Here is a 144,179-nt window from a genome sequence, read left to right as displayed (position 1 = left end):
TCCCTGAGTTTAGTCCAGCAGAGGCAAAGGTTTTGATGGGTGGCCTGGGTAGAGATGAAGTCTCCCAAATATATCAAACTCTGGTCACAAACACGATAAAGGTGCTCAAGAGCCATTGCCGCTTGCCTTCGCTTGGTACATATGTACTACTTGCATGCTGCTTACCTCACCCCCATAAATGCAAAAGGCAGATCTTCAGCCCCACTCTGCCTGCCCCTGTTGGTCAAAGACTAATGCTGACTTTTATCACATGGTGTGGACAAGCCCACAAATAGAGACCTACTGGCCGGCAGTGAACACCTAAATATCCGCAGTGTTGGGGAGTGAGTTGGAGACAGCCCCGTTGCCAATCCTACTGGGTGACCTGGAGGGAGTGGGGAGCAGCAGGGTGGACCGTATTTTTCTGGGGATAGCATATATGGTGGCCAAGTGAGATATAGCTGCCAGTTGGAGAACAGAGACGGTGTACACAATCGCCCAGTGGAGACGAGAGGTAGATTGGTGTGCCCAGCAGAAAAAGCTAGTCTATTAAATGAGGGGATGCCCAGCTAAATACCATAAAGTGTGGGATAGATGGAGGGGGGGTCCTGTGATATTTGATGACAATGTATAACCTCGAGTATGGCATTGATTGCCCAGTGTGAAAGTCCATGGGTGAAGAGAATGTTATATCCATACGCTGTCTGGTGTGACGACAGTGAGTACATGCCAAGATGTAAACATGACCTGTTATCAAGTTGTTCTCATCAAAATCAATAAAGATGTTTATTTAAAAAAAAAAAAAAATTAAACAAAGAAAATAATCTTTATGAGTGATGTGGAGCACCCGGAATTTGTTTTTCATTTATTTATTTTGAATCAACCAGAAACTATGGAGAAGCTCACAAGAAAGAAAGTAAAAAATGATTGCTTGATTCTACTTGAGAAAGCAAGATTCTCTGCTGAGCTGTTAAAACCATTCATGCTTAAAACACAAATGATGTTAGTAACATATGACATGCAACATTATCTAAAAGAGGTGAATAATGCTCAACATAGGTACGTCTTAACAGGTTTTAGAATGGAGATAATTTCATCGTGTGACGTGTTTCCCTAAGATTAACGATTGGTTTCCAGTTCTAGACAACTGTCCCTGTGATAACGTGTCCAGCCAAAACACTTTCCATGTCTTATTTTGTCAATTTTATAATGCACAGGGAAATCTTACCGTTGAGATCTTTGAACTTTGTACAATGTCGGCCAGCATATCTGTTTTCACAATCCTTGCCTTCTGTTTTCATATGCAATGTGACATCTAAATATTTATGGGCTGTGATAAAAGAGAGAAAGATTATAGCGCTCCAATAGGTATGCTTTTATTATACAATTTTTATTGAGACTCGTTGAGAGTAGACAATTTTATCCAGAGTCTGTTTTAAATGCTTTTTAACCTTTTATCATGGATGTTTTTTAGATTTTTGTATCCAAAATTGAATAAAGCATAATTTGACTTGACTTGGTATGCGGAAAAAAGCTTGACCTAAATCAACCACAGTAAACCATTCTGCTTAACGTGGAATTTGGAATACAATAACAGCAGGATTTGGTCCCACCGGACAACATGGAACAACAGTTTCATTCATCCTCACAGGTCCTGGACTATGCAGTACTTTCCATTGGGCTTCCGCAGACCTAAAATGGGAGAGTTACATGTACTTCCTATCTCTTTCAGAAAACCTTGTTCAATAAAACAATTGATCAGAGGAGTGATTCCAGCAATTGTCTTGGGTGTCTATTATACAGTGGTGTTTCCGGATACACGGCATTTGACTTCACTGGTGAATAGACTTGACGATTACTATTTCTTTCCTGAAAACTCCCAAACTTCAGGTGTCACTGTGTCTTTTAAATATTTGATCAATTCATTACATGTCAGCATAGGGTGCAATGTCACATTTGAGTACTGCTTTACAATTTCGCAGGGCACATCTTTCTCAATGGCTTGAATTGCAATTCCTCAGGGTGTGCAGCTAATGTCAACTCCAACATTTTCACATTATTCACATAATTAAAAGGGACATTTCCTTCACCAATGACCCACATTTCTGCACACGACATAGATTAGTCTCTTCAAAGCCTGAACATCAACCACACGTCCACGTTGATCTACTTGAACACCATCTCTTCTACCTCTAGGATGGACAACCTTTGTTACCTGCTGTGGCACTCCTTTGATATCACCAGTGTTCACCATCATCTGCTGACTCTGACTAGCTTTTTGCACAGGCTTCAACTGCATGACTATAACCTTCTCTTTCAACTTATTTTCTTTCAATTCCAATTATTCCCTAACCAATAGCTTGCATAACGCAAGATTCAATCAATCGGTTTATTCTACCAATAAATCAGGTGCTGCTGAAACATTTAATTTATGTCTGTCTTCAATCCTTGTACAAATAAGAACACAAAATGACCCATATCTTTAGCTTTTATTGTCTCTGTACCACTATGATGCTTGAAAGCCTGCAACAATCTGTTTGGATGCACCAGTTTGTGTAGGAGTTAACGGTCTAACAAGAGAAGCTGTTCTCTCCATCTCAGAGCTGTTGGAATACACGGACCTCCGCATACTAAATGGCAATGTCCCAGCAGATGTAACTGGTGTATCAGGAACTGTCGAAACATCTAATGAATGTGCATTGCTTCTGGATGTGCCTGGAGCATACAAAGGAACAACAGGACCTATGGTCGCAGAATTGTTAATGCACCTGGATCCATATGATTTGTTTGATTCTGAGGACTAATCATTCCTTCACTCTGTCCTATTAAGACAGTACTGAAAATTTGTCATGTTTGACTCGGGGTAACATTTGGTATTGACTGACCTGAACTAAACATTGGCATAGGTTTATTTACAATACAATTTTGCACAGGTGGATTCACATAAGGTGACTGCACCGCCTGGTTCACATTCAAATTTGGTACAACCTGATTCACAAAACTTGGTACAGGCTGAACTGTGTTAAAACTCTGAACTGCATCCCATCTAGCCTCTGCAAGTGTCTATTGTTTTCTGTTCTCATATACCAAGGGCTTCAACCTGTACAGGTTTTGGAGGCAGTTTCATCTAATATAGTATTCGCGTCAAATTGTCTAAAATTCTCAGGTTAAAAGTTCCATAACGGGAAAATGCTAAGGCACCTTCTTTCTCAGTGATCTTGAACCATTGCTCAAGCCACAAATATGCATGAAATTCTTTTACAGATGACACATAATGACCTGAAGTACCTTCAGGTGGGGTCTCTATATTCTAACTAGAACACATCTTCTCTTAACACACTCTTTAAAGCTTTGAAGAATCTAATTTTTAATCCAATTCAGTTAATCACAATAACTTTTTGATCATATTAGGAAATAACTTCAATCCCACAATCCTTTTCTCTCAATGTTCTCAATCAATAGAGACACAGCACTATCCACTAATACCAGCATGGCTTCACACCAACCGACCTATACCAGTGTGGCACACAATGACATCACACTCACTTCTTTCAAACTTGCAATCGTTTCACAATTGTCTCACACAATCACTCACTAACACTTCATGCAAAATATTGCGGGCAAAAACCAACAACCTATCTGCACACTACAGGATAGGAACCCAAACACTTCAAAGCTGTACGGAGATACACTTTCTGGCTTGTAGCTTTCACAATCGCATGAGTGAAACTTGACCAGCAATTCTCACACAGGTTGATACAGATCTTTCATATGCACTCAGGATTCACTTAATACCAATCACAACTCACACTCATGCAAGAAAACTATTGGCACTGTCAATAACATCTTATGACAAGTACCCCGCTGCAGACAACAAATTAACTAAGGCCCTCATTCTAACTCTGGCGGGCGGCGGTTGCCGCCCGCCAGACGGGAAGCGCCATTTGGCCGCCACGCGGCCAAAATACTGCTTCCCGTATTCCGACCTTCCCGCTGGGCCAGCGGGCGCTAACAATGTTAGCGCCCGCCGGCCCAGCGGGAAGGGGACCTGCAACATTGAAGCCGGCTCAGAATGGACCCAGCGGTGTTGCAGGTGTGCGACGGTTGCAGTTGCACCCGTAGCGCATTTCACTGTCTGCTAGGCAGACAGTGAAAAGCAGGCTGGGGCCCTGTTAGGGGGCCCCTGCACTGCCCATGCATGGGCAGTGCAGGGGCCCCCAGGGGCCCCAGGACACCCGTTCCCTCCAGCCTCTTCCTGGCGGTGTAAACTGCCAGAAACAGGCTGGCGGGAAGGGGGTCGGAATCCCCAGGGCAGCGCTGCTTGCAGCGCTGCCCTGGCGGATTCGCCCAGCCGGGGCAAAAACGGCGGGAAACCGCCGGCCCCGGTTTTCCGACCGCGGCTTTACCACCGCGGTCGGAATGGGCTTTGAAGCACCGCCAGCCTGTTGGCGGTGCTTCCGTCGTTCTGCGCCCTGGCGGTCCAAGACCGCCAGGGTCAGAATGACCCCCTAAGTGTCTTCTACACTTGTGCTTTATCCTGGAGCCTTTGGCCATGATGGACCCATCAACAACAATAACTACAGACATTTTTAGCAACAAGCGCCACAATCAAATGAGTATGACTACTCTGCAAAACACTCCACAACATCACACTTTACCACAATCATCAGGACAAAAGCAATGCAAGCACAAAACCCTATTAATACTCACACATTCTCCTCTCGCAGGAACAATGCTGGAACTTCATCAGTCTTTGGAATGGACCCTGGGACAGAATTTGGGGTGGTCCAGTTTTGGGCTGGGGAATCACATGGGACCAATCATATCTCCCTAACACTATACCTGAATGGTTCTCCCTCCTTGCGGGACTAACCATTCCTATTCTACTAGATCTGCTGAAGCATTTTCAACCTTCGCAAGAATCAATGCTCATCGAGTCAACGTATCTTTGGACCCTGCATAGGATGTGGTAGAACCGTACAACGAACTTTCAATACAAACCAATTAAGTTACACAGTATTACCAAAACGGCGAACAAGGAAAAATTCAGTTTGAAATAAAGTTAAGGGCTTTATTACAAACTTAAGCTCAGAGTCATGTAGACAATTCGCAAGACAAAGTTATAAAGATAAAAGGATATAAGGAGACAAAATAAGTTGAGGCGAACTAACAATAGGAGAACTAGGCACTCAGCAAATAAAATACAAAACATTAATAAGATAACAATGTACAGAGAATAAGCATTGCCCAGTTTTAACAAGCACTAAGGCAATTCAAATCATCAAAATTCGATTTAGATGGGCACAGGGAAATCCCTACGGTTTAGCCAATAAGGGGAAAACATGTGGGGAGGAACATATGCCTGCAAAAGACAAAAAGAACAAAAACAATTTGGAAAAAAGTAATCTTGGGCAACTAATTACTAAGGTGGCCAAAAAGTAGGTAGAAAGGAAAAGCATCAGCATGTCAGAAGCTCGGACAAGAGTCTTCTGTAAACGTTAGGAAGGAAATCTCTAAATGTGAGCATGACATTTGAAAGGGTAAAGGCAGGGAGGAAGATACCCCTCCAATTGGCACAGCATTCAGGATACAGGGCAAAAGGAGTTTGGCTTCTCATCTTCTGGCAGGATACCCATCTGACCAAAGTCCAGCTGGGTACTGACATTAGAATTCATACGACAACCTTGTTCATCAGGGCAATAGTTCATTTGACGTTGAAGGGACATCATGCAATACAAATCAATCACAAGACTCCAAGTTTTGAAACATCTTCAGGTTTTCAAAAGTCTAACACAAGAAAATATCCATCCATATAGTTCCACACAAGATTGAAACAAATGTTGACATTACTAGTCTACAGTCTAGGATGTTCCACATCCAAGGTCGAATTCTTGTACCTCTCCATGTGTAAAATAATAGGCATCCATTACCAAACTAGTCTTGTGGGAATGAAGTCTGAAAGAAAGGTACATGTTAGCAAGATGACTTGACATTTTCTGCACATTCACGAAATACAGGGCCCTAGCAGGCCTTACTTAGGCTAATGCAAGTGAGTTAATACAGCTTGTTAATTCAGTAAATAAAACACATTTTAATATGCAAACTATACATTCTGCATTAGTAAGTCTTGCTTAGTAATGATGTTACCATACTTAACAAAATGACTGTTAATACATTTCAGTCAGTATAATGTGGGACTGCATTCCTCTATTTTTGCACAGATATTTAAAGCATAAATAATCAGAACTTCTATATCGTGTCAGTGCAGACTATTAGTTTAGAGTCCAGATTATACCATAATATCAGCTAAATCCTTTGAACATTCAATTAAACTTCCATACCACCTGTGTTTCTAACATTAGTCTAAACTAATGCACATTTAAAATGAGCTCTCAGTACATCACTCTACAGTCAAACCATTAGTACTTTGATTAACATAATGCATAAGCAGTCACATATAGATGATGTCTGTGACATGAAGGACAGCACTAAAGTTTCTGCTACATCACCAGTGACATTGTTAAAAACCTGATATTTTTCTAAAAGGCAACTGACTTAGTTTTTTTTTTAAAAATGTTTTTATTAAAGTTTTAAACATAGTAATAACGTTGATATAATAATTACTTTACTTAAACAACTATTCCCCCCTCTCTCCTCTCATGCTTCTCCATTTGTTTGATGTAGTTCACGGTTGGCGGGTCTCAATAGGGTCAGCTGCTAAGGTCTACTTTCGCAAAGCATTATTGTTCGAGTGCAGCATTTAAGTCTGTGTCAGATTTCTGAGTTAGTTATGCTTGCTTCTATGGTGGGCGCTTCAGGTGATTTCAGTTTTTCCAGAATTAAGTCCCATTGAGAGGCGTCGTCTCTGGGTCTTTGAACTCGAAGTGCTTCGCGTAGTAGTACTGATCCTTCTGTATCTGCCCATTTCTCTGTGTTTTACCATCTGGTTATTTGTGGGCCTGTTGAGGACTTCCAGTTTATGGTGATTCCTCTTCTTGCCAAGATTAGGGCACGGTCTATAAATTTATTGGATATTTTAAGAGCTGACGGCCTTGGGAAGTCCCCTAGTAAAGCTACTGCTGGGGATGTATTTAGTGTTCTATCAGTACAAGCTGAGATTTTTGTAAAAGTCTTTTCCCAGAATGCATTGAGTTGGGGGCAGTTCCAGAGCATGTGTAAGAAGCCTGCTGCGGGTTCTGCACATCTAGGGCAATTGCATTAGTTGTGCCATAGATTTTGGAGATCATTGGTGGGGTTAGGTAGGCCCTGTGGAAGATGTATAGGTTTATTAATTTGAACCTGGCATTTCTAGATACCGGGTAGACATATGATGTGATCCGGTCCCACTGCGCTTCCTCCCATGTGGTGCCTAGTTCCGATTGCCATTTGGATTTAAGTTTTGCTAAAGGTAAGCGTGTGCTAGCTTGTGGTGCTTTGTATATTCCTGATACCACTCCTTTTTGGTCTCCTATTGAGCAAATAACTTTGCAGCTATTATGGGGGGGGGGGGGGCTCAAGAGTCCCTGTTCTCCATGCTTTGTAGGCTATTTTAATGATGGCATTGTGGGTAATAAATAAGCCAGGGGGGAGGTCATATTGGGTTTGTAGTTCAGTGTAGGTAAACAGTTTCCCTCCGTTGTACAGGTCTCCCAGTTTAGTAATATTGTGTGATATCAGTTTATTGAAACCCGGGATAGTTTGCTTCCCTGAGATATTAGTCAGGCAGAACAGCGGGATTTCCGGTGCATATGGAATTTTAGTGTTGGAGTGTTTTAGGTATTGGGACCAACAGTACCTGGTCGATTCCCATTCTATCGGAAGCATTTGTTTGGGTTTCCAGGGGTTCAACAGCATGCCCATTACTCTGTCTAAGGAGCAGTTTAAAGGGAGGCGTAGTTCAGTGGTGTTTGGAGGGTTGCATAGTAATTTTGCAATCCATTGTAGTTGGCCTTCCCAGTAATAGATTTCCATGTCAGGGGCAGCTAGGCCTCCTTCGGCTGTGGGTCTTTGAAGTGGATTGTATTCTATGTCTACTCTGACCCCAGATGAAGTTTGTTGACACAGGCGGTCATTCTGACCGCGGCGGGCGGCGGTCGCCGCCCGCCATGCGTTCAGCGCCGAATGACCGCACCGCGGTCAAAAGACCGCGGTGGCCATTCTGTCTTTCCCGCTGGGCTGGCGGGCGACCGCCAAAAGGCCGCCCGCCGGCCCAGCGGGAAAGACCCAGCAACGATGAAGCCGGCTCCGAATGGAGCCGGCGGAGTTGCTGGGGTGCGACGGGTGCAGTGGCACCCGTCGCGATTTTCAGTGTCTGCAAAGCAGACACTGAAAATCATTATGGGGCCCTGTTAGGGGGCCCCTGCACTGCCCATGCCAGTGGCATGGGCAGTGCAGGGGCCCCCAGGGGCCCCACGACACCCGTTCCCGCCATCCTGTTCCTGGCGGTAAAAACCGCCAGGAACGGGATGGCGGGAAGGGGGTCGGAATCCCCATGGCGGCGCTGCAAGCAGCGCCGCCATGGAGGATTCCCTGGGCCAGGGGTAAACCGCCGGTTCCCCTTTTCTGACCGCGGCTTTACTGCCGCGTTCAGAATGGCCCAGGAAGCACCGCCAGCCTGTTGGCGGTGCTTCCGCGGTCCCCGGCCCTGGCGGTCATGGACCGCCAGGGTCGGAATGACCCCCATAGTCTCTATTTCTTTGAATGTTGCTTTCGGGATTATGAGTGGGATAGTTGAAAAATAGTATAGCAGTCTGGGAAGCACTATCATTTTAAGGAGAGCAATTCTGCCCGCGACTGTTAGAGGCAGTGTCTCCCAAAAGCGCATGCTAGTTCGAATTCCTCTGAGTGCTCCTTGAATGTTTCCGTCTAGTAGGTCATTTACTGAGTGGTAGATCTTTACTCATAAATATTTAAATGTGTTGGTGGACCATGGGAGACCTCTAGTGTCGTTGGGTTCTGTGGTGTCGGTGTGCAATGGAAAAATGGATGACTTTCTCCGATTAATCCGGAGTCCGGAGGCCGCCCCGTTGTTTTCCAGCATACTCATGGCCCCTGGTTGATCCGTTTCTAAGTTTTGTAGGAAGAGTAGCATGTCATCTGCGTACAACGCTACATGATGAGTCCAGTTATTGATTGGGATGCCTTTGTAGTAGAGGCCGGACCTTGTCTGGTACCCCTTCCGACTTGAAATGGGGGGGGGGGGGGGGGATATATAACTGCCTGTTTTTACTCTTGCGGTGGGGTTAGTGTATAATAGTTTAGTCCATCTTACAAACCCTTCGCCCAGTCCCAGTTTTAGCATAGCTTGCTCTAGGTAGTCCCATCTTAAACTATCGAATGCTTTCTCTATGTTGACTGATATAATCGCCGCGTGTGGTAGATTCGGGGGCAATGAGTGCAGTATTGATATTAAGCGTCTGATATTTTGGGATGTGCTACGATTGGGTATAAAACCGGATTGGTCTTGATGTATCAGTGATAGCATATGGGGAAGCAGTCTATCGGCTAGAATCCGGCTAAGTATTGTAGTCTATATTAAGCATGGATAGGGGCTATAAGAGCGGACGTCGGGTCTATCAGGTTTCAGCAATGGGATCATGATGGCTACATTGGTCGATTGGGGAAGGGTATTACTATTCAATGCTTCTGCATATAATGTGCAGAAGTGGGGGGCTAGTAGGTCTTGGTATTGGTGGTGGAATTCTAATGGGAGCCAATACGCTCCTGGGACTTAACTCCTTGCCATATTTTGGATTGCTGATTTTATTTCAGTGATCGTTATAGGCTGTGCTAGGGATGAATTTATTTCTATTGTTAGGCTGGAGGTAGGGAGGGCCTCCAATTCCCGCAACTGGGTGGTAGTCAATGTTGTAGTAGGCGGTGCATGTAAATTTGCATAGTAATCGTGGAAGACAGCATTTATCTCTTTTTGAGCTATATACCTGGGTGCCCTGTGGGTTTTCGACTTCAACTATGATGGTTTGTTTTTTAGGGGGTTGTGCGAGCCAGGCTAGTAAAGCGCTAGCTTTGTCCCCTTCTGAGTGTTGTCTGACTAAGTGCTGTTTATAATCGAAGCGGGTGAGTTTATTGCTTCCCTCGTGAATTTTTGGCCTGGTTGCTACCAGCGTGGGGTGTAGGTCAGGTTGTGCAGGGCACTTTCTTTCTAGGTCTCTAAGAGAGTTCTCCAGTTGTAAAAGTTCTGCTTCAATTGATTTTCGGACACCTATATTATCGGTGATGCACTTGCCCCGTATCACTATTTTAAAAGTCTCCCATTCGATGGATCTGGTAGATGCAGTTCCTCTATTATGTTTAAAGAATTCTCCTATGGCTGTATGTAGTGTGTGTTTGAATGCTTCATCTTCGAGCATTTCTACTCTAAGGCGCCAGGTTGGGATTGACGGTTGTTCTCTGCCCCATTTTAGAGAAGATATCAGTAGGTTGTGATCCAATATCGTTCAGCTAAGATACTCAGCTGCTATCATGTCGCTTTGTATTTCAGGAGACACCAAAATGGTGTCGAGCCGATCGTGTACCGGTGAGTAATATGAATAGTCCCTTGAGTGTGGGTTGGTTGTTCTCCAGGTGTCTATTAATTGCCAGTGTTGTTGCCATTCTATCAACAATTTTGCAGTTTTCAGTGATTGTGATAGTGGGGTGTGTGATCTGTCTAGGGTGTTACTAGCTATGCAGTTAAAGTGCCCCCCGATTATATTTGTGCCTGTCAGAAGAGGGCCTATTTCCAGCGACAGTCTGTCTAGGAATTTGCTTTGGTCGTGGTTTGGTGCGTATACACCTCCTATGGTTATTTCTCTTCCTCCTAGTTTTCCATTTATCGCTACATATCTTCCCTCTTTGTCAATAATCTTGTGGAGTATTTGGGGAGGGACCCCGGGGCGGATCCACATTAGTACTCCTCTAGCATAGGATGAATAGTTGGTGGCAATTATTTGGCCCCTCCATCTTTTGCTAAAGGCTTTAACTTCCTGCTCGGTTAGGTGGGTTTCTTGTAGTAGGGCTATGTGAATTCCCCTGCGTTTGAGGTAGCTGTGGACTTTATATCGTTTGGACATGTTATTTAAGCCTCTTACGTTCCAAGTTATTATTTTATACTGTGTGGTCATTATCCTGTTTGATCTGGACTGTGTGGTTAGGGTTAAGCATGAGCTTTGCGATGTATGAGGCCAGGTTTAGTGGCCTAGTTTTGGTTTAAACTCCGCCAACTAATGTGATTTTGTGTGCATGAATTGTTCCCTTCCCAATTCTAACTAAAGCTTTCCCCAACTCCCTCTCCCCAGGAACGGATGATAAAACTTTCCCCGTCCAAACCATTTAACTTATCCTATGTCCTATTGGTGGCACGTGGTGTGCCAGGGCCGAAAGCTTACACTCCGGCCATTCTGGGGACCCGGCTCAGGCATATCTGCTGCCCTTGACGGGGTATTCAAAGAATACTATTTCCTTTTGGTTACCGGTCAGGTTCTCCTCTATGAACGTTGTGTGTAAGGGCCAGATGTAGGAACCAGTTTGCGACTCGCAAACAGCAAAAATTGCCGTTTGCGAGTCGCAAACCGGAGTTTCCTATGCAGAAATGCATTTTGCGAGTCAGGACCAACTTGCAAAATGCATTTCCGACTTTCAAATAGGAAGGGGTGTTCCCTTCCTATTTGCGACTCGCAGTGGTATGCAATTCCATTTGGGACCACGTACGCGGTCGCAAATGGAGTCGCAGTTACCATCCACTTGAAGTGGATGGTAACCCACTCGCAAATTGGAAGGGGTCCCCATGGGACCCCTTCCCCTTTGTGAATGGACCCCAACATATTTTTTCAGGGCAGGTAGTGGTCCAAGGTTTCGGATTTTTTTTTTAAGTGCAGCTCGTTTTCCTTTAAGGAAAACGGGCTATACTTGAAAAAAAAAAAACTGCTTTATTTACAAGCAGTCACGGACATGGAGGTCTGCTGACTACAGCGGGCCTCCATGTCAGTGAGTGCCCTGAGTTGCTATGGGGCTGCAATTTGCGACCCACCTCATTAATATTAATGAGGTGGGTCTTTGCGACCCCATAGCGTCACGCAGACGCTGTCTGAGACACCGTTCTGCATAGCAAATTGCGAGTTGCAATTTGCGAGTCGCTCGGACTCGCAAATTGCAAGTCGCAATTTGCTTTGTACCTACATCTGGCCCTAAGTACTGAACACAAAGTGATTTGAGAGTTCACGGTTTGGCTCGAGGTAAGCTAGATGATTTCTGCTGCTGTTCTGGTGGTCACTTTTGTAAAGTTAGTGCAGGTATTTTGTGAGGAGATGGAGGAGTTCCCACAGCTCGAGTCACGGTCTGAGGTGTCTCCTGATGTTTGCGGGTGGGGTAGGGTTCTTCTACTCAGGGCCGCCGCTGTGTCTATTGCCTCGCACATTTCCATTAGAGATTGGTGTCTAGGAGGTGCTATTTCCAATACCCTTTTGGTGGATCTACCACGTTTCCTGCCTGGTGTGCGGGAGGGTCTGCTCTGCGTATTTGAAGGTGTAAAGTTAAGAGTTTCCAGCCAGTCTCCCACCAACTGTGGGGTTGAGAAAAAGTGTGTCTTGCCTTCATGTTCGACTCTTAGTTTGGCTGGGAAGAGCATTGCATATTTGATGCCTTTTTCTCATAGGGTGCGTTTATAGTCATTGTAAGAGGCTCTCTGGGTTTGGGTTTCTTTGGTAAAGTCTGGAATATCATGATACGCTGGTTATTTAGTATGACTTCACCTTTAATGCGTGTTTGCGAGAGAATATAGTCCCTGTCCTTGAAGTGCAATAGTTTAGCTATTATCGGGCGTGGTCTGGATCCCGGCGGTGGGGTCTGCCAGGAACCCGGTGGGCCCTTTCAATTGCAAAAAATGCTGAGTGTTTTTGAGCCAGTTTTCTAAAAATGTCTCCATATTTGCCGCAGTGGTTTCCGTCCCCTCTGGTGCTCCTATTAGTCTCAAGTTGCTCCTGCGGGATCGGTTTTCCGCATCCTCCGCTCTGGCTTCCAGTGTTTTGATTCGCGATGTGATTTCGGCCGCCTCTATGGTCGTCGTTTTTTGAGTGGACGTTACCAGGTTTAACGTTTTTTCTGTGGCCCCCACTCTTTCTGGTAGTTTGCGGTGGTCGTCTCGCAATAGTGATAAGTCCACGGTTAGATTGTCTATTTTCTGTTCAAGCACTTCGCGAGATTCTCTTATGGCTTGCAGGACTGTGTCCAGAATTGTTTCTTGTTGAGTTGTTGTGTTCTGGGAGGCCGGGCAAGGAGGTTGGCTCGGCATCTTGTTGGTTGTGGTTTCTTCTTGGTTTTGTTCCTCTCGTTTTTTGGGTTTGCCCATTTTGTTGTTTTTATCGTAAGGTGGCGTGAGCTGAAGATTCCGGTTGCGGCAGTCCCGGGCCTGGATGATTGGGAGTTGTTACCGAGTGGTTCACTTCATGTTTGTTGCAGCTTTGTGTCAGGCGGAGGACCATCGGGTGGGGCTCTAGCGAGCTTTCCTTGTCCCGTTCTTCCCAGCAGGGTCCCCCGCTGGGGTGCAAGCACCACCCGGGTGCCCTGATATGGAGTAGGTCTCAGTCTGTGTGTGCATCTCTGGCGGCCCGGGGGGCAATGATCTCTTCGCCTCCTTGCCCTTGGTCCGGTAGACATGCTCTGGACAGTGGTTTCTCTGGGATGACTCTTAGAGGAAGTTTATACGCTACTAAGGAGTGTCCATGACCACTACTGATCGCAGCGTTGGGGTTGATTTAATATCCTTCCCTACTCCTATGTATAGGTGTTGTTCCTCTTTTTCTTTTTTTCCCCCTTTTCCTTTGTTCTCCTCTTTTTTTGCCCCTGCTCTCAGTGCTAGTATTCGGAATTCAAGGGGGTTGGTTGCCCGGACATTTCCCACCTTCACGGCAATGCAGGGATTCGGTTCTCGTTTCCGAGAGACCCCGCCCCCTCCGTCAGGACTCACCATGTCCCCAGCCGAGAGCCCCCCGCCGCGGCAGCGAGCTCTCAGTTGTGTTGGATGCAGGGAGTCGATGGGAGGCTGGTGGCCTGGGGTTTTATGTCCACTGGCTAGTGGTTCGCTATGCGTTCCGCTGCCTCAGCATTTTTCTTCTTTTACTTATTCCCCCTGTCTCCGTTTTTCAGATCGCCAGGCTCCGCTCTCTCACCTCTTATTTTTGTTCCATTGTTCCCCTTCTCCCATTCTGGTTATTCGTTGAGTCCCGCTTCCTTCACTTCTTCGGTTCAGCGTGGGGGGTTGAGTGACTGGTGGTTCCTACTCGGATTGCTCCGCTGTTCTGCCAAGGCGGAGCTGGTTTCTCGGTGCAGCCGCCATCCTGGGATTTGCGAGTAGCGGAGTTCAATCGCATTTCCCTTCTTCGCTTCCGATTATGGGCGGTGCTGTCACTCTGGCTACCACCCCAGGGGGTCCTCCAGTGCCTGGACCGCTTTTAATTGGGTTTTTTGGCTTATTTGAAGCAAGGTTCCGTCCGGGTCCCGTTCTCGGCCCAGGAGCGCCGCTCTTACACGTGCAGCTTCATCGGCTGCTGGCCACGCCCCGGCAACTGACTTAGTTGCTGTGGATTTTCTGTTAGTGAAGCATCTAGAGACCTCTGGCGACCAGAGAGTTAGCGCCTAAAATATTCTGGTGGTGTCACATCCAGCAGCGGAGTCATGGCTGAGGTCGCTCCAGATCAGTCTGAAGCCTGTAAGAATAACTCAAGTCAATCAACCTGTAAGAAGAGGCAACAGTAAGAACAAATGGCCAAGATACTTTTCTGGACAAGAAACACCAACACTAGCAGACATTATCTCACAAGACAAGCAATTGTCCCTGAAGGCTTAGCTCTACAAGATCACAGCTGCGCATGGCTGTTAACTTTACCACTGACTTGATCACTGCTGCAAACGGGGGTGGCTTTGTTTAGGTTGTAACTTGTGTTAGGGTACGGAGGAAGTTGCACAAAAGTTCTTCCTAATCCTGTACTGAAGCGAGCAGAGCACAATCTTTCCTCCTCAGATTTGGAGGCATGAACCTGCATAAAGTAGAGGTCAAAGACATTGGGAGAGCCAGTTGAAGCAGCTTTTTGTCAACTGTGCAGATGCATAGAACTCGGGTCTCCTGCGGACCCCATCCCCATTGCCAAAAGCTGGTCTGGCCTGCATGACTAACTGTACAATGCAAGACTGAGTAATTTTAGGGGTTATAAAAGACTATGACATTAAGCTTTCAGTAACCCATCTAGAGCCATCTTGACAGAAAGGGGGCAAGGGGTGAAGGAATGTTTCATTGCCCTGTAAGCAATTAATGGCTTGAGAATGTGTGGGACAAGGGGGTCCCCTCAGGCATTAGGATGTTTCAACCCACCAGTCTTGCAGGGGCAATTTGTCTTTTTCTGCACTGACTGCATATGAAGTTTACCCTTACCCATAGGAACAACCTAAGCCAGTACAAATTGCTCCCCCAAAAGAATTTAAAACCATGTAGACCTCTGAACATTACTGCTGAACCCCAATATATGTATGTACAGTACTGAGTTGAGCATTGTGATTAAAGTACTTTTTCTTGCAGGTAAAAGCACTGGTTCCCAACAGTGTTTTGACTGTTAACAGTTGATGGAGTTTCAAGTTTCTACCGCACATCAGCTACTTGAATAAGCTTTGAACTGATCAACCTACCAACCCTGAGGCTCATGTGAGAAGGATGTGTTTGGTACAGAGCTTTGGGTCCACAAGCAAGGCAAAACCTCAAGATACTAGTGGTAATAAGCTCTCATTGTTATGTCAAGTATTCCCTGATTTCCCTGAGACTTTTCAAAAAGCTCCCACTGGCCTACTGATACTTCTTGGATAGCAAGACTATGCACAGTAATTTTTGTTAAGGAAATATGCACTGCCTTTTCCATGGCACTTTCCAAAGCTTGATTAAACAACTAAGGATCAGTGGGAGGAATTTTTGAAAGTGGTTGTGGGAATCTGCCTGTGTTATTAAACCCTTGTGTGCATCTGGCGACTTGGACCTGCATGACACCTCTGTGGGCGTGTGGTTAGGACGGCTCTAAGCCTAGGGGATGCCGAGGCGCTCACCCTGTGGGTCGCTGCTCTAGACCCTCCCCACCAGAGATGCCAGCCGAAGCGCTTTTGCTGCCACACCAACCCACTCCCCCCCCACAGCAACCTAATGTTGGTGCATCACCAAAACTGACCTGGACTGCGCTGGAAGCCATTTGTTTGCAGCGCATTTTGAAAGAAGGTAAGTTATTTGGTTTTATTTTTTAACCTCCGGAGAGGGTTTGGGGCAGCCAAAGAGGCATTGGGGGAAATGAAGGGGTTTCCCTTTCCCTCAACGTCTCTTTGCTGTTCATTCCTGTTGGCGGATCGCACATGGGGCAACAACCGTGCAGAAGGAACGCCCACTAGACCACCAGGGACTTTGTATTTTATAAGTGGCAAGGGTCGCCCCCTTTCGGGGGTGAATGGGTTTGCTGTTTCTGCCTCCCCTTGTGGAGGAATCAGCCATATATTGTTAAGCCCAACTGTCCTCAAGGTGGACAGAAGCCACTGGACCACCAAGGATTTATTGAATAAGCAATTTTATTGTTTTGGGAAGTGCCACCTGGGCAAGAGTCGCTCCCCTTTTGGGGGTGAATGCTTTGGCAGTTTCTGCTCCCCTTAGGGCACTTCAGCCATATGTGTTTAGGCCCATCTGCCCTCAAGGGAGGCATAAGCCAATAGACCACCATGGAATTATTTATATAGCAATTCTGTTGTTTTAGGGAGCCTTCCTCCTGGGAAAGTGTTGCTCCCCAATTGAGGGTGAATGTTTTGGCTGTTTCTGCCCCCCGAGGAGCAAAAGCCGCTAGACCACCAGGATTTTTTTATTTTTTATTATAAAGCAAGATTTATTGATTTAGGGAAGAGACCCTTGTCAAGGGTGACACCCCTTTTGGATGTGTATGTTTTGGCTGTTGCTGCCCCCTTGGGGAAGATTAGCCATATGTTTTTAGGCCCATCTGCCCCCAAGGAGGGCAGAAGCCACTAGACCACCAGGGAATTTTTCATGAAGCAAGTTTGTTGTTTTGGGGAGCAGCACCTTGGGCATAAGTCCCTCCCCTTATGGGGTGTATGTTTTGCCCATTACTGCCCCACTTGGAGGCGGATTGGCCATTTTTAACACTTTTTTTTTACTATTTACTTCAAATGAGTACGATTGCCCTACATTAATGCATTTTTTGTAAATGGTGTATGTAGGAAGTGCCACTGTTCGCATGGTTACCCCACCCTCACTTTTTGCCTAGTGTTGATGCCAACTTTGATCGAAAGTGTGCTGGGACCCTGCTAACCAGGCCCCAGTACCAGTGTTCTTTCCTTAAAACTGTACCTTTGTTTCCACAATTGGCACAGCCCTGGCACACAGTCAAGTCCCTTGTAAAAGGTACCATGGTACCAAGGTCCCTGTGGCCAGGGAAGGTCACTAATGGCTGCAGCATGTATTATGTCATCCTAGGAGACCCCTCACTCAGCACATGCACACTTCTTCACAGCTTGTGTGTGCTGGTGGGGAGAAGACAAAGTAACATGGCACTCCTCCCAGGGTGCCATGGCCACAAACATCTGACTGTGGAATAGGTAAGTCACCCCTATGGCAGGCCTTACAGCTGTAAGGCAGGGTACACTATACCACAGATGAGGGCATAGCTGCATGGCAAAATATGCCCCTATCGTGTCTATGTCCATTCTTTGGCATTGTAATTGCAGTTTAGCCATATTGAGTATATGGTCTGGGAGTTTGTCATTACGAACTCCACAGCACCATAATGGCTTCACTGAATACTGGGAAGTTTGGTATCAAACTTCTCAGCACAATAAACACACACGGATGCCAGTGTGGGATATATTGAAAAATGCACACAAAGAGCATCTTAGAGATGCCCCCTGTATGTTAGCCAAGCTGCAAGTGCAGGACCGACAGGTCTGTGCCAGCCTGCCACTTTCAGACAAGTTTCTGACCACATGGGGTGAGTGCCTTTGTGCACACTGTGGTCAGAAACAAAACCTGTCCTGGGTGGAGGTGCTTCACACCTCCCCCTGCAGGAACTGTAACACCTGGCGGTGAACCTCAAAGGCTCAAGCCTTGGGTAACAGTGCCCCAGGGCACTCCAGCTAGTGGAGATGCCCGCCACCTGGACAAAGCCCCACTTTTGGAAGCAAGTCGGATGGGAAAACAGGGAGGAGTGACCACCCCAGCCAGGACCACCCCTAAGGTGTCTAGAGCTGAGGCGGCCCGCTCCCTGCAGAATCCTCCATCTTGGTTTGGAGGACAGGGACCAATAGGGATAGGAATGTGCCCCCCTCCCCAAAGGGAGTGGGCACAAGAAGGGTGTAGCCACCATCAGGGACAGTAGCCATTGGCTATTGCCCTCTAACCCCTGAAACGCCCCTAAATCTTGTATTTAAGGGCTTCCCTGAACCCAGTTCCCCAGATTACTGGTGACCTGACAAGGACAGCATAGCTGAAACCCCCAGCAGAGAAGAAGGAAGACGACAACTGTGACCTCTGCCAACTCCAGAAGACTGACCTGCACCCAAAACAACCAAGAACTCATGAGGAAAGCGGCTCTGTCTAAGAAAATCTACAGCCAAGGACTCCCACCTCACTCTGGAAGCACGAGTCCTCAGGTGGTCTACCCAGCAAGTGCCCACCATGGGTTGACCTCTCGACCCCTCCACGACAATGCTTACAGAGGGAATCCCGAGGACCCCCCCGACCGCAAAGCTCCAGACAAAGATATCCAATGCCTAAGGGAACACTGCACCTGAAGCCCCCAGGCCTTGGAGAAACAGAGCCCGATGTCCCAACATTCAGCAGGCGGCCCTTCTCCCAGTCCGACCAGTGGTGTGCCCTGAACACCACCCTAGACCTCGCCTGCAGCTTCTGAGTAACCCCCGTGGACTCCTCATAGACCAGCATTAAAGACCCGATGTCTGGTTTGCACCCTGCACCCGGCCGCCCCTGTGCCACTGAGGGTGTGTGTTTAGTGCTTACTTGTGGTCCCTTCAGTGCTCTTCTAATCCCCCCTAACCGCCCTCTGAGGCACGGTTACCTACCTGCTGATTCTGAGTACCCCTGTCTCCAAAGGAGCCCATGTTAACTTTGCTCCACTTTCACCTCTGCACCTGACCGGCCCTGTGTTGATGGTGGTGGGTGTATGGGGTTAACTAGAACCGCAACCAGTGGACTTCCTAAAACCCAGAGACTGAAACTGTAAGTGTTGTACTTGCCTGTGAAACGATCTAACATTTCTTCCCACCAGGAAAGGTTCTGAAAACTGTAGGAAGTGTCCATTTTTAAAACAGATATCTGCCAATAATTCAGAAACTGCATTACTTACCTATTTCAAACCAAGTACTGTTGATACCTGTGTGAAATATGAAACGTTTGAAGTACTTACCTGCAACTTGAATCTTTTGGTTCTAAAAATAAATTAAGAAAATATATTTTCTACATAAAATCCTATTGGTCTGGAGTTAAGTCATTCAGTGTGTGTGTTTCTTCTAAAAACGTTTTTGACTATACATTTCTTTCAGCTGTTTATGGACAATTTATTTTTGGATGAGATTGTTGGCCAGACTAATTTGTAACAGTGACCAGTTTTTAAGGGACAACACTGCCAGACCTAAGCCCCACTCTAGAGCTATCTGGTGGAATCCCATAAATGTGGATGAGTTGAAAATGTTCTTGCATTTAACTTTGTTGATGGGATTGATAAGAAAGATGTTACTGTTGTTATATTTGTCAACTAGTCCCTTGATGGCAACAGCTGTGTTTCCTGCCACCATGAGTAGTAACCGGTATTTGCTTCTGCTTCGGATGCTGCATTTTGTTGATAATGCAGCAGCGTTGCAATGAGATCAATCAGATTGTGGTCGACTTTTTAAGATTTGGCTTGTTTAACACTTTTTAGATCGATTTTCAGAGATCTGTGTTCCAAAGAAAGACACAGCTGTGGATGAGCCTCTGGTCCTGTTTAAAGGCATTTTGGTTTTTAGGCAGTACATTCCTAGCAAGAGAGCACATCATGGAATTAAGATATATATGCTGGATATGTCTATAATTTCAGGGTGTACACAGGTAGGGATTCCACAGTTATGCAATAGGCACATGGGTGGTGTAGATATAGTAGATAAAAGGTTGGAACCTTACACTGCTGTTGGTAAGGCTTACAATTGGTATACGAAGTTGGCTATCTATTTCTTCCATTTAGCAACCTTCAATGCTTTTGTTGCATTTAAGGACTGTTATCCACAGTCAAGGACGATATTTGTTCAGTTTCAGCAGTATGTGATAGGCAGCCGTGTTGTAGTGGACTTTTTAGTGAACCAGGCAAGTGTTCCTAGAATTGGAGTGGTGGAGGATGTGGATATATTGAAAGATTAAGGCTCATATTTATGGATGATTAGTGTCGCTTTAGCGTCATTAATTTTGGCACTAAAATGGTGCTAACCTAACTCCATATTTATATTTTTATGCTAGACCCGTCTGGCGTCAAAATATTGGAGTTAGTGCCATGTTTATGATGCGCGAAAACACCTTGTGTCAGTGAGATGCAAGTTAGGCGTTCCCATCTTAAACACAACGCTAACCCCCTAGCGCCATATTTATCTCCAGCCACAGAAACGACGCGCAAGGAGGAGGCAGGCCTAAATAATGGTGCTTAGCTCGCTTAGCGCCATTATTTAACACCTGGGTCAGACCAGACGTTAGGGTCCAGGTAGGCCCACTTCCATGGTGGAACACCATGGAATGGGCACAAGATGCCCACCCCAAACCCCAGGAACACCACCACCCACACCACAGGAGGGGGACCCCATCCCAGGTAAGTTTAGGTAGGTGTGATATATATGTTTTTTTAAATACCATTGGGACCCCTTACATGGGCCCCCCTGCCTGGCACTGGGTATGGTGGGCTTGCCCAAGGGACACTCATCCCCTGTGGTGGGCACTGGGGTGGTGGTAATGACTCCTGTCTACACTTGGACAGGAGTCATTTTTTTGGCTGCTTGGGCGTCAAAAAATGACACTAAGCTGGTTAGCAGCATATTATTTGCAGCTAACCAGCTTAACGTCATCTTAGACCCACTAGCTCCATTTTCCCTAACGCCATCCCTGACAAGCTAGCTTTTTTTAATTTTTTTTATGGGCGAGCACAAAGTGCTGCGTCCATTCTGTAATCTCTTTGGGCTTTAACCTACGCCCATGCCACATCATTTACTTACATTGGTTCGTGGGCTTGCCTTTTAAAATCCACTTGCTTTCATTTGTGCAAGGCATGCATACATCAAGCCTTTTCCGGTGTTTAGCCCACCTACACAGCACCGGTAAAGTACCAAAAACATACGAGGCTCTATGTTTTCAGCCTAGAGTCCGGACTACTTTATCTGTTTATTTTACACACAGCGCGACTGCGCTGCATTTTACATAGCTCGATCGCGCTGCGTTTTTTTTTTGGGCTTTACAAACGCTAATAGCTCTAACAAATGTGAGACCCGTTGCATTGAAAATGCTTGTTTTAGATGCTAGCCATTCCGTAGCACCATCTTGTGTCATTTAATAAATATAAGGGACACAGATGGCGCTAGGGAATGATGTTAGATGGCTTTAAGAAAAATGACACAAAACTGCGTTAGCCCAGTTTTGCATCATTTTTTATAAATATGGGCCTAAATTCCATGACTAATTGGTGCCCAGTCAGGTACCACAGCCATATAGGCATGAATCATAGAAATCAAGAAAAAATTCCACTCCAAGTAAACCGCGTAATCCAAGTTTATTCCAATATTCCTCAATGTTTTGATGAGGCAGGGTGATTCCACACAATAAATACTACAGAAAATGCCCATCCAGGTTGTTTTCAGCAGCAGATTAGAATCCACATTTCATCCTGGGTAACAGTATAGAAATTCTCCCAATGCATTTCAGGCAAGCAGCCCATCGTCAAGGTAACTGAGATATAAAGAGTGCATCAAAACGAAGATTAGCTCCTAAAATTTGACCTAGCAATAAATCATATGCCATGTAGAATCCATACAATGAATACCCAAGAACCACCACCAAAACAAATGAAGTCTAATTACACCACAAACCTTTCCATAATTCAAACTCCCAAAGTGCTTAAAAAACAAATATAAACACAAGTGTTCATTGGTGCATCCTCCCACAACCCCCCACAAAAAAAAAAAAAGATTTTTTTTTTGTTATTAAAAAAAAAAAAGTGATGGCCGTGTGCTTGGACTGGTGCTTGGCTGGCAGTGTCCTTAGTGACTTGCTGCTGGTTACTAAACACACAGCTCCGTCAGCCGGTGTGATCGGGTCAGTCATGAGGTTGTATGAAAGTGATAGGCCCCTGAATGGCACAGTCTGTTGCTGTGAGTGTTGTAATGTGCTGGACCCGTGGCTGGCAGTGTGGAAGGTCCTGTGTGTGTCATGCATTAAAGGTCTATGAATGGTCTGTTAAGCAGTTGGTACCTTGGTGTAGCTTTATAGTTCACAAGATGAGTCCTTGGTTCCGTTTTTTGACCTTTCAAGTAATTCAGTGTATTTCATTTTTGTGAAATCGATTATTAAACTTGACATTTTGAACCTTTCACTCACCCTTGTGCCAAATCCAAACAGTGTGTGTGTACTCAAGTACTTTATGGTCATGCAGTAATATTGGTCTTTCTCTGCCAGGGGGTACATTGTCTCTAGGGACAGTCTACCAACTCTAGCTATTTTCGTAAACTAGACACCCAGAGGAGTACAGGGTGGTGGGCCTCTCCGGTTATTTTTTTTTACCCACAATGCCCTGCAAGCGTAAAAATTTGACTAAAACCGCACATTTTCCTTTCATGTCTGTGCCATATTCTTCCAGAATATGAAGGAAGCTACAAAATTCCTACCACTCAGCGTTTCTGTCCCACTTGTCTAGCTGGGTCTAGGGCCTGCAACAGGAAGTAATCAAACTAACATCAATAGGAGTCCTCGCTAAGGGACCCTTCCTTGACCGTGGTTTGATATTTTTTCTGGTGCACAAACTAGGCCCAGCCACATAGGTGAGGTACCATTTTTATCTGGAGACTTGGGGGAATGCCGGGTGGAAGTAGGTTTGTGGCTCCCCACAGATTCCAGAACTTTACATCACAGAAATGTGAGGAAAATGTTTTGGTTTTAGTCAAAGTTTCAGGTTTGCAAGGGTTCTGGATAACAAAGCGTGGTGAGAGCCACACACGTCAGCCCACCCTGGATACCTCTAGGTGTCTAGTTTAAAAAAAACATACAGGTTGGCTATGTTTTCCTAGATGCCAGCTGTGCTAGGGTCCAAAATCTAAAGCATAGAGCAACTCAATTGAAAAACAACAAAAAAAAAAAAAAAAAAAAAAAAAAAAAAGAGGGTCAGATTGGGATGGAAAATGTGCATGTCTGTTGCGTTTTGGGTAGTTTTCTGGCACAGGCACTAGGTTTACCTACAGAAATTAGGTAGCCCTTTTATTGGGAGACTTGTGGGAGCATAGAATAGTAAAACATTTGTTAATACAGATTTTATTTTGTGGGATTTGTGCCTTCCAAATGTAAGCCAGTGCCTAAGAAAGACGACATTATGAAAAATACCCTCCAAATCATAAGCTAGTACAGATACCAACAAATTCAGGAATGTACAAATAACCACTGCTTCAAAATCCTATATCTTGTGCCCATTTCACAAATCTATACGTTGTGTTGATACCCATTTGCACTCTGCCTATTTAAGATTTGGTTTTTACTCTGTACTCAATGAAAAGCCATTGTACGGTGCAGCTCAATCGTTTGCTCTGGGTACCTTGGGTTATTTGAGAACCTACATACCCAATACATCCCTACAACCAGAAGGGTCTAGCTGACAGAATAGTATTTTGCTTTTGTTAATCAGCCATTGTGACAAAAAGTTAGATGAAAAAGCTGCCACAAATACCAGTTTTTCCGACTCTTCTTCAATATTTCAACAGTTATTTTCCTTTGGATACCCTTGAGGGATCTACACATATGACCTCTTGCTAAATTCGCGATTTTGTCTAGGTTTCAGAAGTGTATAGATTTTCTGGATCATCCATGGGTTTCACACTGGTATCCACCACAAGCTCTTAGAAAAATGCCAAAACTGGTACAAAATTAGGCTTTTTGATTTAGCTCTGCATGATCCTGAAAGCAGGGAGGATGGTGACTTCAGTACAGTAAACTGCTTGTGGATGACGTTTTAGGGAAAAGAAAACAAACCCACAAACCCTGGGTAACTTTAAAATCTGCAGGATGTTGTTGGGGTGCAAATTTGACATGGATACCTCATCTAGAAAAAAAGTTAGAGAGCTAGGAGAGTGCTATCCCAAAAAAGCCAAAAAGGGTTTCAGCCATGAGAGGCTCTGTAAAGCCATTGCGGAGAGTATCTTGCTTCCCTACAAGTTAAAGATGTGGGTAGTACTGTGCCCATTTTCAAAGTTCAATGTTAAAAATAAGGTATTGAAGTCTTATGCATGTAGAGTAATTACCCATAGTGTATGTCAGAAAATTCCTCCAAGATAACCCAACGCACAGGACATTCTTAAATTAGGTGGCTGTTTCAACAAGACTGCATGGCAGCTGGTGCACACAGCAAGTGGTACAAAACACCTGGGTTGAATATAAATCGGGGGCACAAGTACCAAGGGAGGAACTGCAAAAATAAGTAAAGCGCTTGAAGAATGAAAGCAGTCTATAAGAGAAGCAGGTTTGGTGGAGGCCAAATAGCAGAAACAATAAGGGTACACTGGTGCAAAGGGAGCCAGCAGGATTGCTAAACACCCTGAATACTTATGTGATGTCAGTCATAACTATTAAGGGTACCTGCAAGCTTGAAATGATAGCACTAGTACATAGGCTTGGCAACAGGCACTACAGGTATACGTCGTAGTTCAACAAAATGACTTGGAGCTTGGTAGTATAATACAAAGAGTTCTACAGGTGAGTAGAACTGTGCATCAGTCAAGCTGCATTTGATGTGCTAGTTTATGAGAGCAGCAAATGTCAAATCTCATCTCAGATTTGAATAGATTCAAACTTTGGACCATCTAGATAAATAATGCCATTCCATACTGGGTAGGTAAAACTTGTGTAGTGAAGGGTGTGTTGTCAAGGCAAAATCATTCAGTGTGGGTAACACCAGCAGCAAATGCTATTCCTGGACATGACATTTGGCATTAAAAGCCATTTGGATGACACCCTGTATGATAATTAACTCTAGAGAGCCATATTACCAAGTTCTGAACCCTGCTGATTTTGCTAGAAACATGGCTCAATCCTTTCCAAAGCAGTAAATGAAACATTCTACTCAAATACACTGACGCCTGGGGAATATTCTAAGGTAAGGAATCTGTGGCGAGACGTCTTTCATACTTTATCTGGAAACTTTGGCATCTGCACAGTGCACGTCATGGCTGGCATGTTTAGTGCCTAATAAAGGCTCCAACCTAACATCAGTCCTTTTCTTTCTATCAGCGAAGATCTAGAGGGGGCCACCCCCAGTCACTTTTTGGCTGACCCTTTTGTGGAAATCTTTCTCCTGGTGTGCAAGATGTTCACCGAAAAGGCAGATTTTAAACCATGCAGCGGTGACTGATCCGCACTTGGTTTAGTCTTCAATGTCTTGACCGAGATCAAGACACCAGGATGTGTCGATTGCTACGCCACTCACCCTATGGCCGATCAAGCTCCTTGCTGCACAATGTTCATAAATACCATGACACCAGATTTCAGTCAGCAGGAAGGCCCAGAGATAGTTCGCAAAGTCATACCCGGCATTGCCATCCTATTCCAAGTCATCTGGGAAGTTGGATAAATCCCACAAATAGAAGAAGTAGAAGTAGTCTTAGACTTCGCAGCTAGTCTTCAGCTGAGTCACAGGCCGTATGCACTTGAGGCGTAGCTGTGGGGAGCCTCCACATGGGCCATCTCAATACATCCATGAATTTCTGGAAGCAAAAGAGACCCGACCCCCTCGCACCCTGTAATGAAAATGTCACTTACCCAGTGTACATCTGTTCGTGGCATCAGTCGCTGTAGATTCGCATGTTTTGCATAGCTCGCCATCTGGTGTTGGGCCGGAGTGTTACAAGTTGTTTTTCTTCGAAGAAGTCTTTCGAGTCACGGGACCGAGTGACTCCTCCTTTTGTCTCCATTGCGCATGGGCGTCGACTCCATCTTCGATTGTTTTCCCCCGCAGAGGGTGAGGTAGGAGTTGAATTGTAGTAATAGTGCCCATGCAATGGAGTGACTAAGTATGTACGTATTTAAGGTTGAGATGATACATATACAAATAGTTGAAGGTAACTTCCAAACTGCTACAGGCTCCCGGGGAGGCGGGTGGGCACATGCGAATCTACAGCGACTGATGCCACGAACAGATGTACACTGGGTAAGTGACATTTTCAGTTCGATGGCATCTGTCGCTGTAGATACGCATGTTTTGCATAGACTAGTAAGCAGTTATCTCCCCAAAAGCGGTGGCTCAGCCTGTAGGAGTGGAAGTAGTTTGAAATAATGTTCTTAATACGGCTTGACCTACTGTGGCTTGTTGTGCAGATAACACATCTACACAGTAGTGCTTGGTGAATGTGTGAGGCGTAGACCATGTGGCTGCCTTACATATTTCTTGCATTGGGATGTTTCCTAGAAAGGCCATGGTAGCACCCTTCTTTCTGGTTGAGTGTGCCCTTGGTGTAATGGGCAGCTGTCGTTTAGCTTTAAGGTAGCAGATTTGGATGCATTTAACTATCCATCTGGCTATACCTTGTTTTGATATTGGGTTTCCTGCATGAGGTTTTTGAAATGCAATAAATAGTTGTTTAGTCTTTCTGATGTTCTTTGTTCTGTCAATGTAATACATTAATGCTCTTTTGACATCTAATGTATGTAGTGCCCTTTCAGCTACGGTATCTGGCTGTGGAAAGAACACTGGAAGTTCCACTGTTTGATTTAGATGGAACGGTGAAATAACCTTTGGCAAAAATTTAGGATTAGTCCTTAGGACGACCTTATTCTTGTGTAGTTGTATAAAAGGTTCTTGTATTGTAAACGCCTGAATCTCGCTTACTCTTCTTAGGGAAGTAATGGCGATGAGAAATGCAACCTTCCAGGTTAGGAACTGTATTTCGCAGGAGTGCATGGGTTCAAAAGGTGGACCCATAAGTCTAGTTAGGACAACATTTAGGTTCCATGAAGGAACAGGTGGTGTTCTTGGTGGTATAATTCTCCTAAGGCCCTCCATGAATGCTTTAATGACTGGTATCTTATATAGGGAAGTTGAATAGGTAGTCTGCAGGTATGCAGATATTGCTGCAAGGTGTATTTTAATGGAAGAGAAAGCCAGGTTAGATTTTTGTAAGTGAAGCAAGTAGCCCACTACATGTTCTGGAGTTGTGTGTAAAGGTTGTATTTGATTAACATGGCAGTAGCAAACAAATCTCTTCCATTTACTTGCATAGCAGTGCCTGCTGGATGGCCTTCTGGCTTGCTTTATGACTTCCATACATTCTTGGGTAAGTTGTAAGTGCCCGAATTCTAGGATCTCAGGAGCCAGATTGCTAGATTCAGCGATGCTGGATCTGGGTGTCTGATCTTTTGGTTGTGTTGTGTCAACAGATCTGGCCTGTTGGGCAATTTGATGTAGGGTACTACTGATAGGTCTAGCAGCGTTGTGTACCAGGGTTGCCTTGCCCAAGTTGGTGCTATTAATATGAGTTTGAGTTTGTTTTGACTGAGTTTGTTTACCAGGTAAGGAAGGAGAGGGAGAGGAGGAAAAGCGTAAGCAAATATCCCTGACCAGTTCATCCATAGGGCATTGCCTTGGGACTGTTTGTGTGGGTATCTGGATGCGAAGTTTTGGCATTTTGCGTTCTCCTTCGTCGCAAACAAGTCTATTTGAGGTGTTCCCCAGAGTTTGAAATAGGTGTTCAGAATTTGGGGGTGAATTTCCCATTCGTGGACCTGTTGGTGATCTTGAGAGAGGTTGTCTGCGAGTTGATTTTGGATCCCTGGTATAAATTGTGCTATTAGGCGAATTTGGTTGTGAATTGCCCAACGCCAAATTTTTTGTGCTAGCAGGCTTAACTGCGTGGAGTGTGTCCCCCCTTGCTTGTTTAGATAATACATTGTTGTCATGTTGTCTGTCTTGACGAGAATGTATTTGTGAACTATTATTGGTTGGAAAGCTTTTAGTGCTTGAAAAACTGCTAGAAGTTCTAGGTGATTTATATGCAGTTTTGTTTGATGTACGTTCCATTGTCCTTGTATGCTGTGTTGATCGAGGTGTGCTCCCCACCCTGTCATGGAAGCATCTGTTGTTATTACGTATTGTGGCACTGGGTCTTGGAAAGGCCGCCCTTTGTTTAAATTTATGTTGTTCCACCACAGAAGCGAGAGGTAAGTTTGGCGGTCTATTAACACCAGATCTAGAAGATGACCCTGTGCTTGAGACCACTGTGATGCTAGGCACTGTTGTAAGGGCCTCATGTGCAGTCTTGCGTTTGGGACAATGGCTATGCATAAAGACATCATGCCTAGGAGTTGTAATATCATCTTTGCTTGTATCTTTTGTGTTGGATACATGCGTTGTATGATGGTGTTGAAATTTTGAATTCTTTGGGGACTTGGAGTGGCTACTCCTTTTGTTGTGTCTATTATGGCTCCTAGGTATTGTTGTACCTTGCACGGCAGAATGTTGGATTTCGTGAAGTTGACGGTGAACCCTAGTTTGAAGAGGGTTTGTATGATCTGATTTGTGTGATTTGAGCACTCTATTAACGAATGGGCCTTGATTAGCCAGTCGTCTAGATATGGGAACACATGTATTTGCTGCCTTCTGATGTGTGCAGCGACTACCGCTAGACATTTGGTAAAGACTCTTGGTGCGGTTGTTAATCCGAAAGGCAGTACCTTGAATTGGTAATGTATTCCTTTGAATACAAACCTTAGGTATTTCCTGTGCGATGGGTGTATTGGTATATGGAAATACGCGTCCTTGAGGTCTAAAGTTGACATGTAGTCGTGTAGTTTTAGCAATGGTAATACTTCTTGTAGTGTGACCATGTGAAAGTGGTCTGATTTGATGAATGTGTTCACTATTCTGAGGTCTAGGATTGGTCTCAGCGTTTTGTCCTTCTTTGGTATCAGAAAGTACAGTGAGTAAACTCCTGTGTTTATTTGTGTGTTTGGCACTAATTCGATTGCATTCTTTTGCAATAGTGCCTGCACTTCTATCTCCAGGAGATTGGAATGATGTTTTGTCAAATTTTGTGCTTTTGGTGGTATGTTTGGAGGGAATTGTAGAAATTCTATGCAATAACCATGTTGGATAATTGCTAGAACCCAAGTGTCTGTAGTGATTTCCTCCCATGCTTTGTAATAATGACTTATTCTTCCCCCCACTGGTGTTGTTTGGAGGGGGTGAGTGACATGTGAGTCACTGCTTAGTAGTAGGGGTTTTGGGGCTTTGAAATTTTCCTCTATTCCTAGGGAATTGCCCTCCTCTATATTGTCCCCGAAAACCTCCTCTGTACTGTCCCTGGTAACTGGACGGTGTTGCCTGTGAGGTGCTGGCTTGTGTGCTCTGACCCCGAAACCCCCCTCTAAAGGGTGTTTTACGGAATGTGCTGTAATTCCCTCTGCTCTGCGGGGAGTAGAGTGCGCCCATGGCTTTAGCAGTGTCCGTGTCTTTTTTGAGTTTCTCAATCGCTGTGTCCACTTCTGGACCGAACAGTTCTTTTTCGTTAAAAGGCATATTGAGAACTGCTTGCTGAATCTCTGGTTTAAATCCAGACGTTCGGAGCCATGCATGCCTTCTGATAGTTACAGATGTATTAATTGTCCGTGCAGCTGTATCTGCAGCGTCCATGGAGGAGCGGATTTGGTTGTTGGAAATGGTCTGTCCCTCCTCAACCACTTGTTTTGCCCTATTTTGTAGGTCCTTGGGCAGATGGTCAATGAGATGTTGCATCTCATCCCAATGGGCTCTGTCATAGCGCGCAAGTAGTGCCTGGGAGTTAGCGATGCGCCACTGGTTTGCAGCTTGTGCTGCGACTCTTTTACCAGCTGCATCGAACTTGCGGCTTTCTTTATCTGGGGGTGGTGCATCTCCAGATGTGTGGGAGTTGGCCCTTTTCCTAGCTGCTCCTACAACAACAGAATCTGGTGGCAGCTGTGTAGTGATGAAAGCCGGGTCTGTAGGAGGCGCCTTATACTTCTTTTCCACTCTTGATGTGATTGCCCTACTTTTGACCGGCTCCTTAAAGATTTATTTTGCGTGCCGGAGCATGCCAGGGAGCATAGGCAGGCTTTGGTAGGAGCTGTGGGTGGAGGAGAGTGTGTTGAATAAAAAGTCATCCTCGACCTGTTCTGAGTGGAGGCTTACATTGTGAAATTGTGCTGCTCTAGCCACCACTTGAGAATACGCAGTGCTGTCCTCTGGTGGAGATGGCTTCGTAGGGTATGCCTCCGGACTGTTATCTGACACTGGGGCGTCGTATAAGTCCCATGCGTCTTGATCTTGGTCACCCTGGCTCATGGTGGTGTGAGCTGGGGAATGTGATGGAGTTTGTGCTGGTGAGACGTTAATCACAGGTGGAGGAGAGGGTGGTGGGGTAACTTTTTTCACCACTTTTGTTTGTGGTGTTTGTTCAGTTTGGAACTCCAATCTTCTCTTTCTTCTAATAGGGGGAAGGGTGCTTATTTTTCCTGTCCCCTACTGTATGAAAATACGCTTTTGCGTATGGTCTACATCCGTTGAGTGTAGTTCTTCCTCAAACCTATGCTTTTGCATTTGGGAGGTTAGCGAGTGCTCTTCTGTATAAGAGCCTGAAACTGGGTCAGTTGCAGTTTGTTTTGGCACCGAAACCCTGTCTGCATCTTTTTTCGGCTCCGAGGTGACTTTTTTCTTTTTCGGGGCCGAAACCTCTCGGCTTCGATCTTCTTCGGTGCCGCTGTCTCAGCGTCGAGCCGTGTCTACACCGGTATCTCGGTGTCGATGCTTGTCTCCAGCACTTTCTCGGTCCCGAGAAGGCTGCGTGCCGGTGTCTCGACCGGAGTCGGACGATCTCGGCACTGTTTGGGCCTTTTTCGGTGCCGACGGTCGGTCACCGAATTTATGGGTCGAGCCATGGCCTGGTGGCAGTGGCGTCCCCTGGGCCTTGTAAATCTTCTTCTGAGTGGTTTTCGACGTCCTACTCACGGTTTGTGTATCGTCGAATCCTTCGGAGTCCGATTCTTGGATCGAAAAGGTTCCCTCCTCTTCTTGTTCCTCGAACTCCCGGTGGGCTGTCGGTGCGGACGCCATCTGAAGTCTTCTGGCTCGACGGTCTCGGAGAGTTTTTCGGGACCGGAACGCACGACAGGCCTCGCAGGTGTCTTCACTGTGCTCAGGTGACAGGCACAGGTTGCAGACCAAGTGTTGGTCTGTATAGGGGTATTTATTGTGGCATTTGGGACAGAAACGGAACGGGGTCCGTTCCATTGGCGTTCTTCTGCACGCGGTCGGGCCGACCAGGCCCCGACGGGGGATCGAAAAAAGTACCCCGAAGGGCACCGGAGCTCTTCGATCTTAGACGCGGTGTTGTATCTAACTACGCCGACCCCGAACGCAACAATACCGACGAAAATCTTCCGAAATTAGCTATCTTTCCGTTCCGAAACTCGGAGCGACAGGAACACGTCCGAACCCGATGGCGGAAAAAAAACAATCGAAGATGGAGTCGACGCCCATGCGCAATGGAGACAAAAGGAGGAGTCAGTCGGTCCCGTGACTCGAAAGACTTCTTCGAAGAAAAACAACTTGTAACACTCCGGCCCAACACCAGATGGCGAGCTATGCAAAACATGCGTATCTACAGCGACAGATGCCATCGAACATTATTTTACAAGGCCATGCATCTCATTTTTGGGTGGCCAAAACACTCTGGAGCGCCCTGAGGCCCAGTGTTCCAGAAGGGACTCTTACTGGTCTTCCATCAGCAGGTTCACCCTTGGCACCAGTCAGGCCACAGCGATCCATTCACAGATCCTGAGCTGTGCCAGTTGGGCCACAGCGAACTTTCTTGGTGCCAACTCATCCAGCAGTGATGCTACCCTATCATGAGTCCCTTCTCCGATCGAGCCGGTTAGGTGACGTCAGATGCCAGCTCCAACTGGGTGGCAGATGGCAGATACCTCACATCAGAGCCAGGGCCTTGATCCTATGACTGGCCTGGATTGGGTTTTTACTGAGAGAGGTCTGCAGGCCCTTATGGATATCAATCATTAGATTATCCTGAGGACACTTTGTATGAGGATCTGCAGGATGCCAGTGAACTGGACACCTACCCAGTCACTGGCTTAGTCTCTGTACTGTGGCTATCGAGGAGGGTGGCTATCGAGGAGGGTGCCTCCATCGCAATAGAGGTGCGGAGGGTGGCTGAGGTCCTGTGCCTTACGTAACCCTTAGGGGCAGTGTTGGAAGTGCTTCAGATGGGAGTTGCCCCCACCAAACCATTACTTTCATTTAATGAGGCACTTAGACATCCTACTTGGGCCTGGTCCAAGCCCAGCAGTAGGTCTCTTGTGCATAGAACAATTGCTCACCACCATGTTCCTGAATCAGGGGACTGCAGTTTCCTCACCCAGCACTGCTTGGTGGTCCAGGCCTCCACTTCCAAAATCGTCCTCAGCACATTCCCTACCACTCCATGAGAGGGGTCCAAAAGGTTGGATATGTTTGAGAAGATTATGTTCTCTTCTGCCAGCCTGGCACAGCTGTGAAAAGTGTGGATCTTGGCTGATGCTCATATGATCTAGGACTCTGCTGCCCATGGTCTTAGAGGACGTTCTAACCATATTCTCAAGAAATTGCTGTTCGGAGGAATGCAGCTAAGTTCACCATAAGATGTAGATGTGGGCTGGACATGACAGACTCAGGACAAAGCAATTTCATAGTCGGTGGCCCTTCAACACCACGTTTGTTAGGAACCACTGCCTTACTGGGGGGGAGGAATTAGAGTCCAGGCTTCGCTCATGGATTGCCATAGACTACATGTCACAGCTACACATGTCAGTCCAGTCCAGTCCAGTCCACCCTGCCCAGCCCAGCCCCCACCAGCAGCCTCCAAACCACGTCAGGCAGTCATGGGTATCCAGAAAGGGGAGAGGGAGAGTAGGATATGGCATCACCAGCTCCACTGAAAGTTAACCTCTGATCGTTTTTCAGCTTGTCCAAAAGGGGCTACACCCTCCCCTTTGTGACCAATCCCTCCACCCACTTCTGACAAGCTGACAGAGGGCCACCCTTCCTTGCTCGGACAGGAAGTGTTAATTCTTCTGGCAAAGAGAGCTATAGAGAGGGTGCCAGCATCAGAAGTAGGTTGTGGTTTCTATTCCCTGGAACGGTCTGGTTCCAAATAACAGGCCTTCATCCTATTGTAGACCTGCGCCTTCTCAATTGCTTCCTGAAAAGCAAGAAGAGAAATTAAAGATGCTCACTCAAGTCCTGTCTGCCCTGGACCCAGGACACTAGATGGCACCATTGGACTTGCAGGACACCTATTTCCATATACAAGTCCTGTCTGCCCACAGACCCACTGAGTCAGTCACACGTCACCCTCTCCACAGCCATCCTGCCTGCCTCCGAACATGCCCGCATTCCTGAGCCTGGCTGCGACAGCTCCGCCGACATTCCTGAGCCTGACTGACAGCCCCACCCACATTCCTGGGCCTGACTGCATCTGTGACATCCCTGCTGATGCCTCCTTCCCACCACTGCTGATTCCGCCCGCCCACAACATAATGGAGGACGCAACAAGGTCACGCAGCTGGCACATGCCAAAGGCAAGTCTGTCTGCACCCAGTGCTAGAACCCCTGGTCCTCCAACCCCACCACCAAAGGAGCTCTGCCGTTTCTCTTGCAAAGCAAACTCACTTGCCCAATAACGCCTGCAGTGCACCCACACAGAAGACTACAAACAACCAAGCACCACTCCAGTAAATTCTGCTAAACGCCCTCTCCTAATGGAGACATGCCACGGAAACCTGGGACATCGTCACCACCCACGATCTTGACTTTCTCTTCATCACTGAAACATGGCTAACACCCTCCTCAAACCCCAACATCACCACAGCCATCCAGGGCACCCACCGATCCCAGCCCCCACCAGCTTTTCAACCTCGTCATCAACACTTAGCATAGAACTAACAGACATCCTCAACACCTCCATCTCCACAACAACCTTCCTGGATAAATGGAACCACGCCGAGGTCAGACTCCTCCTAAAGAAACCCTTTGCTGAACCTAGCGACATCAAAAACTACAGACCAACCTCCCAGCTCCCCTTGTCGGCCAAAGTGCTCGGGAAAGCCATCAACAAACAGCCCATAGACTACCTTGAACAAAACCACTTTAGACATGACAATCAGGATTCTAGTTCAACCACAGCACAGGGACTGCACTGATCGCCTCCACGGACACCAGGACCCTCCTCAACTGAGGAGAGCCGGCAGCACTGTTCCTTCTGGACCTCTCCGCAGCATTCAATACAGTCTCCCACCACACTCTCATCAGACATCACAACACAGGCTTCAATAAAACGCCCTTAAGTGGGTCGCCCCTTTCCTCTCAGGCCGCACACAGCATCTGCCTTTCTCCCTTCACTGCTACACCCAAAGAACATCACCTGTGGTATACCCAAACAATCCTCGCTCAGCCCACCCTGTTCAATGTCTACATGAATCTGCCCCACTCTCTCCCAGACATAGTCAGATCCTACAGATTAAATATGGTCTAGTATGCCGACGACATTCATCTAATACTTTCACTCACCAAAGCCAGCAGAACTCTGACCAACAACCTCCCTATCAGACCACGCACAAAACCTCAGCATCATCTTTGACTGCCAACTATCCATGAATCAACAAGTAAATACAACTGCCTCCACCTACATCATCAATATGCTCTGCCAAATCTTCAAGTGGATCCCTCCTGGCACCAGAAAGACAGTCAAGCAGGCCCTGGTCACCAGCTGCCTTGACTAAGACAATGCCCTCTACGTCAGTGACCTCCCAGCTACTAAAAATACTCCAGACTCTACAGAACCAAGGAGCTACTCCTCCTCAACCTCCCCAAGCATCACTCTACTCCTCAGGAACCTCCACTGGCTCCCAGTCCAGAAGAGATGCCAATCCAAAATCCTCGGTCACTACAAGGCTCTCCACAACCTAGGGTTATCCTACAGCAACCATCGACTGAGCTTCTACTTCCCAGCAAGACTACTACGCACCACCAAACCTTGCACACATCCATCACAGCGGAGGCCGCTTCTTTACTACACAGCAGCCAAGTCCTGGAACAGCCTGCCACTCCACATCCAACAGCTCTCTCCCGGGCGGACTTGAGGAGGATCAAGACGTGGCATTGACCGAGACACTGCACCCTCAGCGCCCAGACACTCTTAGGTGTCATAGTGCTATGCTTTATAAATGCTATGTTTGACAGACTTTACTGCTGGTTATGTGGCAAAGACCACTTTCAGTTTGCTGTGCTCCCCTTTGGCCCTACCAGTGCCCCTTGGGTGTGCACCAAGGTGATGGCTGCAGCTCATTTTCTGAAGTCAGGGTTTCCAGTCTTTCTCTACCTTGTCGATTGGCTGTTTAAGGGGGGCTTGCCACAAGCGTTGTCTCCCAACTCTAAACTATGGTGAACCTTCTGCACTCGCTGGGGTTATTATAAACGTGCCCAAGTCACATCATCCTTCCCCAGACGCTCCCTTTCATTGGACTGGTTCTGGACACAGTGCAGTTTTGTTCCTATACTCCAAGCAGTGAGGCCAGGATGGATATTCATGTTATGATACTCATGTTTCAGCCACTGTCCTATATTTATGTGAGAATGGTCGAGGTTGTTGGGTCTTGCTCTTCTGCATCCTGCTTCTGACACATACCAGCTGACATATGCGGGCTCTGCAGTTACCGTGGGCACAGCATATGGGGAAATCTGACATGTTCCAGATCTCAGAGGGAACTTTAAAAGATCTGCAGTAGAGGCAAACAAATCAGGATTGGATCAATGACAAAACCCTATTGCTTCCCCAAACACAGCCGACTGTATTGACAGATGCATCACTCATGTGCTGGGGCGGCCATATGGGAGAGGTAGAGATCAGAGAGATTGGATGAGGAGCCTGGATTCCACCGGAGACCAATCTGTTGGAGCTTTGGGCAATCTGGTTGGCACTGAAAGCCTTACGTCAAACAGGGGGAAGGTTAATACAGGTGTTCCCAGACACCACCATGTCTTACTGCCACAAAAAGGGCAGAGTGGGGTCATTAACCCTCTATAAAGAGACTTTGTGGCTCTTGACATGGCTAGAACACTAAGGCATATCACTAGTGGATGAACTCTGCAGGCTCACTGAATCATAGAAAGTACAAACTCAGCCATCTATGCCTCGCAGATTACAAATGGAGTCAACCCAGAGATGGCCCAAGGTCTCTTCCAAGAATGGGGAGATCCTTGGTTATATCTGTTCACCCCTGCCAAGAATGTTCTGTTCACCTCTCCCAAGACTGTAATATCAGCAATTGTGTGCTGGAGTTTCCAAGGCCGCTGTCGCTCAGACTTTTTGGTCTTGAACAGAGCTCTGGCCTCCTGTACAAGACACTTTTCTGCCAAAACCATTCCTGCCCAGAGATCAAGAACGACTGGGTGCAAGTCATTCTTGTGGCTCCAAATTGGGCACAGAGAATCTGGTATCCCAAGCTGTTGAACAGGAGCACTGGATCAGGCTACCTCTCAGGAAAGATCTTGTGTCCAGCATCAGGCCATGGTTCCACACCTGAAAATGCTTCGCCTTCATGTGTGGAGCTTGAGTGCCAACAGTTGACAGCTTTTGACCTTCTGCCCAAAGTCTACTGTTATCTTGGCAGCTAGGCATCCCTCCTCCAAGACTGTATATGCCTGCTTTTGGAGCAAGTTTGTGGAATCGTTACAGAAAAATGTTGACCCTCCTTCTGCATGCCTTTGCCAGGTTCTTGTTTATTCTTATCTTATTTCAGTAGGGCTCTCCTTTGGAGATGTTGAAAGGTTATCTTTCTGCCATTGTAACATTTCTACAGCTGTCAGATCAGCCCTCTTTTCAAATCATTTTTACATAGGTTTCAAAAGGTCTTCAGCACATGTTCCCAGCAGTGCATTTTATTAGGCCCCAGTGGGACCTCAACCTTGTTCTCACCTTTCTAATATTGAGCAGCTCAAACAGGGCAGTACTGCCCACTTAGGCTTTTGACCATCATATCAGCTTTTTTAGAGGGGATAACATTTTCCCCAGCGGGTCAGTGAGCTGCAGGCACTATCTGTAAACCCTCCGTACCTTAACTTCTATCCAAACTGGCTTTTCGAACTTGAGCATCCTTCTTACCAAAGGTGGTCACTCCTTTTCATGTTGGCCAGTCCATCATTTTGCCTATCTTTTAGGCTCTGCGTCATCCCTCTAAAGAGGAGAGACTGAAACCAGTTGGACCCAAACAGATCTTGGTTGTTCTACCTTAGTCATTCTCATAAGATCAGGGTGGACTATCAACTCTTTGTGGGGTATGTCAGAGCCAAGAATAGTAAGATGGAGCAGGAGGGAACCATCTTGTGATGGATAGTTCTCTGCAGCAAGAGATGCTATGCACTGAACAAAAAGCAACCCTCTGGGGGTTTCCACGCTCACTCTACCAGAGCCAAAGGAGCGACCACAGCATTAGCACGTGGAGTTCCTGACCAGGATCTCTGTCAGGCAGCAACATGGGCTTTCTTGCTCATGTTTTCAATACACTACTGACCAGACAGTCTGGTCCTGTGTGACTTATTTTGCCTGTTAAGTCCTGACTGGACTTTAGTCTAATCTGTATCACAGCCCCACCTCTGGGGAGTAATTGCTTAGGTATCTATTCTAAGCTAAGTAATCTGCAGCTAGAGGTCTCCATCAGAAGAACAAGTTACTTACCTTCCCTAATGCCTGATCTGGTGGAGCCTATATCTAGCAGCCGATTCCTTACCGAACCTACCATCCTGCCTGATCTGCTGCCATATTTATAGTGTTAAGGATTAACCTCCAAGTGCCATAGCTTCGCACACCAGTGGTCAGTGTTCCATTATTCTGGCATGGAACGTTGGGAAAGAAACGGATGCCAGCACACTGGGGTGGCACCTACATATCAGGCAAGCTCATATCACTTAGTACGGAAAGCGCCACATAGAGCTGAACGATGCCACCTACCAGCCTATAGGGGTGCTGCTCACCAAACATTTCAGGATCCTGTCTGACGTCTGGTGAACATGCGGAGGTAGGGAATGTGAACTTACATAGTCTGTACTACATCAACGCGTTACTGAAGGGAAGTAACTTGCTCATTAAGGAAAAACAAATCCCAAGTATGAGATACATTTTTATTGAGGTATATTTTAGTGATCGATTTTAGGACACATTTAAAAATTGTGGCTAATCCACCAGCAATCAATCTCGAAAAAAAAAAAAGAACAAAAAAGAAAAAAAATGACATGATACAGATCTGAAAAGGAAACAATTTTAATGCTACAGGCCACCATCATATTGCTCAAAGTTCCAGTTCAGGTCTTGTGGCAAGCGAGGCAACCAATGCCACATTTTCAGATTGTCAGAATATAGGTTTTAATGGTTAAGGAAAAACTTGCACAATTCTAAAATCCCCAACAATAACCTGTGAGCTATGCCTAAATAGATGATTTCACATAAATCTTAAATCATTCTTTGAAGTAGCTTATTGAGGTATCCATGAAGGAAATACTCAGTTGGTATTTAGAATTTTCACTGGGTCGGAGCAGGGAGTGCTAATATTGGCACCACTCGTTTGCAAATGTTCAAACAGAATGGGGTAGAAATGCTGTGAAAAGTCTGTCCCAAAAATCTTGCCACTTCCTGTTGGGTTTTTAATTTTTTCATAGTGTTCAGTGCTTTACCATTAATCGAAAGCAGCTGTAGAACTTGCAAGACTGCTCCCTCTCTCCCCAAATACTTAGTAAACCCACAAAAGCACTCCTTTCATGGCATGTGCTCTCCGGTCACTTACTCCAATCCTGCAACTCAATTAACCTCTTTTTGGGACAGTCTAAGTCACATTAGCCAAAATGACATGATCATAACACCCCCTCCCATTTCCCACGGGAAGAAAAAAAATAATATATATATATATATATATAAATAATGGTGAGCCGCAGAATGATTATGTGGTTCAAATGAACACTCATGCCATGGTTAGTGAATCCAGGCCTTGCAACTGTTGTCTCCAGGTTCTTCCAATTCTGGAATTTATTACTTTGGATGAGCAGTGTAACGCAGGTATTTCTTGCCAGAAGGAAGTTCTTTGGTAAAGACTCCACAGGGGAATTTCTTGCTAGCATCTTCTTCGGACATGGTTGGTGGTACCATCACTCGGTCTCCGGACTGAAAGACAGTAAGTAGTAACGTCTCATTCCATTTCATTGCAAAATGCCAACCATAAAGACAATGGACATGCACGTGCAATAAGATGCAAATTAGGTTCTACCAGGCTGACGTGTTGGTGTACAGATTGCTAAAGTGTTGACTGGTAGAGGTGCTGCCTCAGCCCTACATCTCCAAACCTAGATGAAGTGAGGATTTAGCACAAGACTAATGTGTTACAAGGTGGTACAGTGGGTGAAAACTACCTACTTCCAGGACAGCTATTTTGACTACAGAAACCAGTAAACTGCAGCAGCAAAGGCAAACTGACAAGACCCAAGTGCACCACACCCCATTCACTTTCTCACAGTAACTGCACCTTTAAAGACTCTCCTGAGCCACCCGAAACAAGAGTTACTACATTAGTTTTAGCAATGAATGTTACAATTCTGAAAAATCAGTCAGTGTAATCTAGAGCTGAGAATAACTAAACCCCACAGGAGCAGTTCTTACACTTTTAGTTAAAGTTCATAACAATCTAGAGCATGGGGACCCTTTGTGGACGTTTATTTCACACCTCACTCAGCACTTTGCTCTTTCCCCACTGACATAAGGTGGGGTGGGTGTAATGAATCAGTTTGAGACAGTGCTGTTGAATAAATCAATAAATATTAACACCTTGGCTGTAGGGGCTAGATCTCTGCAGCAACAAGGGCGAAACAAGTCGTGGGTTATTTGTGTTGTGGTTCATGCAGGAACTTGCTAGGCAGTTTGGGCTGGATTATTCCCATTGGAGAAGTGTGAATACTGATTTGCATATAGCTGGGTGCAAACAGACGGTATATGTGCAAAATAACGATGGACTGGGATGTGGGCCAGAGTAATTACCAATGTGTTGGAAATGGCCCTTTTGCAGGGTTATGCCCAAACTTTTTGCCTCTGACCTCCTGTTTTGACCATGTTTGGCACTTTGTTTTTGCTAGGTTTAGGATTCTAGCACTGGTCAGCAGTGGTAAAGTGCGGAAGTGCAACTGCTCTCTAATCCACGATTAGAATACTTTATTTGTTTTCAAGTCCATAATAAAGTGCACTAGGTGTGCACACGGCCTGTAAATCAAATGCTACTAGTGGACCTGTGGCACCGATTGTGCCACCCACATTAGCAGGACTGTAAACAGGTCTCAGACCTGCCACTGCAGTGTCTATCTTCAGTTTTAAGCTGTCAGTTCGACCTGGCAAGTGCACCCACTTGCCAGGCCCAAACCTTCCTTTTTACTACACGCAGGTCACATCTAAAGTAGGACAAAGGCTGCCCCATGGGCAGGGTGCAGTGTATTTAAAAAGGTAGGACATGTACTTGTTTGTTTAACGTGTCCTGATAGCGAAATACTGCCAAATTTATTTATCACCATTGTAAGGCCCATCTCTTCCAAAGGGTAACATGGGGATTGCCTTTAAATAGCTTATTAAGTGTAATTCCCCATTGGGAGCAGATGAAGATCTGGAGTTTGGGGTCTCTGAATTCATAATTTAAAAATACATCTTTTGGTAAAGTTGGTTTAGATTCTAAGTTTGAAAACGCCACTTTTAGAAAGTGGGCATTGTCTTACTTAACCATCCTGTGCCTCGGCCTGTCTGCTGGAATACACGTCTGGGTCAGGATGACAGTTGGGCTGTTTGTGCATTCCCTCTAAACAGTCACACAAAAAGGGAGCAGAAGTGTGCTCTCCATACCCTGATGGGTCTTCCTGGGCTAGAGTGGCGGGGGAGCAGACACCTGAACAGGGCTGGGCCTGCCCTCACACAAAGTCACCAATACCCCTGGAGTGTGTCTAGAGCCAGGACAAGGAAGGGCAGGGTCTTGCGCACTACAAAGAATTTCCTTTGAAGTTTGCCTATTTCAAAAGGCAGAAATAAGTTTAAGTACTGGACGTCCGAGACCACAACTTTAGATTACTTCTGGACTGAGGACATTCTGCCAGGAAGAAGGATGCTGTAGGAGGGACTGGCACACTGCCTGTTGCTTTGTTGTGCTGTGCTGGCCTGCTGCTTGCTGCTTCTGTCCTGGGAGTGAAAGGACTGCACTCTGCTTTCTGCACCCTGCTTTCCAAGGTTCTCCAAAGGCCTGAATTGAGGTGTCCTACTGTTAAGAAGTCTCAAGGACAAAGACTTTGTCTACCAGTGCCTGGGCTCTTCTGCTGAGAGTCCTGGCTTGCCAAGTGGTGCCAAATCCAGTCCCCAGGCACTTGGAAGTGGAAACTGATGCCCAGAGGAAGAAAATCCAAACATTTATGTGCCGTGGCTGAAAACTGATGCAACATCTGAAGAAGACCGCACCTGTTCCACCGCAGCTCCATCATCAAAGCACATTTGGATTTTCCATGCATCGTTCCTGGGCGTCACTTTCTCATCAACCTCACACCACAGTAAGGAACCGCGGCTGCGCAACTGGAAACAGACACATCGCCTCCACTGCCAGTAAAGAACGGACGCATCGACTCTCCTGCTAGTAAGGAACAGAGGCATCACCTCTCCTGTGATGAGAGCCAACGCCTCACCTACCCTACCAGTAAGAAAAAGACATCACTTTGCTTTCCCAGGGTCTCACCTTCCCTGCACCCGCATCGTTTTTGTTCGACGCATCAAAGGTAGTGTGTGTTAAAAAGATATAGCAATTGATTCCTATGAATTAAGGCTCATCTAAACGTGTATATTTACGTGGGTATATTGTATTTTTGTCATTTTGGTCTTGCTTTACTCAGATATTGGCTATTTTTTTTTTTTTTTAACTGGTGTGGAGCGCTTTTGTGGTGTTTTCACTGATGTATTTGTACTCCCACACAGAGTACAAATACTTTATACATTGGATCCGTGACTTCCTTACCCAGACTAGAGTGAGGGTCCCTACTTGGACAGGATGTAGACTGACTGCCAGCTACAGACCTCATTTTTTAACTGTGGCTGACAAAGCATACCATCCATCACTTTTTTCATAATTTAGTTGATTTGGATAAAAGCCAGACATTTTGTTTAAACAATAAAAACTTATACATCTTTCTAGATTTGTTCAACATTGTTTGTTTTACAAGGATTTCAGTAAGACACACAAGTGGGTAATAAACCTGAAATTCTAGGCTGCAGGTATGCATCCCAAGACTTTCACTCAGGTCAGTCTCAATGGGAAAAATACAATATTAAACTAAAGTTGAACAAATACTTGGTCAACTTCAGAGACTGGAGTGGTTTTATAAAATATAAATTCACGCACCCTGCCTCTATTACCACACTTAGCATCACAATATTAACTTTCCAAGTAATAAATGTTAAAAAAAAAAAAAAAACGCCAAAAAAAAACAACAAAAAAAAACAAAAACATTTTCTACACCTTCTGCTCAATCACCACCAATTACCAGAAACCTGTAAAGTTGAACTCTAACTCAGCCTTACTTTAACTGCAGTGTACAAAACTAGATAACCTATTCAATGAATTAGAGCAGACCTCTACAAGATAAGATGCTCGACACTCTTACCTGCCAGTCAACTGGTGTGGCCACACTGTGATTTGAAGTCAGCTGAAGGGAATCAATCACTCTAAGGAGTTCGTCAAAGTTCCTTCCAGTGGTAGCTGGGTACAAGACAGACAGTTTCATCTTCTTGTCAGGGCCGATGATGTAAACCTAAGATCAGAAAATAAGCATAAAGAATGATTAGTTGACTATTCCATGTTATGGTTAGGGATTTACAACTATTTTGTTTTATTAAAATATTATATATTGGCACGAAAAGGTTACTGCATCTATTAAGTCCAACATCAAGTATACAAGACACTAGCATGGTACGGTGGGATTTGCCAACTTCCTTTGAATTGCACTTTAAATAGTGGTTTCAACCAAAAGATTCTTTGGTTAATAGTAATGAGTAGTTGTAGAAGGAACATCAAGACAAGATATATGGTCTTGGCATTAACTGCAAGTCGCTGCCCCATGTGATGTGACAAGGTTTGGTATGAAGAGCAGAGCAGAATGTGTCCATTTTAAATGTTAGCCCTAAACAGCGGACAACAACCAAAAAAAAAAAAAAAAACACAAGCATTACATGTAAAGTCCAACCCACCACTTTAATCTTTTATATCCATGACAAGAGAGCCTGATTATATTGAAAGCTCACTAGCCTATCTAAAAGCAAAGAAAGATCACACCTTTTTGTACTGCCCCACACCGTAGAGGTGCCTGGAAGACACTGACGAAGGCTTATCTCTGTTAAGGAGAATTGTTAGGGTGGGAACTGCCCTCTAAGAAACTGAAAATAACGCCTTTTCTGTACGTAACATTTATCTATTCACCAAAAAAAACAAAAAAAAAACAATATATATATATATATATATATATATATATATATATATATATACACACACACACACACACACACACACACACACAGTTAAACAGTTACGTATAAAAACTGAAATCTGCCAGCTACATTTCAACACATGCAACATCTAAAATCACAAAATTGAAATTTCTAACACCATCATGGTAGATCTCAAAACAGTTTTAATAGCAGAGGAGTATTACTCGGATATCACTGTACGCTCACTGTGCCAGTTATAGAGTCACCCAGTAAGCTCAATGTGGTTTTCGTTGGGGGTATAGAGGTAAATACTGGTGTAGTGGTGGGAGGGGGTACTCTGAATCCTATATTGCCTGTGGCATCCTTGTTCTATTAGCAGATTTTCCTTTATAAGGAAGCAATGTTTCTGGATAAAACAGTGTTTTTGTCCGAGACCTTTGTGTTAAGCTCATGAGCATCCCTTTCTAAGTTGACTTCCGAACCGATGGCAGAAGAGTTGGATTGTTCAAGGTGAAGTTATGGCAAACAGGATGATGAGGTTTTAAAGTTTGTCTTATACATATAAGAAGCTGAAAGGATATTTAGCAGCGAAAGCCTTCTCTTAGTGCTCAAGAAATGGAAAGAATTTAGCAGTTTCAGAAGCAAGGGTTGTAATGGGATAGCAATTAGCTCTCAGGTGAAACCAATCTCAAATCTACATACACTTAGAAGGGATGTTTTGGGAAATCAGACCAAAACTAGCCCAAGTACTCAATCAGGATCTCTCTGGCACATTTCTCTGAACTTCTTGGCTATACAGAACTTTAGAGATTAGGAAGTAATACACAAGAGGCTACACACATGCAATTTGATGACAACTGTTAGCGCGTCAGACCTTAATAAGTAAACTTACAAGGGGATGCGATTAGGTCGATGAACCTTTTGACTCGTTATAATAAGTTCTTACCATAGCTCCAGTACACAATCATTAGTAACCAATAAATCGATAGTCAGTAAATGTCATGCACCACAAGCTTTCAGCTATGAATAACCACACCTTTAGTAAAATTTAGTACGTTTATTTCCCTCATATTAACAATACTAAAGTAATCTCAAAATCAGATGAAACATACAAAAACACTGGTTGTCCAAAACTGCGGAAGAAACGCAATCTAGGCAAAGCTTGAATCACAACACATTCTAGTGCTACAATGCAAATCAATAGCAGAATCATTTGCAATAGAAATATGAGATGCATAGAACTCAGCAAGATTGGTCAAACATTAGACCCTGTGATGAGTCAGTCAATTTGAGTGCCCTCAACTAACGTCAGATTAGCATCAGCATGTTGGGCTTCATGCAAAATAATTTAGAACACAAATTTAGGACAACATCTAGCTATGGATCTATCAAAACAGTGCAGTTGGTACCTAGAAAGAAAAGGCATAAAATGCATAACAGTCGCATTTCGTCATATCTACCTATCCACGTTATGGGTCAGCAAGCAGAATCAGTCTTCGTCCTCAGGTCATCAATCGATCAACAAAGCATCAGGCTCTCAGAGCTATGAGTCTAATGACAGTACGAATCTATCCTAAAGTATCTCTCCTCTAGTCTGAATAGTTCCCCTCTGTTGCGTTGTTATATCAAAGTCACCTAAACTGTCCCCTAATCCCCTATTGGCCAGTTAAGTGTAAGTTTATACTCTACCCAATAATATTTCTAAACCAAATCTATGAATTCTAATATTTATCTCCTCTCATGAAATTGATTGGTTCACTTTATGATGTCCTCATCATCCGGCTCATCAGGTAAATTTGTTGCATTTTCAGCTCCAGTCAGAGTCTTCATTGGTCTCATCCTGGGAAAGTACATCCCACACACATTACACAAACTATTACTCTAGCGGGATCATCTCCTGTTAGTCGGTTCTCATGAAAAGCTTCTGTTAAGCACTTTTAACAAGACAATGGACATTTCACAGTTTAGTTCATTCTGTCAGTATTTTTGTTAACCGCTAAGAAATACAGCTGTCGCATGAGGCCTTGCAAAACTAGGCCAAGACACTCGCCAAGTTAAGGCCCACAATTTATAAAACTAGAGCATACTTCATAAACCTTAATGACATTACTACATTAGTCTGGTACATTTTCAATATTTCATAAGTATTAATCATTCATTAGTACATTTTGTGAACACTGCTGGCCATTCCCCGAGGTCACATTTTCAAACGCATGCATTACTTTTTTATCTTATTAATTTTCTACGTAAATTCATTCAAATTACATGAACACTCAATTTCTAATTAAAACACTTGCTCTAGCAATCCCTCCTCTAATGACTAAATGTGCCATCACACTAATTTCTACCCACAAACTTTTACAATTCAATTTCCTAAAAATTCTCTTCACCTTGAGTCTTCCCTGTAAATTCTTTCCCTTTTCTTTTGTCCTCAGATTATTCTTAGACCTTTTCAATTTAATCCTTTTATATAATATGCATAATCTCCATATCCCAATTAGACAAACCACGACAATTATTCCCTGTAATATATTCAATAGAACCCTATTCCAAATGTTGCTGAGCCAATTTCCCACAGAAGCAAACCATTTGCCAACTTTTCCAAGAAACTGATTCTTTCAATTCCTTCAACTCAGCACTTGCATTAGTCAGATTAGTAAGTCTCTTATTTCTTAACTACTATCGGGTATATGTGAACAACAATGCCTAGAGTTAATCATTCTACAGACTCCGCCATCCTTTGCTAAAAGAATGTCTAAAGCAAGATGATTTTGAAGAGTCATAGCTCTATCCGAAGCTAATTCAGTATCTATCAGGAGTATAGCCCCTGAAAAATTGGTCAGCATGTTACCACAATAGTAGACTACTTTCAAATCTTGATCGAATTCAGGGTGACTCCCACTGAAGGAATCACTGCATCCAATATATCTCCCACTATCGCAGAAGAGGACTCCCTCCTCTGTCTCTTATGATGTAATTCAGTCAATTTTGGAAATTTTCTCAAATCCTCTATCTGGTAAATGTTTGGGAAAACTATCCCCAAACATGTCCCATACCATCCTCTTGGAAGACGGTAATAAGCATTAAGTCCACAAATATAATAGATACCTGGAATCGCAGGGTCCTGCCCATTCAACATGTGTCCATTTACTCTGAAACAAACACATGCCTGCATTCACTCTTATCAGTGCACGACTTAAGCCTATATATACACACAAAGCTTCCCTACATGTAGTGCATCTATAGCTAAGGGAACTTTGTTTCCTTGGGAGGCAAGCTAGTTTTATCTATGGCACAGGTACACAAGCATTTTCCCAGGGGCTAAGAAGTATGAAGTGTGGTATGACAAAGGGCAAAATTGATGACAGCAAGAAGGCACTGGGGGTTAGGTTGTCACAGGGGAGACCAAGGCATGTAAATAGGAGTACAGAAAGTCACGGGGTGGTTATTTTGAGGGTTCACTAAATACAGCCCTCTACATTAACCCCTAGTCTCTAGAGAAAGGTGTAAGAATACTTGTGCTATCATGTATCTTATCTCAGTGGGTATCCTCTACTGAGCCCTGGAGTAAGCCTTCTTTGCTTGCTATCACTCCCTCTGGTCAAGTAACTGGATTACTGAAGTGGAATGAAACAGAATCCTAAACCGCACAATCGCCTGATGCTTGAAGTCTCTTGTCTTAAGCCTAGGAGTGCTTAGAAACAAGCTCAGTTAAGGTAAACAGTGTTATAAAAAATTCTTGACAAAGACACTCAACTTGTGCAAACAATGGACGGACACAAAATTTTTCAACTGCTACACATGATACAAAGGGAAAGGTGTAGCTATGACGCTAGGTGACTTGATTTTTAATACTGGCTTTACTACTTTGCCAAAATATGCTGGTTGTAAACTCTGGGAAGCTTCCACAACCCAGTAGGATTTTTGGTAAGAGTAGCCTCAGAGACTCTCCATCGGAAACAATCACACCCCAATTGTTGTGTAATGAGCAAGGTGGAACGATGGAACCAGAAAGCATTGCTTTTTAAAAAAAAAATCCGGTCCTCCCCTTCTGACAAACTGCGCTTTAGGGCAATCACTTTTTAAACATTTCAGCATTATATTTAGTTTTTAGGGTCGAGCCTGCGTTGCATGCGTATCGCAGCGAGATGCTTTAGTGTTCAGAAAAGGGCTTGGAGCCCTGTCAATGTCACGTCAGTGTTTTTTATTGGTTCGTGGGCTTGACTAATAAAATTCGCTTGCTTTCATTAGTCGAAGGCACGCATAAGTCATGCCTTTTCCGGTGGCTAGCCCTCCTCGAGCGCAGCGACCAAGTACAGAAAACATGCGAGGCTCGCTGTTTTCCATCGGGCTCGTGGACTTCTTTTTCTCTAATTTACGAGCGCAATCTCGCTTGGCAGAAGTCGAGCGCTTTACATAGTTAATTTCACTTTTTCGGGTTATGTACATAAATGCACTTTTGCCCATTAGGTGAAAAGTCGGGTTAGGAGTTTACAACGCGATCAGCTCTAACATGAGCAACGCGAGACCCGTTGCATTGCAAATGCTTGTGTTAACTCAGCTAGCAGTGCGGCTCCCCTTCCACCTCCCTCCCGTCGCTGCTTTCCTCTTTGTGTGGGCACCAGTGGCAGTTCAATTCATCTCCATGTCCGGCACCATCCCGCACCACCTCCAGCTCATCTTTCCATTTTATTGAGATGTTCGTGCTGTGTTACACATACAGCGTGTCATCTTATTTTGGAATCAAACATTGTTTTACGTTTCCTGAAGCAGCAGCAAGATTGAAGATGCAGACATACTCTATTTTTAAAATGTTTCTGGGGGGCTCCGTCTCCTGGGACTATTGCAGTTATTTGTGGTGGAAATGGTTAAGCAAGCCGTCTGCAGTAGTCACTCTGAAAACCCAATGAGGGAAGAATGTCGACACAGAGGCCTCATTTTAATTTCACATGAAATAACCCCCCCCCCCCAAAAAAAAATACTGCACTTACGGAAAGGTTCATCTGAGGTTTATCTCCTTAATAAGGAAACAAATCTGGGTCTTATATCCTTTTTATTACTGATAAGCAGTAATTTCCATAATTGTATTTGAGCGCCTGGTTAAGGAATAGTAAGCGCCAAATAAATCCAATTTCAATTTGTGTCGGTTGCTGACTTTTTCGCGTGCATGTGCCTCAGTATAAAATTCCCCACATAAGGTACAGCAGAAGTAGTAGGTTTGCTCATTAATACGTACACACAGCTGGCACAGAAGGAGCAAAGCGAACATGGAGTTTTTGCTGTTCTACTATCACCCCCCTTTCTCGACACACACCCCACGCCAAACGTATCAGCAATTTATACCTAGTTTACATACATGCCCTAAAACTAGGACGATTTCAAATAGATTTGTCCACATGCATGCAGACTTGAGTCATATTGCTGCAGCCACCCCCTGCACAGGGATATACCTGATGAGATTACTTTAACAAGCTATACTTACTCTGTATTTATCAATTATAATTCATAATTAAAAAGAAAAAAAAAAAAAGAGACCTTTCTGTTCATGTGGCTAAATATTTAATTAATTTTAAGGAATTTCAGCATTGGTGTCTGTGATTGGACAGTGCTGCAGTGGCAGCATCAGTATATTTTTATAAATGTCTTCATGCACTGAAGCGTGCTGTCTTTCTTAGAGGTACGGATCTCCTAGAGTTGCTGCTTGCTTTAATACAGAAGCCACGCTTCCCTTAACCATCTCCATAAGTATGTGCTGTTAATGAGGGGGATCTGCATTCCTATGATTAGAAGAGCAACTGGGATTCCTGCTACACACGAGCGAGTTAAAAGAAATGGAAACCAATTATTACTTATGGGCAGGAAATGTCTGTGATGGAACACAAATGAAGGGCCCTGCATCACCATTATCGGTAGCCTGCTATGGCATTGGAGAATGAATTGCTGATAGCCAGCACATGTACTATTGCGCCTCTCTGCTTTGCACTCTCTGGCCATATGTTGTTTCATCCTCTTCCTTGTTTAGGCCAAACGCGCCCGTCCTTTGACCGGTTGTAAGGATTGTGGGCTTTTAACCACGCTCACCTCACGCCCATCTTGCAGACTTACCCTGTTACATGGATAATTGTACAATTGCTGATATGTTTGACTGCAAGGGAACTTCTTTTTCCTTTTGGGTCTCTCCTTCGTGCTCATGGCGGCAATGGTGCTTTGAATAGGCTTGAAAAGTCCATTTAGGAATTCACAATGCCAATACCTCTAACTGGAGTGAATGGGAGACCCATTGCATTGCAAATGCTTGTTTTTATTATTATTTTTTTTATTTTATTTTTAAACAGGGATAGGAAGATCTTACTATCAGTGTTTAGTTTGATGCAACTAAGGGATAAGAAAAAAAAAAAAGGACTGTAATGGAACAATAGTTTGATTTTACCCACGGGGGGCGGTTTAGAGTAACAGTCTCATAGTACACTGACTTAAGGACGTTAGAAATGTATGGGCCTTGAAACAAAGTCCTGCACTGTGGTGCTCTTGCTTCACTATACTGTAGGAGAATGGCCAAATCATATTGTTTCTAGGTCTGTCCTCCTTAATTGAAATGTATGTAATAGAGGGGGGGGGGGGGGGGGGGGGCAAGTCACTAAAGGCTTGAGCCAAATACCTACATCAGTTTTTACTGGATCATCAAGCTAAAATGAGCCTAGCCTTTATGTGGCTTCTCTGCCACCTGTACTCTAACCGCATGCACCAACAATGAGACTGAACATTAAAGGTTGAAGAAAAACTAGCCTGGGAAAGAGATACCCATCTAGTGGCTGAACTGCACAATGTGAAACCAGAAGCATGGGCTCAATCATGGCTCTTTCACTGACCCAATTTGTATGATCCTAGGCAACTGTTTCATTTCACTTTGCTTACTTTTTCTTCATTATCACATATGAAAGCACCTTTAAAGTATACAAGATCAGGATATGCGCTATACAAAAACCTCTCCGGTTTGTTTTAATAGAGCCTAATGCTTGTCCACATAATCCAGCGATTCCCAACCAGTGGTCTCCAGCCCCCTCCCCAGTAGTCTGACATTCACAGGGGATCCACAGGTCTGGGCCGGCAGGAAGGAACTTCCCCAGCTGGGGCCTCTGCCAGAAAAGTGGGTGCTTTTATATTTGTGACTTCCTTGGTGCAACAGTTTTAAAAGCACTGCAGAGTTTTGTACATCAAGCATCAGTAAGGCAAAAAATAAAGCATAAAGATAACTCTGGTGAACAATGTTCCTGCAGGAGAGATGGGAGTTTTGTCTAGTGACAGTTTTGACTCCTCTATGGTACCACAGATTGTTAATATGCCTGCGGCAAAGAACGTGTCATGCAAAGAACAATATTTTATGTGCATAGCACAGTGGGTTACTTCTTTTGTCAGATTCTTTTGCCACTGATCATTTCATAAGTTACAATCTTAACCTAGCACAGTGAGCTATAAACTGCCAAACCCTTGCATGCAAACTGCATGGCACAAATTAGAAAGTCATGTTTTCCCCCAGCCTTTCATTTTCCTTAAGCAGCTAAAGGTTTGCTTGTGTAGAAATACATTCTTATTAAAGGCAATACTAACCACTAATGTTCTGAATCCTGAGTTTGTGCTTCTTTATACCAAACACTCTTAGAAAATGCCTATGCGTGGATGACATGTGAATCCTACACCTTGTAGTCCCCTTTAAAGTGCTCCAACACCCTACACTGGTAGGGGAGTTGCTACAAAACAAATGAATTACACATGTGACAGATGCTGTCGAGAGGTCCCTATGGTTTTACTTCCTTCCGCACCACATATGTGAAAAAGCTTTCTCAGGTCTCCTATACAAAAAACAATTGAGACAGGGGAAATGTAGAACCTGACCTGAGGATTCGGCTTTCATTAAACCAAACATTGAAAAGTTATTCGCCAAGATGCAGCGACAACCTTCCCATTAAAAGTTTATTTTTTGCATATTTTCTCAAGATAAAATAATTTAGGGGGTCATTATGACCCCGGCGGTCGGTGCGATAGTGGCGGTAATACCGCCAACAGGGTGCTGGACATACATCTACTACTTTGACATCAGTGGTGTGGCCAAAGCCAAGCCGCCAAGTTAACACACCGACCGCCACAGCTGCAGTCACTAGGCCGCTCATGGAATTTTGACCCCGCCCACTGCCATGGTTTCCGTGGTTTCTGTACCGCCATGGAAACCATGGCAGGAGGCACCATCAGTGCCAGGAAATTCCTTCCCTGGCACTGGTGGGGGTCTCCTCCCTCCCCATACAAACCCATACACGCACATTAACCCATGCATGCATACTCACGACCATACATCCAGGCACACATGCAATCACACGACACAACATGCACTTTCTCACACACCCACCCACGCATGCATGCATGCATTACACATGCATGCAAACAGTCACACACACAACACCTCCAACCGCCCCCCCCCCCCTCCTTCTGTCAGGGAACCCGACTTACCTGCTTGCAGTGGGTCCTCCAGCAGGAGACTGGATGCGGTGCTGCTGCCAGCAGCAGCGTCCGCCAGCAAAACACCACCAGGCCGTATCAAAGGAAATTATATGGTAGGTGGTGTTTTGCTGGCAGCAGTGCCACCTTACCACCGTCATGACAGAAGCTGGAATTCCGCCAGCCTTCTGGCAGAATTCTGGCTACGGTCCTAATTCAATGGACGGTCAGTAGCCACAGCGATGGTATGGTGGCAGCTGTCACCGTGATGGTGGGTGGCATTTGCCGCCAATCTTGTGATGAGGGCCTATATCTTTAGTAATTTGAGTATTTGTTTGGTGTGTAATGGTTTGCAAATTACTGTTTAAATGTTTGGAATTTAAATTATACAAATTGCTTGGGGGTTATTGGGGCAAGAGGTTGGGAAGCACTGTTCTAAGCTAAGCTTTCATTACATTCTATTTTAGTGACTATGTCACATTGAAACCGATTCCTCAGGAAGCCAGAAAGGTTCAGTTCTAACTCATGCAAGACAAAATATCTACCCCTGTTAAATGAAAAATTGCTAATTTAGAAAATCATGAGACAGATACATCTAGAGAAACATGTTCAACTATCCCTTCATAAATAAATAAGATTGCAGAGTTCAGTACAGTTTTTAGACTGAGCTTCTCGTGAGTTGCATGCTGCGCTGCTTTCTTTAGCGTACTAAAACTCAACAAGTCTGTTGGCCTGTGGCCACAAGGGTATAATCTTTTGATGCTTTATGTTCAGATTCTCCATAAATTCTTGGAATTCTGTGGAAGCGCAGACCACGTCAGACTTCACAATGGCTGGTAAGCCCAATGTTGCAAGGATGCCATCAAGTTTTTCGCTTACTCACTCATGTGTCGTGGATGGGAGATCTTCGACCAAAGAAAAAACGTGAATATTCATCTACGATCACCATTAAATTATGTCCATTGTCAAGTGGACCCAAGAAATCGATGGCTATTCTTTCCCAGGCATGTTTAGGGAGATCTGACATTTTCAGAGTATGTTGAATGACTTTGGTTGACAGGTAATTGATAAGTGACAGGCTTGGAGTTTTTCAACTCGGAGCACTCTTTGTGGCAACAATACCACGATGTCCACATGAGCGACTTCTATATCCCTTTGTCATAGACTCTCTGGAATCGAGATCGATTTTTGTAGTATAGCTCCTTCCTGAGTTATGGACAATTAATCTTTAACATTCTTGTACTTTTGATATTCACCATAATTGAGAGGTTGAACAAGTTTGTTCCATGATTGATGTGCTAATAAGTTATCTTTAGGAGGCCACTATCTTGACCTGTATGGGTGAAAATCTGGGCTAACGATGCAGCAGCTGGTGTACTTGAGTTGACAATGAAACTGATGTAGGCCTCAGCCATTTTGGATGGTACCATGACCTTGAATACGCATTCTCAAAATTAGTCAGGATTTTGATCCTTTCCTGGTCGATGCAGTTATGTAATCATACTCTTACAATTTTAGTCCTCATCTTTCAGTTCGAAGCAGCATCTTGGCCTTTGGATTACCGAAGATTGTCAGCGAAGTGTGATGATCATTCACCAGCCTAAAAGGCTTTCCCCACAGGAATACATGGAAATGTTCACAAGCCCATACTATAGCCAAACTTTCCTTTTCGGGCGGTGAATAAGCACATTCTGTTTGAGACTAACTTCTACTAGTAATGGGGACCATATGCCATCTTGCATTTGGGTGTTCACTATGCTGTGCAAGTATAGTGCCGCCTTACCAAACAGGGCTAGCGTCAACCACAATCTTGTCATGGAGCTTTGGATTGAAGTACGCCATTTATATAGCATTTTAAATGGCATGTTTGATGTTCTTGAAACTTTTCACATTCTTGTGACCATTTAAAAGAAACATTTTTCTTTGTTAATTCTCGTAATGGAGCACCGAAACTGGCAAACTCCTTTTATGTATTGTTAACAGTACCTGGGCATTCCAGGAAAATGTACCACTGATACATTTGAAGGGGGGGGGGGGGAACCTTGAGAAGGTTCAGCATTTGTCAAGGCATGGACTTTTGCAGGCTCAGGAGTCATGACCCCATTAGAAAGAATATGGCCAAGGCATTTCAGTATCATTGAGTAACTGACGTACTTGTATGAGGGGGCTCTACTGCGCTCTTTCTGTGTAGTTCCAAAATCCAGTCTGTCATCGCTATAGTTAAATGCGTTCACAACAGATTGTATGATGAGTTGTATGACATCTAGGAAAAGTTCTGCCACAAATGACAAACTAGAACTCAGTCTCTTGTATCGGAACAAACCAATCTGTAGCAAAGGATGTAATATATCTGCAGTTTTCTCTTAGTGTTAACTGATGATATCTTTTATTCAAATCAAGTTGGGAGAAGATTTTGGCACCATTCAATTGCGTGATCATGTCAGCAATGTGCACCCCTGGATGTTGCACTTGTTAAATCGTTTTGCCTAGTGTATGTCAACGCATAAGCACACAGCTCCTTCAAGGACCTTTTTAGACACTACTATGGGAGAAGACCCTTGGATCAGTGGAATGTCAAAGTCATGATCTAAGTTCTTTTTGAACAGCTTCTTGTAAACTGAAAGCAACTCGTCCGACTCAGAGCAACAGGAGGACATCTCATGAATATGCAGTTTTACTTCCATAGTTTAACATTCCTAAACCATAAAACAATGAAGGGAATTGACTTACAATTTCATGATGAGCATTCATGTTATACTTCATTCAAAATCAGACTCATGTCAGCAGCTATGTTGAAACAGAGCAAGCAAGCACTTGCCGTTGTACCTAAAAGCACATGGAGCAGTGCTTGTACTCCTATGCTTCAATGACGCTATAGAAAAGCCTTTAGTTTAATGGGTGTTGATGCAGCAGACACATACACTTTGGCCTTTGATGGTGTAAGCTGCTGTAACAGAGACAGTTCATTGTACTTTTCTCTTGGCATTATACTTATCGAAGTATTACTATTGATATTGAAAAGTATTACTTTGACATGTTGACTTTTCTTTGACTAATGTTTCTCCTCACAGGTGACATGTGCACGTTTTTCTGAGCTATGCACTGACATGGCACAAGCACTTTCTTCACTTTCACTTATTATTGAGCCTGAAGAACTGTTTGACAATGACTGACTTTGTTTAGTATCTATTTGCCTCAACTGATGTCGCTTTACTTTGTGGGGGTGGTAACGTTGCTTCTGCAACATTACGGCAGCCATTTTGTCTTCATGTTTTGATGCACTTCTTCCTTTGCTGTGCACATTGTCACAAAATGGTTCTCTTTACCACAGTCTTTGCACATGTGACCAGTGGTGGGACACTCGTGTAGAAATGCAAATCCACACCTGAAGCACACCTTTGAGTGTAAACATCACACTAGATCCTTTAGACTTGTTACAAATTATTTTCCACACTCGTGGCTGACCTGCTCTGGGCACGTCCAGCCTCCACGTCGGCAGCTTGTCTCAGAAGGTTCCTCAGCTCTGGCAGCCATCAACATTCCCTCCAGACTAAGTTTCTCGCCAATCGTCACCTGAATGACTAAGACAAACATCCATTGATCACTCTAAGCCGCACGGCTACTTTATCATTAAGCTCATTGACCTTCCAGTGTTTGAGGAGTGTAGAAAGCCTTTCCACAAATTCAATTGTTTCACCAACTCTGACGTTCTTGACTGAAAACATTGTTCATAGTCAATGTTTGGTACTGGATTAAACTTCATATTTAACACATTCTTAGCAGGTGACCGTCAGTTTCTGGCATTTTCTGTAGGACGTCTGTCACCCCATCACTGGAGATATCTCATAATCTTCCTGTTATCAGTCTCTCCAACTCTACCCATGAAATCTTCGTGTCTATGTAGTTCATCTAGCGCCAATATTTTTCTTTTTAGCCGTGTCGAATAGTGGTGGTTTGAGGAAGACGGAAGCATTGTAACTCTTCATGGGAGTGGCTGACGTTGAGGGTGCATTCCTGTTCAATGCTGTCAACTGTCCCTGGGAATCTGCATCATCACCAAGGCCCGACGATGTTTCAGCCTCCAGGTCATCCAGGACAGTCTTTGGAGTTTGTACCTTCTTTTTGGTCTCCAGAGCCCAGTCACTCATTGAGTTGTTCTGAGCAGCCACCTGGCAGCTTCGATTGTATGCTGCTTCAGGTATTGGAGAGCTCAGCAAGCACAACCCCAGTGCTTTTTCGTGGGCCTCCCAACCCAGTGCAGAGGTTGTAATGCTCCACTCAGCAAGACTCAAGTAAGATTATTAACAGTATGAACCTTTTATAATTGTTCTGTCAGTCAGCAGTATTTGGTATCTGATAATTGTCTAACTGTGGTTGGTAAACCTGGTTGAATCTGCCTTCAGTGTTATTGCTCTGTATACAGTATAACTATTTTGCATGGCAGCGCGGTATATTTTTGTAGATCTTGGTTGTAGTATCTTGGCCAACTATGCATAGACTATTCCATCAGCTCTTTCCATTGACATGCTTTACATCAGTGGAGTTGAGCTTCGACTTCACATACACCAACCACTGACTCCGCACTTCCACGAAGGCACACGAGGCAAGCACGAGCAGTTTGCCTGAACCAAAGTAAACTCCCCAGGACAGCACTTTCTTCTTTGTCAGGTTAATAATTCCTCTCCCCCAACCCCCCCCCCCCCCAAAAATCTCAGTCTGTTGTAGCGCTTCCCCAGCCTGAGACCTGCAGGATAACTAGGCCACACAGAGCTGTAAATCACATGTTCTAATTAATCTGCGTGTACCATTTAACTTCAACATTCTAAGCCAAGCTTTCATTACATTTCTTTTTTCTAGCAATTATGTCACATTGTTGCAGAGTCCAAGAAAGGTTCAGTTCTAAATCATGCAAGACACTACACCTGCATCTATGATATTGCACCTCTGACAAGCATTCCAAACATAATTGGCCAAGCAAAGAACAGCCCAAGGCCTTCAAATACATTGGCATCCAGCCAGCATTGAAGAGATTTATAACTTTTAAGACCGCATTTACCACATAAAACCTGAAAACAAATAAGGGAGGTACAGCTTCGGGAAACATTTACTTTTGAGGTCAATTGCACTGGTTTCAAATAAATGTGATAGTTTTGACTCTTATGCCTGGTCAGGTTTCACCTTCAAGAGTAAAAAGAGCAGCAGCTGCTGCCAGTAGAGGGTGCCACCCACCTCATTTTCCCAAGTTGTGGGGATGGTAGTTTCAAAAACCAATTACCATCCACGTTTTGTTGTTTTAATTAAATAAGGGCTTTAAGCCTGCTCAAGTGCCTGGCTGTCTCTGTAGTGAGCATGTGTCTGTAGGAGGCTGGCCTGGCTTGTAGTGGTTACCAGAGGTACTTGCACCTTGTGCCAGGTCCAGTTATCCCTTATTAGAGTAGAAGAGGTGTTTCTAGCAGCTTAGACTGATAGAAGGTAGCTATGGCAAAGCAGCTTAGGCTGAACTAGGAGACATGTAAAGTTCCTACTATACCACTTATATCATATGCACATCATAGGAAAACACAATACACTGAGTTACTAAAAATAAAGGTACTTAATTTTTATGACAATATACCACAAGTATCTCAGTGAGTACTCTCAGTAAGAAGGTAAGCAATATACACAAGTTATATGTACACAAACCAAAATTAGGTAAGTAATAGCAAGAAAAGTAATGCAAACAGTGTAGAATCACAATAGGAGCACATAGGTATAGGGGCAACACAAACCATATACTCAAAGTGGAATGCAAACCATAAATGGATCCCAGATCTATGTGAGCTTGTAGAGGGTCGCTGGGACTGTAAGAAAACAGTTAGGGTTAGAAAAATACACCACCCCAAGACCCTGAAAACTAGGAGTAAAGTGCACCTACTACCCCCAGAGAGCACAGAAGTCAAGATAGGGGGATTCTGCAGGAAGAACAAACAAACACCAGCAGTGCACTGACAGATTTCCGGACCTGAGTACCTGTAAGACTAGGGGACCAAGTCCAATAGTCGCGACAGTATCTGGGTTGGGGGGGGGGGGGGGGAATTAGGAGCCCAAGAAACCCCAGCTGAAGGTGCAAGAAAGCTGCCACTGGTTGGAAGAAGCTTGGTGTTCTGCAAGAAAGAAGAGGACTAGGAACTTCTCCTCTGGAAGACAGATGTACCACATCGCGATGAAGCTTGCAGAGGTGTTCCCATGCAGAAAGACGGCAAACAAGCCTTGCTAGCTGCAAGGGTTGCAGTAGAGATTTTTGGGTGCTGCTGTGGCCCAGGAGGGACCAGGATGTTGCCTTTTGGAGGAGGAGACAGAGGGGGCGCCCACAGAAGTACCCCAACATGCACTTAGAAGAAGAGTGAACCAGAGTCCACGCGAAGTTACAAAAGGGAGTCCCACGACACCGGAGGACAACTCAGAAGGTTGTGCACTGCAGGACTGAGTGCTGGGGACCCAGGCTTGGCTGTGCACAAAGGAAATCCTGGAAGAGTGCACAGGAGCCGTAGCAGCTGCAAATCACGTGGTACACAGCTTTGCAGTCTAGCGTGGGGAGGCAAGGACTTACCTCCACCAAACTTGGACTGAAGAGTCACTGGACTGTGGGAGTCACTTTGACAGAGTCGCTGTGTTTCAGGGACCACAACCGTCAGGATGAGAGGGGACCCAGAGGACCAGTGATGCAGTCTTTTGGTGCCTGCGTTAGCAGGGGGAAGATTCCGTCGACCCCCCAGAGATTTCTTCGGAGCTTCTGGTGCAGGGTGAAGGCAAGCTACCCCCAGAGCATGCACCACCTGGAAACAGTCAAGAAAGCCGCCAGGATTAGGCGCTACAATGTTGCCGGTAGTCGTCTTGCTACTTTGTTGCGGTTTTGCATGCGTCCTGGAGCAGTCAGCGGTCGATCCTTTGGTAGAAAGTGAAGAGGGAGATGCAGAGGAACTCTGGTGAGCTCTTGCATTCGTTATCTGAAGAATTCCCCACAGCAGAGACCCTAAATAGCCAGAAAAGGAGGTTTGGCTACCAAGTTAGGCTCTTACCTCTCTTGGTAGCCAATTCTCCTTTAAGAAGGAGTCTGACGTCACCTGCTGGCACTGGCCACTCAGAGCAGTCCAGTGTGCCCCCCAACACCTCTGTTTCCAAGATGGCAGGGGTCTGGGACACACTGGAGGAGCTATGGGCACCTCCCCTGGGAGGTACTGGTCAGGGGAGTGGTCACTCCCCTTTCCTTTGCCTAGTTTCACGCCAGAGCATTGCTGGGGGATCCCTGAACTGGTGTAGACTGGCTTATGCAGAGATGGGCACCATCTGTGCCCATCAAAGCATTTCCAGAGGCTGGGGGGAGGCTACTCCTCCCCAGCCCTTCACACCTATTTCCAAAGGGAGAGGGTGTAACACCCTCTGAGGAAATCCTTTGTCCTGCCTTCCTGGGCCAGGGCTGCCTGGACCCCAGGAGGGCAGAAAACTGTCTGAGGGGTTGGCAGCAGCAGCAGCTGCAGTGGAGACCCCGGAAAGGCAGTTTGGCAGTACCCGGGTTCTGTGCTAGAGACCCGGGAGGATCATGGAATTGTCGCCCCAATACCAGAACGGTATTGGGGTGACAATTCCATGATCTTAGACATGTTACATGGCCATGTTTGGAGTTACCATTGTGACGCTATACATAGGTAGTGACCTATATATAGTGCACATGTGTAATGGTGCCCCCGCACTCACAAGGTACGGGGATTTTGCCCTGAACGATGTGGGGGCATCTTGGCTAGTGCCAGGGTGCCCACACACTAAGTAACTTTGCACCCAACCTTCACCAGGTGAAGGTTAGACATATAGGTGACTTATAAGTTACTTAAGTGCAGTGGTAAATGGCTGTGAAATAACGTGGACATTATTTCACTCAGGCTGCAGTGGCAGGCCTGTGTAAGAATGGTCAGAGCTCCCTATGGGTGGCAAAAGAAATGCTGCAGCCCATAGGGATCTCCTGGAACCCCAATACCCTGGGTACCTCAGTACCATATACAAGGGAATTATATGGGTGTACCAGTATGCCAATGTGAATTGGTAAATTTAGTCACTAGCCTGTTAGTGACAAATTTGTAAAGCAGAGAGAGCATAACCACTGAGGTTCTGGTTAGAGCCTCAGTGAGACAGTGAGGCATCACACAGGGAACACATACAGGACACATACTTCTGAGCACTGGGGCCCTGCCTGGCAGGGTCCCAGTGACACAGACTAAAACATATATACAGTGAAATATGGGGGTAACGTGCCAGGCAAGATGGTACTTTCCTACAGTGTCCATCACATTTTCCTTTCTAAATAAATTCCTACAAAGGTTAAGGGCTGACCTAGTGCCATCCATGGTTTGGAGGTCTGAAGAGACCTCCCATTTGCGATTCCAGCAGAGTCATATCTACAAGCAGCCCCAGAAGTCTCGGGCATAAGCCCTGTATTCCTGGGACTCCCTGCCAATCACTTTCAGAGGCAGCAAGCAACACCCTTTCCCAATTAGTCACCTATGAGGTTTTGGAACAATGTGTCACTTGCAGCCTGTGAAGGATTGCAAGCATGTGACTCGAGGTCAGAGTCTTAATACTCGGACCTTGAGCCACATGCATGCTTTTGCATCGGAGACCGAGAGGGTGTGCTTGGCACGCTCAAGCCTCCCATCCTGGACTGGAACAGCAGCACACCCTGTTGAGAGCTGCTATGCGTGTTCTAGAGCAGGATTTTCCATGTAAGTGGGGCAGGGAGTGATGGAGGCCTTCCACCATTCCAGCAAGCAGTTTATTACTGTTTTTTTTAAAAAGAAACAGCAGACTCGCAGACCACACATCAGCAACTGATTTATTTAAAAGTGTTCCCTTTGTGTGCCATTATCATGCAGAGCGTTTTACATTATACATCAGTTTATATCACTATATTGTGAGGCATTTATTAAAACTGACAATTAATGCCTCTCAATTTAGTGATATAAACTGTGGTACTAAAGTAAATCGCTCCTAATTTTAAAAGCATGCAAGAGAGCACTTTCAAATATGGGAGTTCAGGATGCCTGTATCCAGAAGAGATAAATGTGCTCTAGGCGGTTTGCTTTTAACATTAAGGAGCATTTCACTTTAGTATATCAGTTCATATCACTAAATTGAGAGGCATTTATCAACAGTTGTAATAAATGCCTCTCAATATCGTGGTATAAACAGAGTACTGAAGTGAAACACTCCTGAATGTTAAAAGCAAACAAGAGACACCCCAACCCTTTCAATTCCCACCAGCTGCCACCAGTAAAACACAGAAATTTGTATGCAGGAGCCTAACTACATGAAAGATCCGAAGATGGAAGGTTTCTAATGGAGATTAATACCACCCTATCCTTCCAAGCATTCAGGCTAATAAACGTGAACCAGAAAGCAAAAAATGAAAGTGTGGAAGAATCGTGTTATTAGATTTATTTCCGTCCGTATATTCCACCCTCCACCATTTATTTTTTCTTATTCCCCCCATTTGTCCTCTGAAACAGCCTGCAAGCGTTAAACTCTTCCAAAGACTTCAAGAAATACATTTTGATGGCATTTGCCCTTAATTTCTCCTTTCTGCCACAACTCCAAGAACAGACCCATGCCGTGATACAGGCAGAATCTATAATCCTTCAATCCCCCTTAACCCTTTCAGAAAATGGGAAAAAAGGGCTGCAGAAGAAGGCTTTTGGTTTTTGCCCCTGAAAATGGCATCAACAAAGGGTTTGCGGTACCAAGATCACCACCTTCCCAGCTTTCAGGAACAGGCAGACTTGAATCAGAAAACCCCATTTTTCAACACAATTTTGGCATTTTACTGGGACATACCCCTTTTTTCCTATTTTTGTGCTTTCAGCCTCCTTCCAGTGAGCAACAGAAATTGGTGTGAAGCCACTGCTGGACCCGAGAAAGCTAAACATTTCTGAAACAAACAAAATTCTGAATTCAACAAGGGATAATTTGTGTAGATCCTACAAGGTTTCCCTACAGAAAAGAACAGCTGAAATAAAAATAAAAAAAAATTGAAATTGAGATTTAAAAAAATAAAAAATAAATAAATAAATAAATAATAATAATATTTCTCCACGTTTTACTCTAACTTTTTCCTGCGATGTCAGGTTATTTGACAGCAATATACGGTTACGTCTGCTGGACTCTTTTGGTTGCTGGGATAGATAGGGCTTATGGGTTCATCAAGAACTCTAGGTACCCAGAGCCAATAAATGAGCTGCACCTTGCAATGGGTTTTCATTCTATACCGGGTATACAGCAATTCATTTGCTGAAATATATAGAGTGAAAAATAGGTATCAAGAAAACCTTTATATTTCCAAAATGGGCACAAGATAAGGTGTTGAGAAGCAGTGGTTATTTGCACACCTCTGAATTCCGGGGTGCCCATACTAGCATGTGAATTACAGGACAATACTCAAATAGACTTTTTTTTTGTTTTGTTTTTTAAACACACTGTCTTACATATGAAAGAAAAAAAATGTAGAGAAAGACAAGGGGCAATAACACTTGTTTTGCTATTCTGTGTTCCAAGTCTCCCGATAAAAATGGTACCTCACTTGATGGGTAGGCCTAATGATTGCGATGAACAAGTTACTTACCTTTGGTAACGCCTTTTCTGGTGGATACATTAGCTACCTGTGGATTCCTCACCTAAAGAATTTTCCCCATGCGCCAGCGTCAGACGTAAATTTCCTTAATGCTCTGCACGTCGATGATGACATTACAACTGCTGACTCCCACTCGATGCCGTAGGACGTCATCCAGGCAAGAGGTCCTCGTCGACGTGCAGACGTCAATTTTCACCATTTTTTACGTGCCTTTGAGGCTAACAGGTGACCATTGAAACTACAAATCTGACATGAACACATCAATCAAAATTTTATACCATCATTTATTACAACCAATGTGAAACATAACGAGTAGAAATAAACATCCTACTGTATACAGTCCTACAATACAATATATATATATATATATATATACACACACACACACACACACATATATATATATATATACACACACACACACACACACACACACACACACATACACCCCCCCCTCCCTATATACACTATATATATAAATCATTGCACCAGTATAAAAACACATCAACAATATACGGATGCTCACCCAAGGATATCTTGGTAAGACCAATCAGGCAACAGGGAGGTGGGTGGGACCGTGAAGAATCCACAGGTAGCTAATGTATCCACCAGAAAAGGCGTTACCGAAGGTAAGTAACTTGTTCTTCTGATGGATACAACTACCTGTTGATTCCTCACCTAAAGAATAGAGTCCAAAAGCAGTACCTCACTCGGTGGTGGGTGCCTGAATGGTCAGAACAAGAAATCCTGCAGCACTGACCGTGCAAAAACGGCCATCCCTCCTAACCTCAGAATCCAAATAATGTATAGCACATGTGTGGAGGGATGCCCAAGTTGCAGCCTTGCAGATGTCAATCACAGGAACACCTCTAGCTAAGGCTGAAGAGGCCACCTTCACTCTCGTGCAATGGGCTCTTAACCCCACAGGAGGCTCCTTCTTTGCTAAAGAATAATAGAATTTAATGCAAAGAACGACCCACCTGGAAAGCGTTCTCTTGTGGACAGCTTTGCCTCTCCTCTTCCCCACGTAACTGACGTAGAGCTGATCGTCCTGTCTGAACTCTCTCGTCCTGTTGACCCTTCCAGGACATCTGAAACGCGTTCCCCAAAGCTCCTTGCACCGGATACTGGAGGCTGCAGAACAACGAGCAGTGCGTGTTCTCCCGAGTGGCAAACAGGTCTATCTGTGGATACCCCCACACCTGGAAGATGTAAAGGACCAGATCTGGATGAAGATGCCAATCGTGATCAGTCGAAATGCGCCGACTGAGAATGTCCGCACGCACATTCAGAACTCCTGCCAAATGGTTTGCTACCATGCAATTCCGATGGTCCTGAGCCCAGGACCAGAGCCGTAGAGCTTCTCTGCAGAGAAGGTATAACCCCACTCCTCCCTGCTGGTTTATATACCACATCGCAGTAGTGTTGTCCGTTAGGACTTGAACTGACCGACCGCGAAGGGAAGGGAGGAAGGCCTTGAGAGCCAGACATATAGCCCGCAATTCCAATAGATTGATGTGAAAACTCTGCTCCACTGGAGACCAATGGCCTTTGATCTCCAGGTCCCCCAGATGAGCTCCCCACCCTAGAGTGGAGGCATCCGTTATCACTGTAGCCACTGGAGGCGACAGCGAGAACGGTTTTCCTTGAGAAAGGTTGCCGACCGCAGACCACCACTGAAGATCCGCTGCAGCGTCTCTTGAGATCCTTATCGATTAGAGATCCCCTTTGTGTTGAAACCAGTGCCTGCGGAGGCACCACTGAAGAGCCCTCATGTGCCAGCGTGCATGAGTAACCAGCAGAACGCAAGAAGCGAACAGACCGAGCAGACGAAGGACCTTGAGGACTGGAACGACAGCCCCATTCTGGAACATTGGAATCAGCGCCTGAATGTCCTGAAGCCGCTGTGGCGGAGGAAAGGCCCAATTTAACATTGGGTCCAGTACTGGCCCATGAACAGGAGGCGCTGAGAGGGCTCCAGGTGAGATTTGGGCACATTCACTGAAAAGCCCAGATCGAACAACTGGGATGTTGATTGTAGGTGACGCCGCAGGAGCTCTGGAGATTTAGCTTTGATCAACCAATCATTCAGATAAGGGAATACTGCTATCCCCCTCCTTCTGAGCTTTGCCGCAACCACCGCCATCACCTTTGTGAAGACTCGAGGTGCCGAAGAAAGACCAAACGGAAGGACCGCAAACTGATAGTGTTGCAACCCCACCACAAGCCGGAGATACTTCCTGTGCAACTTGAGGATCAGGATATGAAAGTAAGCATCCTGTAATTCGACAGACACCATCCAATCCCCTTCGTTCAGCGCCAAAAGAACCTGTCAGCATTTTGAACTTTGTGGCCAGGGCTATGGGCACATCCATAGCGACAAGATGGCATGCCTGGCTATCATCATGCACTCCTGCTTGAGGAACCAGTTCAAAATCCCCAGGTCCAGGATTAGCCTCAACCGACCATCCTTTCTGGGGGATCAGGAAATATCTTGAATAACAGCCCTGACCCCTCTCCTGCTCTGGAACCAACTCTACTGCACCTTTTGACAAAAGGATTAGTACTTCCTGTTGTAGTAAAAGAAGATGGTCTTCCGAACAGAAGGATGGACGGGGAGGGATGGGAGGGGGAACTCCCGAAAGGGAGGAGTATAGCCTTTCCCCACAATATCAGTAACCCGGCAGTCCGATGTTAGGACTCCCACATGTGAAGAAACTGAGACAGTCTCCCTCCTACAGGAGATGCATGCAAAGGGAGTGATGGAGGACTAAGGCTGCTTTCCCTGCTTCACCCCTCCGGAGGAAGGGGAAGAGGCAGAGGCAGAGTGCTGCTGGGGGGCCCCTCTGGTACGAACCCTGCCCCTCTGGTACGAACCCTACCCCTTCCCCTAAATGATCTATAGGGGTGAGCTGTAGTAGGTTGCTGTCCTGCTGCCTAGAATCTCTCGAAAGGAAGAGCCACGCCCAAACCTCCTAAACGATCAAGGAAGTGAGGTGGAAGCTTGCAAGCCTAAGGATCTTGCCATGGCCCTACTCTCTTTGAACCGCTCCAATGCAGAGTCAGCTTTTGTCCCAAACAATTTATCCCCATGAAAGGGCAAATCGAGTAAGGTTGTCTGGACATCGGAAGAGAATCATGAAGACGGTAGCCAGGCATGCCATCTTGTCGCTATGGACGTGCCCATAGCCCTGGCCACAGAGCCTGATGTATCAAGCCCAGATTGGATAACCTGGGTCGCCGCCCGAGCGTCCGCCAAAAGGTTAAGCACCTCCTGAGGCAATGCAGAGTGTGTCTTGGCCTCGTCCATGAGAGCATAGATGTACCTGCCCAGGATACAGGTAGCATTCGTAGACTTGAGGGCTATGCTGCCTGAAGAGAAAGCCTTTTTAGCACATTGGTCCATTCTCTTGGACTCCCTGTCCGCAGGAACCCCTGGAAAAGATCCTGGAGCAGAGCGTGAGGAGCATGAAGGCTGCACCACCAAACTCTCCTGTGTCTGATGTCTGGACAAGAACTCTGGATCTCCAGGAGCCACCCGATACCTCCTCGCAACCGACCTATTTACTGCCGTAGAAGTCACAGGCTTCTTCCACACCTCCATTATTGGGTCAATGAACAACTAATTAAAAGGAAGAAGCGGCTCTGCCACAGCTGAGGAAGGATGCAAAACCTCCGTAAGAATGTTAGTCTTAACATCTGCTGTTGGAAGAGGAAGGTCAAGAAAATTCGCTGCCTTCCTGACCACCGAATGGAAAGAGGCAGCCTCCTTAGTGTACTCCCCCAGAGATGCCAAGTCCCACTCTGGGGAAGTGTCCAAACCACTAGCAGTGTCCAAGCCCTGCAGGTCTCCCATGGGCTCCACGATCACACTCTTCCAAGAGCTGCTTCTCATACTCCTGCTCCTCAAGCAGCCTCAGAGCCAGTCTCCTGGAGCAGAGCCTGGATTGTATCCTCGGCGTCGATAAGGTGTCTGCCGACGCCGAAGACATCGGACGGCGGCGACCATCGGATTCATCCGACGCCGGATCCATCGGCTTCTTCAATGTAGATGAACGCTGCAGAGAACTTATTGGCGCCGGGGCAGCATATGTAGTTGGCGTCACAGCCCTCTAGCCAATGCCAATGGTACCGTCGCCAAACCAGCACTTCCCTAAAGGAAGGAAAGGCATGAAGAGCGTCAGTCTGTATGGAGCCGAACACCCATGTCATAAGCCAATGGACCTGAAGGCCCCGAATGACCATCTCCTGGAGCCATGGTGGCAAAGACGTTGAACATCGCATTAAGAAATGCGGCAGGGTCTGTGCCTGGCGCTGGATATCCTTGTGGAGCCGGTGCCTGAGGCAACGCTGGCATCTGTTTGGACATCTCCGTCTGCGCCGGAGAGACCGCCAGATCCTGGTGAGGATCAACTTCGAAGCCCAACAGCAGAGATGTTGGAGAAGTAGGAGTTGTCCGAGGCGGAGAAGTAGGAGTTGTCTGAGGCAGAGGTGTCAGACTAACCTCCCAAGTCACTCGGTGTCAAGCTGACGGCGACCTCGAGCCGGAACGGTTCTTACTCGACCGGCATCGTGAGTCTCGATGACACCTGTGGGATTTCGACGACTTGGAAGACCTGCGACAATGTCTCTCCTTCGACCTTGCCAAGAACAACTTGGCCTCCCGCTTCTTGAGAGCCTTTCGGATTCATGCGCTGACATGAACCGCAGGCTTCGACCTCATGGTCAGAGCTCAGACACCACAAACAATTGGTGTGGGTCTGTGACCGACATTCGGCCGCTGCACTCCCTACAGGGTTTAAAACCAGACTTCCGTGGCTGAGACATTGTAACACATGAAGTGAAACAGTAGCTCCCTGGTAGCCTCGAAGAATGAAACGTTACTCGAAGGCACGGAAAAAAGGGAACTGACATCTGCACGTTGACGAGGAACTCTTATTGCCTGGATTATGTCATATGACGCCGCGTGGGAGTCGGGCAATTGTGACATCATCGTCGACGTGCAGAGCTAGAAGAAGATTTCCATTGGATGCTGGCGTATGGGGAAAATTCTTTAGGTGAGGAATTCACAGGTAGTTGTATCCATCAGAAAGGAAACGCAACATGACATTACATTTTTACACTGAAATCTGAAGTGTTTTTTGCAAAATCCCTAGCTGTAGATTTTGGCCTCTAGCTCAGACGGCACCAAGGGAAACCTACCAAACCTGTGCATTTTTTTTTTTTTTTTTTAAACTAGACACCGAGGAGAATCCAGTATGGGATAACTTGTGGGGCCCAGATTCCTTTACAAACCTCAATAAAGTAAAAAAACTAAAAATCTATAAATAAATAAATAAATAAATAAATAACTAACTAAATAAACACACACACACACACACACACACACTTACTTTTCCTCACGTTTCGGTGACAAAGTTCTGGAATGTGAGGAGCCACAAATTTCCTACCACCAAGCGTTCCAAGTCTCATGATAAAAACTGTACCTCACTTGTGTGGTTAGTCCTAAGGCCTGGGGGGGGGGGGTGGAGGGGGGAACCAGAGTTTTCCCTGTATGGCTGCAGCCCAGGACCAAAACCTACCAACCCAGACATTTCTGAAAACTAGACACCCGTGGAAGTTGAGGAAGGTGTGACTTGCGTGGATCCCCCAGTGTTTTCTTACTCAAACCCAAAATTTAGCCGACAAAAAAAAAAAAAAAACCCACACACACACACACGCACACGCACACGCAGTTCCTACATTTGTGTAGGATCACAGCACCGGCCCAAATTTCCTACCACCCAACGGCCAAGTGCCTGTGCCAGGGAAGAGACAAAAACATGTTGAAATTGAGAGGGAACCAAAGGCAGTCCAAAAGGGCAGTTTTGACGAAAAAAATAAATAAAAAAACCTTTTAAGCGATCAAGTGGGGCAGAATTTTTAATCGGTATACATGAGCATGCTGGGTGGTAGGGATTTTGTGGATTCCTGCAGATTTTGGAAGGTTGTCACAAAAATGTGTGATATCCAGCAAAGTTGGAAGTTTGCAGGGCATTGTAGGTAGGAAAGTGGTGCGGGTGCATGTGAAGCACACCACCCTGGAATCACCCAGATGTTTAGTTTTCAGATGTGTCCAGGACTTGTGGATTTTTCTATATGGCAGCGTCCTAAAGTCCAAAAAGTGCAGCCCTCACCATTCCAAGTGGGACGATATTGAGTTAGCCAAGCTCTCATGGCCCAAACGTAAAACCAAACCCAAAATAATCAAAATGTCCTCTTGCTTGCCGTGGGATAACATGTTTTAGTGTGCAGGGGGAAAGCTGAAAGGCTTTCCCCATTCAGTTGGGGTGGAGGCATAACCAGGTCCATACTGTTTGGCAGCCGCCGCCATCACACTTTTTTTTATTTTTATTCCATGGCATGTAGTAGACTCTGTCCCCCCCCCCACGGTGTGGATCCCCCCCCCCGATCCACTAGTGGGCAGAACAACTTTGACCCCAAATCTGAATTTTTAATTGGTATAGCCAAACAAATAGATGACAAAGAAGATTAACCCCTCTTCTTTTATTGCTTTAAGACAAAGTTGGTGACATGATTCTCGGAATTTCAAATATATTCCCTCTACTGGGATTCTGATCAAAGCTGAGAAGCTACTTAATATATAATGGGCTGAGCATTTTCTTACCTCACTGGAAAAAAAGACAAAACCTATATCCTTGACTGCCCATCATATTTCTTATCAATACTTCTTCATAGCAGAGGAGTGGTCCTTTGTGCACTCATTTGCAAAGATTTTCTTTTAAAGGTTAAATGCTCATCCCAGATACTATTCAGCTAATGAGTATGCATTTAAAATCTCTACTTTAAACCAGTATCACCTTAGCTTTCAAACTGAAGGCCAAAGCATTTTTTGTATCTCACTTGCGTAACTGAACAAAAAGGTAAGAGACTTATCCCCCTCCCCTGCCCCCCCCCGCCCCCAGTCTGTAGCACATTGTGACCAGGAACGGAATCCTCCAATTTGACTTGCATTAGGTTACCAGTCCCTATTTTAGCAGGGACAGTAACCTACTATAAAATCAGTAACATGTTAAACTGATTTTATAGTAGATTAAAGGCACCTAATAGACATTACTCAAACACAGCAGAAGCAGAATAAGTTAATTGACTGAAGCTGAGAGTCTGTCTGCAGTGGGCTCCAAGATCACAGGGACTGAAAAGGTCCTAGGTAATACCTGTGTTAATTTGTTTTAGAGGTTTGGGTGAGCTTTATGTGCTTGATATGTTCTGCATTTTTAAGATCCTCTTGGCTGAAGTGGATATGTACTGGCCACGTTTGTTAAAAAAAAAAAAAAAAGTTTAAGTCTGGAAAATGAGGCATTGTAGGGCAGCTGTTCTTAACCTTATGACTTCTGTAAACCACCAATAAAATCACTATTGGAAGCCAGGGACCCCAGCCTAAGCAATTTCTATGATATGAACCTTAAAAGTATATGCATAAATGCAGAAACAAGTATATAACAAATAGACAAATTCAGAAATAGTTCATTTAACTTACAAAGATAAATACAAATCTAAGTTTTAATGGGAAAGTTAAAGCCTTGGTTTCATTTCTAAAAGTCTAAGCAATAGGCTAGACTAACATCACTTTGCCTTAATTGACCCTGAGGTGTTTTGGCACATACATGCTTCAACTTAGGTAACCAATTCAGCATCCTAGATTCTGGTTGCTATACTGGCACTGCCCTCACAAATCAAGCTAAAGATGCCTCTATTTTTTAAGTTTCTAATTTCAAAATCCTTCACCTTTACAAGGGGTTTTAAAATTATCATTTTTACATTAGGTATACATACTATATTAGTCTGTTAATATTTAATTTTCTAACTAGCAGAGGACTGTCTGAACAGGTGTTGCGTTGAGCATTTCAATCTAGCTCATGAAATTAGTTTTAATCCGTTTGTATCAAACACTTTACACTTATGGGTTTTAAATCCTAACCCATTTTATTACTGGTAATAGGATAATGTATAAATCTATAAAATAGATAACATGCAGTGAAGAGTAACCAATAACCATACATTTAGTAAGAATATATTTATTACATGTCCATGCTTGAACTGATCTACTGGTCAGACAGAAGTAGAAACTACTATTGTGTGAACATATTATGATCTCTCCAGATAAGTGAATCCGATTTCCCACCTTCCCATCTCAAACTGCCTGCACTTCTTCCGTCAGCAGTGTATTTACTTTAGGCTATCAATAGAGAACCATCCAGAGGAAGTGTAGTGGGACAGAGATGATGAATGGACTACAAAAGTTATCTACTGCTTAGAGAGAACCCTGCTAAGTAAAGGGATTGCTAGGCCAAAATGTATTAATTAGCAGGGTAGATACTCAAGAGACTTACTAGACAAAGAAAAGGGGGAAATGAAATGTCAACCCGAGTAGTCTCTAGTATTAATACCACAGACATGATTGACGCAGCACACGCATTTGCATAGCTCTATATATTGCTAGAACCACTAAAACTCCTCTCATCACATACTTATCAGTTACAATGTTAACTATGTCAGACTTTGTGACCCAAGGAAACATCTTACACCTGAAAAAAAATATATTGGAGTCAATTATGGAAATACAATCTGAAAACCTCGGGTCCCAATGGATTCCTGGTGAAATCTTTAGAAGATTTGCATTCCTTGTTAATCTTAGTTTGTAATTCTTATGAAGAGAAGCCAACCAGAGAAATCAGCTACCAGAAGATATACATGGGGCCACTAGAATAGTTTATCCCAAAACCCAGAATGCAGCTGGAGCTTTGCTCCTCCTACTGTCCCACAGTCATTAATAAAAAGGTAAAAACCTTTGCGAAAATACTTCCAAACTAGTCTATAAAATGTATAGCTTCCCTAATACACTAGGATCAAAACAGCTTTATGTCCATATGTCCATAAGTAGTTTAAGACATTCCCTCAGGCAATTACAGACACCCATAAATGGAAGCCATAAACTCAAGGGGATGTCACACATACAGGCAATACTAGTGTTTGAAAAATTATTTGATTCCCTAAAATGAGGCAATTTATTCCAAGTCCTATGAAAAATTGGGTGCTAGCTCAGGTTAAAAAAAAAAAAAAAAAATACATAAAGGCATCATAGGCTAGAACGGAGAATCAACTGTGTACTGTTAAGTAAATTTCAAGTCCAAAGAGGCACAAACGCAAGGTGGTCCCTTTTTCCCTTTTCACACCTGGCCGCCTTAGCAATAGAACCACTGGCTGAATTGGTAAGGAAGGATGCACTTGAAGTTTTTCAGTAGAATGGCAGATGATCATATCTCACTACACGTGTACGACATCCTTCTTTTCCTCCAAGACACTCACAACCAGTGCACAAATAATGAAAATACTGGATCTCTTTGGTCCAATATTAATCTGGATCAAGTTAGTCATTGTGCTGTTTAAAGAAAAAAAAAATAAGGTCTGCACAGTTGCAGAGGCAAAGTTCACTCCAAAACCAGACTAAATTGTTCAAATGTTTGAAAATCTTCGTGGCTTTATCGGTCAAGAAAATTGTTCCTGAAAATGACCGCCATCTTGTATAACACAAGTGAGGGAAATTATGTACATTGATCACCATCCCTCTATAAACTGGGAGCAAGGCAACGCTGTACAAAATGACAACTAGAACGCTGTACAGTCTTCAGATTTTCCCCACACGGAATTCCACAATGCTCATTCAAAATATGAGCTGACACATAATAGGTACTTGTGGGTAGCGAAACACCCCTTACTTATCGAATGTAAGTAACTGATTGATTTGGTTTGGCTGGAGAAGCTATTAGTTGCAGAAATACAACTACATTACTGGGCAGCTCAGCTTGTAACCATCAATGATTGGTTGTTTTTGAAGACGACCAGGCGTATTGATTGGAATTGACCCACTTTCAAGAGATTAGGCCCTCCAGCTTCCCCATAAGGGTATGGAGTGGCAGATTTATTCCTGGAGGTAACACAAGCCAAGACAAAATGGTGGCAGAATATCCTAAAGTACATAGACCGGTACAAGACAGTTACATAGAAAAACATTCTGCAGTAGGGACATTTGCCTCCGTGTGTTACAAAAATAGCAGTATTTTAAAGAGTGACACTATTTAGAAATTTCTAAGCTAGGTAATGTCGTGTATGAAAGTTATATGAAATTGTTGTCGGAGGAAAAAAAAAAAAAAAAAAAATTCCAATGCATAATCCAGTTTTCCACCCTTTAAGCTAAGACATACTTGATCCTTACAAAGACCAACTGGCGGAACGTCCATTAATTAACCCTGTGAAAGCTAAACTAATGCTGTAACCCTCAAGGAGAAATAATAAAAAAAAATTACATTAAAAAAAAAAAAAAGAAAAAAAAGAAGATTGTGGAAGATGGGCAGAGGAATTTCCCCTTCCCACCTACAACTTAATCAGCCATTTCACGTGACTGGCCAAAGATTCAAGAACACTGGAGACTTACACCGAAAAGGGTATTCCTGAGGGTGCTGGAAGAAAGGCACCAGAGCTAGTCATAGATTGAGGATGGAATGTGATCAGACAACAAAGAGATCCATGAAAACTTAATCTTTGCAAGTATGGATAGGGGGCATGAACAACAGCCCACAATAAAAAATAAAAAAATAAAAAAAAGATTTTTAAACCAGAGTGTGAGAGATTTCCAGTCAGGCATGCCATATTTTCATGAGTTTGGGCAGACAAAGACAACCACTAGACTAGAAGATTATTCTTGCTGCCCGTCTCCCCTCACCTGCATGCCCACCAGCCAACACACCCAATGAGGTGAGGACAAGTGTAGGCATGTCTTGACAATACAAGTAGGTTGGTAAAGAAGGATGAAGATCACCAGAGACACTCAATTTTCATAATGGCAGACCATCAGTACCAAATAATAGTCCGAATAGCCCTATAACACATTTAAAAGGTGCAACACGATTAGGCCTTTAAATTGTAAGACTGAAAATAGATGTGTACTGCCTGCTTTAACACTGAAAATGTAATATTAGTTTTGAGGGCAAAGGGCGGGGAGTGGGGTGGTCACACCTCACACACAAAAACTACTATTCTTTACATCAGGACACAATAGGATCCTACTTGATGAACCTTTTTAAAAGTGGGTTTTGATGAACTTCATCAATTCAGAAACCTGCAAATCAGTTGATTTTTTTTTTGTTGAGAAGTAGATCACCTCGAGACTCAGTGGCTATGGAAGCCATCTTGTCATATTATTGCCAACAGGGCATATGATTACTAGGTTATGCTATGTACAGGAGGACAATGTTAGTGTTAAAACATCTGCCACCATTTCAAAGAAATAAATGGTTTAGCAAACAAAATAAAATAAACAAATAAAAACAATTAAGTGCATTCTGGGATGCTATTTTGATCTGTATTAACCATGAGCCAATGCACGGGTACACTAAAATTAAAAACAGTCAGCTCACTTGGCCAAAGCATGGGGAGATAAAGATGTTTTCTTTACCAATTCTTGGTTATGACACTGAAATCCCCACTGATGAGTGATTGGGGCCGTCTCCAGCTCGTTATGCTTCTTTCGCTGCCAAAACTATTTTCACAAAGGAAAATGGTGGTGGTGTTGGGAGCAGTGAAAAAGACTCTGCAGATGTGATCGCACATAAGTTGTCTGCCTTCAAATCAGCCACAGTTAATATGGTCATTTGAACAACTGTGTACTAGATTTGATTAAGCCCCCCCCCCCTGAAAAATGTAAAAGCAACATGCTTCACAATACGACTTACTAGACAAATGTCTCCACATTTTTCCTAGAGTACTAAAATCATAGTTGCAAAAACAATGGTCTCCAAATCACCCCACCCCCCCAAAAATGGAAGTATACTAAGGGTAATGATGAAATATAGTACATTGCAATCAGGAGAACCTAACATTATCCATAAACTATCTTCAAACACTTGGCCTCTGCAGCATAGAGAAGGTAGCTTATTAACAGCATCCCATCCTGCTTCCTCCCAAAGTGATGATGCAGTCAGCAATTTTTAGTCTTTAGGGGACCTAGGAGGCAGGGCCTTCATTCCAGTCAGGTTCAGACTATCAACTAACCAGTCGGCTCACTGGTACCAGAAAAGTCCACAGAAAGGAGTATTTTGTTGCGGTCTTCATCAGGGTCACATGCACAACTGCCATATTTTGCAGATAAACTAAGCAAATATGCAGAGAAGATTAGTAACAGAGATTACTCACACAGCGAGCAGTGACTGGCATGCCTTCATTGTCCTTCTCGTCAGGGTCCAGCATGCCCAGCTGAACTGCCAGATCTCTCTTGGGGTCCGCAATAATTGGAAAGGGCAGGGTTTCTTTGGGCTCCAGCTCACCATTGTAAGCATTAATATCCTAAGAAAAAGGGAAATTACTACGGTTAATTTGCACACATTAGTCATGCAGCACATCTAAAAATACCTGGTTCTATGATTAAAATCTTTACACAATTTCAGCACACTTCAATTAATGACGGCAGCTTCCTCTTGTCAGATTTTGGGAGGAGGTGGGTACCTTCCAATGCTGCTGGTCTATTTGTGCAATATCTTTGTGCTTTGTGAAATTAAACACCCCAGTTTTGGGAGGAAGGATAAGACGCCATCATGCTTAACATGGAGAAGAAAAAAAAAATTACAACCAAAACCCATGGTATACCCTCCGACTGCTGATGCACACAAGAACCAAATGTTCACAGCTCTGCTCAGCAGCAAACACAATGTGATTAGATGTAGTACCTTTAAAGTGAAACAGCGAGACTCCTTCAAAAAATATATTCAAGTTTAGTGTCATCCTAATATGAGTTTGAAGATCTATAAATCCACCAACTACACCCCTCTCTATCCTGATATACCACAACTGCAATATCCAGCCACAGAAACGCTCAGCAAACTATAGCAAAAAAAAAAAAGTTTCCTTTTTCAGAACCGCCCCCTTCTTCGGACACTGGACAGCAGCACTGGAATCTTCAAGAGCACACACCCTTCTTGGTGGGCCAAAAGCATGCAACTGAATTCTGAATAGAAATACAGACAGTGCCATCTTGGTCTTCCTTCACTTCAATATACCTCAAAACAGCAGAAAGAACAATACTCTTTAAAATATGCAAATGTCATGTGAGGATTGTTTGCAATTACTGTTTTTTTTTTTTTTTTTAAATGATTCATAGTGTTGGAAATGGGGTCTTTGGTTGGCATTCAGGTTACCCACCTGTCAAAGCAAGGACCCTCACTCTAGTCAGGGTAAAAGAGAATCACCTTCCGCTATCCCCCACTCTCCCCCTTGGTAGTTTGGCATGAGCAGTAGGCTTAACTTCAGAGTGCTAGGTATAAAGTATTTGTACCAACACACAGTAACTTTATTAGAAAACACTACAAAATGACACACAGGTTTAGAAAAATAGAAAATATTTATCTAAACAAAACAATACCAAAAACGAAATAAAATCCACAATACACAAGTCAAGTTCTCTCTAAAAATGCAAAAAAGAGTCTTCTTGTAATTTTAAACACAACACTAACGCTGTTAGCGTGAAAATGTATGTTGGGTGCATCAAAAATAACCAGGCACAGCAGAGTGTGCGTCAAAAAGGGCTTGCGATACGGCAATTTTACTCATGAGTGAAAACTTACGTAGTTTCTCCTTTAGTCAGGTCAGAGGGCATCGGCCGGCGTTTCTCCTCTCCACAGGAGAGCGATGAGCCGATCTGGTCATCACTCTTGGGTCCAGGCAAGGCTTGCATTGTTTAAACACACCCGGCAGTATTTGTGTCGGAAATTCAGCCGCACCATGGTCCGAAAACCATGCAGCGTGTGTTGCTATCTCACCGGTCTACGTCAGCAATGCTGCACGTCGTTTCTCCAGCCGCGGGCATCAATCTTCTCATTGCGTTGCAGGAGAGCGTCGATGCCGGCGGTGCATTAATTTTCCAGCCGCAGATCAGAGTTGCGTCGATCTTTTCTCCGCACAGTGGTCGGTGCGTGGATTTCTCACTCTTGGGCTGCCACCTTCTCTTCTCAGGACCCCAGGAACTGGATGGACACCACTTGGCAGAGTAGGAGTGTCTCCAGCGGCTCCAGGTGCTGGCAGAGAGAAGTCTTTGCTGTCCCCGAGACTTCAAACAGGAGGAAAGTTCTAAATCAAGCCCTTGGAGATCTTCACAAGAATGAAGGCAACACAAAGTTCGGTCTTTGTCCTCTACCACAGGCAGAAGCAGCAACTGCACAATAGCTCCACAAAGCACAGTCACAGGTAGGGCAGCTCTTCTCCAGGCAGAGGTTTCTCTTGGTTTCCAGAAGTGTTCTGAAGTCTGTGGTTTTGGGTGCCCTTCCTATGCCCATTTTGCCCTTTGAAATAGGCTTACTTCAAAGGAAAGTCTCTTGTTTGTGAAATCCAATCTTGCCCAGGCCAGGCCCTAGACACACCAGTGGTGTTGGAGACTGCATTGTGTGAGGGTAGGCACAGCCCTCTCAGGTGTGAGTACCCACTCCTCCCCTCCCTCCTAGCACAGATGGCTCATCAGGAAATGCAGACTACACCCCAGCTCCCTTTGTGTTACTGTCTAGTGAGAGGTGCAACCAGCCCAACTGTCAAACTGACCCAGACAGGGAATCCACAAACTGGCAGAGATCCAGAAATGGTTTAAGCAAGAAAATGCCCACTTTCTAAAATTGGCATTTTCAAACACACAATCTTAAAATCAACTTTACTAAAATATGTTGTAGGAGGTTGGACTGGCTTGTAGTGAGTACCAAGGGGAACTTACACCTTGCACAAGGCCCAGTTATCACTTATTAGTGTATAGGGTGTTTAGCAGCATAGGTTGATAGATAATGGTAGCTTAGCAGAGCAGCTTAGGCTGAACTAGGAGACGAGTGAAGCTCCTACAGTACCACTAGTGTCATATGCACAATATCATAAGAAAACACAATACACAGTTATACTAAAAATAAAGTTACTTTATTTTTATGACAATATGCCAAAGTATCTCAGAGTGTACCCTCAGTATGAGGATAGCAAATATACACAAGATATATGTACACAATACCAAAATATGCAGTAATAGTATTAGAAAACAGTGCAAACAATGTATAGTTACAATAGGATGCAATGGGGACACATAGGGATAGGGGCAACACAAACCATATACTCCAAAAGTGGAATGCGAACCACGAATGGACCCCAAACCTATGTGACCTTGTAGAGGGTCGCTGGGACTATTAGAAAATAGTAAGGGTTAGAAAAATAGCCCAGCCCAAGACCCTGAAAAGTGAGTGCAAAGTGCACTAAAGTTCCCCAAAGGACATAGAAGTCGTGATAGGGAAATTCTGCAGGAAAGACACAAACCAGCAATGCAACAACGATGGATTTCCAGTCGAGGGTACCTGTGGAACAAGGGGACCAAGTCCAAAAGTCACAAGCAAGTCGGAGATGGGCAGATGCCCAGGAAATGCCAGCTGTGGGTGCAAAGAAGCTGCTACTGGACAGTAGAAGCTGAAGGTTCTGCAGGAACGACAAGGGCTAGAGACTTCCCCTTTGGAGGATGGATCCCCCACGCCGTAGAGAGTCGTGCAGAAGTGTTTTCCTGAAGAAAGACCGCCAACAAGCCTTGCTAGCTGCAAATCGTGCGTTAAGGGTTTTTGGATGCTGCTGTGGCCCAGGAGGGACCAGGATGTCGCCAATTGCGTCTGGGGACAGAGGGGGCGTCGAGCAAGACAAGGAGCCCTCTCAGCAGCAGGCAGCACCCGCAGAAGTGCCCGAAACAGGCACTATGAAGATGCGTGAAACAGTGCTCACCCGAAGTTGCACAAAGGAGTCCCACGCCGCCGGAGGACAACTTAGGAGGTCGTGCAATGCAGGTTAGAGTGCCGTGGACCCAGGCTGGACTGTGCACAAAGGATTTCCGCTGGAAGTGCACGGAGGCCGGAGTAGCTGCAAAAGTCGCGGTTCCCAGCAATGCAGTCTGGCGTGGGGAGGCAAGGACTTACCTCCACCAAACTTGGACTGAAGAGTCACTGGACTGTGGGAGTCACTTGGACAGAGTTGCTGGATTCAAGGGACCTCGCTCGTCGTGCTGAGAGGAGACCCAGGGGACAGGTGATGCAGTTCTTTGGTGCCTGCGGTTGCAGGGGGACGATTCCGTCGACCAACGGGAGATTTCTTCGGAGCTTCTAGTGCAGAGAGGAGGCAGACTACCCCCACAGCATGCACCACCAGGAAAACAGGCGAGAAGGCGGCAGGATCAGCGTTACAGAGTTGCAGTAGTCGTCTTTGCTACTTTGTTGCAGTGTTGCAGGCTTCCAGCGCGGTCAGCAGTCGATTCCTTGGCAGAAGGTGAAGAGAGAGATGCAGAGGAACTCGGATGAGCTCTTGCATTCGTTATCTAAAGAATCCCCAGAGACAGAGACCCTAAATAGCCAGAAAAGAGGGTTTGGCTACCTAGGAGAGAGGATAGGCTAGCAACACCTGAAGGAGCCTATCACAAGGAGTCTCTGACGTCACCTGGTGGCACTGGCCACTCAGAGCAGTCCAGTGTGCCAGCAGCACCTCTGTTTCCAAGATGGCAGAGGTCTGGAGCACACTGGAGGAGCTCTGGGCACCTCCCAGGGGAGGTGCAGGTCAGGGGAGTGGTCACTCCCCTTTCCTTTCCTTTGTCCAGTTTCGCGCCAGAGCAGGGCTAAGGGGTCCCTGAACCAGTGTAGACTGGCTTATGCAGAAATGGGCACCATGTGTGCCCATGAAAGCATTTCCAGAGGCTGGGGGAGGCTACTCCTCCCCTGCCTTCACACCATTTTCCAAAGGGAGAGGGTGTAACACCCTCTCTCAGAGGAAGTCCTTTGTTCTGCCATCCTGGGCCCGGCCTGGCTGGACCCCAGGAGGGCAGAAGCCTGTCTGAGGGGTTGGCAGCAGCAGCAGCTGCAGTGAAACCCCGGGAAAGGCAGTTTGGCACTACCAGGGTCTGTGCTACAGACCACTGGGATCATGGGATTGTGCCAACTATGCCAGGATGGCATAGAGGGGGCAATTCCATGATCATAGACATGTTACATGGCCATATTCGGAGTTACCATTGTGAAGCTACATATAGGTAGTGACCTATATGTAGTGCACGCGTGTAATGGTGTCCCCGCACTCACAAAGTTCGGGGAATTGGCCCTGAACAATGTGGGGGCACCTTGGCTAGTGCCAGGGTGCACACACAATAAGTAACTTTGCACCTAACCTTTACCAGATAAAGGTTAGACATATAGGTGATTTATAAGTTACTTAAGGGCAGTGTAAAATGGCTGTGAAATAACGTGGACGTTATTTCACTCAGGCTGCAGTGGCAGGCCTGTATAAGAATTGTCAGAGCTCCCTATGGGTGGCAAAAGAAATGCTGCAGCCCATAGAGATCTCCTGGAACCCCAATACCCTGGGTACCTCAGTACCATATACTAGGGAATTAGAAGGGTGTTCCAGTAAGCCAATGTAAATTGGTAAAATTGGTCACTAGCCTGTTAGTGACAATTTGAAAGAAATGAGAGAGCATAACCACTGAGGTTCTGATTAGCAGAGCCTCAGTGAGACAGTTAGTCATAACACAGGTAACACATTCAGGCACACTTATGAGCACTGGGGCCCTGGCTGGCAGGGTCCCAGTGACACATACAACTAAAACAACATATATACAGTGAAAAATGGGGATAACATGCCAGGCAAGATGGTACTTTCCTACAGATGTATTTTTAAATTGTGAGCTCAGAGTCTCCAACCTCCACATGTCTATCCTCTCCCAAAGGGAATCTACACTTTAATCAGATTTAAAGGTAGCCCCCATGTTAACCTATGAGAGGGACAGACCTTGGAACTGTGAAAAACAACATAAAACACATTACTATATGTCCTACCTTTACCATACACTGCACCCTGCCCTTGGGGCTACCTAGGGCCCACCTTAGGGGTGCCTTACATGTAAGAAAAGGCAAGGTTTAGGCCTCGCAAGTGGGTACACTCGCCAAGTCAAATTTACAGTTAAAAACTGCACACAGACACTGCAGTTGCAAGTCTGAGCCATGTTTACAGAGCTACTTAGGTGGGTGGCACAACCAGTGCTGCAGACCCAATAGTAGCATTTGGTTTGCAGGCCCTGGGCACCTCTAGTGCACTTTACTAGGGGCTTACTAGTAAATCAAATATGCCAATCTGGATAAACTAATTACACACACACATTTTGTATAGGAGCACTTGCACTTTAGCACTGGATAACAGTAGTAAAGTGCCCATAGTAACAAAAACAGAATCCAGCACACAACAACCTGGGAAACAGAGGCAAAAAGTTAAGGGAGACCACGCCAAGGATGAAAAGTCTAACACATATAGTTGTAACTACTGAACTAATAATGCTGCACTTTAAACAAGTTACCTAGTTCACTTATAAGTCTGAACAGTTATGCCACATTTTTGTGTAATGCGCCATTGCCAAAATGGATGCAGTTTCTGGTGTTCTGTTCAACTTGCTCCTGCCAATTTTCCCTTCCTAATTAATGCCCTGCTAAAAAGCCATCTTTCCTCTTTTTGCCCAAGGAGCATCAAGTCAATGATGTTAATGTATTAGCGAAACACAAGGTTTTTAGAAAATGTGTATTGTGAATAAAGCTTCCATCGTGTACTCAAAGTTGCGTTTTCAAGGACTTCTGCTGGCAGTGATAGGGTAGTCATGCTACTACTACGAGCCATTGTTTAAAAAAATTGGAAGAAAAAAAAAAGTTTCATTTGTATTATACATCTCCAGAATGCAGTTACTGAGGAAGCAGATGGAAGACTTCCCTTACGTTAAGAAATGGGTTAGAAATAAAGATTTAAAAATGTACGTGGTTTCTGCTCTCTCACCATGATCATCCAATGATTAATTTGAAGAATCTATGATTGCTTCTGTGATCAATCTATAAAACCTTTGGTTTTTCAAATATTCTCACGTTGTCCTTGGGGTGATGTGGTCAATACTCAATCTAAGCAAAACGTCTAAGCCTCTAACTCTGTCATTTACTTGTATGATTTTTGCTTTTATTTGTACGCATGCAACTGGGCTGTCATGGCAATTCATGCTTTTTTATGTACTGCGTTTGGTTACTCTGTAATAGTTACAGGTTTTGCTTAATTTCGACCTAGAACTCAGTTCTTTATGCTGCCAATATTATATTCTGTTTAACTGTGTTGAACTGAGTTTATAGGATGAGGAGTGTAGTCTAAGACACCCGAGCCGAATCTGGACTACTGGAAGTAGGATCCCACAAAGTTGGTAGCAGAGGATGGTTAGCATTAGAGCACCATCAAATAAAAAGAGGGCCCCTGCAATGAATAAAATCAAGAGAAGCAAACAAGGATATATGAAATGGAAAACCACAAAACCAATTAAGTGCCTCAATCTTAATAGTGGGACTTTTCTCCTACCATTTGTTTATAATAAATCTGAGCAATATTCACAATGCAGAGGCAAGCATTAATTGAAACAATTTTATTAGATTTCTGATCTCATAGCAGTATTCAATGGTCATATAAATGCATATTATCCATACAATAAATTAAATATACATATTATCTGGTTGCAGACATCACTCTAACACTCCAAAACCCAAACACTCAAACTCAAATCATACCACATTTATGCTTCTGCTGGTCAGAGGTTTGCCTAGCAAGAACTTTGTTGACTGTTTGAGATCTAATCTTGTTTTCAGGTATAAATGTTTTCCCCTCATTTACTCAAAATCTAGTTTTTACTGTTGTGAGTAATCTAATCTGTGAATTATTTTCCTCTGTTGGGTGAACAGACAAGGGGTTTATTATTTTTTAGAGGTATATTGTGGTTCTATTGTTTTGCTGTTTACTGATGGGGGGAGGGGGGTAGAAGAGAAAAAAAAAAAATAATAATCGCACTGTGATAGGCTGCTCAGCCAGGAATCAGTGCTGGGATTGGCATAAAGTCACCAAAAGCTGTGCTGAGTGGTTGTCAGTTTAACCGCAATGTGATAACTTGACCTTTGACAGAGCTGAACTATGATTGGCTGCTGGTTGCTAAGTTTTTTTTTTTTTTAAATGTTTTTACATGTTTTGAATTTTGAGGTTGTTTTGCGCTTGTGTAAGTGTAAACACTGGTGGAGTATTTACAAAACTTAAAACTAAGAAAGAAGGTAAGCATAGAAAGCGTCAGAAGGTGCACGAAAAAGGCATGCCAGCATTTGAAATGATGGAAGTTGATATTATATGTGTGTGGATTCCTGAATAGACAAATATACAGCACATGATGAGAAATTAAAAGAGGCGGCGGCTAGCTCCTACTGGAAGTGTACCATGTGCTATTCCAGTCACAATGGCAATGCCTAGTAAGTGTGGGACAGAGCACACTGCAGAGACCATGGGGATAAAGCCACCTTCAAGGGAGATCTGTATTGGGATCTTTAAAATAGAATTTGGAGAGATGCTGAAGGGCAATGTCAATTTGAGTAGGCTGATCAAGTACCTCAGCATTCTACGTCAAAGAAGCAGCTAAGCGTACCAATAAAGTCCATGGTAAATTAGAAACATTGTTTGATGAATTAGATGTGGATATAAGTAAAATGAAGAATGTTAGGAAAATTACAAAATGCATTGAATACACAATGAAAATCAATGAGACATTACATTGAGAGCCTATGTTAAAGATATGTATGAGAATATACATGACTGGAGAGATTTATTAAAAAAAAAAAAAATTAGTGATGGGAAATTGGGAAAAAGAATAGAAAGGGATTTAGAATTGTGAACAATTAGTGGCATTTTACTTTGAGAGATTTGCATGGAGGGAATTTGGTGCATGTTTTGGAGAAGGGCGTATTTGTTTACTTTTACGCATAACTTTCCAAAGCTGAGAAAAGATACAGCGAAGTGATATGATTAAGCTCATAAATTGATACATTTTTCTTCAATGCCGTTGACAGATTTGAATTCATTGTTTGAAATTGTTGTTCCAGGAGATTTGTGTCTAGAATTTAAGGTGGTTACAGGGTGGCAATCACAGGAACCACCTAAAATAGGGTCCTAACAATGTGCCATCTACAGATGTGGCTGAAAAATATAAGGATGTGATTGAGCAACTGAAGAGACAAATTCCAGAAAGGAATATAAATTGGTAAGAGATTCAGAAGATAACACAGGAGCCTAAAGAGTCAGTGAATTCCTATTATGCGAGGCTGATGAAGATATTTAAAATGCAGAGCAAAAAAACAGAAAAAAACACGTTGCTGGAGGTTTCATTTCTTCTTTTGTGAATGGGTTAAACTCAGATTAGCAATCAAATTCAGCAAAGTGAATTATGTTGGTTGACACACTGCATTAATGAGATCTTGAAACTGGCCAATAGTACCAATTATCTTGAATATAGACAGAAAAAGCTAAAAGTAACTGACTGCTCAGACAAAGCAATCCGAAAGAGGTCAGATGGGTTCTAATATGAATTCTGTGAGATTTGGAATGAATGGGATGATTCAGACGGCATAAGGTGACTGAGCAAAATGATAGGTTTCGAAATGGTGAAAAGGACTACAGCTTTTCATTTATGTGGGCATATCGGATACTGGAAGAGGGAATATACACAGAATCCAAGACAATATACCACAAAGGGACCACAAAAAAAAAAAAAAAAAAAATAGCCAGTGCAAGAAATAATGTAATGCCAAATATGCAGAACATGGAGTCAAAAGTTGTTTCGAACACCAGTACCCTCAGCTTCGATGATGCTGTAAAACATGAGACAAAATACAATATAATTGATATCACTGATGAGATGGCAGGCACTAGTACGCAATAACGGTACCTGAGAAGGAAGGACTGCTTACTTAGAGCAGTCTGGAAATAGATCTAAGTGGCCTATATATGGACATTGAAGTCAATTGCGATCCAAGTTTCATTTCTGATTGAAAAAGGGCTACAATTCATTCTGTGGAAGTTCCAAACTTACCCCTCTCTGGAAGAGAGGTCCAAGTTATAGAGATCAGCAACAAACTGTTAAGATTCAGCAGACATGCCAGTAAAAATAAACAAATGTGAGATAAGCATCAGTTTATTCTACTCAAGCCAAGTGAACTTGCAAAGAAGATAGTCTTTGCAAGATGAATTGTTTTATTTATTTCACACTGGATGGTTTTGCAATCGAAACATGAGACGAGGATTCACTTTTTATTTTTTTTTAAAGTAAACTTAGTGCAGAGGACTTTAGAATTGAGATGTGCCCAGTTTTGACAAAATACCTCCCTCCTGATTTAAGACTCCCTGTCAGCGAAGAGATATGGGATTTTTTGGGGCAGGAAATTGGTTTGATGAAAACAGCCACACCAGTGAAAGAATTTAAATCAGACGCCATATTCCCTAGAACCAGACAGTACAGCTGAACTAAAGAAGCTGAGGAGGGAATGACACCAGTGATTAAGAAAATGATTGAGCAGCGAATTCTCTGAGAAGTCCTTGGCAGTTCATGCAATTCTCCTTTAATGGGAATTATGAAACCAAGTGATAATTGGAGAATTGTTCAAGACCTCGAAAGAGTAATAAAATTGTAGTTCATTGCTGTCCTATGGTATAGAATCCAGCAGTAATACTGTTCCAAATTCCATCAGTGGCAGAATGGTTCAGTCATGAAATTGTGTGAAGCGTTCTTTTCAATACCACCTCATGAGGATTCATAGTGCTTTGCATTTCAGTTTTTGAATACATTTCTTGGGTAGTGTAGAATCCCACAGGTATTAGCCTTTTGACTGAAAATAAACATAATGTTTCCATCTAAATTTCAGTTCTCAGGCTATTGCCTTGAATCATTTAAGAAACAAAGTGTGTGATGAACCCGCACCCTGGATACCAGACCACAATATGATTTTCTATTTGTCTTGTCATGAAAACGATGAATGTGCCCTTTCAATACTTGCTCAGAAACATGGAGGGCTCATGGGTCCAACTGCGTATCTTTCAGAGTTGGATCCAGTTGCTATAAGATTTCCAGGATGTCCAACATCATCTGCAACAGTATGTTTGGCAATACAGGCAAGTGTAGGAATAGTGATGGCCATACTTTAATTTTCCAAGTTCCACACACTGCTGAAATCTTTAAACAATGAAAACATAGCACATTACAAACAGGCTGACATGATACGAGCAGTTAATACATTGCACATTCAAACTGAAATGTTCTCTGCTCAGTGTCTTGAGCCTAGTAACACAGCTTCAGATTTCAAACAAATGTGAAGTTAGGGAAAATCTTGTTGATACGAGCAGGATTGCATCAAGGTGACAGTTATGCACAAAGCCAAGACCAGATATTAAGGCAGTCCCATTAGAGGACTGCAACTGGACACTCTTGGCTGATGGTGCCCGTTTGAGAGATCCAACCCATGTCTGGGCATACCCTTCCCACCTAGGGTGAAAAAACAGAAGATGGACGGAATGCTGAATGAATCAAGTATTCACCCCCAGTCACATCCGGCTTTAATCCATGTTTTTTTTTGCTCACCAGGCCACCCCAGTTTGGACCCAGCCATTTGCAAATTAGCCTTGACCTTGCAGGCTTTGAGGGTTGCATGTGGAGGATTGAGAGCTGTATATGTAGTATGTTCTGTTACAGAAACATTGGAGGCATCCTCCTTAACTAATGTGACTTAAGCACAATTAGAATAATTAATTGCTCTAATAAAAGCTTGCTGCTGGTCAGAGAAATTGATGCAACCATCTATACAGCTTACCAATATGGTTGTGTAGGTGTGCATGACTATGGTCCACTCTGGTCACAGAGGGTTTGTGGCATCTTCAGGTGCTCCCATATTGGATATGTTGGATGCAATTCAGAAACCAAAAGGAGCAGTACTTGTCAAATGTCAAGCCCGTAGGGCTGGCAAGGATTTGGGCACATTAGGAAATAAGTATGCAAGTTATTGTGCCTTGCAGAAAGGGACAATCATTCAGGAAAATGAACATTTTGCAAATGTTAGAGTTCAAACTATGTAAATTGTTATTTTATGGATTCACTGCCAACTTCTTTAACCCAATTGAAGCCCTACAGGAAAGTACCCCAGATGATGAAAAATTAAAATAGATTAAAATGGGATACCAAAAGACTCATCAGGATTTGTATGTAAATGAAGATCAAAAGTATATTCTACCTAACAATGTTACAGCCTATGTGTAAATATTTTCATACTCAAGCTCATACAGGGAGAAGTAGTCTTATCAGGCTATTTAAAAAGTTTTGAGAAAATACAGGATTTCAACATGTTGCTGAAGATGTGTTTGTCACCTAAACAATCAAGGTGAAGAGTTATGAACCACACTGGTGAATCAGAAGGCCCATTTACGAGACTGCAAGAAGACTTTGAGATGCCACTCTTTAATGGCCTTGAGTATATCTTGGTAGTAGTCGGTTTGTTCTCTAATGGGTCGATGGATTTTCCACTAGGAGAGCAGACTGCCTTACAAGGACCGAGACTGCTGTAGAAGGAGGGGATACCATGATTTGGCCTCCCAACTCTTGTTGGCAATGATCGCTGCAGTCATTTAAAAAAAATGAAGTGTTACAGATAATTTGTACAGCTTTTTAGATCAAGCAAAGATTTTACTGCAGTCAGACTACAATCGTCTGGTGTGGTGGAAAGGACAAATGGTACTCTCAAAAACAAACTGGCAACATACTGTGCCTCAACAGGTTTGAAATGGCCTGATGAGCTTCCCCTCGTGTTGATGAATGAGAGAAGTACAGGAAGACAGGCTTATCACCCCATGAAATCATCATGGGCAGAGCAGTAGACTTGCACCTGTACCTTCAGCTACATTAGTTTCACCAAACAAATATATTGTTTTGGATGCAGGGGACTGGATTCTCATCCATAAACATGTCTGCATGGAATGTTAACAAGGGGCACTCCTTTTCTAAAGTTGTGCTGATCAACAATCGTGCAGTCAAGCGTGTCTCAATGGATCCATGCTGCTCACATGAAGTTATACACAGCATTTGAAATGGTGGAAGAGGCAGAAGGTGATGATCAAGGTGCACAAACTGCTGAACAAGGTGACAGTTCAAGTGACAGTCCAGGCCAAATCCATAGCATGTATTGTGGGGGGAGACGGGCGGCGTGGGAGAGAACATATTGGTAAATACATTTTGTAACTGACAAAGATAACGTTGGAAATGTAGCTAAAAATTCAGAGAAAAATCGAAAGTGAAGAGTCTGAACGTACAGAAGTGCATGGTGCTTACAGTGGCATGTATGAACTGAGCAAGTATACTTGGAAGCCTCTCAGTCAGGCTTCTACAGTAAGTAGCTCATGAGCTAGCGGTAGCTCTCCCACTACCTGCAAGTAGCTTGCCTTTGTGCAGCCCAGCCTACCATGTTAGAAACGTTGCTTGGTTGAAAAAATATGTATACCAAAATTGAAAAGAACATATTGAAGATAGATTGTACACTTTCATAGCTCATGAGCCGACATCTGGAGAAAACTAGTTGAATTTCGAAAATAAACGTAAATCTGACATTGAGTAATAAATTCAGTTCAATTGGGGAGACTAGTCAGTCATATCTATTGCTTGAGGCAGAGGCACTGGAACTGATAGTGTTATATGTTGCCTATTTAGATACCTTCCCAATTTAAAAGGCATTTTTACATTGCTGCTGGTTATCTTGCTTGATGCATATAGGTTGCTATCTTGCATGAGCTGGTCACTTAGAAAATCTTACCTGGTATGCTCGTGGTTCCAACATTATTAATGTCACTAGTTCAGGATGTCTTTCACTCAACATAAATAGTGTTTATTACAGAAAAGGTTGGAGACCACTGCTCTAAGCAGCAGGACTGACAGGTAGTGCAGAGCACAGCAGGAAATGAAAATGTCACTTACCCAGTGTACATCTGTTCGTGGCATCAGTCGCTGTAGATTCGCATGTTTTGCATAGCTCGCCATCTGGTGTTGGGTCGGAGTGTTACAAGTTGTTTTTCTTCGAAGAAGTCTTTCGAGTCACGGGACCGAGTGACTCCTCCTTTTGTCTCCATTGCGCATGGGCGTCGACTCCATCTTCGATTGTTTTTCCCCGCAGAGGGTGAGGTAGGAGTTGTATTGTAGTAATAGTGGCCATGCAATGGAGTGACTAAGTATGTACCTATTTAAGGTTAAAATAATATATATACAAATAGTTGAAGGTACCTTCCGAACTGCTACAGGCTCCCGGGGAGGCGGGTGGGCACATGCGAATCTACAGCGACTGATGCCACGAACAGATGTACACTGGGTAAGTGACATTTTCAGTTCGATGGCATCTGTCGCTGTAGATACGCATGTTGTGCATAGACTAGTAAGCAGTTATCTCCCCAAAGCGGTGGCTCAGCCTGTAGGAGTGGGAGTAGTCTGAAACAATGTTCTTAATACGGCTTGACCTACTGTGGCTTGTTGTGCGGATAACACGTCTACACAGTAGTGCTTGGTGAATGTGTGAGGCGTAGACCATGTGGCTGCCTTACATATTTCTTGCATTGGGATGTTTCCTAGAAAGGCCATGGTAGCACCTTTCTTTCTGGTTGAGTGTGCCCTTGGTGTAATGGGCAGTTGTCGTTTAGCTTTAAGGTAGCAGATTTGGATGCATTTAACTATCCATCTGGCTATACCTTGATTTGATATTGGGTTTCCTGCATGAGGTTTTTGGAATGCAATAAATAGCTGTTTAGTTTTCCTGATGCTCTTTGTTCTGTCAATGTAATACATTAATGCTCTTTTGACATCTAAAGTATGTAGTGCCCTCTCAGCTACGGAATCTGGCTGTGGGAAGAACACTGGAAGTTCCACTGTTTGATTTAGATGCATCGGTGAAATAACTTTTGGTAGAAATTTAGGATTAGTCCTTAGGACGACCTTATTTTTGTGAAGTTGTATAAAAGGTTCTTGTATTGTAAACGCCTGAATCTCGCTTACTCTTCTTAGAGAGGTAATGGCGATGAGAAATGCAACCTTCCATGTTAGGAACTGTATTTCGCAGGAGTGCATGGGTTCAAAAGGTGGACCCATAAGTCTAGTTAAGACAACATTTAGGTTCCATGAAGGAACAGGTGGTGTTCTTGGTGGAATAATTCTTTTAATGCCCTCCATGAATGCTTTAATGACTGGTATCCTATATAGGGAAGTTGAATAGGTAGGCTGCAGGTATGCAGATATTGCTGCAAGGTGTATTTTAATGGAAGAGAAAGCTAGGTTAGATTTTTGTAAGTGAAGCAAGTAACCCACTACATGTTTTGGGGTTGCGTGTAATGGTTGGATTTGATTAATATGGCAGTAGCAAACAAACCTCTTCCATTTACTGGCATAGCAGTGCCTGGTGGATGGCCGTCTGGCTTGCTTTATGACTTCCATACATTCTTGGGTAAGTTGTAAGTGTCCGAATTCTAGGATTTCAGGAGCCAGATTGCTAGATTCAGCGATGCTGGATCTGGGTGTCTGATCTTTTGGTTGTGTTGTGTTGTGTTAACAGATCCGGCCTGTTGGGCAGTTTGATGTGGGGTACTACTGATAGGTCTAGCAGCGTTGTGTACCAGGGTTGCCTTGCCCAAGTTGGTGCTATTAATATGAGTTTGAGTTTGTTTTGACTGAGTTTGTTTACCAGATAAGGAAGGAGAGGGAGAGGAGGAAAAGCGTAGGCAAATATCCCTGACCAGTTCATCCATAGGGCATTGCCGCGGGACTGCCTGTGTGGGTATCTGGATGCGAAGTTTTGGCATTTTGCGTTCTCTTTTGTCGCAAACAAGTCTATTTGAGGTGTTCCCCAGAGCGTGAAGTAAGTGTTCAGAATTTGGGGGTGAATTTCCCATTCGTGGACCTGTTGGTGATCTCGAGAGAGATTGTCTGCGAGTTGATTCTGAATCCCTGGGATAAATTGTGCTCTTAGGCGAATTTTGTTGTGAATTGCCCAACGCCATATCTTTTGTGCCAGCAGGCTCAATTGCGTTGAGTGCGTTCCCCCTTGTTTGTTTAGATAATACATTCTCGTCAAAACAGACAACATGACAACAATGTATTTGTGAACTATTATTGGTTGAAAAGCCTTTAGTGCTTGAAAAACTGCTAGCATTTCTAGGTGATTTATATGCAGTTTTGTTTGATGTACGTTCCGTTGTCCTTGTATGCTGTGTTGATCGAGGTGTGCTCCCCACCCTGTCATGGAAGCATCTGTTGTTATTACGTATTGTGGCACTGGGTCTTGGAAAGGACGACCTTTGTTTAAATTTATATTGTTCCACCATAGAAGCGAGAGGTAAGTTTGGCGGTCTATTAACACCAGATCTATAAGGTGACCCTGTGCTTGTGACCACTATGATGCTAGGCACTGTTGTAAGGGCCTCATGTGCAGTCTTGCGTTTGGGACAATGGCTATGCATGAAGACATCATGCCTAGGAGTTGTAATATCATCTTTGCTTGTATTCTTTGTGTTGGATACATGCGTTGTATGATGTTGTTGAAATTTTGAATTCTTTGTGGACTTGGGAGTGGCTACTCCTATCGTTGTGTTTATTATGGCTCCTAGGTATTGTTGTGCCTTGCATGGCAGAATGTTGGATTTTGCGAAGTTGACTGTGAACCCTAGTTTGTAGAGGGTTTGTAGGATTTGATTTGTGTGGTGTGAGCACGTTATTAACGAATGGGTCTTGATTAGCCAGTCGTCTAGATACGGGAATACATGTATTTGCTGCCTTCTGATGTGTGCAGCGACTACTGCTAGACATTTGGTAAAGACTCTTGGTGCGGTTGTTAAACCGAAAGGCAGTACCTTGAATTGGTAGTGTATTCCTTTGAATACAAAGCTTAGGTATTTCCTGTGCGATGGATGTATTGGTATATGGAAATACGCGTCTTTGAGGTCTAATGTTGTCATGTAGTTTCAGCAATGGTAACACTTCTTGTAGTGTGACCATGTGAAAGTGGTCTGATTTGATGTATGTGTTTAGTATTCTTAGGTCTAGGATTGGTCTTATTGTTTTGTCCTTCTTTGGTATTAAGAAGTACAGTGAATAAACTCCTGTGTTTATTTGTGTGTTTGGTACTAACTCGATTGCATTCTTTTGCAATAGTGCTTGAACTTCTATCTCCAGGAGCTCGGAATGATGTTTTGATAAATCTTGTGCTCTCGGTGGTATGTTTGGAGGGAATTGTAGAAATTCTATGCAATAACCATTTTGGATAATTGCTAGAACCCAAGTGTCTGTAGTGATTTCCTCCCATGCTTTGTAATAATGACCTATTCTTCCCCCCACTGGTGTTGTGTGGAGGGGGTGAGTGACATGTGAGTCACTGCTTAGTTGTAGGGGTTTTGGGGCTTTGAAATTTTCCCCTATTCCTAGGGAATTGCCCTCCTCTATATTGGCCCCGAAAGCCTCCCCTGTACTGTCCCTGGTAACTGGATGTTGTTGCCTGTGAGGTACTGGCTTGTGTGGCCTGACCCCGAAACCCCCCTCTAAAGGGTGTTTTGCGGAAGGTGCTGTAATTTCCTCTGCTCTGCGGGGAGTAGAGTGCGCCCATGGCTTTAGCAGTGTCCGTGTCTTTTTTAAGTTTCTCAATCGCCGTGTCCACTTCTGGACCGAACAGTTCTTTTTCGTTGAATGGCATATTGAGAACTGCCTGCTGAATCTCTGGTTTAAACCCAGACGTTCGTAGCCATGCATGCCTTCTGATGGTCACAGATGTATTTATTGTTCTTGCAGCTGTGTCTGCTGCATCCATGGAGGAGCGTATCTGGTTGTTTGAAATGTTCTGTCCTTCCTCAACTACTTGCTTTGCCCTCTTTTGTAGGTCTTTGGGTAGATGTTCAATGAGATGTTGCATCTCATCCCAATGGGCTCTGTCATAGCGCGCAAGTAGTGTCTGAGAGTTAGCGATGCGCCACTGGTTTGCAGCTTGTGCTGCGACTCTCTTTCCAGCTGCATCGAACTTGCGGCTTTCCTTATCTGGGGGTGGTGCATCCCCAGATGTGTGGGAGTTGGCCCTTTTCCTAGCTGCTCCTACAACGACAGAATCTGGTGGCAGCTGTGTAGTGATGAAAATAGGGTCTGTAGGAGGCGCTTTATACTTTTTTTCCACCCTTGGTGTGATTGCCCTACTTTTGACCGGCTCCTTAAAGATGTCTTTTGCGTGCCGAAGCATACCAGGGAGCATAGGCAAGCTTTGGTAGGAGCTGTGGGTGGCGGAGAGGGTGTTGAATAGAAAGTCATCCTCGACTTGTTCTGAGTGGAGGCTTACATTGTGGAATTGTGCTGCTCTAGCCACCACCTGAGAATATGCAGTACTGTCTTCTGGTGGTGATGGCTTTGTAGGGTATGCCTCCGGACTGTTATCTGACACAGGGGCGTCGTATAAGTCCCATGCGTCCTGATCCTGGTCACCTTGGCTCATGGTGGTGTGAGCCGGGGAATGTGATGGAGTTTGTGCTGGTGAGACGTGAATTATAGGTGGAGGAGAGGGTGGGGGAGTAACCTTTTTCACCATTTTTGTTTGTGGTGTTTGGTCAGTTTGAAATTCCAGTCTTCTCTTTCTCCTAATAGGGGGAAGGGTGCTTATCTTTCCTGTCCCCTGCTGTATAAAAATACGTTTCTGCGTATGGTCTACATCGGTGGATTGCAGGTCTTCCTCAAACCTATGCTTTCGCATTTGGGAGGTCATTGATTGCTCTTCTGTATAAGAGCCTGAAACTGGGTCGGTTGCAGGTTGTTTTGGCACCGAAACCCTGTCTGCATCTTTTTTCGGCTCCGAGGTGACTTTTTTCTTTTTCGGAGTCGAAACATCTCGGCGTCGATCTTCGTTGGTGCCGCTGTCTCGGCGTCGAGCCGTGTCTACACCGCTATCTCGGTGTCGATGTATGTTTCCAGCACTTTCTCGGTCCCGAGAAGGCTGCGTGCCGGTGTCTCGACTGGAGTCGGACGGTCTCGGCACTGTTTGGGCCTTTTTCGGTGCCGAAGGTCGGTCACCGAATTTATGGGTGGAGCCATGGCCTGGTGGCAGTGGCGTCCCCTGGGCCTTGACAATCTTCTTATGAGTGGTTTTCGACGTCTTACTCACGGTTCGTGGATCGCCGAATTCCTCGGAGTCCGATTCGTGTATCGAAAAGGTTTCTTCCTCTTCTTGTATCTCGAACTCTCGGTGGGCTGTCGGCGTGGACGCCATTTGAAGTCTTCTGGCTCGACGGTCTCGGAGTGTTTTTCGGGACCGGAACGCACGACAGGCCTCGCAAGTGTCTTCACTGTGCTCAGGTGACAGGCACAGGTTACAGACCAAGTGTTGGTCTGTATAGGGGTATTTGTTGTGGCATTTGGGACAGAAACGGAACGGGGTCCGTTCCATCGGCATTCTTCTACACGCGGTCGGGCTGAGCAGGCCCCGACGGGGGATCGAAAACTACCCCGAAGGGCTCCGGAGCTCTTCGATCTTCGATGCGGTGTTGATTCTAACTACGCCGATCCCGAACGCAACAATACCGACTAAAATCTTCTGAAATTTAGCTGTTTTTCCGTTCCGAAACTCGGAGCGACAGGAACACGTCCGAACCCGATGGCGGAAAAAAAAAACAATCGAAGATGGAGTCGACGCCCATGCGCAATGGAGACAAAAGGAGGAGTCACTCGGTCCCGTGACTCGAAAGACTTCTTCGAAGAAAAACAACTTGTAACACTCCGACCCAACACCAGATGGCGAGCTATGCAAAACATGCGTATCTACAGCGACAGATGCCATCGAACCTTTAGTTTCCCTTCACCACATAGACAAGGACTAACTCAGCAGCCTGGCTGCCACTAAAAATGCCAAATAAAAAAATATATATATATCGTTGACCCAAATGACAAAAAACTCTGTACTTTAAGGTGCGCATATCTAATAATCTAAGATTTAGGGGGAAAACAGAATCTTAGCTTGGAAAGTCCAGTTACATGGACCTTAGAACTAGAGGGGGACTGATCAGGTGTGTTACAAGCAAAAAACAAAAAATGAAAGACTGAGGCCAGGGGTCTTAGGAACTAAACACAGAAGGCACAGCACTAGAAGAGGGTGAACAGTTTACACCAAAATAAGGAACAGATCACAAGAAACCAAACAAAGAAATAGAATGTTAGGTGAGGGAGCTCCAAAGGTCAGTTATTCAAACGATCGAGGAAAATTAGGTGGGACCACCCAAAATGAAACGTTCTTTAGATCTTCAGTCATTGACACCATGGCCGTAGTCAGAATAATAATGCAATCCTTTAATTTGAAGGAGGCAGCAGACATTTGCCCGTTACATTGTAGTCAACCTGGGGCTCTCTCAAGGCTGTAACATGGCAAAGAGAAGAGAAGGTCAAGAGATCGGGTTGATAAAATAGCATGGCAGTTTAAAAATAGAGGACCAAAAGCTCCCCATGAAAAGAGTGATACCATTACCACAGATTTGGTGGCACCCAGTGAAGAACCAGGGGAAATTTGAATGGCCATGCTAGGAAAAAAAAGGAGGCCATTAGCCCAGATTAAACAGGTCCCAGTGAGAGCCAGTGCAAATTTCGATAGTCATGCTTTGTTATATCAAAAAACTAGTATGTCAGCGAAATCTCAATCAGGCTAGAAGATTCAAGGGTAAACAATTCCAGACTACTGCGGAAGCAATCAAAGTGATGGCATTAAGAGAACAGAGACCCTCAAAGGATAATAAATGGAACATAATCTAGCATGCATATTTTACTGTTCCCATTATTATGCTAATGAGTCGTAACTATGTAGGGCACAGTCTCATATAACTTTTATTTTACTGGCTTTTCATTTTAATCAATACGCAATCAGATACATGAGGTAAGTATTCCATAAATCATACTTCACAAAGTACATAGAGATGATATGCATACGCTACATCAGTCTGGCGAGTTTTCAGCAAGATATGTTGATATTATTCAACCCCTTTGTATGCATCCCGATTGCATTAAAATATTCAGTGTTTCTCAATAACTTTCTAGGTTAGCAAGACGTGAGACAATTAGTGATAGTGATCTTACTTATTTAGTATTTTCCAGCCCTATATCAATCATAGGAGGCTGTCCTCCATACTAGGGGTTCTTTGCTTATTCATGTCACGTCCTGCTCTATCAGTGGAGTTAGTCAGGATACAAGCCAGCAAGCCATCCAAACCAAATAAAACAATCTAAAACAAAAACAGCCTGCCCATGGCTCCTCCCTCTTCATGTGTAGTTGGTATGTATGTATAGTGCCACTGCGCCTGACTAGCAGCTTTCATGTACCAACTTCAGTGTTTTGGTTTCGTCTAGTGTTGTATCAAGGAGGGGATATGTATTCCTTAGTCGCATCACCCAGGCACCAAGGGCATCACCAAGGAGTCCCTCCCGTCTATCCCTACATGCTCAGCACAGAGCCATCTGTGTCAGTCTCGGGGTCTGATTCCACTCCTATGGCCCCATCTTCCCAGCTATCCATCACCTCAGACCACAATGGAGCCAACGGTCTATGCCTCATTCTTCTGATTTCTTCTCTCTTTAAAGAAATAACCTCCGCTCTACCCCATCTCGTGACGTCTCGTGTCCAGTCCTGTAGGTTAGGCCCCTCAGCACGTCTCCACACTAAGGATATCCTGCGTTTGGCCAAGATCAGTGCTAGGTCTACAAAGCCATTACTGACTTTCTTGGGGCGTGGCCGTTTAAAGAGTCCTAAGGCACGTTTCCATTGTAAGTTCTAAGTGTCTATGCAGTGTGCTATTAAATCTGTGGAGAACCTCTTTCCAGAATGGTTGCAGCAGTGGGCGTTCCCATGTCATACGCCCAAATCCTGCATCTATCAGTTGGCATCGTGGACAGCTCATTACGGCCCCTTTATGGATAAGTGGCAGTCGTCGTGGGGTAAGGTAGGTCCTGCGTGTGTAATTGTACTGAATGTATTTCAGTCTGGTATTTCGGGAGACCAGGGGGGCATATGCAAGGGTTTTACCCCACTCCTCATCTGTGAGGTGTCTGCCTAAGTCCGTTTCCCACCTATTCATTAGGTTATCCATCGGGTTCTGTACAGTTGTTAACATTGACTTGTACAGCCAGGAGACCAGGTGAGAGCCCCCCTCCCTCAATCCCCCCCAAAAATGGAGAACATGGTCTGTAACGCCTTGTGTGTGAGGCTAAACTTCTGTTCCCGGCCATAGTGCTCATACCATGCCTACTATTTCTACATGGGTCAATAACTGTCCCCGGGGCAGCCCAGTTCGCTCCGCTAGGTCCTCAAACGGTATTGGGGATACCTGGCAGTATAGTGTCCCAAGTGTAGTCAGATCCACCGCCGTCCAGCAGTGTAGCCGTCCCTGCGTAAAGCTAGCGAGGGGATCTCTGCGGGGCAGTCCCACTAGTGGAATAGTCGGTGCATAGGGTATTGCCGTTTGTGTTCGTCTGAGGACCCTTCGCCAATTGGCAAGAGCCGTCTTTAGTAGTACTCCTCTCTTACTGCCACGTGCTGTAGGAAGGAGCAGTCCCGTCACTAATCTAGTGTCATTGGGCACCCTCGTGTCAGTCTCCAGTTCCTCCAATCCCACACCGTTTAACCACCTCACCAGCCATTCCAATTGGGCGGCTAAGAAATAGAACTCGAATCTGGGACCCCAAGTCCCCCTGCATCACTAGACATTCTCAAAGTGTTCAATGCTACTCGTTGTCGTCCACCATCCCATAACAGCTCTCTAACCAGCACATCCAGCTGCTGGAACCAGGAAGGGGAGAGGGTGACGGGTAAATTGAAGAAGGAAAAAAAAAAAAATATAGTATAGCAATCTGGGTAGTGCTACCATCTTGATAAGAGTTACCCTTGCCATGGTCTTGAGTCGTAGGGAGCGCCAGAAGGCAACACTCGTCCGTAAGGCCCTAACCGCCAGGCCCAGACTGCCCTCCTGAAGGTTCTGGGTGTCATGATAAATCTGTATTCCCAGATAGCGAAAAGTGGGAGGTGACCAAGCCACCTCTTCCGGGACAAGAATAGGGTTGGCTCGATCCTCGGACCACCGGGAAAACATGGGTCTTATGTTTGTTGATGCGGAGGCCCGAGCAGGCCACAAAGTCCTCCAGCAGTTGGAATACCTGAGGTAGTGTCCTCGGCCCATCGCTGAGGTAAATAAGGAGATTGTCTGCGTATAGGGACACTACATGATAGGCACCTTGTCGATGTAAACCACACTCAGAGGCTCTGTCCCTGAGCCTAGCTGCAAGAGGTTCTGTGGCAATGGCAAACAGCAGGGGGGTCAGTGGGCATCCCCGACGGGTACCTCTGTGTATATTGTAGCTATCTGAGATCATTCTTCCCGATTTGACTCTGGCTGTGGGTTGCGTGTACAATAGTCTGACCCAGATCCTCCAGTTCTCTCCCAACTGGAGTTGTGCCATTGCAGTGTCTAGAAATTCCCAACTTATTGTGTCGAAGGCTTTTTCAAAGTCCACCGACACAATGATTTCTGTTGGAAGCGGAGGGGGTGTGTCATATATAAGGGAATACAACCGTCGCAGATTGTTAGAGGTGCTACGGGTTGGGGTAAATCCATTCCGATCTCAGTGTATAAGGGCATTCATATGTGGTAATAGCCTCACTGCTAATGCTTTGCTAAGGATTTTAAAGTCCGTATTAAGCATGGACAGGGGCCGAAAGTCAGGGACCCGCTGGTCAAGCTGCTTAGTCTTGGGCAATGGGATCACCATGGCCTCCCTAGTGGTGGCTGGCAGTAGTTTGATTTCAAAAGCCTCGGCATACATCTCCGCCAACCTGGGGGCTAAAACATCGCATCCTAATCTGTAAAACTCTGGGGGTAGGCCATCTGCGCCTGGTGTTTTGCCCATCGCCAGTGACTGAATAGCCTCTTTGATCTTGCCTATCATGACCCAGTCCCCCAACCTCTATAGCCTCGGCTCTCAGGACTTTTCCAGGTAAAGCTGTCAAAAAGTTCTCGCATGGTGCCAGGGTCTATGGGAGTGTATCTGTATAGAGATTGATAATATTCACTAAATTTGGAGTTAATCTGGGAGGGTATATAAAGTACGTTGCCCTCGTCACTTAACAGTCGGGTGACCTGACCCCCTCTAACCTCTGGACGGATGAGCCATGCTAATAGTGTCCCCGCGTTACCTTCTTCATCATGTATTTTAGTCAGGTAAGTCCTAAAGTCATGGCATCTAAGACGTTACAGTGCCGTCGCATATTTCCCACGGAGTTCGATTAGTCTGTCATGCACGTCCGGTGACTCACCCAGGTTATTGTCAGCTTTATGTAGGTCGTCTTCTAACCGTGAGGTGTCTCGTTCAGGTTGCGACGAATACCCACTGATTGCCCCAGGCAGTGGCCTCTCGACACTACCTTTAGGGCTTCCCACTCCACTCCCCTACTATCCGTCGAGCCAGAATTCATCGTGCAGTAGTCCAATAACTTGAGTAATTCCGTACGGAATGTCTCTTCTTCCAGAGCTGTGGCACTCAAGCGCCAAGTCGGGATAGGTTGTCTGGCCTCATTTGTGGACAAATGGATCAGGGCTGGGCTATGGACAGAGACAGTACTTCCCAGGTATTCAGAATACAATACTAAGCCACTAAGGGGAGTCGAGCAGAGCATTCTATTTATTCTGGTATGCACCCGGTAGAGGTGAGAATAATAAGAGTAATCTCTTTCAAGAGGGTGCTGGAGGCACCAGACAACCACTAAATTCCAGTGTTCAATCCAGTCCCTCATGCCCTTGGCAATTCTTATCGCGGCGGATCCAGAGAGTGGGACAGTGGAGCGGTCCAGGTCTGGGTCTAACACTCTGTTGAAGTCCCCCCCCCACCCAAGCAGCAAAGGGACATCTGTAAATCGCATCAGTCGGGCAGACAGTTGGTGTAGAAATTGAAGCTGCTCTTGGTTGGGGACATAAATGCTCCCCAATGCCAGTGGCCTGCCATATAGCCTCCCCTCCACTAAGACATAGCGACCGTCTTTGTCTATATCTATGTTCGTGGGTTCAAATGGAATTCCTGCTCTCACCCATACCGCTGTCCCCCCTCGCATAGGGGGAGTACGCAGTTGCAAATAGTTGCCCCCGCCAGCGTCTACGCAGGCGGTCAGACTGTGTGATATGGGTCTCTTGCAACATGGCGACCTGCACTCCTCTACGCTTCATGTAGTAGAGTATTTTGTGCCGTTTTGCCATTGATCCCATACCCAGACATTCCAGGACAGTACTTTAGCTAGGGGTCGTGTCATAGTCATGTTTTCCTATGTGCCCCTAAGGTGACATGTATCCTCCCCTCCCAAGTCTCTTCAATGTCAGTTGCAGTAGCGTGTCGTGCATGGCTGAGAAACCATAGGCAAAAATAAACAGGTTCAACATTCCAACGCCCCATCCCAAGAGCAGGCCAACAACTGCTTCCCGCCCAAACCTCAGTAACTATTATAGGAACAGTTGTTGTGGTCATCCAGCCGGACTTCCCGGTAGATGATGTGGGGACAAATATAAAGTACAGGCCTGACCCGTCCGTGTCATTGCCGGCTCCTCATCGGATTACAGTTTTTTTTATATATATTTTTTTTTATAGCAAAGCTGAGGGGTTACTGGACTCCCTAATTCCGAAGACTGAGGCGTCACCTGGGGGAGGCCCTCCGCCCCACTGATCTTCGATTCCGTGTCGGTGGAGTCCTCTTCGTTCTGCGACCCAGGATCAGATCTCAGGCCATCCTCAGAGCTTCTCATTTCCGTCAGGGAGGCCGTCGCCTACAGTGTTGCTCTTTTTCCCTGGCACGCATGCTGGTTTGTGGGCTTCGTCACTTGACGATCCTGTAAAGAGGCTCAGGCGTGTCTCCTCTTATTCCGGCACTGTGGCGGTTTATGGTCCACGAGTTTGGCGTCGGTATGTCCTTTGAGATAGGTTTCCAGCCAAGTCCATACTTCATCGGGTTCTTGGAAGAAGTGGACAACATCATCTAGTATTACTTTCAATTTAGATGGGAACAGTAGCGAATAGCTGATACCCTCCGCCCACACAAGGCACGCTTCAGCTCGAGGAACATGGCCCGTCGAAATTGGACGGCCAATGTAAAGTCTAGGAAAAAGGTGGCATTTCATCCATCTACCTGGAAGGGACCTTTCTCGCGAGCCATCTGGAGTAGCAGGTCCCGGTCACAATAATGTAAGAGTTTTGACACTATTGGTCGGGCGGCCTCCCGTGCCAGGTCTTCGGGCAGGTACTCTGTGTTCTCTCTAATGCCAAGAAGGGCGTGAGGGGTCGGCCATCCATGACGGTGCACAGATAGGCCACTGCATCTGCGCCCTCCGTCAGTCCGACAATCCGTATGTTGTTGCGCCGGCTACGGCCCTCCGTATCCTCCGCCCATCTTTCCAGGACCTGAACCCAATCAGATAGACCCACAACCCGAGCCTGGAGGGCTTGGTGAGCGGGCTGCAGCCTCTCCAGTGAAATCTCTGTAGCTGTGAGCCTGTCAGCCAACTTGTGGTGGTCCACTCGTAAGTGACTTAGCTCAGAGGCAACCTTCCCAATTTCTCGACTTAGGGTCAACTTGGTGTCTTCGATCGCTCAGAGGATCTTATTTAGTGTATCTTGCAGAGTCTTGGGTGCAGCCCCCTCCTCCAATTCCCAGTTAGCTAGCAGTCATTCAAGCCCCTTCTCTGCTTGGGCGGAGTCCTGAGTCCGATGCTTAACCTTTCCCATTGCAGGGGGGAGCGTGTAATGGACGGATTCTGCCACCCGTCTAGGACCGATTGAAGGGAGTGATTGATTTGAGTCCCACTGCTCAGTGCACCCGTAAAACTATCGCAGCGTTTCTCCTCTCAGCAGGGACGACTTTACGAGCGACCCTTCCCCTGATAGGTAAGTTTACGCCCCTGCTGTAACTTCCTTGATTCACTCTAATCCGTTACCGGGTAGGGTTATTTTTGGCAGCTTGCGGTCTTTAAACCCCTGGGCTAATATCCCTCATTCACATTCCCCAGGGGAGTGGGGGGGTGGGGGATGTGGAGAGGAGGCACCCCTGTGTATTTTTCTTTGCCACGCGCCAGCCGCCTCACCCGATAGATGGGTCCATTCACTCTTCACCACCGCTCCCTGTGGAAAGCCACTTGGTTCCACTGCATGGATCAGCGATGCAGTGCAGCAGGCCCGCGGCTAGTCGTAGTATTGCACTAGGTTGTTCCAATGCTCCAGTATTCTGTTGCGGGGTCACGCTTTCCACTCAGGGCACTCAGTGGTTCACTGGCCGCACCCGCCACTGCCGGGGGTCCCCAGGTCCAGAGCAGTTCCTGCCGTTCATGTGTCTCCACCTCCAGGGGCCCTAGGCCATGCGTCCCCTTCCACCGCACCTCAATAGTGTCCCAGGTGCAGCCTCTCACCCCAGAGCATGTTTCACCGGTGACTGTTGAGTTGTGGGCTGTTCCCAGATCCCATACGCTTCCAGGCGCCACACCCAATGGTCTTCACTTTTTGGGGCTGTAAACAGTGTGGAGTTTACCCCAGTCCCTCAGTGTTCTCAGCCAGTCAGCGCATAGCCAGATCGCAGCCGTCCCTGCTTCCGCAGCCACTCCCAGAATTGGCGAGCCGCGCGGCCGCCCTGCCGATACGGCCACACGTCCCATATCTTCCGCCGTTGGGGCTCCTCAGGTCTCAGGGCCCCCCTTGTTCGGTTTTGCATTCATTGGAGAGGCTTCTCCTCAATATAACCCAGGGGGCCCCCCCAGCACCCGATGTCAGCAGGATTTATTTGGGCCGACACGGAGCTCTGGGTTTAGGCGGCCGCCATCTTAGGCTGTCAAGCCACGCCCCCAGGGCACAGTCTAATAATGGTTGTTGGACAGCATTGGCCATGTCTATGATGGTCACGAGGTTGGGCCAGTATTAGAAGAGAATAGGTGCCAGTACAAGACATAAGAGCAATGCTGCATAGGTGCGGAAAAAACCTGCATGAGCGAAACATGCACCACTGTTCTACATTCAACATCTTCTAAAGTCATGCATTACCTTAGTAGGCTCCTTCATTTCAAATTTACATCAAGTAAAGCAAGCAATACATCGCAGTCATATTTAGAGAAACTTATGTAAAGTGTACATCGTATCAGAGTTCCCTAACACAACATAAGCATATTAGCAAAAGGAGTACCTTTGATACATCCATTATACTAAGTATGATGCACTTGGATAATTAACAAATATGAAAGGTGCAAGCCGAACATCAGTCCCATGAGTTAAAGGGTGCACATGAAATCAACATATACATCAAAACGTAAAGATTAGAAATGGGAAAGTGAAAGTTAAAGATTTTAAAAACAAAACAAAAAAAAAACAACAAAAAAAAACACACAACACAGGGCTGGGCAGGGTTATTCCTGCTAGAATGTATGTAATGGACACCGCACTAGGTCATATGGAAATCAGTCGCAGTGTAATAAAGCGTAAACAGTGTCTCAAAGAAAGAGGTACATATCAAGAGTAGCATGGACCGGAGTCCGCATGTGACATTTTATCCTCAGGGGAACAGGTCCACATGATTAATAATGTGGACCGGAGTGTGAAAGACGTACATTTTGGCATTCTGATACCAGACAGGAGTTCGGTGCCTGATCAGCTGTATAAATGTCCTAAGGTATCATGAGCATATTTGAGCCAGGGGCATTGAGGGGGGAGAAAAAAAAAAAATACAAAAAAAATACAAAAAAAATAACCCACAGAGACCGCAAACAACATTCTGATAGTACAAAACTGGTGAACAAGACATTTCTGGACTTCTTCCTTGCTACATCCGGAAAAATAAATAAATAAGGAAGAGTTTGAATAGAATTGAATTAGCTGGGGTGAGTCCAAGAAATTGACCAGTTACTGCCGCTGCTTCCCATTGGCAAATTGTCTGTATGGGACAATAACAGACGTCAATTGGTGCTCAACTGAGGGTGTTGTGGATGGTATAGGAGTTTTTCTTAGGTGGATGTACATACACCTCTCCTTCTTGGTAGTTTCAAGGCAGAAGAGATTAGGTGGCATGGTCGATGGGGAGTGTTGGTGATGTGCCATAATCCTTGGAATCAATCCACGTCTTTGTGGCAGCAGGCAAGTGTACTGATGGTTTAAATGATTCAAACTGGTCAGTGACCAACAATGTCAATGTTTTACTGCACACTGATCAGGTCTTCCATAGACCTAGTGAGATATGGATCTTTTTTTAGATGAGTAAGCTGAGATGCCTGCAAGTTTGAATCAATCATTCTTGTGGTTACCTCCAAACAGACTAGAACTGAAACCCTGCCCAACATTACTGAGAGGTTTCCCTAAAATCTCAAGCACTGAGAAAACAGCGAGAAAGCAGGCACAGAGCCAGTCCCTGCCGGTGCAAAGTTTGCATACTAAAGAAATGAGTGCAAGAGAGTCAATTTTGTTTATGACTCAAGCAGAGAGCTACAACCTATTGGTGGTGATACAAGGATGGCCTAATCTGTTAGAGATGAACAAAAGGGCAGAGCTCCAGTTCACTAGTGGCACTCCCTATGTTTTTTAAGTGCCAAATCTACAGCCAAACTGAAAGAGAAAATGCAATCACCCTACTTCCACTAGGAGCAAGCAAAATATTTTACTAGGTACACTTGCTTCTTAGAGTTCTTGCGATTATCACCAGTACATTTTGGATTGTCAGACAGGCTTATGCATAATCTTTTGCAATAGTTTAAATTATCTGAGGATAGAATCATTAAGGCTACAAACTGGTGACAGCAAGATTTTAAACCTTGGTTAAACTGGTGCTTCAGGATGAACTTTTCATGAAATAGCACTTTCCGGTATTTTGACCTTATTTAAGAAGGAGCTGCAACCTACCCTCTCTCTCCCTCATCCACACAAGGTTGGAGATGGCTGCAGAGACAGCATGGGAACTACATAGCGGAAATCAAGTGTTAGTCTTAAGCTTGTTAAGTTGAAACCAGGTCCACTTCACTAATGCCAAGACATTCAATAACACCAACTAAATTAATCGTATAAGAACCAGTACCAGTAACACTGGCCAGCACTTTGATTATCAATATGGGCTTAAGACACTTTCAAAGGCCTTTGAACAGAATTCTGCAACAACAGAGAGCTACTTTAATGATAAATGTTCCTGAAGTTATTATTTACGGTTTTGCATTTGGGTGGGCACATCATACCAGCTTGAAGCAGCAGAGGAGGCTTCCAAAAAAGTCAAGTATGAAGTTGTGCAGAAATCATGTGACTGAACCAGTGAACCAGAAGACATCCGGGATATCTTGACAGAATGAGCTTGCACAGGAAAATTAAGTTCCAATGACCAGAGAACGGTTACAGAATTATGGCTAACCCCTGGGTTTGCCGCTAGCAACAGTGCCAGGGCTGGCAAGGAAACCAAGAAACAAAGCTGAGTGAGCAAGATAAAAGTGGGAGTAACAGCACGTAAATACTGAACAGTCACAAGTTGTGACAAATTGCTGCTTTGAGGTTTATGGAAGGGCCAATTTCCATTCATTTAGGGATGCCAGCGCATGACACCCAGACACACTCCACCTGCATGACTCCTTTTCGTTCCCCCTTTACTCATGTAAGGGGTTGCATTACGCATAGTGCCCCAGCAGCCTAACAGATGTGCAACCCCTGGGGTCTGCCAACTTTGAGATAAATTTCACTGTGCAAGTGGTGCTGGCGTCCTAATGGAACAGGGTCTGTCTGGGGCAGGAAGCCCATTGCTTTTATAAGGCATGAGGAGGTGGGTCGTGGAGAGAGGGTGAGGCTTTATGCCAATAAATGACACCCCCTTCCAATCTCCAAGAACATACACAAAACAAACAAAAAAAGTGCTGCTAGTGTCCTGGAGAATTTGCAGCAGCCCAACCAGCCATGAGCATCAGCATTGCACAGTCTCCAAATATAAGCTGGAAACCCACACTGCACTCCAAGATACTTGCATGGGGAATGTTTAATACACAAGTATCTACAAGCTCCTCCAAACGTGGATTGTTTGGAAATTTACAAAGAGGGCAATGGTGTCTAGTAAGTCTAGGATATGCTACAGGCATGTAAGGAGCTGCCTCTTTTTGCATGTTAACTCCCACATTTTGTGACTGATACTGCTAGTATTGCGACTCAGTACACAGAGACCTGACAAACAGACCTCAGAGCCAGTGTTTGGAACCTATACAAATTGCATGTCAAATCGGATACACCAAACTGGCAAGGACTGACTTATAAGTAAGTCCCTAGTAGCACCCAGGGCATGTAAAGCAGTGTCCACGTAGGGATGCAGCACTGTTATGCTACCATGTGTGGGACAATGTACAAAATGGACCCCAGCCTACCACTGCAGACTGGAAGGACAGTGTTTTCACTGCCAGTTCGACTTTGCCATTCACTCCAATGGCAAATGCACCTTATCCCTTAGCACTATATGTACGTCTCCCCTAAAGAAGGTCTACAGAGCCCTATGACCGGTAGCTGTGTATTGTTAAGACATTTTGGTGTCCTACCAGCAACACTTCCAAACTGTTTTAGTTTGATAAAGTTAGTAGCTCTATTGGCTAACACAGGGTATCCTGTTGGCATTCCAACCGGATGACTCATGAATAGGACTTCTTAATTAGGCATGTAAGGTATCAACTTAAGTGCAACATTAAGCCCATTCTGATGGCCAGGCCAAATTTAATACCCCTTTGATAAAGGTAAGCCACTTTGAGCTCCAGGTAGCTCAGCGGCTTAACAAAGGCCATGGCACAGACAGGTTTCTAACCACATGGGGAGAAGTGTAAACAACTCCCCAGCACATGAACAAAGGCAGTTGCCACAGAGAGGTGTAGCCTCCCCCTGGATGGCCACTCAGGGTGTTGGCACAAAAGGACAGCTTCAAAGGTGAACCTGCCTTTGTGAGGGGAGTAGCACCAGTATCCCTGAGCAGGATGACTTTTGTTCCTGCAGACAGAATGAGGCCAGGGTCAAGGAGAGACATCATGCCCCCAAACTGGTTCTAGCCTGGACGTCTAGCCCTCTGGTAGGCACACTTCTAGGGTGGGCTACCAAACTCCTAATGACCAAGGAACACTCATGCCATCTTGAAAGAGGCAAGAATGTGGCACTGTGGGATAGTCAGATGCCACAGATCACAGTAACGTCATCACTAGGTAGGAGGGGACCCAGTAGCCCATTGGCTTGTTACTGCATGATCCCCCCTCAGGGCACTTTCCTGGGATAAATACAGCACCCCTGACACTGACCCACTGGAATCGGATAGAGGGTCTAAGAAGGACTGCCCAGCCGTCCTTGGACCCACACAGAGGCTGCACATTCAGGATTGCACCTGCTGCGCTTTAGGCTAGCGAACCTTGGACTGTGCAGACAGCCCCAGTCTCTGGGAATTCCCAACATCCAGCAACAGCAGTGACTCCAAGAATCAGTCAGCTGATCTCCTGGAACCAGCTCCAGGGACACAAGCGCTGAAGTTGCCCAAATAAATAAGTTGGTAGCCACCACAGACCTTTTGCTGCTTCTAGTCATCAGGCACCCAAGAGAACAAATCCAACACAGCAAAACGTTGCAGAGTCTGCCTGTCGCCCTCCCACCTCCAGATCTAAGGATTTTGCCCTAACTACAGTGCAGACTGACCAGTAGCTCAGTTTAGTTTGAAAAGTTTTTGTAGACCAATGTTTGCTTGTAGTTGCATTTAAAAGCGATACTATCTTCTAAAATGGTTCTCAGGAACCCACTGGTGGATTTTTATTCATCATGGTCTTTAAAACTTCATAAACTATAATCTATTTTTACAAGTTGGCGACTGCTTTCATGTGCTGCAACGTATTTTGTTGTTTGGTGCTGCTAAATCCTTTACACATTTTTCGTTTGCCAAGTCTTATTGCTCACAGCCGCAGCTGCCCAGAGTTGAGCTTAAGGTTAAGTAAACATACCGGATTGGACCCACAATAGTATTTAAGAGTATTGTACGATTAGGCACTACAGCCATATGATCGTGCACCCAAATTCACAAGGCATACGAGTGTGACATGTAGGCTACACGTCTGAATCCCATCCAGGGTATTCAAGTGTTTAATTTTTCAATAAACAGTAGGATTTACATGGGCAATCTTTTTTTTTTTTTTTTATAAATCACAACATGGCAAAACCCAGGTAGTTAGCAAATAGTAAGCATTACATAAAAATAGTTATTAGAAACAGTGTTTCAAACATGAAAGCAATCTGCATCTTACATATAGGGTCATTAGCTTGGGCACGTTAGTTATCATACATACCAAAAATAAGCATTACTAACCTCCACTGCATCATAAATACCAAGTAAAATGATTCGAAACGTTTGAAAGTAGGACACATCTTGTGTACGGTCTGAAACTATCTGAGCTCAGGTGGTAATGAGGAAACTCTTCCCCGAGATGGACAATTGTTGGACTAAGCAAAACCTGCCTGCATGACTTTTGAAGCAAGAAGTATATCTGAAGCTTGCTCCACAAAGGAAGCAGTTTAAGAGTGATTACTACAGGCATCATTTGATTACATCTTTTGGCACCCAGCACTGTCTTGCAGCAGTATTTAAAGTTGCCTTGAGAAGAGTAAGGAGGATTTTGGAATTCCCTTTGAGTCACTAGTTGCTTTTATGTTTTTGCACAAAGAGCTTCCCAATATGACCTCAGCTTACCGTGCTCCAGCCAAAGTGATCTTCAACAGTGTCAATGGAGAGGGCGATCATTTTGACACCACGTTTCTCAAATTCAGGAGCCAGCTGCACGGCTCGTCCTAGTTCTGTAGTGCAAACAGGAGTATAGTCCCTTGGATGTGAAAACAGGATGCCCCATCTGGAGAGAGCACAGGGAGAGAAATTGTTATGAGCAGCAACAGATTCCTTTTTTCACAAGATACACACAAACCCCATAATATTTTTGCTGGACAAAAAATAAGCTTTTCAGACAGTTGAGAAAAAAAAAGAAAAAAAAAAAAAAAGCCCAACATCCATGGCAGGCTATAGCAAAGAAAAAATGTTGATTGTTTAGGTAGAAGAGGCTGTGTATTTACCTGCGCCTATCTAACATAATTGCCACCAAGGCAGATAACTGCCTGGTAAGGTAGTATGCTGCCCTTTCAACCATAAGCAACTGGCTCATCACATTTACGTTCATGCTAGCCAAAGTACTTAACAAATTGATAACATTGTTAGCTGGTCTTCCAAGAAGCCGAGTCTGGTAGGTCAATGGGATACAACAGACTCCTAACACCACTAATTAAAAGTGCCCATAATCCAAAGAGGATCATGTCCAACAATTTGAAGACAGAGTTAAAAGTAACTGCAATTGCTCATCAACACTCAACATTAACCTGCAGTTTAGTTACCAGGGCTACAGTTGCACCAGACTGCTCGTATTTCCAGAAGACTGATCGCTCGTTAAGGAAATTTGTCTCAAGAATGGGGCAATTTTGTGACTGATGCATATAGACCATTCTGCCCCCACCACCCCTCTAACGTTGTCACTGGGATATCAGTGGGTGAAGTACCCCTGTTCAGGATGGTGAGAGACTTCCATCTCCCTCCATGCCCACTTCCCTAATCTAGTCATGTTACCAGAGATATGCAGCAGATTAAAACCAAATATTCACAAAAAGTGAGCCACAGACCCATTCATTAGACCTTTCTTGTGCAACTGGGCTGACTGATTTGTAAAAAAATCGCAATAAAAGCATTAATGCTAAAACGGTGAGATCTTGTCCAAACCTAGCTAACAAACACTGGACTCAATATAATCCTTTCTGAAAGGATGCTGTAAGCTTGAGTGCATACTGCTTAGTTAAGCTTGGAGCTGAAACGTGTCGGTTGTTGCTGACTCTGCAATCAGATAACCACAACTCGCACTGCTCCGGATCTTCTGAACAGGGCAAGTGCTATCAAAACCACAAAAAGATTATAGCAGCCACAGAAGGAATGTGAGGCCTTCTTTAAATGTTTCTGGCACATCATAGTAGGTGTGTGATAAGTACAGAGTTGCACATAACTCAGTGTGCACAGGTCAAGTACAGAGCAGACATTGACAGGAAGCACTATAACACAATGTGAAGCATTAGTAGCAATGCAAATTACACAAAGGAAAGTGAGATCGCATAAGTGCGTGCATCATCCCACATGCAAAAGATGGAGCCAAACACCTTCTCCCACACTTTACCTCTATACAACCTACAAATATAGTTTTACTCATAATGTACAGCTGAACATCCACAAACTGGGCATAACAGTAAACTTAAGGAAAGTAGAAGGTAGATGTTACGACATGCTGTACAGCTTGAAAAATTATATGCAGCTATGTGGAAAGACACATACAAACTAAATAAAAAAAAATATATATATATATATACACACATATATATATATATATATATATATATATATATATATATATATATATAAAAAAATCTTTTTAATTAATGTACAGGAAAACCGTGCTGAAATATGGAGCATTTTGGAAAACATTTAACTAATTTCTTGAGGAAGTGAACCAGAAGAGGTTGGTTTAGTGGGTGTACGGAAAGAGGCTTTTTGCAGGTTTCGCCCCCACTTTACACCATTCTGGACTACTGCCTGCTTGTTTTTCAACACAGAGTGCAATGAGATCTGCTGACCAGACCTCAGTGCCAGTGTTCTAACTCCTTACAAAGTTTGTCAAATTGGCTAGCCCTAAATTGGCAAGTACCAACTTACTTTTAAGTCCTTATTATATGGTACCAACGTCATGCAAGTCAGTGTCCACCCAGGGCTGCAGCTTATTGTGCCACACTGTGTGTAACAAAGTACAAAAAAGCTCCCAGCCTGCCACCTTAGACTGGAAGAGCAGTGGTCACAATGCTAGGTCGACTTTGTCAACCAAACTAATGGCAAAGCCACCACTTCCTTTAATATATGTAAGTCTCCCCTGTGAAAAGCCTAGAGCCCTATGGCAGGGAGTGGTAGATTATTAAGCAGGACATGTATTTGTATATATGTCTTAGCAGCACCACCTCTAAATTGTTGCTGTGGAAAGGCTAATAGCCCTATTGGCTAATACAGTGTTACCAGTTAAACCCTCAGACCAGCTAACTTCTGAATTGGACTACCTGGCTGATTGCTGTAAGGTAACCAATTAACAATGTTTAGGTCTGCTTTAATGCCACTAAGTCGACTTTAATGCTACTCAGACCCAGTTTATCCAGTGGCCTCACATGGTCAATGGCCACCAAACAACATTCTGCCCGCCTGGGAAGTAATGTGAAAGACTCAGGCTTAGAAACAATAGTTGCCTGCCACAGGGTGAGATGACCCCTCCCCTGTGCAGGAAGCCACCTAAAGTGTTAGCCCAAAAGGCAAGCTTCAAAGGTGAAGCCACCTTTGGTGGGTAAATGGCGATCACACTCCAGAGGGGCTGCCCTTTGTTCAGGTAGACTGGCTGGTGACAGGGACAAAGAGGGGATACCATTGCCCAAACCGGTTTTCCCATGGCTGTATAGCCCACAGGAACCAACACCTCTAGGGTGGGCTACCAAGCTCCTAACAGTCAAGGAGGTAAGAGACTTCTTGGGAGTGGGCAGAATAGTGCACTTTGGGATTGTCAGATGCCACACATTTTTTGAAAAGCAGTCACCAAGAGTGAAGGGACCTGGTAACTCACTGGCTAGTGACCACATCCTGCCCCAGGGCGCTTTGTGTGAACAAATATGGCACCCTCTGAACCTCTGATCACATTGGAGCTGGAACAAAGCCCCTCCCCCACAAAACAAAACTGCCCTGCTGACCCCTGGACTGCACCAAGAGATGTGGCACAGTCTGCTGGACTACACCTCCTGCACCTTGAGCTAGCGAAGAGAGGATTACGCCTGTGGCTCCTTGCTCAGGGAAAGTTGTGCCCCTGTCTCAGACCAAAGTAGGGACTGCAGCTTTAGCATGGTTACCCCCACTTTTTCCCTGCTTGTCAGTGTTTGACGGTGTTCACTGGGATCCTGCTAACCAGGACTCCAGTGACTGTGCTCTCTCCCTTTCAAATTGGTTGCTTGGACCACACACGCCTCACATTTGTTATACTGGTGCCTCCTTGTAAGACCCTAGTATATTGTACTGAGGGCATTGGGGTACAATATACTAGGATCTCACAAGGAGGCACCAGTATAACAAATGTGAGCCCCCCCCTCCACCCTCCACCCCCCAAATGGGCTGCAGCAAGTATTATGCCATCCATGGAAATCCCATGCAAAGTATCTGCAGGCCTGCCATAGCAGCCTGCGTGAAAGGGTGCATGCACCCTTTTCACAACAGGTCACTGCACCAGGTCACTGTAAGTCAGCCCTATGGTAGGACCACATAGCCCAGAGGGCAGGTTACAAGTACCTGTGTGTGGGCACCCCAGCATGAGCAGAGGCCCCACGAACTCCAGCTCCATTTTCATGTACTTTGAGAGTGCAGGGACACCATTTTACACGTGTACTGGACATAGGTCACTAAGTCTAGATACATAATGGTAACTCCAAACTTAGGCATGTTTGGTATCAGACATGTTGGAATCATACCCAAATACTGTTGCCAGTATTGGAAGTATAATTCCAAGTGCTCTGGGGGCTCCTTAGAGGACCCCCAGCAATGCTCCTACCAGACTTCTGGTGTTTTCCGCACAGCCCAAGCTGCTGCCACCCCTCAGACAGGTTTCTGCCCTCCTGATACTTTACCAACTCAAGCCCAAGAAGGGGCATGGGGGGATGGGGGGGGGGGGGGGGGGGGTGGGAGAAAAGGGATTAACACTGTAGGAAAGTACCATCTTGCCTGGCATGTTGCCCCCATATTTCACTATATATATATATATATATATATATATATATATATATATATATATATATATATATGTTGTTTTAGTTGTATGTGTCACTGGGACCCTGCCAGCCAGGGCCCCAGTGCTCATAAGTGTGCCCTGTATGTGTTACCTGTGTGATGACTAACTCTCTCACTGAGGCTTGCTAACCAGAACCTCAGTGGTTATGCTCTCTCATTTCTTTCCAAATTGTCACTAACAGGCTAGTGACCAATTTCACCAATTTACATTGGTATACTGGAACACCCTTATAATTCCCTAGTATATGGTACTGAGGTACCCAGGGTATTGGGGTTCCAGGAGATCCCTATGGGCTGCAGCATTTCTTTTGCCACCCATAGGGAGCTCAGACAATTCTTACACAGGCCTGCCATAGCAGCCTGAGTGAAATAACATCCACGTTATTTCACAGCCATTTACCACTGCACTTAAGTAACTTATAAGTCACCTGTATGTCTAACCTTTACCTGGTAAAGTTTGGGTGCAAAGTTACTTAGTGTGTGGGCACCCTGGGACTAGCCAAGGTACCACCACATTGTTCAGGGCAAATTCCCCGGACTTTGTGAGTGCGGGGACACTATTACACGCGTGCACTATACATATGTCACTACATATGTATAGCGTCACAATGGTAACTCAGAACATGGCCATGTAACATGTCTAAGATCATGGAATTGTCACCCCAATGCCATTCTGGCATTGGGGAGACAATTCCATGATCCCCCGAGTCTCTAGCACAGACCCGGGTACTGCCAAACTACCTTTCCCGGGGTTTCACTGCAGCTGCTGCTGCCAACCCCTCAGACAGGTTTCTGCCCTCCTGGGGGTCCAGCCGGGCTTGGCCCAGGAAGGCAGAACAAAGGACTTCCTCAGAGAGAGGGTGTTACACCCTCTCCCTTTGGAAAAAGGTGTCAGGGCTGGGGAGGAGTAGCCTCCCCCAGCCTCTGGAAATGCTTTGATAGGCACAGATGGTGCCCATCTCTGCATAAGCCAGTCTACACTGGTTCAGGGATCCCCCAGCCCTGCTCTGGCGCGAAACTGGACAAAGGAAAGGGGAGTGACCACTCCCCTGACCTGCACCTCCCCTGGGAGGCGCCCAGAGCTACTCCAGTGTGCTCCAGACCTCTGCCATCTTGGAAACAGAGGTGCTGCTGGCACACTGGACTGCTCTGAGTAGCCAGGGTCAGCAGGTGACGTCATAGACTCCTTCTGATAGGATCTTACCTGTGTTGCTAGCCTATCCTCCTTCCTAAGTAGCCAAACCTCCTTTTCTGGCTATTTAGGGTCTCTGCTTTGGGGAATTCTTTAGATAACGAATGCAAGAGCTCATCAGAGTTCCTCTGCATCTCTCTCTTCACCTTCTGCCAAGGAATCGACCGCTGACTGCTCTGGATGCCTGCAAAACTGCAACAAAGTAGCAAAGATGACTACTGCAACCTTGTATCGCTGATCCGGCCGCCTTCTCGACTGTTTTCCTGGTGGTACATGCTGTGGGGGTAGTCTGCCTCCTCTCTGCACTAGAAGCTCCGAAGAAATCTCCCCTGGGTCGACGGAATCTTCCCCCTGCAACCGCAGGCACCAAAAGACTGCATCACCGGTCCTCTGGGTCCCCTCTCAGCACGACGAGCGTGGTCCTTGGAACTCAGCAACTCTGTCCAAGTGACTCCCACAGTCCAGGGACTCTTCAGTCCAAGTTTGGTGGAGGTAAGTCCTTGCCTCCCCACGTTAGACTGCATTGCTGGGTACCGCGTGATTTGCAGCTGCTCTGGCTCCTGTGCACTCTTCCAGGATTTCCTTTGTGCACAGCCAAGCCTGGGTCCCGACACTCGAACCTGCAGTGCACGACCTCCTGAGTTGTCCTCTGGCGTCGTGGGACCTTCTTTTGTGACTTCGGGTGAGCTCCGGTTCACTCTTCTTCGTAGTGCCTGTTCCGGCACTTCTGCGGGTGCTGCTTACTTCTGAGTGGGCTCCTTGTCTTGCTGGGCGCCCCCTCTGTCTCCTCACGCAATTGGCAACATCCTGGTCCCTCCTGGGCCACAGCAGCATCCAAAAACCCTAACCGTGACCCGTGCAGCTAGCAAAGCTTGTTTGCGTTCTTCCTGCACGTAAACACCTCTGCAAGCTTCTTCACGGCGTGGGACATCCATCCTCCAAAGGGGAAGTTCCTAGTCCTCTTCGTTCTTGCAGAATCCACAGCTTCTACCATCCGGTGGCAGCTTCTTTGCACCCACAGCTGGCATTTCCTGGGCATCTGCCCACTCCCGACTTGATCGTGACTCTTGGACTTGGTCCCCTTGTTCCACAGGTACTCTCGTCCGGAAATCCATCATTGTTGCATTGCTGGTGTTGGTCTTCCTTGCAGAATTCCCCTATCGTGACTTTTTTGCTCTCTGGGGAACTTAGGTGCACTTTGCACCCACTTTTCAGGGTCTTGGGGTGGGCTATTTTTCTAACCCTCACTGTTTTCTTACAGTCCCAGCGACCCTCTACAAGCTCACATAGTTTGGCTGTGAAATAACGTGGATGTTATTTCACTCAGGCTGCTATGGCAGGCCTGTGTAAGAATTGTCAGAGCTCCCTATGGGTGGCAAAAGAAATGCTGCAGCCCATAGGGATCTCCTGGAACCCCAATACTCTGGGTACCTCAGTACCATATACTAGGGAATTATAAGGGTGTTCCAGTATGCCAATGTAAATTGGTCACTAGCTTGTTAGTGACAATTTGGAAAGAAATGAGAGAGCATAACCACTGAGGTTCTGGTTAGCAGAGCCTCAGTGAGACAGTTAGTCATCACACAGGTAACACATACAGGGCACACTTATGAGCACTGGGGCCCTGGCTGGCAGGGTCCCAGTGACACATACAACTAAAACAACATATATACAGTGAAATATGGGGGTAACATGCCAGGCAAGATGGTACTTTCCTACAAACACTCTCTCCTTTTGGAAATGGGTGTTGCATGGCTTGGACAGGGTAACCTCCCCGAGCTACTGGTATGCTTTGATGGGCACCCTTCCTTGCATAAACCAGTCTGCTGCAGGTCAGGGACCTCCAGTCTCTGCTCTGGCACAAAACTGGACAATGGAAAGGGGAGGGACCACTCCCCTGTCCATCACTACCCCAGGGGTGGTACCCAGAGCTCCTCCAGAGGGTCCCTTGATTGGGTGGGTCCTCAGATTTTCTGTTTTGCAACCTATATTTCAACTTCTAGCCACTGGAACCACGACTGTCGTGGATGCAGATTGTCGGTTCGTGAAGGGTCCAAAGGCTCTGCTTGCAACACAGTTTACACTGCTACTTCTGCAACATTTCTCCAGCTAGGCATCCTCGGAGGACAGAAAAGTCTACAGTGTGCACGAGAAGGAAGAAGTAACCTCCCTTGGAGTGAAGAAGTTACTCCTCTACATCTGCAGGCACTAACTGCAATGATGACCAGCTGCTTGGATCTCCTCATTCTGAGCGGCTGGGATCCTGCATCACGGGTGGTGGCCTGGAGTGGTCCATGCGGTCCTCTGCCATCTCTCCAACTTTGGTCAAGGTAACCCCCTTGCCTTCCCATGCATGACAGGACCCTCGTGCACCACATCTCTTGAAGCTACCAAGGCTTTTTGGCACCTCCTCCAAGAGATCTTCAGGCTCCATGTAGCCCCAGCACTCTTCCCTGCGACGCACAGCCCTGTGTGCTTCTCTGGTGGCGTGGGACCCTTCTCCAGTTGTGCTGCATGGGCTCCTCTGCAACTCCTGGGTCCTTTTCCAGTGGATCTCCTGTGGGGGCTCCCTTTTCTTCTGTGGACTCTGCCTTGCTGAGCCCCCCCCCCCCCCCACCTCCAGTGGCAGCTGATACCTGGCAGCCACACTTTTGCTTCATTGCGATTTCTGCCTTTGCCAAGGCTTGGTGGTTTTTCATGCCACTGACCTACTGCAGTGGTCCATCTGGCGTAGGAAGTCTACTGCATCCGCCAGGAACACTGCACAGACTCCAGGACTGCACTGTTGACAGTCTTCATCCTACCATCGACCAACTCCTGCAACCACAGGCTGGTCGGTATGGCTTCTGCCACCACCAAACACTCCTGCGACTTCTCGACTTCGTCACCTTCTTCCACAGGTCTTCAGGACTTCACCACTGGTTTCTTGCAGTCTTGTCTGGGTGTTAACGTATATTCTTTTTAAGTCCTTTTGGGTGGTTTTGGGAACCTTTCTTCCTGGTTGCTGGGGGGGGTGACTGTGGTTCTTACCTTTGGGGTTTCCTAGCTCCCCTATACACACTCCACTTACCTAGGTGGGGGTCCTGCATTTGCAGTCCATGTATTTTTTTTTTTTGTATATGGTTTGGACTCCCCTAGGGTTACGATTGCCTATTGCTATTTGCACTGGCTTCTATTGCTATTTATGCCTATTTCTGGTTACTAGTGTACATATCTAGTGTTACTTACCTCCTATTGGAGGGTTGCTGCTTTGGTACTTTTTGGTAGTTGTGTCATTAAAAATAAAGTACCTTTATTTTTGTAACAATGAGTGTTTTCTTTCATGCGTGTAAGTGCTGTGTGACTACAGTGGTATTGCATGAGCTTTGTATGTATCCTCGATAAGCCTTGGCTGCTCATTCACAGCTACCCCTAGAGAGCTTGGCTTTAGACACTGCCTACACTAAACTAATAGGGGATACCTGGACCTGGTATAAGGTGTAAGTACCTTAGGTACCCACCACTCACCAGGGGAGCTTCCTACAGGGAAGCCAAGCTGTTGACCTTCACCCAGCTCCACGGTCAAAAGAGCAGATGTAGCCCAAACCAGCAAGTCAATAGACACTTCGGAAGAATCCCCACTGCCTGCCACTGGGCACTCCAAGAGACTGATCCTCAGCCAAAATTTGCACCAGACTCAGCCAGTCCCGAGAGTGCTGGCCGAGTCCAGATTGGTCACCAAAGAGGGACATCAGCCTTCATCAAAAGGACACCACTGGGACCACTGTGTATGGAGGTCAAGTAGGTCATTCACAGCTGGCCTTCTACTGGCTCAAAGACGACTTTGAGGAAACTCCAACCTCTGTGGTTGAAGTTGCCCCACCTGACCTGTGGACCAAGGTCTAGAACATCCGGACCTGGATCAAAAGCCAACCACAGCAAAGAGAGCAGCTGTTCAGAATCCAAATCTATAGTCTACATTTCATGTATGCTATGCTCTGCTCTGCTCTTTTACATAATGCACATGGGACCTGAATTTAAATTACACTTTTGCCAGCTTTAAGAGTCGGATCACTACTGCAGTGGTGATTGGGTGCCACAGATTGTTCTGGGATATATGGCAATCCATGAACATCAACTATGGCAAAGAAAGGCGAATAAATATTGTCCTATATTCTAACCAGACTATGGCTGTTAGCTGCAAGGCACTGATCGGGGAGGCAATCTGCCCACTCCCACAGCATCAGCCAAAAATCTTGGCATTAGTTCTGACAATAACCTATCCATTAAGTTGAATCTTTCTTCTGTGGTAGCGATTTACTTCGCTATGTTAACACATCTCCTATAAGGATTCCTTTTCTTCCCATGCTTACACAGAACACAGTTTATGCATTAAAAAAAATCTTAGACGGTTTATGGCAAGGTATTGTATGTTGCCCTTTCAGACTACATGATCCGGAGTCTGGCACTGCTGCAGAAAGCCAGATCCAGCCTCATTCTAAGTCTGCAATGCAGAGATGCACTATTTCAACACACTGGTATAGTGCACCAGTTTCGGATACAACTGTTCTTCTTACCAATCTATCTGATCTTAAAGCACGCTACAAGGGTCCTATACTATTTTTCTAAAGAATCTCATCAGAACTTTCTGACCTGGTTGATCTTTAGGATTTTCTGTAGCTCGCCCGATTACAGAATCCTTACTGTAGAGCACGGTAACAAGCCAGATAGCTTTCTTTCCTGGCAGCCAAATATTGGAACACCTTCAGATTTATAGTTCGAAATCGCTTGCAGGAAGAAGAAAAAACACACACATACACACACGTTTAACTGAACATTTACCAACCTATAGCTGCAGACAAGCCCTCAGCTCTATTTTCTTAGTACAAAGACGCCAGATTGTCAGGCAGCAACAGCACTTTACAACATTAATCTAACATCAAATCAATTATGGATGTTCCATCATCTCAAGGTAAAGGGGATGGTGCTGTCTAGCTTATACAAGGTCGGATGGAAGAAAGAAGTGTGAGAGTCGAATCCACATGATGTCAAGTCGTTCTCCCAAAAACTGAGTTTTGAGACATCTGCCATTCACCAACTTATTTCAGAGAAACAGACAATGAATCTGTAGGCACAGAATCACTTGCTAAGACTACCTATGCTATGACTCAATAGTCAAATGGCAGCTGTAACATCATGTGACACATATTGCCCTTCTTTCAGACATTTTGGAACAAGGTTTAGTTACCAGAAATAACCCAGATATCGGGCCGCACATGACACCTGTTGCTCAATCCTTAGTTAATTCAGTTCTAGTATTTCTATCAGGTTTCTCCAACAAGTAGCTCGCGAGATACTGGTAGCTCTCCAGCTACCTCCAAGTAGGTCTCCTGTGTGCAGCTAGTACTAAATTAGAAGCTTGTGCATGGGTGAATAAATATATTTATACCAAAATGTAAAAGTGTACATGAGATGAAAACGTGTGTATTTTGATAACCCTCTGTTTGGAGAAAAATGACTGAATTTCAAAATATAAATTTATTTAAGGCCGATATTTGAGTGATAAATCATGTGATCTTGGAGAGACTTATTTACTTGGTGCCAAGGACACTGGAGGTATGGCTTTCGTGTATCATCCACATAAAGGCATTCCAAATTGATAAATACTTTCTTACTGGGACAACACTGCCTGATTCACTAAGGTAACCACTACTGGTAAATTAGCATACAGTGGCCACCTATGTAATCTTTTCTGGTGTGGTTATTATAATTACAACACTAATATTTTTGGTAGATGGGGATGATTTTCATTGATTATAAGTAGATATTACTGCAGTAATAGTTGGAGACCCCCGTTATATACGTTTACAGGTTGAGGAAGTTGGACCAAAGTACACTGCAATTATACGAGTTAAAATGGTCAGTTTCTACACATGCGTGGTTTTTTTTTGTTGGTTTTTTTTTTTAACTGGACAGAACAGGAACGGATAGTAAAATGGTGTGAATTTGTCCCATTTCTCCAAATTAAAATGTGTGACTTTTTGGAGTTTTGTCATCACATATTAAAAGATAGCTTTCCTGCCTGTGCCTATGCTCCCAGAACACAAATGTCAGGGTGCACATGGAGCAGGCTGAGTAGAGCCGTTTCAGGGCATGCCTCTGACCAGGCTGCAGCAGCCAGATCCCAATGGCTTCAGCTGTGTGCAGTGGGCGAGGGGTAGGGGCAAATCTACTATTGAAGCAGCAGGTGAAGAGCCAATTGTACCCTTACAATTGTTGTATTTTACAATCCAAACAGCAGTCAAGGGGCAATTATCCTCGCAAGTTGGAGGCATGCCTGTTCTCAATAGACTACCGCGTGTTTAGCAGCATTTAAACGAATTGTTTCACCGAGTAATACTCAATTGTTTATGAAATTGTTCATCTTTAGCAGTCTCCTGCCCTGTATTCCTCTTCAATAACTTCCCACCCGTGCACTTCCGCGTATTTTCAATACATGAAGAGGTTTTGACACCTTGTGTCTATCTGTAAAATTTTCGAATTGGCCTTTAATTAATGTTTTGTGCCATTTTTAGGTGCCGATCTCAGAGCTCTGATATTTTTTTGGTCGAGGGATGTACCTGAATTTTGCACGCTATGCAAAGTTAGCTACATGGAAAATGTGTCACATTAGTAAAATAGAAAGAGGTTGCCTAATGTCTAAACATACACATTTACCTAACTTCCAGCGTAGGGTAGAACCTGCCCTTTGGGTGAGAAGACAGAAAATACCATCATAGAACTGGTCCGAATGCAACATTTTTGTTTTAGCTAGAAAACCTTTCCACTATGCGTCTTGTAATTTTTGCTCAGCCAAAACCGTTCTCAGTGAACTTGAGGAAGTCCTAGAAAAATACGTTGCGGGCTCAAAAGCCACGCGTCGAAGGCGCTGAAACGGTTGTAGGACGCCTGTGGTTTACCCTATGAAGAGCGGACAATTTATAAAAAGGACATTGAGAAATCCGAAAGGACTTTATTACGAGAAAAGAAGCGCAAGTGCCTCCAAGCAGCAATTTAGCTGACGTGTGAAGAGAAAACTGTGTTCCTCGTGTAGTGGCATTACAGTCAGCTGCCCGTGTAAGGGAAAAAGGGAGGGACGCAAAATTATAAAATGCAGTTTGTTGCTCTATAGCAGGAAAGTGCAAAGAAAATGTTGTGGAAAAAAAGCAGGATTAAAAACAGGTCAGAAACAGATTGGAGAAAGGAGTCCGAAAAAGACATTCTGTAATGGAAGCAGCAGGTCTTGACCACAGGTCAATTGGAGCAGAGACCAGCTTTACGAGAACGCAACAGCTTTACCCTGTCCAGGGGCCGACGTGGGCAGTCGGAGAAATGAAACTCACAAGCTTTAAGTTTGATCAAAATAGTTCCCGTGCTGTGCATTTAAAAATTAAATTAAACCTGAAGCTAAAGAATCAAACCTTTTCTCAACGATGCTTGCTACCTGAAAGAAATGGAAACGAAACAATAAAAAGGGTTTGTACTAGATACAAATCAGCATATTACTAAACACTTAACATTTGACAGTACTGTAAACATTTCAACAAACTCGTTTTGCGTCAGCCTATTTACACTGTATGCTACCTGCCTTATATTGTACAGAATAAGTGTTAAACTAATTACTTGCTCACAGTGCGTACTTTCACAAGTCTGGACCACTTAGTGCGATAAATACACGTGATCTGGTTAATTTAAAGTGTATACATTTACCGGTAGGTGAAAGAAAAAAAAGTTTTTTTGTTTGTTTTTTTAGGCACATCTCTGATCGTACGCAAAGCCGCTTTCACCCACCTGTTTTAACCTTACCAGGGTAAATGCTGTCACAGGCTGAACTAATTGAAGCAGGAATATAGGTTTCGCAAGTTTACTCTATCGGAGGGAAAATAAAACAAGCTAGAACAGACAAGTGGGCAGAGGGCTGGGAAGAAGTGCAATCAGCACTGCAAAGTACCACTCGGGGGAGGGGGCACTTCAAGTCACGAGGCAACTAGCATGGAAGTGGGCAGTAGTGAGCCCAAGTGATGTTAACATGGACATGACTGGTTGGAAGGGCAGCGTGGCGGCAGAAAGAAATGCGAACGAGAGGCAGAGTATTGCAAAACAACATGAACCAAGGGCTAGGGAAGCCCGCAACTGTAAGGGTCAGGAGTAAGGAAAATTAAGTGGAATGTACCAATGTTGCATGCTTGAAGAGTCAGTGAAGCGGTACTCCTCTCACAGCATCCCTCAGACAGAATTTGGTGTGGAATCTGCCAGGACAGAACTGCCTCCAATTTAAGGCATGACTATGTATTATCCATTAATAGAATCAGTTACTTCCACCAATGTGCATTGCGACAAGATATGCTTATATGGACACAATTTACATTTGAGAAGGCAGAAACAGGGCACTTGACCAACGTGTACATTGCATTTCACTGAAGTGGTATTAATGTTTGTTTATTGTACGATAAATATTTGTGTTCTTGGCATTTATAAAGCACATTAACCCTTGAAAGCTTCAAAATTCTAGAAGTAAGCAAACTCGGAGAAACTGAACCGCCGAACCGAAGTCAAAGAGAAACAGGTCTCTAGAAGTGACTATTTAGCAAAGAGCCAGGTTCAAACTGGTTGTGAAAAGGCAGATGCATCCTCAGACACCTGATACAAGGGAGTTCCATTACCTTGCTGCTGCTACTGTGAAGACACGCCATCCCATCTTGACTTCCTACATTGTGGTACTATCACCATGAATTGACCTGCTGATCTCAAAGTTCTTGTAGGTATGTAGCAATTGAGGGCTGTCTTAAGCCAATGCGACACCTGCCCTTGGAGGGCTTTATGAGTCTGTGCTTAAAAGAGAACCCACTTCTTTACAGGCATGCAATGCAGGGATCTCAGGACTTTCAGAACCAAGCAATGTCTACAAAGTCCGAGAACCAAATGGACAGCCATATCCTGGATGATTTTGAGCTTGTTCAATCAAAGTTGGTTCACATTAAGATACAAGGCATTGCAGTAGTCTAAATGCGCGGTGATAAGAGCAATGACCACTGTCGCCCTGAGCTCTTTAGGAAGATAAGCCAAGATTTTCTTCAAAGTTCCAATCATCTAGAAAGAAACTCACAGTTCCATTTACTTGGGTGTCAAAAGACTGCCTTCTAGTTAGATCTGTGGTAGAAGTATGAGCTGATACAGTGCTATGGTGCTTTTGGAACCCATTCTGCGATGGGTCCAAGAGATCACAATCTAAATGCTTCATCAAAATCTTAACAGGGGTTGGCAGCAAAGAAATGGGGTGCATATTTTTCAAATCACCGGGGGTCCCCATCTGACTTCTTCAGAGGGATGGCCACCGCCTTCCATTCCTGTGGGGATACCCTGAACTCTAGGGTCTCTGCAAAGATCTTCTGTAAGGCCTCAGCCATAAGGTCCAGGACCAGCTGCAAGACTCTAGGAGAGCAGGGGTCATCTGGAGAACCCAAGGTTGCTCCAGCCAACAGGGTCTTGATCTTATAGGCTGGCAGTAGGGAGAATTTATCTAGGCACCTGGGGCTATGTTCGTCTAAGGCTTCCTCACCCAACGGGGATGGAAAACCAGCTGCCTCAAAAAGCATCAGCAGAACCCAAGAACTCTGCACGGATCTTCAGAATCTTCTTTGAAAAACACTGCCATTTTCACAGATGAGTTGAGAATTCTCCACCTCCTGTTGCATAGTGGGAGCCCAAAGGGTAAGCACTGCGTTGAACAATTCTCTGGGGGCATTAATAGTCGACCTACTCCTCTGGGCAAAATAATTAGATTTTGCAGTTTTGTATTTATGAGTGAGCTACCAGAGTTTCAATTGCTCTTCCTGATGGAGGTCCTGAGGTAAGTGAGACTGGACAGTTTGAATTGCAGTGCACTCTTCATTTCATATTGAAGAAATCATTCCATCGCTTCTAGATACATTTCTGGAAGCTGATATCCATCCTCTTTGGGATCTTCCTTCACACTCTCCCACTGCTATGCATTTATTGGATGAGAGGTTTTGGTGTACTATGACTGTGGGGCCCTATAGTGGAGTACACTCACAAATAGTCTTGGGTTAAATTAGGCTCTTTTAGTTAACCTTAAGCTCAACCCTGGGTAGTTGTTGCTGACAGCATTAAGACTTGGCAAAAGAACTTAGCGAAAAGCATTTAACAGCACCAATCAGATAAGTTTCACAACATGAAAGAAATCAGACACCAATTTATAAAAATAGAGTATATTTTTAGAGACCTTGATAATCAACATCCTCCAGAGGTACATATTTTAGAAGCATTAAATAACATATCAACTACAAAAAAGCACCAGCCAACAAAAACTTTGTAAACTTTTGAAAGAGTTAGTCCAGCAACTCCGACCCTGTCTGGGCCATCAATTCCGACAGCACAGAGGTCTAAGAGGCAATTAAGGATACTTTAAACAGTTACCTGGCCACCAGAGCCTTTTCCAGTCCCATTCCAGCCTTTAGGAGATGACTACCATAGGCTTTAAGGAAGTGGTCCTGATGCAGAATGGAAAGGTGATCAATGATGCTCTGAAATCAACAGGGTAAGTTCTGGGACAGCCGTGAGGTGGGGGCAACCTTGGCCATGGAACTTGGGGTCCCACAAAGTCCTCTTTGGAATGGTAGAAGAGCAGCTGAGGCAGATCCCGTTTTCACCACACAGCAGTCAAGCTGCAAATCTTTGGTGGGGGCTAGTGTCCCTCTTGGGTAAGGAATCTGAGGAAAGACAACAGCCAAGGGTACAGCAGACACGGATGCAACTTTTGGCTATCTCAGTTAAGTCTCCTGAAGTGCCCATAGCGTGGGTAGTGGCAAAACATCTGCAGTGCCTACCAACTTTGCAGTCTGGGCTCTACGAACTTTATTTGGCCCTGGTGCTGTTCCAGGGAGCCAGCCGACCGATCCTTGGAGTCACTGCTTTGATCTGAGGCTGGGGAATCAACTTTTCCCCCAGGCCAGGAGCCACAGACACAAACCAAACTTCACTAGCCGAAAGTGCAGTAGGTGCAATCCTAAAGGTTCAGCCTCTGTGTGCTTTCCACACCAGCAGGGTGGTCCTCCTTTGGTCCTTTCTCCACAGAGTACTCCGGTCCAGGGTGCCTGGGATGCCCATTAAAGCCCAGCAAAGTGACCCAAGGGGGCAATGACGTTACTAGCTAATGGGCTGCTAGGTCCTTTCCTCTTTGGAAGCACAGTTCTGGTGATGCGTAGCATGTGGCTATCTCAGTGCAAAATTCTTGCCACTCAAGATGTTGGGACCTTTCCTCAGCTGTGAAGAGCTTAGTAGCCCAGCCAGAGATATGGATACCCAGGGGCTACATGCCCACAGGAAAAACTGGTTTGGGGAGGGTAGGATTCCCCTCCTTGCCCCATCTCCAACTTGCCTACAGAAATAGGCAGCCTGCTCAGGAATGCTATTGACATTTGCCCTTCAAAAGCAGCTTCCCTTTTGAAGCTCGCATTTTCTGGTAACAAGTGGCAATCCTGGGGGAGGGAGGGGCCACACCTCACTCAGCAGCAACCGATTTTGTTCAAGTCTGCGAGTCATTTACACAGAGGACAGAAAGCGGTTTGTGCCAGAGCCTTTGCAAGGCCACTGGACTAGCTAGGGGACAGAGGGACAACTTTCTAAAAGGGACATCAATTTAGACCTGGGCCCCAAGTCGCAATTAATGTCATGATTAACTTGACACCTTACATTACCCAGTTAAGTCCTATTCAGAAGTTATGAAAGCTGGAGTGCCAACTGGTAACCCTGTGGCTACTAACCTTTGCACAGCAAAATAACAATTTATAAGTGTAGCTGTCAAGCCATATGAAAAAAAATATGTCCTACTTAATAAATAGATCCCTGCCATGTGGCTCTATCAGCCTTCCTTAGGGTAGACTTGCACATCATTAATTGAAGTAGTGGCTCTGCCATTAGTTTGAATAGCAAAGGCGCACTAGAAGGGTACACACTGCTTCCCATCTGCAATGGCAAGCTGGAAGCCATTTTGTGCTTTGTCACACTCAGGGTGGTACAAACAGTGCTGCAGCCCTGTGTGGAGACACTGCCTTACATGCTTTTGGTACCCTAGGTACCATATACTAGGGGACTACAAGTACGTCAGTGCTTGCCAATTGGGGACACCCTTTTCAATATATATATTCTTGCTACAGGTCAGAACATTGGCACCAAGGTCTGGTTGGTAAGCCTCAGTGCACTCTCAAAGTGCAAGCATCCTGAGCTAGTAGTTCAATTGGGTACAAAAAGTGAGGGGAGTGGTGTGTTTTCGGGGGGTGGGGAGGTGACTGCAAAAATCCTGTTTCCTTACATTGGAGCAGGGACGTTTCAAAGAGGAAAAAACTACACCATGGTGCTACAATGCACTGGTGGAATTTTAACACTCTGGGCCCAACTAGACATAATTGTCCTTTAGCCCAAACCCACAAAAACAACAATTACTGTATCTCTGGAAACATCATACTCTGTCAGCCCTCCTGGTTTGTCCTGCTCCTCCCCATTCCACCGCTACATGGTGCGGGCACAGTGAAAAGTAAAAAGGCAGGGGGAGCCAGAAGCAACAGTTCGCGCTTACAGAAGCTTCCAGCATGGCAGGCTGGTGGGGTGGGAAAAGAGGCAGGAGACGACACGATCTGCCAGTAGATATGAATATCAGCTCGCACAACTGCCAGAAACTCGGGGCTGGGGGGGCGGTGCACAAGCTCTAGCATAGCCTGCCAAAAGTGTGGGGCATCAGGGATAGGTTATTGGCTCTACCACTAAGAGAAATACATAAAGGCATGAGGACAGCTGAGCCACCAGCACCTAAGGAGTCACAAGTGTGAGAATTTGCTACAGTGCTAGTTCACCAGATGTCCAGGCCTTGGTAGCCACCAACCCCCTACAAATATGTAAAAGGAAGACTTGCAGGGAGTAGGCGGAAGAAAGTGTAAGAATAAGGTGGACTTAATATTTTGGAAGGGTTGTGCAGTTTGGTCGTAATTTACAAGTGATTCATGAACCAAAAATAAATAAATATATATATATACACATATACATATACACATACACACACATATATACACTTTACAGAAAAGGAGGTGGAACCATAGCTATGAAATCCCAATGACCGATATACAAATACAAGGCGTGTCCCGCGCAGAGGCATCAACTGCAGGCAGTCTGTCACAATCACAAAGAAACCAGTTAAGTAATACTAATGTCTTGCCAGGAAGTCATGATCTTTGCTACAGACTAACTTTTTGCTGACTCACCACTAGCATACCAAAAACCTTCTGTGGTTGCTCAATTGAGTAAGTGAGGAGAGCCGAAATTCCCACAACTGAACTTTCTAATTATTATAAAACCCCTCTTACTCATAACGAAGAGCAACGTAAACCTCCCCACAAAATGCACAGAAGGCATGCACAATTTTACTGTTTAAGATATGATCATGCACACAAGCTATATAGTCTTTCATGAACAAACTAGGACTCAAAATCCGAAGTGCAAAGGTAAAGCCTACAGCAGTTGTGAAAGAAGCTGGGGATATAAGAAACAGATTCTGTTGAAATCTAAAGCCCAATTTTGGTAGGGGCCAATTGTCAATTATTGGGTTACTTCATAGGAAGGGGGAACAATGCTTCCATTCTGTACTTTCCTACAACGTCACCCATACTGAAAATTGCTGTCTTACCTTCAATGGAACCCACTGGACTAAGGTAGCAGAGTACCATTTATGGAACCAGCATTATCAAAGGCTAAAGGCCTCACCTATCCAGGAGCTATTGACTTTGCCAATGTCTTTTAGCCATGGTGGACACAAGCATGGCTGCTGTTTAGAATGACTAAATGCTGGTAGCGTAGAATGGCATGGCTTAGAGAAGTACTGTAGAGTGCGGTACAGGGAAGTGGTGTGCAGTGTCGTGGCATGGGGTGGTAGCGCGTTGCCATTTCAGAAACACATTTTCAATAGAAGTACCATCACATTTGGACATACAGTTTTAATGATAAAACTATAAAGCACACAAACTATAATGTGTAGAAATGTCATAAAAAATACCAATTTGTTTTAAACATATTAAAATATTTGTTTCCACCACACTTACAAATTACAAAAAAAAATAATTATAAATAAACGCATCAGTGCTTTTCCGAATTCAGGTGTATTCGGAAATATTTGCACAATTCATTTACAGACACTTAAAAAGTTGTGTGCTAGATTAAAATTTTAATTTCCCGGTACCAGTCAGGATTGTCACATAAATCCTCTTTGAAGTAAGAGAAAGAAAAGTAAACACCAAGCTCCCTTGGAAGACAGAGTATGATGTTTGACCTCAGTCTCTGAACGCACATCAAATGTGACAAATTAAGAACAAAATATAAAGACCTGTTTACAGAAAGGAAAAGTCATGGAAGACTACAAGGAGCGATTATGAACAACCTTTCTCCCTCCTGTGAAGTGAAGCAAGACCTGCTGAACAGCCGAAGACAAATAAAGCCAACAAACAAAGCAAAAAAATGTGCGTTACATAGCCAATGGTACGTAATGGGTGGAATGTATTACCAGGGAAGTTTTCAGAATGTCCACAAGAAGTCTTTTCACAACCAAACAGCTGTGCAGTCTTCGACCTAAAAAAACATCACACAGTACTGGTTGCTCCAGTCCTGGGCAGTTAAGTCTTTTGGTAAGTAATGAACATAAAGAGTGCAGAACTAAAAAAAAAATAAAAAATAAAAAATAATATGTCACAAGATACTTTTCAGTCTTGGCCTTTTCAATTTACCATGTATATTAATCGAGTTAATTCATGGAAAGAAACCAGTTGACTAAAACAGTAACCAAAAAAGTGACGGATGGAATGCTTGAATTAATCTCAGCCACTGGCAAATGCCTGGGGCCGCATACTGATCCATCATTTTTCACCCACCATGTCACAACAGTTTGGACCCAGCCACATGCCAATCATTCTTGACATTGCTCCAGCGGAACAGTTCAGCCTGAACTGCCAAGCCAGGTCGTCCGTAAACCGCAATACAAGCAACCTAGGACCAGTTTCTTCCTGATGAGGGCTCAGCCACGTACAGCTTGATTCCAGTGACTAAGTACAGGAATCACATGGGGCAAAACTGGTCCCTGGCTTGGCAGTGTGAGCTGGAATGTTCCTAATGGAGCATGGTCAAGACAGATTTGTATATTGCATGGTCTGAACTGAGGTGGCTTGGTGGGCGAAACAACAATGGATTATGATGCAGTGCAGGTAATTGTCAGTGGCTGGGAATCATTCAAGCATTTCATCCATCACTTTTTTTTGCATTTAATGCCCCTAGTGTGTCGGGTATGCCCAGATGTGGATCTGGACTTACTGTGCCACTGGAACCAAGCGATTCATGGCTGAAGAGCCCTAATAACAAAACTGCCTGGGTTGCTTGTGTTCTGGTTCAGGGAGGACCTGGCCTGGCAGTTCGAACTGGACTGTTTCTGCTGAAGCAGGGTCAAAACTGATTTGCCTACTGCCGTGTCGAAGCTGAGGTGGCATGGTGGATGAAAAACAATGTATTGGGATGCAGCCCGAGGAATTGCCAGTAGTGGAGATTAATTCAAGCATTTGATTTACCACCTAGCTGTTTTTGCGTCTGAATAAAAACAATGCCATGACAACACTGAGTGAGTGCGCAACCATAGAGGAACAAGCAAAAGATTTCATCTCAGTTATTCGTCGTCCTTGCAACGCATCAGCAAGCACAGTATGGCAAACAACAGTACATGGATTTTACTATCTCAGAGCACTCATTGCCCAAGACATGCTTCTATCCGGTGAGCCTATGCTTATCTCTGAAAAGGTTTGTGTGCATAACAGCTGTGGGGACAAACATGAATACTTCAAATGCACTGTTTGGCCTGCAGCTGATAAAGGTGTGCCAACAAAGGTCCCAGCAAAGAAGAATGAACTGCACCCACCCTCTTCAAACCCATAGTCATTTCAACAGGTGCAACAGAAATATTACACACGTCAATTCATTACGAAATTTCCCATTTTCTGATTAGTCAAACAGCATCTGTATAGCACCATATCCAAAAGCTGGGATTATCAAACAGTGTCAATACCAATCCTGTTTCAAGGAAGCACAGTAAAAGATAAATGAGGAGCGGAGTCTTTCTGCAGGACCTTGTGTTTGAAACCTATTTTGAACACCATAAATAGACCACCCTAATCACCTGTTCAACAAAGAACGTTGCAGACCATTCAAGAACATGAAGGAAATAGGTCGCTAGCCTTCAACTTTATACCACAATGCTTTTAGTGTCTAGAATAGTCAGAAAATAAAAGCAGATCTCAGAAGCATTCAGCTATTAAGGTGAACTTTCCCCTTTTCTAAACCCAAGATTAGCATTGGCGAGTGTCCAGTACATCCAACAGCAGAGTGGCTGGTCCATGTTTTAAAGCTGGGCACTTTTACACAGTATGACAAAAATAATAGGTAGTTTATCCGCTCGCAGGTCGTCGCACTTTCAGTGAGTGAAAGCAGTCTAAATGCTTATTAGGCCTGCAAAGTGCACCGGCAAATGCATAAGCCATCGCGTTAGATCGTAGCCACTTCAAAAAAGAATCCATCAGGAGCAACTGAAAGGCCCCAGTGGGCCATTTTCCCTTTCATAGAGACATTTGCAATAGAACGGGCACAGAAAGCACAATGGGGCATTACGGAATGCAGTAGTCTAACACTGTGCCTTGACCACTGGGCTTCAGCAGGTTAGCTGGAAAAGTATATAGCTGCATATTCAATGGGCATCCTTGACACTAGTGGCCTGCACTTATCCAAGCAATTAAGCCTTAACTTGAAAGGAAAATTGCCAAGTGCCATAACATTGGGTGATATTAATCTGAATGAGACCTTAACTGCCTACAAAAGGCAGTAAGAATTTAGGAAATGAGAACTCTTGTTTTGTTAAAGGGCATCCACACTGCTCTGGATGAAAAGCCAGTACTGAATACTGACTCTCATAGTGACGTCAAGTCAGCTAGCTACTCTGGGCCGAGAAAAGTTTGGCAACCACTCAAAGGAGACTGCCACGGAAACAATAAGGGGGGGGGGGGGGGGGGGGGGGGGAGATGGGGGGTATTGGGTAACACATTAGTTGAAGTCTTGCTAACCATTTTCCTGAAATCGAAATGCATTTTTCATGTCAAGTTTATCAATTACCCTAGCCCAGAATATCAGGTGCTATTTCCTCATTGACAATTGCTATTAATTACATTGGTGCAAGGACTGAAAATATTGTACTGCTGGGGGTGACCTAAATAATATAACTTGTTTCTTATTTTACTACTAGACTTATAAAGCACACCTGCTACCACAGCAGTTCGAGAGAAATTCCTTTAAGTTCCCAGACAAATCACAATAAGCCAACGTCATTCAACAGTGGTTTTCCCAGAATAAGTCTGGTCTTTTACGTCACACTAGATTGGTGTGGACTTGCAATATGCAAGACCATGAATATAATGAGAAAAAAAAAAAAAAGATCCACTACCCTTGCACCATCACAAACAAATCCATATTCATTAGTATCCACCACTGAGTTCTAGAAACACTGATGCATATCCTCTTAAAATGCATTAAGAAACTGTTCAGGATAATTTTTGAACATGTGCAACTTCACCTTTCTTAAACTGCAACTTCCTGAGACATAGCCTCCACATGTCTTGTTGGTCATAGTAAAAGGGAGTAGTCACCATCACACTGCATGCATTCGGATTCCTGAATCCTAGTAATTTACTTCAGCCATCATTAGTTTAAGGACTGCTGCTATCTTGACTTGCACTGCATAACAACCCATACAGACACAACCCCTTTATTAAAGTCCACAACCCTTACCATAAAGGATTCTGTCTTGGTTTAACAAAAGTCCTTCATTGCCACAAAGATCTAAGACACCAACTCTGCACCATCACAGACCAACCACTTGTGTAAACACCCCCCACTGGAAAAGGATCTCAGAAGAGGAGTGGGCTTTCACACTCTCCTAGCACCCCAAAAACCTACCGAAAGCCGTCAAGAACCCCAGCTAGATCACTGCATATGCAGTCACCGTGGTTTGCCTCATGAGTAACCCAACAGTAGGAGCCTGACCATAGGCCAGCTGGTACCCCACTAATTCAGGCTGACAAACCACCACTAAAAGCAACTGGAGCGCAAATGGAGAACAAGTCAAGGCAATGCAGATAAAGACATCTTCAAATAAGCCCTAAGATGCAACCACAAGCAGTTTGGAACAACAAGAGCATCACTCTTGTGGATCGAATTGATGCCAGCACTAGCACAGAAAAGAAGCCTTCACCATAGATTTCACCACACCCCTACTGCCTCCAGAAACATGATCCCCTCACAAGATCTTTACAACAGGCTCTCAATTCTTCTGTACAAAAATCACCTCTGTATACAGTAACTTCAACCCTTAACCAGACCTAGTCACAACTCAACTTCCCTTCCCAGTTAAAATAACTGACTTCGTGGCCTGCCGTCACCACTATCAAAATCACTTGAGGGGCTCCATCTGGCCTTTGTCCCCACCACACCATCAAAGGGCTCCTACGGATCAGTGAAGTACTAACACTCATTCTCAATCTCTCCATTCACTCAGCCAGATTCCTGGACTCCTGTAAACATGCAACCACCATGCCCATGCTCAAGAAATGATCTTCTGACCCAGCTAGACTTTCCAACTACAGACCCATTGCCCTCCTAAGATATTTGGCAAGGGCCTTCAAGAAACGAATTAATCTACACCTTACCGGCCACGTCAAACCACTAGCTCCTTAATGACATGCAATCCGGATTCAGGCCCAACCATAGTATAGAGACCACACTCATGTGCATGATACTTGACGGATGAGATACAGCAGCCCCCATTCTCAACATTTCTGCAGAACTGTCATGGCCTCACACCCTATCCTCTTCAAGCACCTGCACAAGATGGCATCCAAAGATCTGCTTGTTCTTAACGGCTAGAACACAAGCTCTCAGACTTGCACCTTATGCCTCCAAACCTGTATGTTTGCCGCCTCAACATCCATTGCCCGGTCCCATCCTCTTGAACACATGCATGATCCCTCTGGTCAACGTCATCTGCACACAGAACAACATCTTCTCCTATGTCGATGGCTTGCAACTCATACCCTCCCTCTCTGAGAAGGCCCCCCAACACAAGAAACAAGTTCACTGCCTGCATGACCAAAGCCGCTAACTGGATGAAAGCCAACTGAAGCTCAAAGCTGACAAGAGCAGCGCTCCAGTTGGTGTGGTTGACAGGTGGTATCTTTGGGTTGATCCTCGGTTCACAGGTGAAGTGGAGCAACTTTGGCCACAGAGATGGGAGGCTCTTTTGAAGTCCTCTGGGTTGCAATAGCTAGCCAGCTGATGCTAGGCTACTGGTCTCCTTGCAATGTGGTTGGGGCAAAATAGTTAGATGGGGGCTAGTTTCTCTGGGCTGCAACAAATCCAGACTTGGATAGCACTTCCTGGTCAGAAAGTCTCGGCTGCAACTTTTGGCAGTCTCAGATTTGTCCTTCTTGATGCCCAGCAACTGGTAAAACGTCTGGGGTTGCTACCAATTTGTCAGTTTGGGCTTCTACAGCTTGTGTCCTTTGAGCTGTTTCCAGGAGATCAGCAGACAAATCCTTGGAGTAACTGCTTTTATCTGGGGCTGAAAATCCCCTCCCACTCACACACCCAAAGTCAGAAGCCATAGGCACAGTCCAAACTTCACTATCTCTAAGTGCAGAGGTGCAGTCCTTTTGACAGTGCAGCCTCTCTTTATGCTATTCCGTGGGCAGCTTGCTGGTCATTCAGTCCTCTCACCAAATCCAACATTATCTGAGGGGGTAGGGTGCCATTTGTATGTCCGGAAAGAGCCCCGAGGGGACCACATGGTCATTAGCTAAAGGGTTACTGGGTCCCCTCTTACCTAGTTATGCGTTTCCTGTGATGTGTGGAACCTGGCTAGCCCAGAGCGTAACATTCTTGCCCCTTTCAAGATGGCACGACCCTTCTTCGGCCACCAGGAGCTTGGTAGCCCACCTTAGAGGTGCGGATACCAGAGTGCTACATACAGAAGCAAAAATAAGTTGGGGACAAGTTCTCTCTGGCCCAGTCTCCACTTCGTCTACAGAAACAAAAGGCACCCAGCTCAGATGTGTTATCACTTCCCTCACAAAGCCGGCTTCCTCTTTGAAGCTTGCTGTAGGAGGCTGGACTGGCTTGTAGTGAGTACCAAGGGGTACTTGCACCTTGCACCAGGCCCAGTTATCCCTTATTAGTGTATAGGGTGTCTAGCAGCTTAGGCTGATAGATAATGGTAGCTTAGCAGAGCAGCTTAGGCTGAACTAGGAGACGTGTGAAGCTACTACAGTACCACTTAGTGTCATATGCACAATATCATAAGAAAACACAATACACAGTTATACTAAAAATAAAGGTACTTTATTTTTATGACAATATGCCAAAGTATCTTAGAGTGTACCCTCAGTGAGAGGATAGGAAATATACACAAGATATATATACACAATAGCAAAAATATGCAGTATAGTCTTAGAAAACAGTGCAAACAATGTATAGTTACAATAGGATGCAATGGGGAAACATAGGGATAGGGGCAACACAAACCATATACTCCAAAAGTGGAATGCGAACCACGAATGGACCCCAAACCTATGTGACCTTGTAGAGGGTCGCTGGGACTATTAGAAAATAGTGAGAGTTAGAAAAATAACCCTCCCCAAGACCCTGAAAAGTGAGTGCAAAGTGCACTAAAGTTCCCCTAAGGACAAAGAAGTCGTGTTAGAGGAATAATGCAGGAAAGACAACCCAACAATGCAACAACTGTGGATTTCCAATCTAGGGTACCTGTGGAACAAGGGGACCAAGTCCAAAAGTCACAAGCAAGTCGGAGATGGGCAAATGCCCAGGAAATGCCAGCTGCGGGTGCAAAGAAGCTTCTACTGGACAGAAGAAGCTGAGGTTTCTGCAGGAACGAAAAGGGCTAGAGACTTCCCCTTTGGTGGACGGATCCCTCTCGCCGTGGAGAGTCGTGCAGAAGTGTTTTCCCGCCGAAAGAACGCCAACAAGCCTTGCTAGCTGCAAATCGTGCGGTTAGCGTTTTTGGACGCTGCTGAGGCCCAGGAGGGACCAGGAGGTCGCAAATTGGACCAGCAGAGAGAGGGGACGTCGAGCAAGACAAGGAGCCCTCTCTGAAGCAGGTAGCACCCGGAGAAGTGCCAGAAACAGGCACTACGAGGATGCGTGAAACGGTGCTCGCCGAAGTTGCACAAAGGAGTCCCACGTCGCCGGAGACCAACTTAGAAAGTCGTGCAATGCAGGTTAGAGTGCCGTGGACCCAGGCTTGGCTGTGCACAAAGGATTTCCGCCGGAACTGCACAGGGGCCGGAGTAGCTGCAAAAGTCGCGGTTCCCAGCAATGCAGCCCAGCGAGGTGAGGCAAGGACTTACCTCCACCAAACTTGGACTGAAGAGTCACTGGACTGTGGGGGTCACTTGGACAGAGTCGCTGGATTCGAGGGACCTCGCTCGTCGTGCTGAGAGGAGACCCAAGGGACCGGTAATGCAGCTTTTTGGTGCCTGCGGTTGCAGGGGGAAGATTCCGTCGACCCACGGGAGATTTCTTCGGAGCTTCTGGTGCAGAGAGGAGGCAGACTACCCCCACAGCATGCACAAGCAGGAAAACAGTCGAGAAGGCGGCAGGATCAGCGTTACAGAGTTGCAGTAGTCGTCTTTGCTACTATGTTGCAGGTTTGCAGGCTTCCAGCGCGGTCAGCAGTCGATTCCTTATCAGAAGGTGAAGAGAGAGATGCAGAGGAACTCGGCTGAGCTCATGCATTCGTTATCTAAAGTTTCCCCAGAGACAGAGACCCTAAATAGCCAGAAAAGAGGGTTTGGCTACCTAGGAGAGAGGATAGGCTAGCAACACCTGAAGGAGCCTATCACAAGGAGTCTCTGACGTCACCTGGTGGCACTGGCCACTCAGAGCAGTCCAGTGTGCCAGCAGCACCTCTGTTTCCAAGATGGCAGAGGTCTGGAGCACACTGGAGGAGCTCTGGACACCTCCCAGGGGAGGTGCAGGTCAGGGGAGTGGTCACTCCCCTTTCCTTTGTCCAGTTTCGCGCCAGAGTAGGGCTAAGGGGTCCCCTGAACCGGTGTAGACTGGCTTATGCAGAATTGGGCACATCTGTGCCCAAGAAAGCATTTCCAGAGGCTGGGGGAGGCTACTCCTCCCCTGCCTTCACACCATTTTCCAAAGGGAGAGGGTGTCACACCCTCTCTCAGAGGAAGTTCTTTGTTCTGCCATCCTGGGCCAGGCCTGGCTGGACCCCAGGAGGGCAGATGCCTGTCTGAGGGGTTGGCAGCAGCAGCAGCTGCAGTGAAACCCCAGGAAGGGCAGTTTGGCAGTACCAGGGTCTGTGCTACAGACCACTGGGATCATGGAATTGTGCCAACAATGCCAGGATGGCATAGAGGGGGCAATTCCATGATCTTAGACATGTTACATGGCCATATTCGGAGTTACCATTGTGAAGCTACATATAGGTAGTGACCTATATGTAGTGCACGCGTGTAATGGTGTCCCCGCACTCACAAAGTTCAGGGAATTGGCTCTGAACAATGTGGGGGCACCTTGGCTAGTGCCAGGGTGCCCTCACACTAAGTAACTTTGCACCTAACCTTTACCAGGTAAAGGTTAGACATATAGGTGACTTATAAGTTACTTAAGTGCAGTGTAAAATGGCTGTGAAATAACGTGGACGTTATTTCACTCAGGCTGCAGTGGCAGGCCTGTGTAAGAATTGTCAGAGCTCCCTATGGGTGGCAAAAGAATTGCTGCAGCCCATAGGGATCTCCTGGAACCCCAATACCCTGGGTACCTCAGTACCATATACTAGGGAATTATAAGGGTGTTCCAGTAAGCCAATGTAAATTGGTAAAATTGGTCACTAGCCTGTTAGTGACAATTTGGAAAGAAATGAGAGAGCATAACCACTGAGGTTCTGGTTAGCAGAGCCTCAGTGAGACAGTTAGGCACCACACAGGGAACACATACCTATAGGTCACAAACTTATGAGCACTGGGGTCCTGACTAGCAGGGTCCCAGTGACACATAACAAACACACTGAAAACATAGGGTTTTCACTATGAGCACTGGCCCTGGCTAGCAGGATACCAGTGAGACAGTGAAAACACCCTGACATACACTCACAAACAGGCCCAAAGTGGGGGTAACAAGGCTAGAAAGAGGCTACTTTCTCACACTTGCCTTTTCGGTTAGCACCCTGAGTGGCCATCCTGGGGGAGGTCGCACCTCACTCTGCACCAACTGCCTTTGTTCATGAGCTTGAAAGTCATTCCCAGGTCTCCCCAGGCTGACAAAGTCGTCTGTGTGCCAAAACCTTTGTGAGGCTACTGGACTAGCTGGGGCACAGAGTGGCAACTTTCTAGAAGTTGTTGAAGTTTCATTTTGACATTAAATTCTACCTGGACATCAGGTTTGGTTCAACACCACAATTAATTTGATACCTTACAGAAATCAGTTGGGTGGAACCATTCAAAGCTAGCCAGGCTGGGGTGCCAGCCAGTAACCATGTGTGAGCCAATGGGGCAACTCACATTTCTTCACCTAAACGACAATTCTGGAATGGTGCTGTCAAGACATATCAAAAATATATATCCTACTTAAAAACATACAGCTCTTTGCCATAGGGTTCTATATGCCTTCCTTAGGGAGACTCACATTTACTGCTAAGGGAAGCAGTAGCTTTGCACTTAGTTTGCCAAAGTCGAACTAGCAGTAAAAAACACTGCCCTTCCAGTCTGCAAGCTAGGAGACATTTTGTACCTTATCTCACACAGGGTGGCACAAATAGTGCAGCATGCCATGAGTGGACCCTCTGCCTTTCATGCCCTGGGTACCACATACAGGTACTTATAAGTATATCAGTCCTTACCAATTTGGTACAGTTGATTCAACACCTATTTTGTAATGGGTCAGAACACTGGCACTGAGGTCTGGTTAGTAGGCCTCAGAATACTCAAAGTTAAATTAACAGCAGCTAGTAGTCAAAATTGGGTACAGATTTAGGGGAACATGCAAAAAGCCAGTTTCCTTACAAGCACCTATTAAAGTTTATTTGTACTTATAAGGACTTGATATATTGACTACAGTTGTCAAACTATGAAGGGGCTACAGTCAACACAGAACTGTAAAGAATACACTGTAATTTACTGCCCCAGTTAAAGTGAAGAACAGTGAGTTACCCGCTCCATCTGTTCTGAAGAGCAATCTCATTTTGCCACTTAGTCTTGTTGATTTCAGTACCAATCTCATAACACTGTCTGAATGGTACCTCTGATTTAACTTTTTTTTTTTTTTTTTTTTTTTTAACATACATAAACTTTCAGACAAACTAATATGGGCCATCGAGAAGCTTGAATGCTTTACCAATTACAATACAATTTTTAATACTGGAAGCTATGGTTATTATTGATGCGTAGTTGTAAGGATTTCTTTAAGAATTTACAGAACCCTCAGCTTTCAAAACTCTTAGGCGGTGACGGAGTTTCCATACGGTTGGCATCCCAGGAAGTGACATCACACAACATTTGACACCACATCAGAGAAAGAGACACTACTGAAATCTGACAGAATAAATGTTAGATTATTAATGTAACACCCAAGTCTCAACTATAAAAACACAAGGTAGACTGCACAGAATGCATGCATGTAGGTGTTTAAATGAAAGAGAATGTATTGTCAAAAAGACGGACACTAGTCTGGTTTGTTTCGAATTGACCTTCCTCTAACAGGGGGAGCACTCAACGAGATCAAACGACTAACTTTTAAAGTTGTAACACAATTTTGTTTTTTACGGGCTGTGAAGAGTAGCATTGTGCTAAAACGCTTTAAAAACAGCCGCCACAAGAAGCAAGGCAGTGCCTTTTAGAATAGCATCACGAACCCCACAGCCCAATGTCTAAGGGAGAAGGCTGCGTTAATTAACTTATGATCAGCCTGGCCTGCTCATTATTCAGCTTTTGCGGGACTGGGAGTTACATCTTCATGGCATACGTGCTTATTTTTTATTTTTTCGGCTCGTACTTGGGATCTTAAAGCCAAACAGCCCCCTGGCTCGGTTCGTACTATTAATTCTTGGGCTCACCCAGCTCTAATCATAAATGACTTCAGGTCTCTGTGATTAGCCCAAAACCATCCTCTCACAGTTGCGAGTTCAATGAGCGCCAGAAACAACTGGCAAGTCACGATGAAAAAGCATCCAATCTAACTGCAGTACCCGGAAGCAAATCACGCAAAAAACTTGAGCCTTCTTATAGGCTGCACGAGTTCCTCCCACACCTGTAAAAAGTAGTTTACCACATTTCTCCCTACTTACGACTCTCCGAGAAACGTATGAAATTTGATCTTGCCGATGGTGGTGTCCGCCTCGAAGTTGGGGAACACTTCACCGAGGAGGATACCAGGCATTGTGGCGGAAGAGGCTGGGATGACAGGCCGTGAGAGGGCTCCTTCAGCTGTTGGGCTCTCTAGTACAGTGACAGAAGGCTTGCTTGGTCGTGCGTGCTTCCTTATAATTCATATAAGAGGGCGGGGTGAAAGGGACACGTTATATTTGTCGTGCGTCATCGAAGAGGTGGGGTTCACCGGCGCTCTAATAAATAGCTAGAGCGCTAACTTAGTAAGTACTGGTATTGTACGCCATTAGGAAAGGAAGTAACTGCTTGAATTACCTCATGGCAGCAGAACGAATGGCATATTTCAATTAAAAGAACAATATGTATAAGCGGCGGTCTAAATGTTTAAAAAAAAATATATATATATATATATATATATACTGAAGCTTGTGCTCTCAGGAGCGTTTGTTCTGCCACTGAGGTGGATTCAAAGTATGGTTCATTACAAAGAAGAAAACTGTGTGAGACGTTTTATGCAGGCTTTAACTTTCCACCCTAGTGCATACATCACATAATCCGAATGCATACTTAGCTGATGGCTAAATCGTTAGAATTTTAATACATACCTTATACATTGTTAATTGGTTTTATGTACGCACATTTACATATACAATCAGCGCCACATAAAACCTAATCTATTTAAAATTTAAAGGGTTTTTCAAAACATCGAGCTCCTTGCTTTGCTAAATGTTGGCATGTATGTAAAGTATGCATCGAGCATGATTAAATTAGGCGCCTTGAAAGGGTATACTGTTCAGCAAAGAAAGAAGAGCGATGTCTTTTGCCTTGGATGAGATTCTACTCATGCTAATTTATATATAATGCTACTCATGCTGAGCACTATATCTAGCTATTTTTACACGTCAACACACAGGTTCTAACGCAGAAGTTTTAATTAAATCACTAATGAATATTTATGCATCCTGAGTGTTGAATTTGCATAGAAAATGTAATAACTTAGAGAAAAATAATGCACGCATTTGAAAGTGTGACCACGTGAGTGGCTGCCAATGTTCATGAAATGTACTTATTAATATGAAATGTTGAGCTTTTGCTTGATTAATCTAGTAATATTTCATATTAATGGTTATGCATTATGTATTAGCTTTAGTAATTGTAGGCCTTAACTTAGCGGCGGTCTTGGCCTAATTGCACGGCCTCATGTCAAGCTGTATTTCTTAGTCGTTTAGTAAAATGTCTGCTTAGAGAATTAAATTGTGATATTCCACTGTGCTTACCTAATGTGCTCCTAGCTAAAAGTCTTTCTCATGAGAACTGCTTGCTAGAAGATGGTGTTCTTGCGACTGCAACATTGTTAGTGTGTGTAAGACTGACTTTCTCAGGAGAGTACAATGAAGACACTGACTAGAGTATAAGCTGCAACAATATTGTTACCTGACGAGCCGGATGGATGAGAACAGTACGGAAGGAGCCAATAATCAGAAATGGTTCTGTGACCTGAATGGGCACACCAACCTTGTCCTTTTGGAGGTCTAGCTTTTCAGACTGCTTTAGCTGTGTCACCAGACTATTGTTTTCTCCAAAAGAATCACTCATAATATACATATCTAAAGGGACTTTTGTCAGCAGTGTTTTTCCATTGGTGTCTTAAATTGTCATTCACATTTTGCTTCTGTCCACCAGACCATACAGCTTCGGGCAATGGCTCAGCCTACTTCAGCCATTGGCTCTCTTGATTTTGAGTGACTGCATTTTGTTGGTGCACATTGTGCACATCCATTAAAAAACTCTCATCAGTGCCAGAGTCAGTGAGCTAATATGTAATTTCCTTTTGTTATTCACATTTTTTGCTTTTAAAATATTTTGTTTATTTGTTTTCACTATTGTGAGAGCCTGGCACAATATACACACTTCTTCTGCTCCCTCCCTCTGCTTTTTGCCTCAATTGCAATACCCATTCTCTGGTCTAGCACCTTTCCTACAGAGCAGCTTTTACATTTTAGAAAAACTCTTATTGGAATCAAACATATCCACATTGCACACTGTCTCACTATCATGTATATGCTATGCAGACACATTGTACACATGCACACTGGATGTCAGTGCAACGATCTTGGTACAACACAAAAGTTGAACTTTGAGCTGAATGGGCTGCACTCATTTCTAATACAGAAAAATGTCCAGTCTGGAATATTAATTAAGTAAAAGTGGTGCACTGTCACTTGAAAAATCAAGTTGGTCTGGTCTTCTTTATGACTAAAAAAACATAAAATGTTTCTACGTAGATGCCAATATCACCCTTCCTCTTACAAACAAACACACTACACTGTCACTCACAAGATACTTCTACACACAAATGCACAACAATGATTTAGTGGTGGTAGTGTTAGTAATAGTGAATGTTAGTTTTGATAGTGGCTTTAACGATAATGGCATTAGTAGTGGTGATGTGGTGGTCCTGGTAGCAGTGGTGACAATGCTAGTACCATGGTTGGATGTCATAATGCTAGTAGTGGTGAAGGTGGTAATGATGCTAATAGTTTACAGTGGTAGTGGTATTGATATGATGGTGACAGTGTGAGGTTTGTCTTAGTAGTGTTGATGGTGATAGTGATGTTGGAAATGGTGGTAGTGGTGATAGAGGTGGTTGTGGTGGTAATGGTGGTAATGGTGAGAGTACTGGAGGTGGTGGTAATGGTGACTGTGTTGGTGGGGGTGATGGTGGTAATGGTGGCTAGGCATTGGTAATGGGGGTGGCAGTAATGGTGACTGGTGGTAAGTGTGGTTGGGCGAGATGGTGGTAATAGTGTGATTTGTAATGATGGTGGAGTTGTGATGGTAATGCAATCCCCCTCACCAGCAGCCTAACCCCCCCAGCATACAACAATCTCCTCCCATAAGATGAGTTTAGAAAGAACTAGGTTTAGGTGCAAGCTTCACTAAGTGGTTGCACCTGGACAACTGATGTATCAGTTCATCTTGTTCTTTAGCCCAAAAAAATCTTAGCAGTAAGGATAAATCCTTATTGCAATTTGGCTTTGCTCGTGTTTATATCCTCATAATCTCTGGATGCTGTGCCTCATTAATACCGGCTTGCTGAAGAACTCAGGCTTGCAGACTTTGGCTGGTGTGCACATCAGCGTACATTGGTCAGCATCTTCGGTGGCATCCGTCATGGCTCATGTCGTGCTTCTCTCGCACTCTCTCACCAACCTCTTTAGGCATCAAGTTTTCAGGTAGGCCTGATGAAGGCTGCCCTTTGGGAGATGGGGCCTCTGAGATGGAAGTTTTTGTCAGCTGCAGACTCTGACCAGGCATCCCTCGCAAGGGTGGCCTCCACGCAGGGACATACTTCCTGTTTTAGCTGCAACTGGTCCATCATGGTTGCTCGACATGCAGGCAGTGGCAGCACCAATCCTCTGTCTGTAGATGTGCCAGTTGGCACAGTGTTATGCAATTCTGCTTTTTCATGCAGTATACCATTAAAACTGAAATCAACAAGACTGGATAACTTCTCGCAGCACAACACAGGTGAGTCCCAATGACACTTCACTGGATATTTAGCTTCTTCTTGGTGTTCCCTTCCCCAGGAGCACAGCTGGGCTTCTCCTTCTAAACAATGTCTCCTACTGAAAGATCAGACACTCTTCCACCCTGTCTGAGCAGGCAGGCAGGCAGGCAGGCTAATAGGCTCTAGGAAGATCCATAGCTTCTGCAGCAAGTTGCAGACTTTAGGTGATGTTTCCTCACCTCTGGGAGATTGGCTGTCATACAGACATCAGCCCTACTCTCACAGCAGCTCTTCTAGTACTTTGTGGATCTGTCCTTTCCTTGGTCACAAAGTAATCAGAAATGGGACAGAGTAGGATGGTTTAGGTCTCACCTTTATACTTATCTAGACAGCAGATGTGGATTTCCTGACTAATGCTTCAAACCCATTTTAGGTGGTTTGGGTGGGACCATTGAGCAGGGAGGAAGGCACAAGGGCAACATTTCAGTATAAGCCCATGTGAGAGATTGTTTACATTAAATCTGATATCTTTCCAATTTTGTAGTATTCCGTACTGCTGTGATATTAAAAACATTTTCTTTTTTTTATTTAAAAAAGGCAAGAATTCTGTTAATTGATTGTGAGAAATCTTTAACTACCCCTCATTCCTACCATTTAACCTTTAACTATACACCATTCCTATCCTGAGAGTCAAGTCCATAATGGATGTACTTTGTCCACTTTGCAGAGCAATTGTAGAAAGGACCACAGTGTACCAGCGGCAAATGACATAAACCACCATATTGGAACTTTGTAGCTCCTGTCTGCCCTGTGGCACCTTGAATGGATTCTGCCAACTATATACTATGATCAATGCATATTTCTGGGATGGGCATGCAATCCACTTGAAGGGATTGACATACTCATAAATACTACCACCTATGATGCTGGTTGAAGTCAATAGTGTCCTTTTCTCCTTTAAATCAAGTTCCTTGATGACCCCTGTTATGTGGATGTTTTCCAGGTCTTGCTCCCTGTTATCTTCTCCCTTCTCGATGAGATTATGTATCTTTTGGCATGTCAC

General features: G+C 44.9%; 1 protein-coding gene across 1 annotated transcript; it reads right to left on the bottom strand.

The window, feature by feature from the left end:
- Window positions 1–38,451: 38,451 nt before the first annotated feature.
- PRDX6 (peroxiredoxin 6) lies at window positions 38,452–139,779 on the bottom strand. Its single transcript, XM_069231540.1, has 5 exons — window positions 139,566–139,779; window positions 108,703–108,859; window positions 75,224–75,373; window positions 43,008–43,154; window positions 38,452–39,498 (listed from the first exon to the last, which is right to left on the bottom strand). Exons 1-5 carry the CDS (start codon window positions 139,655–139,657, stop codon window positions 39,367–39,369), a joined length of 678 nt encoding a protein of 225 aa, XP_069087641.1. The 5' UTR covers window positions 139,658–139,779; the 3' UTR covers window positions 38,452–39,366.
- Window positions 139,780–144,179: the final 4,400 nt, after the last annotated feature.

Source organism: Pleurodeles waltl, chromosome 4_2 (genome assembly GCF_031143425.1).
Source record: "Pleurodeles waltl isolate 20211129_DDA chromosome 4_2, aPleWal1.hap1.20221129, whole genome shotgun sequence".
NCBI lineage: Eukaryota > Metazoa > Chordata > Amphibia > Caudata > Salamandridae > Pleurodeles > Pleurodeles waltl.
This window is presented reverse-complemented; position numbering and strand designations above follow the sequence as displayed.

What these genes read in the sequence shown, in the direction of transcription:
- PRDX6 (XM_069231540.1), bottom strand. Translation starts at nt 139,657, where the DNA reads ATGCCTGGTATCCTCCTCGGTGAAGTGTTCCCCAACTTCGAGGCGGAC. An exon ending in CATACGTTTCTCGGAGAGTC is followed by an intron (nt 108,860 to 139,565) that starts GTAAGTAGGGAG and finishes TGCTCTCTCCAG; the next exon opens with ATGGGGCATCCTGTTTTCAC. An exon ending in CCACACCAGTTGACTGGCAG is followed by an intron (nt 39,499 to 43,007) that starts GTAAGAGTGTCG and finishes ACTGTCTTTCAG; the next exon opens with TCCGGAGACCGAGTGATGGT.